The sequence below is a fragment of the Argentina anserina genome, chromosome 4, assembly GCF_933775445.1.
Source record: "Argentina anserina chromosome 4, drPotAnse1.1, whole genome shotgun sequence".
In the NCBI taxonomy this organism is placed as follows: Eukaryota; Viridiplantae; Streptophyta; class Magnoliopsida; order Rosales; family Rosaceae; genus Argentina; species Argentina anserina.
In genome coordinates this window covers 24,486,889-24,610,816 of record NC_065875.1, presented here as the reverse complement: position 1 = coordinate 24,610,816, position 123,928 = coordinate 24,486,889, and the positions used below count along the sequence as shown (strand labels likewise).

Sequence of the window (123,928 nt, the reverse complement as noted above, 5' to 3'; positions counted from 1 at the left end):
GCCGTCCTTGAATACTTAAATCTTATGCAATCTGTGCATTAGGCTTCTACGATTGAGAATCACCCTTAAGCGCGAGAGACCGACACCGTCCCTAGCATCTTCCTCATTTGTTTGGTTACTAGCTACACCTTGTGTGAGCCTCACAAGTCACGCATAACGTACTGATATACTTAAGGGGAAACCCACAATAAGGGAGTGGAAGAAGTACAAGCAAAGGCTCATGTGTTGTCTTTGCAAAATCTGGTAAAAAATACCACTGTTGATAGATGAGACAGTTGAGGTTATTTAACAAGGGTTACCTACTTTTCAAGATACGTGCCCTATTGTCTGCTGAAAGTGACTTATGGAGTTCTCCACGGCGGTCCTTTGCAGCCTGCACATGCATTTCTTTGGCTCCATCTTCCCTCTTCAAACCCTACTTGGCTTCTCTCTCTCTCGGAGATTTCCTTTTTGTTTTTCTGATAATTTTTTCCAGACCATGAAATATTGAAAACCCCAGATGAAAGAAACCACTGTAACTAGATGACAATGCCTTCCAAATCGAATCTGATTATCCCAAATCCATCACATTCCTTTCCTTCATGATAAATCAAAGAGATAGGGTATACTTTATTTGAAAGATGAAGATTTAACGGCCAATAACCAACTTGCAGTTAGGATATATTGGTCCAAACTCCACCTACCACTCCATTCCCCTCAAGGCCTCAACTTGCTTTTCAACTATCCATTATATAATCCCAAGCTTTTTCCCGGGAATATATTTGAGTATTTGACCGTAATCGTTAACCGACGCCGTCCGAGATTCGTCTACGTTTTGTGTTCTAACACAACTTTCGTTGTTTTGAAGAGATTTGATGTAATTTTCTTAAGTATTCACCGGTATATGATACTCACATTTACAAACATGTCTATAAATTTATTGTCATTGTGGTAAAATGAATAATTATTTAAGTAATTATAGTTCTACTATAGTTAATTATTTCACTTATAACATTTTACAAATTTTTAAATAAATTATTGTAATGATGGTAATTTAATTTAATTATATATAAATGTGTAAAAAATATGATAATTTTATTATTAATGTCGTGATTTAATTTAATAAATTTTGTGATAATGTGATAATTTTTTGTAAACGAAGGTAACTTGCTGGCCAACATCTATTCTTATGCAGCCATGTGAACTCTGTCCATTTTCAGGATTTGATACTCTGCAAAAGCTTGCAGCCACAACTCAAATACTTGCAAAATATCGCATTCGATTGTTGACCAGCCACCATATTTACCCATCAGTCCATCACACTAGCAAATTTAACTAAGTTTTAAAATCTCAAATTTACTTGATTAAACGTAACTAGTGATCATAGGACAATCAGAATCCCCATGAGGCATGAGTGTTTCACAACTCATCATCACCATCATAATAATCTTGCTCAGTTGCTCGTGTGTGTGGAATCACTGGTGTGTTTTTAGGTCATCATATGCTTCATCATCATATCTTGCAATGACTACAAGCAAAGTATCAAATTTTAACCCAACATGTGGACCACCGATTAATCAAAATACCTAGCTCGAAGCCTGAAGAAAGAAGGAAAGAAAGAACAGAAAGATATTGCTCCAGTGGAGTAGTGCTAGCTCACAGTTGACCTATTAGTACAAGTGTTCTAAATATCGGATCTATCGGATAATATATCGGTGATATTTAGAAAACGATACGATATCGCTATATCGGTTGAAAATATCGGTTAACAGTGAAATATCGGTCAAACCCTGATATATCGGTCAAATATCTGTCAAATTTTGATTTTTTTTTCGATTTTTTTATTTTAAATATTTATTTTCTCTCTTAAAAAAACATTTTTTTTCATTTTTTCATATATATATTTTAAATATATATAATGAATTTCAAGCCTAAATAATCATTCTTCAATATCTATTTTTATTATTAAGTGTCGTTCGTGTACTTTAATTGTCACAAAATCAAGTATTTATTTTTTATAGTTTACTTAGTACCGTTTTTTAGTTTATTTAGTACATATTGAAGTATAATTTTATAAATTTGATTGAAAAAAGCAAATCCGATAAAACCGATATATATCGATATATCCCCGATATATCGTTTTACCTATCGACCGATACAATACCGATAAACGATATTTAGACTATTGATTGGGACCGAAGCATAGAGAATTCAAAACAAAGAACGGTAAAAAAAAGTAAGAAGATTCAAATCACATGTGGTGTGATTGTGAATGCTGTCCTGTCCAATATTATTACATAATTCAAATTTGAAATTAAATTTTCAACTGATGAGGAGAGAGGAATAAAGAACACACAGACGAAGCAAAGTGAGGGAGGCAGTGCATGCAGGCCCGTGATCGAAGGAGTTGCTTAATAAAGGAAGTGAAGCTGTATCTTTGTGCTAGATTTGCCTTTCTTTTCAGCTCTGCTTTTGTTTTGTTGCTTCTGCCGGTTAGTCTCTTTAAGTTTCAAACTGTTTTGGCTTATTTTCAAGCTGGTGCTCTAAAAGCGCTTCCAACTGCCCTCTGGATTTTAATTTTTTGTTACAAAAATGGTGGCCGAGTAAGTTACCACAGCAGCAGAGCTCTTAAGCAATATAGGTATGGCCCCTCCCTAAGAAGAGTTTTTCACAAATTAAGGTTTGATGAAGTGCTTTGACAAGTTCAGGGTTTGATTTCGTAGTTAATTTGGTTAAGAAGCATTCATCATGATTCTCACAATTACATGGTTCATTCATCATTAAAAGAGGAAGAATAGAACGTTCCTTGGAGCAAAATGAGTAAGATCGAAAAGTGTAAATTATAGTTGGAAAACGGATTGTATGCACCGTGCAGACACCATTCAATATTTTACGAATATCGAGATAATCTTAACTTTTTTACTCATTAACACAAATTTTATGAATTTGCAGTCATCAGATTTCTTTATCGTTTTTAGAAAGTCATAAGTTTCTCTAACGGTCAACGTTTGTTAACTCGAATTGAAAATGTCGAGATCGGGGGTTCTGGGTTTTTTTTTATCTTTGGCTTTGCGAGCTGCATCCAGAAAAATTAGGGTTTTAAAATATTGGGGGAAATCGGTAGAGTTCTAGTTTTTTTTTTTTTTTTTACAATAAACAATAAACTGAAGTTGAACGTAGTTGTTCTTTGAATTCAAATATTCATCAGAAGCTAAGAAAGAATGGTTCTTAATGCATTCATTCATTTCGTTTGTGAGAAGCACGTCAAACCTAAAGAAATTAATCTACATTGTAGCCCTAAACACAAAGCAACAAACCCAACTCTCAAATATGGGTTCTAATCTCTGAGAGAAAGGAGAGGTAAGGGGGAAGTCTTTTTGGGTTTAATGAGGAAGAGGGCGATGTCGCGGACAACATTTGAGAGATGTCGCGGACGGTGGTCGGCGCTAGTGGGTGGTGGCTCTCAAACTAATATGTTACGAGAGAGAGAGAGAGAGAGAGTGGAGTGCCACCAATTCGAAATCCCATATCATCTCTTCCTATAAACTTGACTACCTTGCGAGTACCAAATCCCCAAATTTCACTGCACATTCCGGTCACCGGCCTCGTCAGCTTTCCGGTACAGCTCAAACGCCTTGTCCCAATCGCCCTTCTCCCAAAAATCGGCCCAGCGTCGACCATCCCCTTCGTCGAGCCAAGCTCCGCAACCTTCAAGAACATCTTGAGAGCATTGCCGGCATCCGCCGTAAAACTGCCGCGGTCGTGCTTGAACTGCTTTCCCCAATTCAAGTACTTCATGGTCTCCCCCGCCGGCCGGAGCGCCTTACAAAACCAACGACATAGTTTTGAGGCTCTGGTAGCTGAGCAAGCACCCGATTTCGTGGACCGGCGCTGACGGGAGGTCGGAGAAGTTTTTGGACCGAAAAAATGGTGCAGACGGAGACTAAACGGATGGTTTTCTGAACAGACACGTGCTCAGCACGTGCTGCTGGAGTCTGCACTCTGCTGGAGCACATAATACACTTTGTTATGGTTGAACGTTAACAAGGATAGTAGAATATTCATAATAGTGCAGAGGGATCGGAAGATAGAAGCATATCAGAAAGATCAATTTATATAAAACTTCTAAATGTACTTAGTGCAATTGAACATCATTTTCTTAATTTCCAATTACTTTGTTCATAGAAGCAGATTAAAACAATTGGAGTGTACTGAGTGAAGTGAGCCTATTTCAAATCTTAGTGCTAGCATGTACTGATCTATGATGCTAATATTATTGGAAGAAGAAGAAGAAAAAGTTGCCGACACAGCTTATGATCTTCACGGATTTCATTGCTGCTAATTCCTTGATTTAATCTGCTTCATTCTTCTACTTCCTTTAATGATGGATCACTTTGATTTTTTCACATCTGAATAAACACTAATAAAAGATACGCAAAAGTTCGCATTGGATCTTTTGAATTTTATAATTAGATTTACTCCACCAACAAGTTTGAATATTTGGATAATTAATCTTTAATTTGCTATCACTATGGTCACTTCAGGCATTGGATAATCGATTATTTGTTGAAAAGATTGGGTTCGAAGAATTTTGGGTAATGGCATGGCGTATTTAAAACTCTCATTTTCACGCCACTTTGTTTTTCTACAAAATCTGATTGTGTTGCATAAGCAGGACCAAAATTGATGTGATCTTTAACTACATTCACTATTCCTCGATTTTTATTGTTGGAATCTCTTCAGCAGTTCAGCCTCATTTGCAACACAAGTTTTGGTACACAAAGTGAAAATGCTTCCTACGTAATGAGTTAATCGCTAAGGATATGTATGGTAGTCTTGGTAGACCGCGCGCCTCATATATATAGGGTATTATATATACTTTGAACAAACCCGCAAGTTCGACAAGAGTACGTTTTATATTAATCATCTGAATTGCAAGTGTTTGTGTCCCGCAATTTGACCATGCATGCGGGTAATAACATCGAATTGCCTAATTGACAAACGTTCACATATAACATATTGATCGATTAGTACATTTCGTTTCAAGTTTCATAAAATAATTAACTATCATCCATTAAAACTTACAAGCAACATTTGAGGATCCAGGCCATTACGTATTCATTTAAATCATAACCATGTGCTTCAAACTGGTTCCAGGTGATTTTCATGTGCAACAAACGTACATTGCATGTGTTTCAGATCGTACGTACGTACATAGTCCTTAATTTGCTGCACATTAATTAATTAAGGTCCTTTTGTACACTCATTTCTTCTTCCACATATAGGATAATTAAGGCAAATGATATATGAATTGATACACTTCGATCACCACTAATAAAACAGAAGTACTGGCATCATAGTCTGGTTAATTAATATAAGTTCGATCCAGTTGATATATATATATATATATATATATATATATATATATATATATATATATATATATATAGTCCCTATCCAGAGTGAAGGTTCACTCTGAAATTTTAGAGTGAAGTTCCAATTTTAACACACTTTTCGGTCAATTTTTTTCACTATAATTGATTCAATATTTAGGTATGCTATTCAAGATCATCTCTACAAAATTTCACCTAATTCGGCATCGTTAAAGTATTGAAATTAGATTAAATCAATGAATGAATTAAAACTGTTCAACGTGAACCGTTCGTGTAAATCTCAATTTTGAAAACTCAAACCATTGTCAAATTAGATGAAACTTTGTATAGATGATCTTGAATAACATACCTAAATATTGAATCACTTATGGTGAAAAAATTTGACCGAAAAGTGTGCCAAAATTGGAACTTCACTCTAAAATTTTAGAGTGAAGCTTCACTCTGGATAGGGACTATATATATATATATATATATATATATATATTCAATTTCGAGTGTCAACCATGCATGTTATAAGTCATTTATTTATAATTAATTACATATTGGCAGTGTCAACTGGTTCGATCGAGTTGGTATATATAACTATATATATGTACATCCCCAGTCCACTGATTCCAGAGACTACGTAGAACAAAAATGAAAGAAAACAGAACAAGTTGGTAGATGTCGACAAGTTGTTCAACCATCCTCTATTTGATAATGTATGAATTGGGATAGAAAGCTTTTCAAAATGTGAATGATTAGTTTCGGAGACGTTTGGAGCAAGGTATCTATGATTTATCTATCCGCTAGGTAGGCAGGCTCGGTGATTAGGCAACATATATTTCCACGTACATGTACGTATATTTAGAAGTTGGACATGCATTTCTGCACGTAAATCAATTAAGGAAAAGAAAGACTAGCTAGAGCGATAAGGACTCTGGTTTAGGAGCAATACTAATAGTGGGGCAGCAAAATTAGCAATGGCTTGCTATATATGGTGCTTATTTAGCAGGGACGACTCGATCATATATATGCAAAGCGAGCCGTAGTGGTAGCACAATGGTCCTACGTACTCACTTTTTCAGAGGGTGACTTTGCTAAATGGGAGGCACATGGAGGAAAATAAAGGGCTTTGCAAGGATATGAACATCGGAGGCGTCATTTGGAACTTGAAGAATCAAAGGGTATGTAAATGCTTGAACCAATTAGAAGCTAGCTATTTGCGACTACTCCATCCAATATGCACTTCATATGCGTATTAGTCAGAAAAAAAAAGTAGCTAGATGAAGAGTTTAGGATAAGAATACTCAGAAAACAACAATATTACAATACATAAATAAACGATGAAAGATGAGAATATCTATTAGATCATTAAAATTGAGAAAGCTAAGTTTTTTTAATACGATGTGTACGTTAATGTGTTACATTAGGTTATGTCAGTCTAATTTTCTAGTTTCAAAATTACATGAGATGGGATAAAATAAATAAAATATGCTTTTGGAGCAATCAAAACTAATTAATGTTATTATATGAGTTGTAGTTTGAGTTGGTTGTATAAGTATATACATACCCATGTATTCTAACATTATAGAAGTTGTGCTCTCTTAGCTTGTTTCTTAATTTGATGACAAGAGTAAACTACCTAAACGAGCAAATACTTTGTCAAGCAACTCAGAGTTCAACTACTCTAACATAGTTCACTCTGTGATGCATGTAGATATAACTAGGGTTGAGTTAGGTACATTACCAATTCGTTTTTGTCATTACCATCTCCCAACCAATTGTAATTAGTAATGAGAAAATTTGTATAATTATCGACTACTTAAGCCTATGTACCAAGTTTTCGGTATACCGATATTTTCAGTTAGTTCAGTTGGTAATGGGCATTTACCAAGATATAATATCGGCTCAATTAAGTCTAAGGCCCAACCTAATTTCGTTGATGACAAAAGAAATTTAAACAAACATCATAATTCATACAATAATACGATTACAGATCCAACAAAAGGAAATCGAATTTTTCTAAGAAATTCAAGGATTGATGCGGAATAGCAACATCGATCACTTCACTCTTCTCTTGTGCTAGACATTGGTTTGGACTGAGCTGGAGCTTGTGGCATTCCTTCCTGCCTCATAACCTTGATTGAAAGCATTTTCTGACATGAACCAAAATTATTAGAACCAACTTGTGAAAATATTCAACCAATAGGTAAAGACACCAGAACTCCAGAAGAATGCCTCATAACCTTATATAATGCTAGATATACAATGTATTTAGTTCAACAAATCATGTACATAATGCTAGATATGCAAATCTAAATATCACAATATAGAAGTAAGCAAGTCCCAGTAATATAAATTTTAAAAAGCTTACCCTTCTCAATTGCCTCCAACTCCAAGTAGACTTTTAAGTTATCTTATGTAGGAGTATCGTACAAGTTAAAGTTTGGGGGTCCAGCCCTTAACCAATCAGTAGAGCAAATAAGAGCCTCGACCGTTCTAGGTGTCAATGAAGCTCTAAAAGGATCTACAACTCTTGACCCTAAACTGAAGCCATTTTCAGAAGCTACTGTTGAGCAAGGAACAACAAGGACATCCTTTACTAACTTTGATAAAATTGGATGTGCAGATTCATTACCCTTCAACCACTTAGCAATGTCAAAAGTTTTAGCAGTAAGGCTCACATACCTATCCGAAAAAGTACTGATCAACCTTATTCCGAATGCATTGTGATTGTGCAGACATCCTCTCCCTTGCTATCTCCCTACTGATTTCATCAAGCCTTTCTAATTCATCCCCTTCCAATCCTACATCTTCATTAGCAGACTGCTCAGCTTGATCGGCGCCCACATCTCTTTTATATTCTTCATACATCCTCATCAATATTCTTTTCAAGTTCTCTTCTATTGTTTGAATTGTCGCATAACTTGCATTAACCTTTTTCAAACCTACATGTGCCCACTGTAACTTGTATCTAGGGTCCACATTCGATATCATGATGATCTTGTTAATTGACTCGAAACTTCCCCAATACTCGTTGAACTTGGTCTTCATTGAAGCTGCAACCCTCCTCAAAACATCATCCTCTGAAAGCACATCCATGTCAATCTCAGTTTGTAATGTGATCATTTCAATAAACAATAGGTTTGCAGTAATCTCTGTGATGATTGTGTATCCATATCCTTGTACCTGAAACATTTGGATATATCATTCAAAACCTCGTAACAATAATCAATTCATCAATTCACCACAATGGGTTGTGTGGTATTAAGATAGGGTGGGTGAGTGTGACTGTGTCTATGTGAGAGAGATTTGTGAATGTGTGAAATCACTGAAATGGGAGAGAAGAGAGGTGAAGTTGCAAAATGGGGATAGAATGATAGATGCGGCAAACAAGAATACGAGTTTGGACTTAGGACTTAGGAGTATGGCTGAAATGTTCGAGGGTTGAGATTGTGTTTGAATATATTAATGGTTAAGATCAATATATGTAATAATAAATTAAAAATAAATAATTAAATATAAAAAACTCGGTTGGTACGGTATTATTAACTTTCGCCAAAATCATTACCGTTACAGTGTCAACTTATGAAAGTTAGTTCGGTACTATCGTACCGAAGTGTCGATTACCGACATACTTGGTAACCAACTTAATTAGTTCGGCTGATAATGGTTGGTTCGGTTTTGTTTGGCTCATTTTTGCCAGCCCTAGATATAACAGAAGCTATTACTTCGCTCTTGAATTTAACTTGGAATAATTCATGACGAATTGGAAATCAGCCTCGTGAAAATGCTTTAGTCATAAGATGCTAGGAGCGTGACATGGGTGTGATCTGTTGTTGAGGAACCTTTTGACAAGACAGAGAAAGGAGAAGCACATATATCTGTAGGCGGATTAGATTATGATCGTATAGGAGATGATCGAAAAACCCTACTCGTTTACTGCTACGTACTTAATTGAATCCAGCTTTGCAAGATGGTCTCCCACTACTCTTCTCCGAGTCTGAGATACATATAACAGACCTGTCATTCCCATATAGTTATACTTCTATATATAAAGTGATCCTAACTACAGAGCATGCTTCAACGACAAGGTGAAGAGCCTACGAAGCACTAAGCAAAAGCATGCAGTCCACTTCTGTTTATATCATCGAACCTAGCTATAACCATATATGCACATCACTTTTCATCAGGTTCAAGGCTTTTGATCGTCCCAAGTGCAAGACTGACTGGGAATCTGGGACACTTGAGAAAGTTAGGTTGATTACCAGAAGTAGAGCACGCAGGCGTGCACTACTGTTTGTTCAGAAACAAAGCCAATAAGAGTATGATGCCGCCAGCAGTCTGGAAGCACTAAGCTTTTGATTAGGACTTCCTCAACTCATAAAGCTCATCCATGGACCCTCATCATCACATGGAGCTCATGTTCATCGATCGTCACTTTAGGATAACGAAATCACACTTTTAATAAAAGTTTTGATCGCATGGTTTCATTTAGTTCGATTCAACAATAACGGATTCATGAATTCTTCATTCGAACAGTTTCACAAAAAGCAGTTTGATCATGTCTCAGATCGTTCGTCTTTACGTCTTGGAGCTAGCTAGGTAATTTGGCTACGTTACAGCATGCTGCAAAGAAATTCTTTACTTATGTGGAAAAAATATTGAAGATTATGAGCGCCGCGAGATTAATATGAGTATTTGACCCATCATTCGGTGTCATGCATAAACGAAAAACACTAACAAAAGTCACATATAAGAAAATGAAAAGAGACAGGTCGTGGGTTGGAATGTATCATGCATGCATGAAGAAGCTTTGTCAATAACATTCTATCAGTCTCAGACACCATGAAATGTGAAAAATTGTGAATGTGATGTCTTCTTTTGGTAAGGTTGTCAGCCATGGCTTCAGCTCAAAGAGTCGAACCGGGACATTCACATTTACTAGTAGTGTTGGTTACAAATCGATAAGATTATGGATAAGCACCGTCACACCCTTGCTAATTGATGTAACATGATCGATCAATATCGATCAATGCTACTGCGAAGAAAGATCTTATGTGGAAAATCAATGTGACATCAAAATATTTTTTTCCCTAACGTTGCGTTTGGATGAGACATCTATGGATTCTTGAGGAATTCAATCAAACGCATCTTCTTTGCTCTAATATAAACTGACATTCAATGGTATTATCGAAAACGATCACTTCTCTACATTAAGTTTTGTTCACTCATTCTGTTGCTCAACAACTTTATATCTTAAGACTTCAAAGTATACCAGTTTAGATGAGAAAATGATCTTACCCGAGCTATGCCAGTAGTACTTGTGATAGTGTGATTGCACCATAAAGGGAAGGGGTGTCACAATCGCAATACCATTCAAAAATTCAAACCATGTACGAGTACGTAACTCGGGTTACATCAATGGTTTGATCACTTTGATGTGCTTGTTACAAAGTGGTGCACAATTGAGGAGAAAAAGACTACGAACATGGCTAGTGGTTTCACTGGTTTGGTTGCTATGATTCAGCAGGACCCATTTAGCCCAATTGTAGAAAACAGTATGTCACAGTGATATAGTAGTTGATAGTTGAAAAATAGAAACTAGAGAAAGACAGCAACAGAGTGAGAGGGAGAGATTGAGAGAGAGGAGGAAGAAGTGAAGAAACAAGTAGGCAATGGTATTCTCTATGTTGGTATGTCACAATGTGCAATTGTCTGGGCTATACCCGACGGAGCACATGATAGTGGGGACTGAGGACCAGTAATGGAGCCCTTTCTCTTTCTGCAACCCTAGCCAAGATAGACACGGCAAATATTCCACTACCCCATCGATGTAAAATTTCAATGGTTAGGAATTTTGTAACAGTATCAGCCTGTGGCGGAGGTGAGGCTGAGAAGCTGAAGGTGATGCCATCGATCGTAGTACTGAAAACAATAGCTTTTCTGGTCCAGGAATTGGTTGAGATTGGAAGTTACTTGAGGGTGAAGTTTAACTGTATTATCCAATATGTGCAGGTTGATATGATATTAAGAGGAGAAAAGAAAGAGGTGTGAGACAGAAAAAGAAGAAGTTAAATTGCAGAGAGAATCCACGGAGGTAGAGAGGGAGCTGGGGACCAATATGGATGAGACCAGCTAAAATGTCGATTTCATGTCATCAATGGCTTCGTGAAGACGTGAACATGGAGCTTTCAGCTTTCTGTTCTGTGTGAAGACTTTGCTATAGTTACTGTACGGCTTGAGATGACCCCAGTGCTTCATCAGAGGTAAAAAGGAGGAAGATGATGTGTAGTAATTTCAACCGGTTCATGATGAAATTTCATAGATATTTTCTTAGTGTTTGTCTTTTCTTTCCCCAGCTTGAGCTTGTGTTTTGCAGGCTATAGTACAGCCCATTCATCATTGAAGGAATCAAGGGAACGGGCCAATTGTGAAATTGATTATTTTGAATCATTTTGATAGACATGTCAAGGCAGTCAAGCTGCTTTGGACTTTGAAAGGAAACTTTGAATTCTATATCCCCTGAAGTAAGCTCATCCAAGAAGTTTGATCAGGTTGAAGGGCAGTTCTGTTAAGCTGTTTTTAGACTCTTCTCACTTCTCAATTCATGTCTAAGAAGTAAGAACATTAGATTTTAAAACATATCTCTACTACAATTCATTCACAAACAAATTGCAGTGGCAGACATGCATTGGTCTATTCTCAAGTTCCAACCAGGATTTCAAAGTTTTAACAACTTGCACAAGATCAAATCTATACAAGGCGACTAGGTTATCCAATCAACCATAAAATAATTTCACTGGAACTAAACTGAGACTTGCAACCAATTAGTCGAGACTTCAAGGTAACAGAAAATCAGAAATAGCATCAGCAGAAAAGTTGCTTCAGCTCTTAATAATCAGCCCTGCTGTCATCTTTGACTTGGAGCACCCAACTACTCCCTGATCAACTGATTTTCCCCTCAAATGTTGTGTAGAGTAACTGATGCTTTTTCTCAATTTACCAGGAAATTCTTTACTCGAATTGCCTTTCAAAGAAAGATTTTTCTTTATGCGACTCCTATTGAGCAACAGCATACTATTGCGTGGGGGAGCATGCAAAGCCCCTTCGACACAATCTCCCACCTGAGTGCAACCCCAAGGCCTGGATGGTCCATCATCACTAATTGGTCTAAGTCTTGAAAAACTAGCTCGCAATCTAGAAAAGCTTTGCTGTTCAGAGAGATTTTCCTCCTCAAGTCGAGCACATAAGGGGCAGGGAGGGTCACTTTTGCACGTTTTGGGTGTTGTTTGGTCCAAGCACTCTGCATGGAAAACATGATAACAAGAAAGAACCCCGGTAATTGGCATATCTCCACTTCTGACTATGCGACGAGAACTCCAAGGTGATCTCTGTGAAAGAAACCTATCACACAAGCCACATCTAAACCCTTCAGACATATTGCTAAAGTGTCGACCAGAAATTTCTGCCTCAAATGACCCAGAAACATCTGTAAAATCAACGCTGCTGCTGGCACTGCTCCAGCGGTGGTCATCTATCTGGGGAGTGGCTGCATCAAATGAGGGAGACTCGGCAATAGTGAAGTCGGAAGCCTCTCTGGGAAGAGTCTGTGAAGGAACTGACAAGGGATATATAGGTTTGGACATGAAGGAACGTCGACTTGCAAAAGTATGATGAGAAGATAGGGATGCCTTGACCGTGGGTTCGGATTCACTACTGTCTGAATGAGATGAGGTGGACCCCCTAAGATCTTGAATTTCAGAGGTTCCCTGCAAAGATACATCAATGGAAATGCTTCAATACTAGTCTTTGATTCCATAACCTATGTAAACTGAACTGCAAATCAGTACCTCCATGGTAGGTCTAAAAGATGACTTCCCAAAAGCTGGACCTAGCAAGCAAGAGGCATTGAAGTTGAGTTAATGGAAACATGAATATAGGCAACAGCAATGATAATCTCGAGATCATCCAACTTCCTTAGTACGGAATTCTGAATGTCAATTACGGTTAATGTATAAGTCGGACCACATGAAACAACAAGAAGAAATGCCAAAAACCAGATGATAATACGACCAAACCCTATGCAAACTTTGACCATCCATCAGGAATTGAGGATATTGTACTGAGAATCACAAAGTATAAATGTTAATAATACTCATGATCAGCTAGGGAATCTAATGGGCATAACAAAGGTTTACATCCAAGATTCCTAACTCACCACATTATCCCTAAACCAATGGATTTGCAGATCAGGTTAAATAAGTTCTTAAACATCTCTTAAGTATGAATCCACAGTACCAAACATCAAAGAAGGACAGGAAAGAAAAGAAATGTAGTTGTTAAGTATAAGAGTAAACACTATATAGTATCTGTGTGATAAGGTTTGAGAAGAGTAATCACTCAGATCCAAAAGGCTACTGTAAGTGTGTTTATCCTTTTACGGGTGCAGGGTTACCAGTATAGATTATATAGTATATAAGAAACACACACAACAGGTGCACATAAGTGCACGTATTAACAATGCAAGGCCACCTGCAGATAAAACTGAAAAAGAGATGCTTTATCTATTGTATTACCTCTCCTTTTTGTAGTTTCATAATCATCAATACTGATTTCCTGTATTGCTGGAGGTGTCCACTGAGGACCTTGAGAATGGTCAGATGGACTACTTAAAAACAGCCCAGCACCATCAGATGCAGAGTGGTGATGATTATAAAGATGATTGCCTCTCACCCTGCCCCTGCTTCCTCTACTGTTTGATGAAGTAGAAGACCCATACAGTTGAACACCATCATGCAAACCATACTGAAGTTCTTCAGTTTGGAATTGAAAATCCCATCTCGAAGGAGGTGGTGAGAAGCTCGTATTAGTTCGCCAACAAGGCTCGTCTGGTCCAACGGACCAGTCCCTACTGGCCGTATGTGACTCATGTGGCCTTGCAGCCACACAACAGAGAGACCCCGTTTTAGCTATTTTTTATAGAACACAAGAAGATGGTGTCCGTTTGCTATCCAGCTTTCCGTACTTGTCTACACTAACACAAAATCAACATTTCTGATACAGGTAGGACACTTATGTCAAGTTCCACTCCTCAAAACCTAATGGTTCACACACTCTAATAGCTCCACTAGGGATTCAAACCACCAAACATAAAATTTGGACCTTTCAGTACAACTCCACTCCCAAAATTCTCAATCTTGCAGTACCAACAGGATCAAAATGTTCTTCATCAACATTAACATAAGTAAAACTACTCTGCTTACGCCTCCAAATTGTTCAGCAAGTCTGCATTTTTCTAGTTATGATAAGTCTCAACACTGACAACAAAATAAAACTAAATCAAAATGATGGCTATGTTAAGTTTCTACACTCATCAGAACCAACAACAATCTCAAAACTTCGAAACCTCACAAAACCCCCACAAAGAAAAATGATTTTTATATCCACAACCAACTGGGTTTTCAAAATTACACTAAAATTTTAAAACTTGCATAAAGTGCATTTTCCCATGTTGTTCTGAATAAGCACAACATTCAACAGAAACTGATAGCAAACAACCAAAAGATCAAACGATTAGTTACAGCAAAGCAAACACTTAAACAAGGAACTCAGTATGCTCTTGGAAAGACCAATTAGACAGTAAGGCCAAGCAAAATTTGTGAGCTGAAAAAGCAAAGAAACCCTAGAAATAATTAGAAACAAAAACCCAGAAGACAGAGAAGAGAGAGAGAGAGCTTACAATTAGAGACAGTGAGGAAACACGAGAACAAACGCGAGCTGGTCTGGTCCGGTCGACTGTGGAGACCCTAAATATATTGGGGAGAGAAAGCAGGAGCAAATTTAGGAGGGGGACTTTTTTTGCATCAAGATCCTCCTTATTTCTACAATTTCTATTAATTCCACTATTCCAGTCCCTCTTTTAATTATCTCCCTCTTAAGTCTTAATAATGGTAATTTTTTATTTTTTCAATTTCTTTTGATTTCATCCTACTTGGCTTTTCTCTCAACTTTTGATGCACGACTTTTTCTTTCTTGCTTTTCTATTTTAACATGTGGGCTGTGAAATTTGAGTACATTTCACGCATTAAGTTGTTAATATCAGTACTTACTACTTGAGTAGAGTCTCATTCACCTACTTATTACTTACTATGCTGTAACCGTGTAAATTTCCACGAACACAATCACTTAAAAAACTAGTTAGTTTTGGTTTATCTAATTTTCACTACACACAATCTTCACATGATATTAGTTATTTATGTAGTAGAAGAATCATCTCTTATTCATATTTAGTATATTTTGTCATAATTAATATAAACTATTTAGATAAGGAATAATATTTTTTCCATGATTCATCAGGATCTTTAATGTCATGCATATATATAAGATTCTATGCTATTAATAAAATCACAGTTAATTCTCTCAAATTCACTCTACTATTTTACGTTATCAAGCACGTAGCTCTAGTCCTGAAAACCCTAGGCCGAACCCGAAAAAAAAAAACCTAAACCCTAGTTTTTTTTTGACCGGCTGCACCTTCTTCTAGCGTCGTCGGCCTCCTCCCCCCCCTCCGACCACTGCATCTCGGTGGCCCAACCCCTTTGCCACCGCACCAAGTTGAAGACCAAGCTTCAAGATTGTTGTCGAACTAAGGAAATGAAAAGAATAGAAGAAGAAGAAGAATAATAAAATTCAAGATTTTTGCAATTCAAAGTAAATTTATAAATTAAAGTTCCTACTTTCAATGAAATTTACTTTGATGAGATTTTTATATTGCATCGGGGACTTTCAAACTCCATTTTCATGTCAACCCGATTCTTCTGCTTCTCGGGTGATACACATGGATATGACTCTACTGGTATCAAGTTTTAGGAGCGGCTGAGAGTGCCGTTGTTACCATTCGTAGCCGTTGGTGTAGCTACATATGAAAAACAAAAAGGGAAGAACAATAAAAATTTCGATCGTGGCAGTCATAGTCGCAAATTCACATCGATTTGACCCGTACAATTGTTCTGAAATAGTTTCACAAAATCAAACTTGTTTTGTTAATTCGAAACTAACATATTCAATGATTTTCTTATAGATGCCTGAAAATACACGAACAGAGTTTGACATCCTACATTCTCATGGAACTGAGTATTCGATGGGTGTCCGACGTGCAAATCACGTTCTTCGGAAAGAAGTTTACTGCTGCCATCAACCCTCTAAAAGAAAAAAACGGACCAAGCGTCCGATGAGGTGAAAGCCCATGCCCTGATGTTTCTCAGGTGTCATATGGATAAGGTGCTCAACAAACAGTGCCTAAAGTATACAAATAAAAGTGTTCTTTGGGAAGCTCTCAAGAAACGGTTTGATAATGTGCTTGATGCATGGTTGCCAACTCTTTTAGCAGAATGGAATTTGTTGGTCTACTAGATTTTTCCAAGGTACATGATTACCATCAGGCGATGTTAAATGTGTGTGGCAAGGAGAAAAATGACGATGATATGATCGAGAAGACCTTAGAGACTTTCCCATAATCTGTGTGTGAAATAGCTCACCAATATCGCCTTGATTATGAGGCCAAAAGAATCAAGAGTTTTGCAGATTTGATGAACCTTCTCAAGAAGAAGGAACGTCATCATGAGATCATTCTCAACAACAACAACAACACCAACAACAACATAAGACATGTAGGGACGAAAAGAGTTCTGGAATCTCATCAGGCAAGTAAGGGAAAAAGTCGTAAAGAAAAATCAAGGGATCGATCTGCACCATATCAAACTAGAGGAAACAGAGGGCCTCGTCGCAATATGACTTGGACTAGGGATGGCGCCGCCACAGCCCCCTAACCCTCGAGGCCGTGGTGCCTCCTATCCCCCCAAATCCGATAACTCAGCTAAGGTTTCAAATATGAACCTTCCATGCTACAAGTGCGGTTCAACTAAACACTTTCACAAGCAATGTCGTGCTCCTAAGACAATTGTTTGAGCTCACAAGCAGTGCAAGCAATACTTGTCCAATGAAAGCAACTATGTTGAAGATGTGGAGATGTATGATGCTAATGCTATCATCAAACTCAAAGTTGAGGACTTTTAGACAAATGAGAAAGGGAAAGCCGGTCCTGAGGCTCATTCCACTCCTGATTTTGAATAAGATCTATGTCGATTGATTGTCATTATATCGCTTATTTTATTTAAGCCTTTATGTTTGATTTGTAATGGCAGTATCGCCTTAATAAGACTTTTTTAAGTCAAGTGTTTATTTTTCAAGAACAATGTTGATGTACGATTATTTTGGCAATTAATTTTTGGTTATTTGTTATAAGAATGTATACAAGCGTTACTTTGTCTTCCTTAAAGCATGAACGGTTTGGAATCTATAAACGGAAGGATTCATAGAACTAAATTCCACCAGTTTTTGGTGATGATTAAGAATTAATGGTTGGACAATTGAACTAACACATGAGACTTAGGGGGACTGACAAAGAATAACAGGTTCGCGAGTTACTGCCTTGTAAATTCACCAAGATGTTCAATCCGCTGCCCGGTTTACCCCCGCAAGACGTTTAAAAATTTCTGGACTGAAAAGTCACTGGAAATTGGCAGGAAAAGTCTCTAGAGATGTTATCGGAAAGTCACCGGACCACCGCAGCTTTGTTACCGGCCCTGCAGCCCCTCCGAACGACCCTTACATGGCACCCTGCATGGCACCTTGCACACCCCCGCGCGACCTCCCTGCAGTCCCCCCGCAACCCTGCACAGCCCTTGCAGCTTCCTTGCACGGCAACACTGTAGCCCCGCCTAGGTCATGCAGCCCCGCCATGGCCATGCAACCCTACAGTACTATTTTTTGTCTTTTGCCGATCATAGTTACTTGATCCAATGGCAACGTGCTTACTTTTTGGCACACATAAGTTTCTCATGTAATTTCTCTAAGTATCTATGATACCGTTATGCACATTTAAGGGATCACAACTTGTTTTGACCCTTCATATTATCGTTTTCTCTTCTCTTAGAGAACATTCTCCTTGTCTTTTCGAAGACTACTTATGTTTTACAATTTATTTGTAGATGTCAAACGACAAGATATAATACTTAGCAGATTGTGAAACGACTCACACATTTTTGTACCTTACAAATTCTTTGTGACATGTCTCATTGGAACTGATCAATTGATCCAAGGGCGTGGTATAGCGCAATTCTTGCTACCTAATGGTACTCTTATCACAGTCGAAGATGCATTTTATGCACCAAATGGGAACCAAACCTTGCTTAGTTTTAAGGATATTCGTGCTAACGATTATCACTTGAACACCAAAGTTGTTAATGGAAATGAATATTTTTGTGTTACCTCTTGTTATGAACGTCATCGTCGCACCCGAGAGATGTTTGAGCGTGTTAGTAGTGGGTTGTACTTTACCACACTTCGTGCAATTTAATCCAATGGAGTTAGCAAGTCCTTCTGTGATTCTGACGCTTACAAGGTATGTCATAATCGTCTAGGTTATCCTGGACGTGATATGATGATTCGTATATTAAAAACTTCACACGATCATCCATTTTTCAAAGCCAATAGACATGTGGGAACCCCATAAGCCGTGAATGATGCTAGCACGGCCGTGGCACCTGTGTCCGGCCATGGCTCGGCCTCTTGGCCTGCCAAGGCTTTCTCACGGTCCTCTAAGGCCGTGATGGATCCCACGGAGTTATGCGATGCATTTTCCGCGATCTCTAATGCCCATAAATAATTTTGTAAAGCTTGTGTATTCGCAAAGATGAAGGCAAAGCTTTCCTTTGTAGTTGATAATACACATAACATTCCATTCTTACAAAGGATCCAAGGTGATATATGTGGACCAATACATCCAGAATGCGGACCATTTTGATACTTTATGGTTCTGGTAGATGCATCGACACGCTGGTCACATGTTGATTTATTGTCCACGCGCAATGCTGCATTTCCGAAGCTCCTTGCTTAGATAATTAAACTGAGGGCTCACCACCTTGACCATCTAATTAAGTCTATTAGTCTGGATAATGCATGAGAATTCACTTCGAAGACATTTGATGATTATTGCATGTCAATCGGGATTGATGTCGAACATCATATACCCCACGTTCATTCTCAGAATGGATTGACAGAAGCGACAATTAAACGGTTACAGCTTATAGCTCGGGCTTTAGTTATGCATTGTAACTTGCCCATAATTGCTTAGGGATATGCAATCTTGCATGCAGCTGTACTTATTCGTTTCAGACCCACCGTCAAACAACATGTTAGTGCGTACCAGACTACCAGTTGGTAACTGGATATGAGCTTGACATTTCACATTTACACACGTTTGGTTATGCATTTTATGTGCCTATTAAGCCTCCAATGCGTAAGAAAATGGGTCTACTGAGACGAATGACAATTTATGTTGGATATAACTCTCCAACGATTATCCGCTATATTGACCCTCAGACAGGAGATCTCTTTACTACTAGATTTGCATATTGTCACTTCGATAAAACACACTTTCCGCATTTAAGGGGAGATAAGAACATATATGTTCAAGATAAACGTCGAGAATTGATGTGGAATACCCCCACTATGTCTCATTAGAATCCCCGCTCATCTCATCCTGAGATTGAAGTGCAACGTATTTTGCAGTTATATAAGGTGGCAGATTCGATATTTGACGCCTTTACGGATATTGCAAAAGTGACGAAATCAAGTATACATGCTGTAAACTGTCTTGCGAGGTTAGAAGTCCCGAACTTCGGGCAAGATGTCGTCGTACCAGGGCAAGGCTCGGCCGAGCCTACCCTAGGTGAAGTCCTGGCGATGGTGACAGCTCCTCCCAAGAAGAGAGGGAGGCCGAAAGGTTCCACTGACTCACAGCCAAGAAAGCGAGCTAAAGTCAAGGCACAAACTGATCCACTCATCATAGACTCGGATAACCCGAGCTTCGAGATTATCTCTGATTATAGCTATGTCCATGAATCAACACTTGATGATCTGAGGGACGCTTTGGACTCATTGTTGATATCAGAGAATAAAGAAATCTCATTGAGCAAGTTAAATGCTCTAGAAGTCATGGATATGAATTCCATGCAGATAGATGATGTGTTTGCTTATTCCGTCGCTCGGGAAATCATCGACGACGACATGGAACCGCACTCTGTTGCAGAATGTCAACGAAGAGCAGATTGGCCGAAATGGAAGGAAGCAATCCAGACATAACTAGACTCTCTGAATAAAAGGCAAGTTTTCGGTTCGGTCGTTGAAGTACCGCCGAATGTTAAACTTGTTGGACATAAATGGGTCTTTGTTCGCAAGCTGAATGAGAAAGACAAAGTCCTGCGGTATAAAGTGCGACTCGTTGCTCACGGATTCTCTCAGCATCCTGGTGTTGACTATGAGGAGACGTATTCTTTGGTTATGGATATCATTACCTTTCGATATCTGATAAGTCTACTGGTATCAGAAAAGCTAGACATGCAGCTGTTAGATGTGGTGACCGCGTATCTTTATGGGGATCTAGATACAGAGATATACATGAAGGTTCCTGATGGACTTCAAGTACCCAAGTCAAGTAAGCCACACAATGCCTATTCCATTAGGTTACAACGCTCACTTTATGGACTTAAACAGTCCGGAAGAACGTGGTATACACGTTTGAGTGAATACTTGATTGGGAAGGGATACAAGAACGATCAACTGTGTCCTTGCGTGTTTATCAAACGCAATAATTCTGGTTTTGCTATAGTAGTTGTCTATGTTGATGACATGAACATAACTGGATCTCTTAACAAGATTGGTGAGACAATAAGGTACTTGAAAGCAGAATTTGAGATGAAAGACATGGGAAAGACTCAGTTTTGCTTAGGTTTGGAAATTGAGCATAGAGTTGGTGGAATCCTTGTACACCAGTCTGCATACGTCCAAAAGATGCTCATGTGGTTATATATGGACAAAGTTATGCACCCTTCTAGTACTCACATGGTCGTAAGAAGTTTGGATACCAAGAAAAATCAATTTCATCCGAAAGATGACAATGAAGAGATACTTGGTCCTAAATATCCATATTTGAGTGCTATATGAGCTTTGCTTTACCTAGCTCAATGTACTTGTCCAGACATTGCATTCTTAGTGAACTTGTTGGCAAGGTTTAGTTTTGCACCAACTATGTGTCATTGGACCGGTATCAATAACATATTTAGGTACTTGAAAGGTTCCATTGATATGTGGTTGTATTATCAGTATTCTGACAAGAAAAGTGTTAGTCGGGCAAGAATTGATGGTGATGATCGACATAACGTCGCCGCCATGCTCTCCTGGAAAGCTGGACACGGCCATGTCGCCGCAGTAGCCATAGAAGCCGTAGTAGCCGATACTGCCAGTGTTGCTGCTGGTGCTGCTTCTCAGCATTGAATGGCAATTTCTCCTTTCCTACAACTTCTAGTGATGAATTGGTAGGATTTGCTGATGCTATATACCTTTTTGAATCCACACAAAGGACGTTCTCAAACTGGTTATGTTTTTACCATGGGGAATACGACAATTTTTTGGAGATCAACCAAGGAAACCCTTGTTGCTACTTTCTCGAATCATCTGAGATTATAGCATTGCATGAAGTAGTCAAATAGTGTATTTGACTTCGAGCAATCATTACTCATATTCGAAAGTCTAGTGGATTAAGTTCTACTACAGTTGAACCTACATGTTTTTACGAAGATAATGCTGCTTGCATTGAGCAGATGAAGTTAGGTTACATTAAGGGTGATAACACAAAACATATTTCACCAAAGTTCTTTTATAATCAGCAACAACAAGAAATGTTGAATATCCCAATTAATCAGATTCGTTATGAGGATAATGTTGCAGATTTGTTCACTAAATCTCTTCCAAAATCTACATTTGTGAAGCATGTGAAACGCATTGGCTTGCGTCATCTATTACAGCTCCAAGATCGAGTTAAAGGTCAGGGGGAGTGGTTTTGTAGACATTAGTGGGAGTCTATATCACATGCATTTGATCATTTGTAGTTAGTGCGTTGTGCTCTTTTTCTTCTTCGACCAAAGCTTTTAATTTTACCCAAGAGGTTTTTGTTTTGCTTGGTAAGGTTTTTACCGAGGCAACAATATTGCACTATGTCACATTAAGATTGCGATATAAGGGGGAGTGTTGTAAAAAAATCATCTCTTATTCATACTTGGTGTATCTTATCCTAATTAATATAGCCTAGTTAGATAAGGAATAATATATTTTCCCTTATTCATCAGGATCTTTGATGTAATGCATATAAGGCTATATGCTATCAATAAAATCACAATTTATTATCTCAAATTCATTATATTGTTTCAATCTCCTACTTCTCCTACATTTTCATATTTTTTAATTTTTTGTAGTTTACCATATTATTGCTCCCACATAGTATTTTCTCTCTTTATTTTTTTTATCTCTAACATGGTCATTTTGAAGACTTTGAAACTTTGATGAAATTGTTGACACTAAAACTATGCTTCCAATTATAGTAATAGAGATGTACCCGCGCACATATATATATATATATAAACTTATTTTTATTAATGTTTCATGAATTTACTATTGTCATTAGCTTCTTGAAAATACAATTCCATGTGTATTGTCACTGTTTGCCACACACAAGTAGACCCCTTTGATATTGGATTTATTAAACTCATAATCACAGATTAGAATAATGTAGGTGCAACAAACAACACTACTCGATTAGGCATTGAAAATTATGAGCTCAAACTTGTCTTGAAGCCAAAATGATTAGCACCACAAGCCAAATGATAGTGCATGCCTGCAAACTGAAATCATTATCTTCCAATAATAACAATCCAATACAATATTGTCGATTATGAACGATGATTATTCCTTCTGAGGAAGAAATGAAAAAACCTTGTAGAAAATGAACTATCCCAAAGCCAAGAAACCACATGGTCTATTACTGTTTGTTCTTAACATCAGCTATATTGGAAATGAGAACAAAACAAGGAACAATACTATTCAGGATGTTAGGACATCAAACCAACCAGAGTATGTTACTACTTGCAAGCTATTCCATAGATTTGAGGGTTTATAATTGAGGTACTGGACAAGGAGGTCATGCTAAGCTCGATGCCAGAGAAGCCAGATCTGGATATATTGATTCCTGTTTCCCGGGTGAGATGACACCCGTCGGCAAGGGCTTGTTGCAAAGGATCAAGAACACTTTGTATAAATCTGAGGGCTGTCCCATCTGCAGCACCATAACAAAAGCAAAGAGTAATTAGCAACGACATTACTTGTCCACGAAGCCATGACAACGTTGTGATTATGAGTTAAGAATTTCAACTAAGACCACCTTTCGCAGCCACATGCTCCACAAACAAATAGAGTCCACCTGGTCTCAAAACTCTCTTAATCTCTGAATACAGATCAGGAGTTTGTTAAAAACTTAAAACAACAGAATTTGATGTATAGATATATACAATTAGACATTAACAAGGTATGTTGTATGACTTGTATACAAAAATACAAATGAATTGAAATGAAACATTTTCCATAATGGCTGCTGTTTTAGAGGTTCCTAGAAGAGAAGATAAATTCACAAGAAGGAAAATCAGGTTCAGAACTTTCATTACCTCTTAGGGTCTTATCGACATCTTTTACAGAACACAATACAAGGGTTCCAACAACTGCATCAACTGAAGCATCATCTAACGGTATGGCTTCGCCAACCTGGTTATGATGTAAAAACATTTGATTCTAGTACTACAAACAAAGGGGGATAGTAACTAGAAACTCAAATTCAATCACAAGAAGAAAAAATGCATTAAGATAACAAGTTAAAAGTAAAATTTTCACTTTCCCAATTGAAGATCATGACACTATTGAGATATAATAATAACCATCTCAGCATAAAGATTATATACCACTCAGTTTAAGCATAAAACAATGATAAAGAAGCTCCTCCCAAGAACTCCAATTTTCTAAAAACACATAATGCAGTTCAAGTTTTGAATCATCCGCAACTTCGACCACAGGCATTGCAAAAGCAAAACTGACATATATTAGCTAAATCGATCAACACCTATATCTCCCTATACATCATTAGATAATCGAAAAGATTTATTTACCGCAAACAGAACCTATTAAGAAGATAATTAGCTTCAGTGAATGGTGAACATTTTAAGCAATCATGCATGCTTTGGAAAATCTAAATTTTTCAAGCAGAGAACCGTAATGCTAACACTCACAAGTCACAACCAGTTGTAACATTCCAATAGCGCCACAAGGGAAGTATCACATACTGCATGGATGAAGTCAAAGTTCGAAAGGGGCAAACCAGCAGCCACTGCCGCAGCCTGAGCGTATCTTTCCATCTTCTTATTAGGATCCACACCAAAAACTCGGACACCATCATCAGCGCCATAGTATCTTAGATTAGGACCAGTCCCTATACCAATTTCCAACACTCTCTCAGCTTTTCCCTTCAACTTAGCAAACAGGTCCGACTTGTAACCAGCAATCTTTACCCCATGAAAAATGAAAAATGCATTCACATTCAAGAATGTAGCACAGTAACACTTGGACTTTAGAGTGCAGACTTCAAGTCAAAATGACCAAACTAACCTCGTCTTCATAAGACTGCATGCCCGAGTTCAACACTGACGCATACAGCTCTTCGTACCAGTCTGGTCTAGGAGGGTGTACTTTCCTCAACGTGGCCTGTGTCAAGTGAAATTACCAGTCACACCCCCATTTCTCAGGTGAAGAATGGACCAGAAGACGTTATTTACGTACCGCGTAATCATCAGACTGCAAATTGGAAGCGATGGAGGTGGAAGGGCAAACTGGGAATAAAGATGTGGCCACTGCTGCTTCAATGAGGCGTCTTCTTCCGCAAAAACATAGGCCGCTCGGACAGAACGAGTCTGAAGCGCCCGAGTTGACTCGGATCGGAGGAGAAGACGAAGCATTCTTCGAAGTGATTTTGCCACGTGGCGTAATGCCGGCGGATGAGAAGATAGGACTGTAAAGGATCATTGTTTTCTCCTCGGTTTGGGCATGATTGATTGTTCGGGTGCTTAATAGTCATTATGGCCAACGACATTACACCTCTGTCGTTTAAATATTGATATTATCCCCTTCTTGGTTTACGGACTAGTTTAGCAATTAGAGAAACCGTGAATGCCATAATATAGTGCAGAGTAATACTGTTACATGATTCATGATACACCAAGTAAAAAGAATGCTACATGATTCAAATTGCTTATTTGCTCTGGCACTTTGGTAAAAGATTTGGGACTTGCTTTTCTAATTTGGGAAGCAGGAGGTAGCTAATCATGGTGCCTTTGATCCTCAGTAGCGGTGTTTGTGCTGGTGTTGTCACTGCTGCTAACATTGGTTACGCTGGGTTGGACTTCCTCCTCTGAACTGCTGTTATTAACACCATCTACAGTAAGGGGGAAAAAAAAGGAGTTCAGCAGCCGGACATAGATATGGGTGGTGGTTCGGGATATTAGTTATGTCTAGCACATACCTTCGACATCATCTGCCCTCGCATAGGAGGCACGCCTGGAACGCACTTGCTGATGCGGTGTGGGCTGAGACAAAGAGAAGAGATCAAAACCACTGCATTGTACCGTTATAGAGCACGAAGAACACACATATCTAGCCTTACACCCAAGAATACTACTAACTGAGTAGGAGTTATAACTCATAATGGCAGCAAAAAAGTCAGTGCTGGGATCAACACTGCTTGCCTTGCTGTCACTCAAAATGACACGCTCCTTAGCTTCACAACTTCTAGGAGAACATCAATGCAAGCATACTAACTTGATCCATAAAGACTTGATGATAGATACAAGGTAGACAAGACATGTAATACAAATTCTATTCCAATCAGTAATGAACAAACTTTATACCCCTACCAAGCGCTAGCATATTGAGCCTTGAGGTAAGGAAATCGAGTTGGTAATGGCAAACATACCTGTAGCTTTGGGCGGAGTGCTTCAAGTGGTCCTTTCGGCTTATGTGCTCCCTGCTATTTAGGAAAAAGAACAAAAGGGAAAGCAAAGATATCAGGCTTTTAAAGTTTCAAGGATATAGCAACTACAATGTAAGTGAATCAATTACAGTACCTTTCCCAATGCCCAATCGGCTGAATCAAAATAAGCCCGCTCATGGTCCTGACAAAAAATCTAACTTAGTATGGGATGACTTCATCTCGATATAAAGGAACCTGGCTACAACAGCAGCTTCCAATTTATGAGAATGGAAATGAGTAAGGCTGACCAGTCACCTTGGATATTAGTGGAGGCTTCTTAGGAATAATGCCTCCATACTTTTTCTTAATTGTTTCCTCCTGCAAAAATAAAAATAAAAATAAACATGATTCCTTCTGCATAAGTAATAGATAAAGAGGCCTAAAGAAACATGTTGATGATACTAAACCTATGGAACGATTCCAAGGCATAAGACAATTAGCAGTATGCATTAAGCAACCAACAAATCTTTCAAAAATTTGGTTGAACCACTTTACTAGCATCTTTCTAAATACTTTCAGGAGACAGGATAATTCAAAGGTATGAAACTAGAACGTAGAGCAATCTTTAACCTCTTTCTGAACTGATGGCATGGGATGTTCGTTGTGACTTTCTTCTGAAGCTTTCACGTCCTGCTCAGCACTGTCACCATGACCTTCATTTGTAGGACTCCTATCAGCAAGCTCTTGGTCCTTCACATCCTCCATGTTCGCGGTCGACATAATTTGCTCCCAGGCACAAACGACAGCTGCCAAATCTAACAATCACTAAATCAAAAACAGTGGAAAGAACCAAACCAATGAAACCCCTTCCATTCATTGGCAAAATTAGTTGGACAGCTCCTTCAAATTTGATAATGAACCTAATCTCAAAAGTACGGAAATCGGTCCAGAACATAACCTTAATCACAGTACAGCGAAAACATTGTAAATTATGAGTTTCATATGCAACAAAACAGCATTGAAGTTTTCACCCAACCTCTATAAGTTAATCATCTGATTAGAAATATTTTCACCGTTTTCGACAAGATTTAACCATCGTCCAACCAATCAGATCAGCATAGAAAGAAAGTAAGCAAAACCTAAATCACTGCTATACTTTTGGGAACGAGTTCAAGTCGGTAAAAGAACTTAATCCACAGTAAAAACGCACAAGCTCCAATCAATAATCACAGTGAAAATTACCTAGCGATTGGGATCATGAGGTTCAAGAACCGATAGCAAGCAAAAAAAATCAGATTAGGGTTGAACAGTGTGGAGTGAGTTGTAAATGATGACGGTGATCGGTGATTATGAATAGAATTGAAGTAGGAAAGAGAGATAGAATTGAAGTGAAGGTTGAAGGTTAATACCTGACGGGAGATCGGCCTGAGAAAACCGGAGCCGGAAATTGGGTGATCCAATCCAATTGCAGAGCAGGGATGTTGAGAAGGAAGGTGCAGCCTAGATCTAATAGATACCTACGCTAAATATTATAATACAGATTCTCTTCAAAAGGGCGGAGGTTTGGGCTTTTGATGGATTGGGCTTAGGGGTCTTGTCTGAAGACTACCCGCTTATTTGGGTTTGGGCCTTTTATTCATGAGGAGGGTCTTGTTTAATATTCTAACTAACACAAGAAGATGATGATTTTTAGCACCACTTTGATTGTGTGAATTAAACACTTAAGTATCCACACTTGGCCGGTGGGTGTGATAAGCAATACCCTCACCATATTTACAAATGCATGAAAAGTTTTGATAATATCAAAAGAGTAGAGACATTGGAGAATTCAGTTATGGTTTTCAAATTTTAAAGATGACGTTGCAATGAATTTTACTCTGCGGTCTAAAAATTTAGTTCAATAGAAAATATTAGTTTAATTGTTCTCTGCAATTTTATGTCAGACTATATAGGTGTTGGACCTGCTCCAAATTTCCAATAAACTCTTTTTTTTTTAGTAAACAAATTTCCAATAAACTTGTTCCATTTTACTGTTGTATTCTTCAATTGATATTTAACCGATATTGACATTATCATACATTAAGAATAAATTTACTAAACTCTCAAATTATTTGTATAATTTTGTATGTCCAATTACTAGACTTAGAGATTAAAACATCCAACTAGATGTAATTAGTAATAAGCGACTACAGCTGAGTTCATCAATATTTTGCACCTTGATCAATCATGAAATTTGCTTGTATTCCTTCTTAAGCATATAAGCTACATTTTCCCTTTCATAGAAAATTTATTGAACTCCAACCCCACCGCTAAGAAGCCCACCAAACCCACTGAAACAGTGATCGCAAATGACTTCATTTTGCAGTTCATACTTCCCGGTTTCAATTAGCCAATTTACCATGCCGTCATCTGAAATTAGAAGCAAAACCGAATTATCCGAATTCATGTCATTCCGTTCATTGTTGGAGTTGGCAGAAGGCTAGCTCATGATGCAACCTTAAATATGGAACCAGTTGGAGCAGGTAGGATTGGCATTTGTGAAAAGAATAATACAAAGTTTAACTAAAGCTTTACTAATGAGATAAGCCACTAACTGAAGTATGACGCTATGACATGCTTTGGTGCTCTGATACTTGGTATAAATTGCTGCGCAGTATCACTGAATCAGACACAACCAAGCTTCAAACTGCAAGTAGATCATCATAACTAAGAGAAAATGAAGACAGCAGCAGTAGCGGCAGCACCAGTAGTACTACTCGAGGGCAGTGAAGCCCACAAACCACTCCCCAAAGTGAGAGTGAGTAGAGTGCTCTCTGTTCTCGATTTCATTCTGCGGGTAGCTGCAGCCCTCGGAACACTAGCAAGTGCCATAGCCATGGGAACCAGCAGGCAAACACTTCCATTTGTCGCACGGTTTGTCCGATTCAAGGCTAATTACAAGGATCTTCCTATGTTTACGTGAGTAATACTAAAACAGAAGTATGTAACTTCCATTCTGATTTGAATATATAAATAGCCTAGTGTCAAATTTTTCATGCCCATGCAGGTTCTTTGTCATTGTTAATTCAATTGTATGTGTCTACCTTGTGCTTTCACTTCTGGTGTCTATTGTCCACATTATCTGGACAGGAGCAGTGAAAAGTCGGATCACCTTGATCATCTTGGACACGGTAATTGTTAATAACACTGATGCAAAAGTTAAATGAGAATAATTATCTGTGAGTTTCTAATGAGTCATCTGATTAAACCAATGTGTTTTGCAGGCAATGATGGGTCTTCTTACTGCTGGAGCATCTTCAGCAACAGCAATAGTGTTTCTGGCACACTATGGCAGTTCAAGCGTCAATTGGTTTCCATTTTGCCGCCAATTTAACAACTTCTGTGAGCGCATATCGGGCTCTCTCATCGGCTCTTTCGTTGCCGTTGTTGTCATGGTTCTGCTAATCATCATGTCCTCTGTCGCAATCTCTCGCCACTAGCTGATCATGTGCTGCAAGAAACTAATGTTATAGTGATGGACCAATGTCATCTCTTTCATGTGAATAATATTGGATTGTGATAAAGTGGAGTGTGCAAACAATTTGCTAAAGTAATCCTATATATACAGAACAGTCTTCCATTGACATAGGCCTTCCTGTATCTTCAATCTGCACTATCTTACATTTTCTTGTGTTCTGCTGATGCAACGTTATTGAAACTAAAACCAACACCTCTTGCGATGAATCTAGGATAATTCTCCTAAATTCTAAGAGTTCTTCTACATAATAGAATCAAAATGTCGACTACATTGTACTAGGCCAGCAGCAACACCAGATCATCTATTGATTTCAACGTCTTCTCGTAATAAAGGTATGATTCATACACCTTTGGCGTCCGTATATAATAATCCAACTGCAGCATAAACATAAGTACATTGCCATCAGATAATCAATTTTATGCACACTTGCACAGTAAACAAAATTCAGACTGATCCTACTTAAAGACTAGATTATCTTGTTAAAAAAAATTATAATCTGAATGTGCAAGCCGAATTGTGATTTTCTTCTCAAATTATAAGCTGTAAAAGAAGATCTAACAGTAAGTAGCATACCTCTGCCATGTTATCCACCAACTCATTGGCCGTCTTGGCGTATTCTTTACGGTTAACTTCCGGCACCAAAGTCATTGCATTCTTCACATCTTGAGAAAGATAGTTCGACTTTAGGCGAACATAAAAGAGGAGGTACCTCCAAGCCATGGCCTCCAACATGTCCCTAATGCTATGTAACCCTTCCGCAGTTTGCCTAATCCTAAGCACTGCATCTTCAGGCGACAAGCCAGGCTCAAAGAATCGTTCCCTAATAAATGAACGAGTGCCCCAATTCTGAGCTAGCCCCAATGGAGTGGCAATGCCATGTTGTACCACCCCCACCCCCAGTGTAGTAGCCAAAAACGTTGTCACAACTTTTCTACGACTCGTCGCATCTTCCTCTCCTGCGAACGATGCTCGGATTACCGAGCTCCCGCTATGAGAGTTTCGGGGCTTGGTAATGCGGGCGTGGAGGAGGGTCGCGGTGGCGCCAGTATTAGCGAAGCTGCTCATGGTTCCAATCCAAAAATATGAACACACATTTAGAAACTATATGATTGATGAAGAATGCTCCAACTGTGGATACTACTCCCAGCTTCAGGACCTTAGCTTTCTGCCACGTGGCGTTCATTATCTTGTTTAATTTTCTTGACCTTTGACTTAGTTTAAATCATCACCGTTCGATTTTCAACCAAAACGTTAACCGCTGAGATTTCAATTCGGTCAAAATCCCTAGAATATAAGTGTAGGGATTTTGAAATTTTCTGGGTGGATTGTCAAATGGGGAAGACTGGATTGTTCGACCTGGAGAAGCACTTCGCTTTCTATGGAGCCTATCACAGCAATTCGATCAACATAGCGATACATATGATCTTCGTCTGGCCCATCTTCTTCACAGCTCTGTTGATCCTTTATTTCACTCCATCGATTTTCAACGTGGGGTTTTCACTGTTTGGGAGTCAAGTAATTCTGGCTTTCAACGTGGGTTTCTTGTTGACTTTGATCTATTCTCTGTTCTACTTCTTTCTGGATGCTAAAGCTGGTTCCTTGGCTGCTCTGCTCTGTTTCATTTGCTGGGTTGGGAGTAGTTTCCTCGCGAGTCGACTCGGGTTTTCGCTATCTTGGAAGGTGAGTTCCGAGTTGTTATTGGTTTTTGGATGAGAATCTGATCTGGGTTTTGTTTATTTTTGCGAAAGTTTGAAGCTTTATTGGAGTTGTGGTGTTATAAAGGTTGAAGGTTCATTCTTTTGGTTGTTGAGTTTAGTTGTGAATGAAGTCGAGGCATATGATGTTGGGTTATTTAAGCGTGGTGAAGTTGATTTTCAGGTTGTTTTGGTGGCTCAGATAGTGTGTTGGACTGGACAGTTTATTGGGCATGGGTGCTTTGAGGTATTGGAAAGTGTTGGTTTTGAACTCTAGTTTTGTGAGACTTTGTGTTGTTCTTGTGGATTGTGGTTAATGTAGTTCAAATTTGATTGATTATGTAGAAAAGGGCACCGGCTTTGTTGGACAACCTTGCACAAGCGTTTATAATGGCTCCTTTTTTTGTTTTGTTGGAGGTAATATAGATGAATTTTAACTTGTTGAGCTTGTGGTTAGATGACTTTACTAGCTTGACAACAATGATGTATGTGTTTTCTGCTTTTTTATTGGTTCAGGCTTTGCAAAGCTTCTTTGGTTATGAACCTTACCCAGGGTTTCATGCAATAGTTCAGGCGAAAGTTGATGCTGAAATTACCGAATGGAAAGATAGGAAGCAGAGATTGGTCTCGTAGTCTGCATTTGGCCTTTGTTTCGTTGATGATAATTTACTGTTGTTTCAGTGAAGTGAAATTTACTGTTATGTGTGAGAATAGGAATAACTATAGTAAAGCTCTTATACAGTACAGTATATACTGTATACCTGTTGTGGTTTGAAACTTTGTGAAATTGAAATAGAAGGATCATGTTTTGTGATCATTTTTCTTCTACTCTTTAAAGCTTTAAACGTAGGCAAGAAGTTTTGGGAAACACATTTATTTGCTTTCATATATCTTTGCATCACTGAACTTATGGCTCTACAAACATCATTCATCTGATGAACGTCTGGCTACAGTAAGCTTCAAGCCATGCTTCATTGATAAAATCGTCATCATCCTATACTCAACTGAGTGACCGGGGATCAGAGTGAATGTGAAAAATCTGCACAGAATGGCCGTTACCATCTTCATTTGGAGGTACGCAGAGTCCTTCCCTAGGCATATTCTTGGTCCTGCCTGTTAATCAAAAGGCCAAGAATATATTTTTCAGTTTGTGTATATTAGTTTTGACATTTTGCTTTCATGAATATACCGTTAAAGTTGGCTGGTTGACTAACCTGAAATGCGGTGAATTTAAATGGCGATGCATTTTGAAAGTAACCATCTTTGAGCCATCTCTCTGGCTTAAATGAAGCAGCATCAGCACCCCAATTGTACTCCATTCTACCCATCGAATAGGGAACATAGGTCACCATTCCTCCTGCTCTGACTTTTGTTCCATCTGGTAGAACATCATCTTCCAATATGCCTTTAGGGTCCTGAAGTTGTACACATTTTTGCATAACTAAATTTTTTTTTTGTGGAAAGAACTTGTAGATCGATGAGGAATATGCATACCTGAGGGACTGCAGGGTATAGACGGAGTGTCTCTGTGATGACCGCATGCAAATAGTATAGTCTCCCCAATGAATCATAATTCAGGAGTCCTGCAAATTGGTTTACTCTTTGATTGAATGATACAATGTCCTCTTTATCATATTGGTGCAGTGAAACTTTCTCTTCTTGTGCCAGACCTTCTTCAAGAGTCTTCAGCTCCTTATGTAGCTTCTCAGCTACCTCGGGATGGGTCATTATCATGTAAATCGCCCATGAGAGAGTTGTTGCTGTTGTGTCCCGACCAGCTATTACAAAGTTTAGCACAATATCCCTGAGGCTTTTGTCAGTTAATTTGCTTTCTGGATCTTCACCTAACTCGATGAATCTTGACAGTATATCATGCTTCATCTGTATAAGATTTGGGTTATTTAGAAGATGCATTTGCTTTAATTCATAAGTAGTAAAGGAGTATTTGTTACCAATTTACCAGGTTTTTATCAGAACTCTGTTGAGCTTCTCTTATCTCTGATTTCCTTTTCCGAATTACAGAATATGTAAAATCATCAATGATTTTCATGCTCTTGTCTAGTAAAGCTTCTGTTCCTAAATTTAAGAATTTCTTTATTTTCCATACTGGATCAATGAATCGATATGTGACAATAATGTTTGCAGTGTCGAAGGCCTGGGCAAATTGATTATCTGGAAGATTTGGAGCCAGGGTTCCAATCTCTACACCAAATCCCACCTTACATATGGAGTCCAGCGTCATCCTCATCAGCAATTCCTGCAACAAGAAAACATGTTCAAGCTCTCTACTTGTATAAAACCAAAAATGGGCAAAACTTACTGGAAATCACCTGCATGTCTACTTGTAGGCCTTGAAAAGATGCTCGAGTCAGAATGCTATGGAGTTTCAAGCTGTAATCCCTGAAGACGACAGTACTGAAGTCCCTCAAATTCTTGGATGCAAATTCGAAGCTTGCTGTCTTTCTCTGTTTCCTCCAAAGCTCTCCATCTGAGTTGAAGATTCCATCTCCGAGCAGGACTTGCATGTATGATTGGTACACTTCACCCTTCATTTAATCAAATTCTATCAACAAAGTTTTGAAGAAAAACAACCAAATGCCACCAATACTAGACGGAGGAGGAAGTATTTACCTTTGGGTAATTAGCAAAGTTGGTCTTCAAGACATGTTCTACATTAGCTGGATCGGCAATGTAAGTGTAAGTTGTGAACGGCATTGGGACGACGACAGAGTTCGATTCGGACAGATACTTGGCAATCCAATCATGCATTCTGTTATAGTTCACGAGTTGCTCAATTGCTGCTCCTACCAAAGGCCATGTTTTGGGGCCTTTCCTGTTCCTATGGCTCCATCTATGAATAATGATCCATGACAGAACCACGCAAGCCAGCACCAACCATCCCTTACCGCATGCATCTTCTGAAGAACACCATAAAAGATCAATCTCTTGATTTCCCATTTTTTGAGAAATACACAGTGAAGGGATAAGAGTAAATTTATGAACTGCTGCAACAGAGAATGCAATTCAGGGATTGATTTATAATATTGTAGTTAATTTTCAGCTTAGCTTTCTGGTTAAGTACCGGTGAGAGTTAAATTGATGTGTTAGCTACTGTCCTTGTTAACAATCTTGGTGTGCTCCAAGCCTCCAAGGTTATTAAGGACTAAAATAGAGCTCCACCTCCTTGGTGCCCTTTACCTAATTCTTGAATACAGGTGCTTAAAATATAATATATATATATAAACCAAACTAATCTTCAACTTTTATCGGATGATCCGAGATATATAATATTTGCTGAATTTGCATATCTCCACCTCACAATGAGTGGGACAGCTTTGAGTTATCGTAATCTCTGATAAAACAATTCAACTAATCGAGGGTGCTCGAAGTTTCGAACTGGATTACAGGATTAGTTAAACTAAGCAAACTATGTCAATGGACTTATTAAACATCCATTAGGGTCGATCTTAAATGTCATCCTCAGCCGTCAGGGCCTTCCAAGCAAGCAGGCATGGCAAACGGCACATAGTTACGTCATCCCCTGATTGGTTTCCACCCTGTGTATTTGACCAATGCCATACCAATCTGAGGGGGTCATCTTTTGGATAAGACCGTAGATAACAAGCAACGATTTGGAAGGAATCTTATTGTTCGAAGAAGGATGCCAATTATGCCATAGGAATCACACTCCGCCAAAAGAAATCGGGTCTGATTCACTGAACGGACCCAAATAATACAAATAATTACGAAATTGTATAAACACGTGGCAACGTCTTCTGAGATGATAACCTCTTTTTTATTTTCTTTCGGAGTTTTTCATTTCTTAAGTTGTGAAGTTCTGATCAGCATGATAGAAGAACTTGACATATGAAGTGGAACATTATTAAGATTGAAGCTATCTAAGGATTCATTTTCACAATTTGTTCAAGATTAAAATAATGCTCTTTGCCAAACCTATCTTACAATGTTTTATCACAGATTCCCAATTTCCCATCACGTACAGTTCCTAACCGAATCGAACCCTGAATTCCAATTCGTTAGTGGTTCAAACCATTCATGTTGGTGTACGCCTGATTCACAAATAATGGTTGGTTAAAGGTGCTACTACTACTCTGATTCATCACTTGAAATTTTGCCGAGTCTGCACTTTGGTATGGGATTTGATCACCAAACTGAAACATCTGGCCATTTAGTCCTGCATTAGTGGCCAGCATGTTCTGGAAATCATAGGTCGGATTTTCATTCAAAATCTGGGAAATTGGTCCCAAGTAATCCATGTCCAAGAAGCTACTAACGGAAAATGTCCTCGGGAAAATCACTGCTTGTTCCTCTTTGACATCATTAGCAGCTGCAAAATGATCCGTTTGGGGACTTGAATCTTCAAGTTTTGGATCCATGTAAGCCTTGTTGACATGCTTCTTCTTGTAGATCCTACACAGGACCCAGTCATCCAACTACAAATGCAACAAGCAATGGTCAGCTTAGCAAGCAGTCCAAATATGTGTTGGATAAAATGTCTCGATTGAGAAATCGAAATGTCAAAACGCTTACTCTCATGGATCCAAGTTGCTTGCTAGTCTGTTTTTTCGAGTCACTTAACCGATACTCGTGCATAATCCAATCCGTCTTGACCCCCTTTGGTGGTCTACCCTTGTAAAATACAAGAGCCTTCTTCACCCCCACATACTTAGACGCACTGTGAATCGCCTTGTCTGTGCCGGTGGCCTTCCAATAACCCGACACGGTGGCTCGATTAGGCCGGACTCCGTTCGGGTACTTCCGGTCCCGGGGGGTGAAGAAGTACCATTCGTTTTCTCCAAACTCTGCTTTCTCTGCACAACATTAACAACAATTAGTACTTCTACTCATGTGCGTCAAGCTAGTGCTAGCTAGTAATGAAAATTTCGAAACCCCGATTCGGGTACTTAATAATTAATCATACTAACCAGGCAACTGCCAGGGATCAAACTTGTAGATATCGACTTCAGGGATAATGGAAACAGGGCACGGCTTTGAAATGGCTTGGTTTTTGAGGTAGTACACAATGAGCTCCTCATCAGTTGGGTGGAACCTAAAACCAGGAGGAAGTGCGGAGCTACTATTGCCCTCCATTGTTAAGATTAGATTAACAAAGCTAGCTGCTGGATTATCAAATGTTCTACACTGCTAGAGGCAAAAGGGATATAGGACCAAAGGGATATTAGGGTTTTGGAGAAATAAGTGTTTGAAATGTTGGAACGGAGATCGCTCCTCCTTTTATGGATGGGGGGATTTGTCGTATTGAGGCGTCAGAGAGGCTGTGATTGGTCATTCGTTTGACTTTGCGTACCTCGTATGTGATACTCGCACAAGAAAACAAAGACGCTTACAATAATTTGGGGTTCCTTGCACTTGATCTATCTGCTTTCGCCAACTTTATCCAGGATGGCGATTATTCATATCAGTGGGAATATCCCAAATTATCTCCAATCTTTCACACTATGTTCCAAATTGAAAAAATATAAAATAGAAAAGAAGAACGACGAGAACCTCACACTAATAAGGTGAAGTCCTTCTGAAAGAAAACTATGTCTTGGACCATAGCTTATACCTATATTCAATCCAATATAATGCAGCCATTTTTTTACTATAATTATAGTAGACGAGTTTTATGTCTTTTCTTTTTCTCATCTGACCTCAGGAGATGGATGAGGACAACGTGCTGCTACTACAAATATATATAGTTTAGTTCACCTAGCTATATAACTGTTTTTGTTCATTTTCTTTGTTGTTTAAATTTTCTGTAATGCATCATTTCCAACTTGTTACAGTATTTGATGTATGTTATAAATGGATAATAAATTTACGTTGCACGTATACACAAATAGTATATACTAAATTTGGTGAGAATACGAATCAATCTTATTAATTCTGTCAAAAACACGATATCGATTCATATTATATATGTATTTTAAAAAACTAAGAGAGATTTCACATACGTACAAACATATTATCAAGGCGTCGAACAATGACTAATAATTTTATGTACCTGAAAAATCTTGAGGTTGTTTTAATCAAATTATTAGAAAAAAATAATACGATTTATTTGTCCACACGTGTCGAAATAAATAAAACAATACGTGATTGACTGCACCACTACGGTTGAAGCACCAATTCAAAAGAAACAAAACCCTCAACTAAATATCTTCATAAGCATTTAGCATATACGATATTACGGTATATATATATATATATATCCCAGTGACGTGGAAAATTAGTTAAACCTGAGGCGTAAGGAGAGGGCGAGTAGGAACTCCTTCCTTAGTCGCGGGCGTGGCGGAGCAGGTTGAGAATTTGGGGATTGGGTCTACTAGGTAGGCTAGGCTGCTATCCTTTCTATTTATAAATAGGACGCGTGTCCTTTCCCAAAATGGTAGGATAAGCATTGGATTAATTCTACTTGTGGCGCTTATCTAGCCACCTCATTGTGGGCTCCACGATCTTTTTGAAGCCCATCGCTTGCATTATTCTAATTTGATTGTTTTTACTTTTTAGGCGCCACTTGAAAGCGAACCTATTTATGGATTAGCTTCAATCCATTAATGGGTCTCTAATGGTAATCGGATCATTAGATTTGTCTTATTAGATTTGTCTGTCTGTGTTACCGACTTCGAAATAAACATAAGCACTTTTCTAGTTAGTCACAGCTCGTTCGAAATGTGATCAAGCGTATCAATTCAAATTTTATAAAAGTAAGGCGACACATCATGTAAATATATAACATATATTTGAATCTATGATCTCAACGATGTTAGTAAACTACTTAATCAACCAGACCGATATTGCCTACAGTGGTACAATTCTTGAGCAGCCAGCAAGGTGAAAGTGGAGGTAGAAAGCTAGTTTCTTTCCACCCCTTAAATGAAGCCTTTTGAGGTTTGATTAATATAGTTTTTTTTTATCAAAGATTAATGTAGTTTTACGACTAAAATGAGTTTTGGTTTTGTCTTTCATGTTTTGAAAACCGTTTGATTGATGATAAAATGGTATCACTAATAGCGGAATTTGCCATGATGAAGACAAAGAAGCGCCGGTCATTGTGTGCGTATATGTTGCATGGCCTTCGTTGTTGGAATGTTGGAATGGTCTAGCTACTTTGATTGTATCTTAGACTTTTTCGTTTGGTTTTAGACCTGAGACTATTTCGTTTTGTAGTAGTGACGACTTTTCTAAAGTAGTTATTCTTGGTTTGATCGATCGAGCAGGGTAAACGCACATTCTCAAAATCCCAAATGGAATTAAGGAACAATAACATAGTTTAATTGATGACTAGGTTACGATACCCGCGTACTGCCGTGAGTTGCACTATTTATTGACAATAATCTATTAGTTTATGGCCTAATTGTTAACGAATTAGAGTTTTTAAAACTGGTTTAAGCGGAGATAATAGCAAAAAAAACGAGATATAAAGATATAGCAACCGAAGGAGAAGAAGATGAGAGAATGAGGTAAAAAAAGTATATCAAGTGGCAATTGAGTAAATAAGTGAAAAAAAACATGGCATAAGCCGAGCCGAGCAGCTGGAGCCGGCACTGTTCATAAGCCGATGAACAATGCATCACCAAATAATAAGTACCGGTGCGTTGCTGCGGGTTACACTCTTTCTTAATAATAGTCTATTAGTTTAGGGTCTGATTGTAAGCGAATTAGAATTTTTAAAACTGGTTTAAATAGAAATAATAGTGAAGAAAATGAGATACAAAAAAAAAAGAAAGCAATCGAATGAGAAAAGGAGGGGGGAATGAGGTAAAAAAATTTATACTTAGTGACAGATGAGTAAATAAACAAAAAAAATATGACATAAGCCGAGTCGAGTCGATTAAGCCGTTGGAGCCGACATTGTTGATAAGCCGATGAACATCACACAAAAAAGTAGTAAATATCAAGTGATTAAGTACACTTACGTACACAATATAAACAGATAACTAAGAGACATAAGTGGAATATATAGAAGAGATAGTCATTTCATTCAAACGTGTGACCTTTCTTAAAGTGAATCTTTAGTGGAAGTCCACTGAAATCATTCAATAATGCCTTAACTAGGGTATGATGTAAGGTTTGGATAGGTCATGTCCTACGCAATTATATAATCTTTAGTACTTTGTCTTAGGATGGTAAGTTCATTACATCAATTCACTATTAGTGGCTGATGTCAAGGGGTATAAGCTTGATTTTAGGCTCAAATAGTGCTATTTGAAAATGGTAATACGACAAATGTAACTTGAATAACATATCACCTATGCATTCCTATTTGCGGCGTAGTTTTTATCGTTGGGCAGTGCCCAGTGGTTGTTGGAGAAGCATGCCATCTCCATTTCGCCCTCTATCCGTTTCACATTATAGCTTAGCTTTGCAATTAAGTTACCGCAAATGTCATAAACAATGTTTCAATAGTCTATTCAAGTAATTTTATATTTGTTCGTTTGTAATTTGTATATGATATAAATAAGAAAATAATAATAAAATACAAAATAATTATTGAAAGATAAAAAAAGTCGAACTAAAGATGTCGCGTAGCACTCGTACCATACACGTGGAAGGCCACAACGTGTTGTTTGCCACTTTGCCTTATGGTCACCCATGCTAGGAAAATCTCTTGGAAATGTTTGGTTACAATATTCACTACCAAAGCAGTGATCAATCAATTTAGAAGAAGTCTTGAATAAGCAGAAGAAGAAAAAATTCAGTTCATCATGGGCTTAAGTATTTAATGATTTAATCAGGTCATTCGTTCATCAATACAGCCCGGCCCAATAAAGGCCCAAATTTTGTCCGACCGTGGCACCAAAAACTCGTACATAACCAGAAGCTTTAGAGGCTTTGCATGTCTTGTTCCAGTTTCAGGAGTTTAGGGTTTTCGTATGGTCAAACTGCTTGTAAGCAATTCATCTCTATTTGAATTAGGGTTTCTGTTTCCATCATTCAATTCGTCATTGTTTTCATTAAAGATCAAAACTTTGGTATCAAAATCTCGCCTTTAGCTCGGATTAGAAAACCAGGCACACTTTCTGAGCTGATTTTATTTTTTTGGTTTTGTTAATTTTCATCCAATCTGATTCTGAGATTGGATTTCAAATTGAATTGGTTTCTGCTTTTTTTGTTATCAGGTTTTTGGGTGAAATAATATGTATACGTCCAGAGGGAACAATGCCTATGGACAACAGTCCTATGCTGGGCAATCTGCATATGGCCAGAATGTAAGTATTCATCATACTAATTTGCATTGTAATTTGATATTCGTTGTAGGGTTCAGTTTGGAATTTTAATGTGTTATGCTTTTGTGGTGGTTTGGAGTTTCGTTTGGCATGTGTTTGTGTGAAAAAAGCAGAGATTTTTCTGATTGTTTTGGTGTTGTTTGTTGGAATGTGTATAGTTGGGGCCTGGTTATCCTGCAAATTCAGTAGGAGTTGGAGGGGCTGATGGGAATGTGCCGCTTCCCATGGTTTCGCGGCATTCAGCAATGTTAGGGGCTGCAGAGGAAGTGGATCCCAATGCGTATAGACCACTTCCTGCAGCTGCTGCTCATTATGGGGGACAGTATAGCTCCCTCTATGGTTCGGCTGCTTTAAGCACTGCACCTCAGGTCAGTGGATTTCTCATGTAGCCGTAATCGGTTTATTGACCAACTAGTTTGTAAAGAATCATATTGTATTGGCTTGCATTATACCCTTTTGTGCTTCACGTTAATAGATCCATGAAATCTCTCTCTCTCTCTCTCTCTCTCTCCCCCCCCCCTTTTCTAATCTGATTTTTCTTAAAAACTTCCAGTTTGTGGTTACCTCACTTGATACGTGTTTTCAGTCTTCATATTCATATGCACTTTGGTGGTTTTCACACTGTCAGTCAGAGAAAGTACTGTTTTTGAGCTATGCAGCAATTTACCCATGTGGTGCTCAATGTGTGTAATTTATGTGTGCAGGCTCCATCTATCAGTGCCAAAGGTTCAGGACCATCAGTTTTGGAAAGTCGTGGCGGCTATGCTTCAGCTAAGCAGGATTCTCCAAAATTTTCATCTGGGGACTATATCCCATCTTCAAGTCATGCACAATTGTATGGGGAAAATCCAACAATTGACAGAAGGCCATATGGTCGGCAGAGTGCTTATATTGGAAGGGACTTGCAAAGTGAACCAACTGGTCGATTTGCTGATTCTGTTGGTTTTGGTCCCCAGCATCAGGTTTATACTTTCATCTTCTACATTCTTATTTATTCTTCTTTTACATTTGGTTTATTATTTACTTACATCATCTCCTGTTGCAGGCTGAGATTTATGATCGCATTGATAAGGCGGTGCTGCTTCGGCAAGAACAGTTGCTGAAAGCTCATTCTCTGCAATCTGCCTCTCTTGAAGGGAGTGCAAGGTACTTATCTCTGCTAATTTCATGTTACAAATTTAGCTGAAACTTGGTCAGCTGTTATAACTTGTAGTCGTCTCCCTTTCCCACAAATGGCCAAGGTCATTCCTCCCTTTGTCAATAGCTACATAGATACTAAGTCTGTGTGCAGCTATTGGCCAGTAGTTATAAGTTATAAGTTATAACTTACAGTTCATCTCCCATTCCCATTAATGAATGGCCAAGGCTTTTCTTACCTTTATCCCAATGTAATGTTGAATCTGTGTTCAGCTGTGTTAGATGGTGATATATTTCTTATTACACTGAGTAGCAACACTTTGTGGCAGACAAACTGATTATCTTGCAGCAAGGGGTGCCTCTAGTCGTCATCCCACTCAAGAAATTGCTTCGTTTGGAGGAAGAATGGAGGGGGATCCTCGCAGCTTATCGATGCTTAGTGGTTCTTCTTATGGCGAACAACCAGCTCCATCAATATTAGGGGCAGCTCCACGGAGAAATGCAGATGACCTCTTATATTCACAAAATACTTCAAATCCTGGTTATGGGGTCAGCCTTCCTCCTGGGAGGGATTATGGCAGTGGTAAAGGTCTCCATGTCCCATCACTCGAGCCTGATTATCCAATTGGTTTGTCTCATGGCGGTCATTCAAGGATCGATGAACGCAAGGACGACAGAGCTAGCTATCTCCAAGAATTTGAACTAAGGGAGGAGGCACGGCGTCGAGATCGTCTACGCGAGAGAGAGAGGGATAGAGAAAGGGAGAAGGAATGGGACCGCGAACGTGAACGTGAACGTGAACGCGAACGCGAGCGAGAACGAGAAAGAGAGCGTGAAAGAGACATTTTGGAGCGGCGGTTGAAGGAAAGGGAGCGGGAGCGGGAGCGCAAGCGTGCACTTGACACCAGGCGGGAACGAACTCCACAAAGAGTCTCCAGGGATCGTCGCGGTGCGTCTTTGGTAAAGGAGGGGAGATCTTTACGACGGGATTCTCCACATCATGAAACGCCACATAGGTGGATCTTGTTTTCTTTTGCGTCCTAGTTGTTAAATAGCTGCTTGTCTTGCAGCCCTTCTAACTTGGGTTCTGTTCTGCTGAAGGCGTCATTCACCTGTTAAAGATAAAAGGAGAGATTATGTCTGCAAGGTAAAGGGACCAAGACTTTACCGTTCAATGATTTTTCCAATCTGCCTTTAGTTTTGATGGGATTTGGAATTAGTGTGGTTTTGATTTTAGTTTGGGTAGCCTCATTCTTTCTTACTCCAGTTTCTCGATTGCTTCACCCTTACTTCCACTTTATCTCTTAATTCTGCATTCCTTGCCTTCATGCCATCATTGGTTCTGCCACGTTTCTTTGCTCCTGTCAGTTTATCTTCTTTTCCCTGCCTCTTGCTCTTTTCCTTTTGTATCTTGGAGTTAATTGTACATCCCTGCATATCGAGAGCAACCTTTGCTAACTGGTCAGTGTGGGGTTATATAAACCCTTAACTTCTATCCGACCTGTTATATGGTATTCTGGTTCTTAGTTGAAGGTGAATGGTTCTAGTTGTGCTTGTCGTAGCTGTTGCAGCTGAAGAATAGTACCTCCTGAAACAGGGAAATGATTGAACTCTAGAAACCCAAAACCCAGTCTTTCAAATCTTTATCTGTGTGCTAAAATTGTATATGCAATGTAAATTGCTGAGATTCCCTAAAATTAACAAGATCATTTGTTTGCAGGTTTACTCTAACAGTCTGATAGATGTAGAAAGGGATTATCTTTCCATGGATAAACGATATCCCAGGCTCTTTGTACCCTCAGAATTCTGCAAGGTTTGTCTCTACTTTTCTCTTTCGCACTTTTTAAAAGAGTAAGTATGTAACGTTTAAGTGTAAGAATTTGGTGTCTTAGGCTGTGGTAAACTGGCCGAGAGAGAACCTTCAACTTTCTATTCGGACTCCTGTCAGGTACCTTGATTAAGTTATTTTCAATAGATCTTATTTTGCTTCATGATATAAAATCCCTTAATTTCTTCGAAAAGGACATGATTAAGACATCTCACATTATTGTCAAATGTACATAATGTGACAGTTTTGAGCATGATTTTGTGGAAGAAGATGGTGCAGCTGTAATGAAAGAGCCAACAACTATAGTTGCTGAAGAACCTGCAAAATCAGGATGTGGGGATATTGTGTGGAATGTGAAGGTAATTTACTTCTCTGGACATGCTAGGTTGCATTTCTTATTCATTAAATTGTCCAAAAGTTAGGTGCAGTAAATCATCAGTATCTGGTGTCAATTGCTGGAATATATATATATTTGGAACCTTCTACATAATAGAATGTCCATGACATAATTGAAGATTCTAAGCTTGATCATTACTGGTTTTGTTTTTGTTAGTATATAAGATCCTGATATTGGCTTTTTTTCCCTGTTGCATGGAATCATGAATACCCTACTTTTCTTTCCCTTTTCAGATTATCTTGATGAGTGGGATAAGCAAGAATGCTCTGGAGGAGCTTTCATCTGAAAGAAGTTCTGATGATCGCATACCCCATATCTGCAATATCCTTAGGTTTGCCATTCTTAAAAAGGATCGCGCATTCATGACAATTGGTGGTCCATGGAATCCCACTGATGGTGGTAATCCATCAGTTGATGATAGCTCTTTAATTCATACTGCGATAAGGTTTGTGTTGCTTGCTTTCTATTATTCGGTTGCAAAGACAATACCCCATTTGATAATATATTGGATGATGTTTTCGTTATAGATATGGAAAGGATGTTGCAAAACTTGATCTGCAGAACTGCAAGAACTGGAATCGTTTTCTTGAGGTATAACTTTTCCCATATAATTGTTGTGAGGGTTAAGTAGCTTCAAGTCAGTTTATTATTCAAGGTTAAATATAACTGGGTTTTCATTATATTTTGCATGTGCAGATACACTATGATAGAAATGGGAAAGATGGATTCTTTAGTCATAAAGAGATCACTGTTATATTTGTCCCAGATTTATCTGAGTGTCTCCCTTCACTGGATGCATGGCGAGACCAATGGCTTGCTCACAAAAAAGCTGTTGCAGAAAGAGAGCGGCAGCTTTCTTTGAAAAAAGAGGTTGGATGTTTTTTCTGTTTTATACCATTAGTTAGAAAGTATAATTTATGTTCTCTTCCTTTCATTTTTTGGTTCAACCTTGGCTCGGTTGCTTTTTTTGTTGAATGCTCTAATAGTGATATTTTTTTTCCCAGAGATTGAGGGACGAGGAAGTGCTTAAAGGTAATGGAGTCATTAAACTAATTGCACATACTGCAGCATTGAAGTAATTGCACATGCTGCAGCATTGAACTAATTGTCTATGCCGCAGCGTTGAACTTGTTCATGCTGCAACATTCTTGCTATTTATTAACGGCATTCTTATATCATTCATTTGTGTTTTTTCTAATATAGATAAGGAAAGTGAATCCTCAAAACAAAAAAGAACAGAAAAAGAAGAAATAAAGAAAGAGTCTTCATCCACTGGAGAAGCAAAAGAAGTTAAGAACAAGGAACAAGATGGGAATAATACGAATGGGAATGTATCTGAAGGAAAGAATGATATGAATGATAAGAAGCTTAAGAAAATAGATGAGAGTGGAGGCAGCGAGACAGGCAATAATGAAGAGAAAAAGGAACAGGTGGTAGCTGCTGAACTTCAGACACCTGGAAGTGTGAAGTCTGGGAAGAAAAAGATTGTAAGAAGGGTTGTTAAACAGAAGGCCGTTGGTAAGTTGGCCAGGGATAGTACAACCAAGCAACCTGACAATATGGGTGAGAAGGATAACAATGAAGGTGAAAAAGAAAATCCAGAGATACCAGGTGAAGAGGAGTCTTCACCTGATCTTGCTGGGGTCAAAACTTTTAAGAGAAAAAGGGTTGTTAAGAAGGTTTTAGTAGCAAAGGCTGCTCAGAAGGAAAATAACACAGACACAAAGGTGAAAGTTGGACAGGAAATTGGCTGCTCTGAGGAGAAAGCTGAACCAAGCAGCGGTACAGTTGTGCAAGATACTAATGTAAAGACAGTAGTAAAGAAGAAAATAATTAAGAAGGTTGCTAAAAAAAAGGTCTCTGATGTGGAATTGAGCGAAGGGGTTGATGTCGATGAGAAAAATTATGTTCGAAATGAAACAGATAGTACACAGACAAAAACAGCAGTTATAGATACGCCAGCAACAAAGGGGACAATAAAAGAAGTAGCTGACAAGCAAAATGATGTGGTGAGCTCAACTAAAGCAGATTCAAAAGACATTAAGGAGGATAAGAAAGATGAGAAACGAAGTGGTGACAAAAGTGGTTGTGTCGCTACAGCAGAGAGGAGTAAATCAAAGGATGCTGAAAAATTGAAAGAGAAAGACAAAAAGGAGAGAGATGGAAAAGATGAGTCTAGGGCCAAATCAAAAAATAAAGAAGTGAAAGAAACGAGAAAGACTGAAGAACCACCTCGACACCCTGGATTAATTCTACAAACAAAGTTCAGCAAGGATTCCAAGGTAGGCTGATCAAAAACTCAACTTGCACAGTACTGTATATCCCATGCAGTCCATATAGTTTGCATGTTCCTATACTCAATACTCCTTTCCTTTTTGCCTAACTATTGGAATTTACTGCAGCTGCGTTCATCATCATTGTCACTTGAGTTACTATTGGACTATACTGACAAAGATATTGAAGAATCAACATTTGAGGTTTGTCTTTTTCTTCATGTCTGCAGTAATAATAATAATAATAATAATAATAATATTAATAATCCATGTCTGGAGTAATATTATTAATACTGGTTTTTACCATCTGGTTCACCTGAATAATCTTTTAGACTTATCTTTTGTTTAAATAACAACAGAGCTAATTGTTCCATGCAATTTCTTTTTCCTTCTTATCTCTTTTTCTCTCAGCTTTCAGTGTTTGCTGAAACATTCTATGAGATGCTCCAGCATCAGATGGGATGTCGTCTTTTAACATTTCTCCAGGTTGGTCTAATATCATTGATCTGAATATGCATCTGATTAACTTTTATTTTTCTTTGGTAGCTGATGCATCTTCTTGGAATGCTTTGTTTGTACAGAAACTGCGAATAAAGTTTGTGACAAAAAGAAACCAACGTAAGAGGCAACGAGAAGAAGAAAGTGTTAAGAAAGCAAATGATGAAAAGTCACCAGCAAAGCGCCCAAAGACAGATGAGCTCCCTGTGAAAGATCAGGTTGCTAAATCACCTGAAACTTTGAGTTCAACTCAGCCTGATGCCGTGAAACAAGAGGAAGAAAAAGCTATAACTATCTCCAAGGAGAGTAGTCCTGTTGAACCTGTTGATGAGGTGAAAATGGAGCATGCAACAGAGGATGATAAAGATCCAGAAGAGGATCCAGAAGAAGATCCTGAAGAGTATGATCCCATGGAGGATGGAAGTCCTCCGCCTGACACCAATGAAAATATTGAGGAAGGGAACAGCAATGTGAATCCTGTGCCTGGAAATGAGAAAGATGAAGTCAGTGTTAATGAAGAAAAAGACATGAAGGTTGATCAAACAGAGGCCAAACAAGAAGAAGGGAAGAAAGAGGAGAAACTTGATTCAGGGAAGAAAGAAGCACCCCGCGTAAAGGAGGTTGTTGACAAGGAGCTACTGCAGGTATATTCTTGGAGACGTTCTTTGAACTTTGGTTTATTTCAATTGTGGAACACTTGTGTTCTGTGTTTATCTGTAACTAATAACAACCTTGGCTTTTGTTGTTTTCTTACCTAAAACAGGCTTTTAGGTTCTTCGATAGGAATCAAGTCGGCCACATTAGGGTAAGAAGCAATCCCTTAAGTGTATTTATTTTGTGTTATCAAAATAGAAATCTAAGTAGAATTTCCTTTATTTATAGGTTGAAGATATGCGGTTGATAATCCATAACTTGGGAAAGTTCCTCTCGCACAGGGATGTCAAGGTGAGAATTTGTAAATTTGATGTTTCTTTTATCCATTCTATTCTTGGAATCTTGGTTCATACTTTGGTTTTCTCCAACAGGAACTTGTGCAGAGCGCATTAATAGAGAGCAACACAGCTAGGGATGACCGCATTCTTTACAAAAAGCTGGTGCGGTTGACTGACATTTGATGTTTTGAAGCCGGTTTTGTTGAGCATCTTATTTCCCTTGAAAGCTTTAGAAAGAGGGCGAGGATTTAAATTGCAGACTATCTGTTTACTTAAAATGACCTGCCAGCCGTAGTTCGGTGTGTTATAGGAGATGACTGTTTTAATTTTGATTTGAATAAAACAAATTAGTTTCTGTCATATTCTATAAAAAAGTTGCCTGTTGCCTATCACTGTTTTTCTCATCTGATAAAAGGTTTGATGGAAACATTGAAAGTACTGGGGGATGAGACCTGCACAGAAAATGAACCGACTGGGATTACTGAATCAGTGAATCTCAAAAGATCTCCTCAAGCCACAAATTTCTTCATCCAAGTATACAAACTATACTTCAATACTTGCCTATAACTATTGATTTGCTCTTATCTGAAATTTCTGCAAGTGAAACACCAACTATATACTTTGTATAATGTGAACAAGAAAGATGATCAAACAAGATATTGGAAACAATGGGAAATTAGCTATCAATCAATAGATGGGTTCAAGAATTCCAAGTCCAAGGAGACTCTTCATTGCTTGCTTTTTCATTACTTTCCCATACACCCCTCTTCCCAACTTCAAAGCTCTTTCTACTTCCACCACCGAACTGCCACCATTTCCTTTCTTTAGCTTCTCCACCACCATCTTCAACACCCTCTCATCACTTCCCACAGCTTCCACAATGCTATCAACCACAGACTCCATCGTCGGAATCCGTCTTCCCCAACTTCTCATCAACTTCTCTGAGCCATATGCAGTCCAAAATGAAGCTCTCAAGTATCCTTTTTCCTTCTCCTTAACCTTCCATTTTCTCATGCCTTCCTCCAGCTTAAAAACCACAGCACCAGAATCCAACCCTCTGTCGAGACCCATCTCAATCTCTCCAACGCCTTCTTGCCTAGAACATAGTTCAGCTTCAAACTTACACCTCCTGCAGTTGCACCTAAACCCCCAAGTCTTCGACATCTCATTGCGCTTTTCCAACGGATTCAGCACATCGAAATATGCAAAAGTTAGCTCCTCACCAGCTTTGACATCTCTTGAAGCATGAACTATCACATAGTCCCCAACATGCACACGCCTCGCATTGGGAATGCATGAATGGTTGATAAATGAAGCAAGTATCCAAATCCCCACACCGTAGTAATCACTGTTCTTTCCCAATACCTTCGACGAAATCGAATCTTCAACAATGGAATTGACATCCAAGATACTCAATATCCTACTTGCATCAACCTTTTTCTCTTCTGAGTTCCCAATCTGCTCAAACTCAGGCTTAAACACATCGATCGCAGGCACCTCAAGCTCATCCTCATCTTCACCACTCGACAGTGTACTAATCAAACTACATATTCTCGAACATTTGGTCACAGAATCCAACACGTTCTCAGTAAAATTCTTCCACATAACCAACTGAGCATTCTCATCCAAATCATGACCCGGCAAAATACCTCTCTCAGTTGCAACAGCTTTACTAATCAGCACCAAACTCCCAGCTTCCATATTCTTCGTCGCAAACAATCCCCTTCCTCTAATCCCTGATCTCCTCATCTCCACTGCTCCAATGTACTCAGCAGCCTCCGGAGGCTTGGCTCGGAACCCATTAGCCACCCACTCAGAGAGATCAAAAGCTCCAGTTTTCGACATCAACTCGAGCTTCTTGCATTTCTGCAAGTACCCATTAAGCCCAACAGAGCTCCCATTAGCCTGAGGATCAAGCTGAGCAGTTTTGAAACAACCCAATGCCATGGAGTACCTGTTCAAATTCAGCAAAATCTTACCCTTGCAGACTAGAGTCTTGAAATGGGTGCTCTCAATCTTCAGTGCCTCATCACAATCCTTCAGGGCTTGTGTGTAATCTCGGAGTCTGGACCGCGCTGAAGCGCGGTTGGATAGAGCCAGGCAGAGAGACTTGTGGAGCTTTGGGAGGTTATCTGGGGTCTGGTTGATCTGGTTTTGGCAGAGATTGATGAACTGAGAATATACCTCTACTGATTCGCTCCATTCTTCTCTGAGCAAGAGCTCTGTGGCTTTGGATCTCAGTTGCTGCATTTGCTCTTCTGCCATTTATAGCTGTTGTTGTTGAGTTGCTCTGATTTCTCAACTGGGATTGTTTTGGGTTTAGAACTAGTGAGGTTTCTTCTTCACTGTAAATTTTGAATACAAGAATATGTAACGGTCACAAAGGCTTTGGTTTATTTGGATCATTCCGTAATGCCTAACGGCTATATAAGTTTTAACAGTTCAGAGCATCTTATCTACTGTAACAAACCTACCTCGGTTTTAACTTCTTTTCATTTTTTTAAACCAATAACATCAAAGATGAGACAATTGTGCTGGAAATGCTTTGGATTATACAATGAATTCTTATGGTAAAATGGTTAGCAAGTACCACTATTTCCGGCATTCCAGAGTTTCAGGCATGCCTACCAACGTGCAAATCATCATTTTACAGAGTATAAAAGTACACTGAAAAATGAACCGTCTTCAGAAGTCAGAATAGCTCACCAAATCTTCCATAGACATATCTCGCTACTCCAGAATATGACTTGTCAAATAGCACCTCAATCATACGAGTACTTGCATATGTGACCAGTGATATCTGGCAATCTCTCCTACAGATTAGCAATCTCGCCTTGACATTGCAACCATACAATGAGTGAATGAATACATTCCAAACTTGAAAGTAAATCTCATTTGGTGTATCCAACTTCAGTTTTTACTGGGGAGTGTCAGGTTTATTACTTCTTCAAAAAGTACATGCCATCTCTTAGTTCTAATTTTTCTTCAGAAACTAGACCTGATAAGAAACCTTGAAGCTGCTGGAGGGTTTTGTCATACGTGGGATCAGCTATGCAGAACATCTGCAGAAATTTGGCAAACTCTATTCAGAAGAGTAACATTATATACAATTATCTAATCATGTCATTTTGTGCAAGCCGATCATTACAAGGAATGTTCAAGTCAGGCATACCTTGAGAGTATTATGAATTCGATCCAAAGCCATGCTTCCAAAGTTTGTGAGCATCCCTAAAATAAATTTCTGCAATAAACCAAAGATCCTTTAGAAGATTGAGGTAAATAGAGCCATGCATTTATCTAATTACAGATTGATACTGGACACATCAATACATTCCACATCTCTAGAGGCACAATGCATGCTTTTAGTGTTTGCATCCAGCATAACAACAATGCCATGAGGCAACATCAGAACATTTTCAATAGACGCCCTTTGGAGTTAATTGAGCAAATATTGCCCCTATCTGCTCTTTATTCCCAAAAAGGAATGAGTAAGGTAAAAGTAAAAGATTGGGAGATCCTCCCAGATCACAGTGTAGAAAGATTGGTAATTTCAATCCATATGCATTACATACCTCATATACAGTCATTTCCTTGCGGAGTTGATCCTCTACAGAGGTGACAGAACTCTCTCCTTCCTCATCACCAACTATAAGATCCTCGCAGTTCCCATCAGTTGCAGTGTTTCTGCAACTGTCAATCATCCCTTCCATTAGGGTAAACTCATGGTCATCAGTGTCTTTCCCAACTGATTCTGCAAGAATTCCCTATATAGGATAACAGAGGAAACAGTAAGAGCTTTAATCTTGATAATCAATGCTTAAGACTTCAAATTATAAGAAATATGAACCCTACTTTGACAGAAGGGGAAAAGTTCGGAAGTGGGATATTGCCCAATTTAACTTTCAAACAGGCAACTAGAAATGAATGTTGATACTTTGATGTCCATCATGTCCAGAATGAAGGTTTAAAAAGTACATCTGTAACCAATAAAATTAACAATTCGCTTCCAAATTTATTCAACAGCTTATGATTCTGTGCTTAGTCAATAGTAGAGATGACTTGAGTTTGGTGCTCAATCTCTATCAACTATTCTCTCATTCAATAAAAGAGGTAACTTGAATTTATAGGTTTTGCCACAACTAAGCAACAGTGTATAACGAGAAAGTAGATTATAGAAACATGAGAACTTGGGTCCATGAGCGTACCTTGCTTATCCAAAAACTGATCCTCCGATTAAGTATATCTACTGGAACCCCAACTGCAGCTGCAAGATCTTTGGAGGTCCAGCTGAAAGTAAGCAGTATCAATAAAGCTTGAAATTACTGAACCAAATGATGTACTAAGAAATTCCTCCTGTTACCTTTTCTGATCTTGAAATTGCATTATAATTGCTGCATGAAGAGGAGCAACCATGAACTGTATTTCTCTATCTTCAAATTGCAATTCCAACTGAGACAGCACCATCACTAGCATCAATGTCATATTGCCAGTAGTGATTCATGAATAATATGGGTGGTGAAATGACAACATTACCTTGACAGTACCCAGATTCTTCTTCCACAATAGCTTACGAGGGGTCTTGATTTCATTGAATCTTTTTGCATAATCAGTGAGTAGTTGATCAACAGGCCCAGGTATGTTTAAGGATTCATCCTGAAATTTGTTTTAGAGGTTAATTAAAGAACTATGAGAATTTGTTAAAGAAAATAGGAAGAGATTGTGGGAAAGGAAGCATTGCTATTAAAGATCTGATAGAAAATAGATAAAACTTGAGAACATCATGTACAAACGTCGGGATTTAGGAATCCTAGAAGATATTTCAATCTACAAGAATGTGAACACACATCCTTTACCTTCACAATATATTTTACAATAAATGACATACACCACAGGTAGTGATAGCCAACCTGGATTGGAGGCCAGAAATTTGAAGAGATTATAGTAGCATCAAGTATATCCATGGATACCCTGGTATTCCCCAGCTCACCCCCTGCATCTACATCTACCCAAAGTTATGGGAATTAAAATACAACTATTCTGGAGAGCAAATAGTCCAAAAAGAAATACCCTTGAAAGGAAATAAAAATATAATTTCAAAGATACCTGTATGAGATGGCTGAGCTATGGTTGCTTTAATATTGGTGTTGATCCTCTTAGAACCAATCAGATCATTGAGCATAATTTCACATTTCTGCATGCTGTTCTCCCCAAAATGTATCTGAAGAATGATTTCACCAAAACAAACATTAAGGTAACCAGTTTCAAGACTACAAAAACAAGTCTCAGCTGCACTCAATAGTCAATAGACCCAATTCAACAATTAATTCACTTGCCTTGAGGAGTTCAAGAGTACGTATTTCTGAATCAATGTCATAATCAGATTTGTTAAGAAGCTTTTCAGCCAGCATAACACGATATTCATTAACAAGTTGGTCTTGTGAACCAATTATGCCAACAATCATTCCAAGTATGTCAACCTTCCTTCGATTCCTGCTACCTTTCAAGGGGTCAGCTTCTACCGGGTCGGGCTCCCAGCTGAAAAGCAGAAATCATTCAGATGCATACTTTGGCTGAGTATTAGGGTAAGCAAAAATCATAGCATGGAATTGGCCTAACATGTACTGAGTTGTTCCTATAACTTGCAAACAACTGAATTGAAATTCACCCGTGACTATGCTTGTGTGCATACCGTGAAGCATTGATCCAAGCTTGCTTGTCATCAGTATGAAAATCATCCTCAGGAGCAATGTTCTCTTGGCTTTCTTCATCTCTATTTAACTCTTCAAGAAGGCTATCCCCAGTGTTTCCAGATACATTAGGATTTGCACCAGTACCATCAGTAAGCATGGTCACAATGCACTTTATGGTGTCTTTCCTCCCTCTTAAATAGTCCCTTATTGGCTCACTGACTGCTTCAAGGAAAACACCTGCTGGATCTATCGTCCTGAGTGCTTTAATTGTTGAAACATATTGATGCAAAATGTCATTTGTCGAGGCACCTGCCGTGAGCAAGCGATATTGTAGTGCGGAAATAAATGACTCCACAAGCTTGGAATGTTGCCCAGTGTATTCAAGACACTGTTTCAAATCTTCAATCGCAGGAGAGCTGAAAACCACAAGAGGAAAATATCGTTTAAGGACAACCACAAACAAAATTGAGATTGTTTAAGTGACATGATTATTAGAATAACTCAGATATCAGTAAGTATCATGTTCTTCTAAAAGGGCCCTCTTCATTCAAGCAATCATATGGAATCACAAATTTGACTACTCAATCAAATGTTATATGGAACTTATAATTAAACACCAACTGAAGGACCAGATCAATGTACCTGTCAGGATAATCCACAATAATCTCAAATAATTTTGCTATTCTCAAATCTTGCAATGTTTCATAAGCGAAATACTCTAGTCGTAACTGCCATCTAACGAGACCTTCAGATGGAGTATCAATTCCAGGATAGAATGAAGCAGGGCATTTGGTCAAAGGTGACTTGAGACCGGATGATGCACTTTCGTAACTGACAGAATCACCAAGAAAAGCAAGTAGAGCATGCAAGAACTGAAGAGGCACAGCCTGCACAATACACCTTCATGAATCAATAAGGAACCATCAGTCATAAGAGAAACTGAGGAACACCAATGTTAAGTACTATAAATGCAATAGATGGCCTTAGTACACATAGAGAGACAGTACAGAAAGACAATAGGGTAAACACCCATAAATGGAAAAACTGAGCAGAAGATAAGATATACTTTCAGATCCAAATATCCAGTTTTGACATATAAAATAAAGTGCAAAGCTTTTGTAGTGTCCCAGGCAATCATCCATTTCCTTTACTAACACACAAAATCTATGCATTAGAGAGAAATGGACTAGGAACACAAGCACAAATGGCAAATAGATGAAAAGGAAACACAAGCACAAAATTGCAAATACCTGTATCCACCCCTTAATAGACTCCAAAACAGAAACCCGGTAATCATCACCAGCAAGGTCATGAACTTTGTCCTGCATTCAACCATGAACTTTACAAGTCACCGAGACATATAATACAAAACACTACAAGCATCAAAAACATAACAGAACCAACAATGATCACCTTCAGAAACAAAAATATAGCAGACGCATACGCATCCTCGGTCATAGAAGTGAATCCAAGACTCCTCAAATCATGTACAACCCGGCCAATGTTGTTCACCAATTTATTATCATTACCAAACAACCTCCCTTGGGGATAGCATTCATCCAACTCCATATCATCCCTATCATCTCCATCCTCGTCGTCCCGAGGCTCGTCTCCGGCCATTACACTACTCAGTTCCTCCAATCTCCCCTTGAAATACCACTTGAGTATCTCTAAAAACAATCAACAAAATCTAAACTTGGTCACACACAGAAATACGAAACCAAAACCAATCGAAAAGCTAAGCTCACATAATGTACCTGGAAACTTCCGGGGTAGAGTCGCCATCAGAACCGAGGACACTGACAATTGGTACCTAGCAAACAGCTCCTTGCTGACGTCATCGGAATCAAGGTTTCTTCTTGTTCTTCCTCCTTTATAAGTCTGTAGAGCGTGAACCAGAATGAGCAAGCACTTCTCCTGGTACTGCTTTTCCAGCGAGATCTCCTCCAGGGCTTCGCCGATGGAAACGGCGTGGCGCGGCGGCGCGTCGAAATGGCGCCAGAATTTGGAGGCGCCGTTGTTCTGGAAGGTCCTCTCGAGCGCGGCGAGGAAGTGGTCGCGGACGAGGGACTCGAGGCCGTGGTCGCAGAGGCGGTGGACGTGGGATGCGAGCTCCGGGCCGACAGAGAGGTCGCCGGCGCCGCCGAGGAGGGTTTCGGTGGCGGCGCAGAAGGCGGAGTAGCATTCGGCGATTTCGTGGGCGGAGGTTTCGGTGAGTGAGTCGAGAAATATTGGATTTGTGATTGATGAAATGGAATTCGCCATTTTGATAAAACCTCCCGGGAAAACCCTTGGGACTGAACACTCGGACTGTTCAAACTTCAGACCTTTTATGCGACACAGCAATGGATGCCGTTCGATGTAGTGAATTTTTAGTGTATTCAATTGAGATTGTTTTGTATTTTAAAAAGTCTTTAGTATTCAATTAAGATTTTTTTAAATCCTTAAAAATCGAGTGATATTCAACGAGGGATTTAAATCCTTAAATATTGTTTTGTATTTTAAAAAGTCTTTAGTATTCAATTGGTTCTTTTTATTATTGTTATTCATTTCAACATATAGGACTGCTGATATCATCAGCTATCAATTAAAGCTAATTGATGACAATGATTTTGATAACTGATCCAGTGCTCCTCAAGAATTTCTCTTGAAAGGTAACATACATTGCTCTCTTTCTGTAGAACTTGGTTTATGTTAATCTGATGCTATAAACAATGAATGCCTTTGTCTATTTTGTTTGTTTATTCTCTAGTGATACTTTATGAGAAGCTATAATGCTCTTGATGATTTCTATGCCATTTGGCTTTTCTGTTTTGATGATGTGTGTAATGCAATGGTGAATACCGAGTGTGGTCTTTAAAAATCAATGAGCTACAGCCTACAGGAGACAGAAAGGCCAAAAGCTAGCAAACTCCGAACAATTACCTCTAGCAAGTTTTGGTAGTCTCTCTCGTTACTAATGTATTATATAGTTGGGTACATTAGGCGAGCGAGTTAGCAAGCAGTTTCACAAAAGCAACTGATGCCTAAACTGCTCGGTTTTTTTTATATTAATGGCTGATTTAAATTATCTTAACTACCTTGAAGACTAGGTGTTATACTGTTATAGTTTCTTAAAATACAGTCTCTCGGGATGAATTTATATGGGGCAATCTATTCTGGTGACTTATAGTACCTTGCTTTACTTGCAGATCACGAATATTTGTTCATTGGATTACTAGTGCATTCTCTAATGTATATGAGTGTGTCTTGGATTATGAAGTTTCTTTTGGGAATACACTTATGTGCATGTATCTGTGCGTGGTATAGCCATTTGATAGAACTACAAATGTGTTTGTTAGTTACCTAGACTGAAAGGCTCTTTTATAGTTAGGCTTGCATGCTAACCAAATTATTACTTTAATTGTTTCAGAGAACAGTCAGCAGATTCACTAATGCAACATTGTTTACCATTGTAGGTGTTTACAAATGATAAGACGCAAGAAGAGTAAATTGGAAGATATGGCACTTTAAGGCTGCAATATCGCAGGAATTGGCAACTCAATTTCAGACGACTACCTTTGTGATGAAACTATCTAGAGGCATCCTTTTTATGATATTAACCTATAGTTTTGCTTGTTCAGAAAATTTAGGTGATTAGCTTGTTAGCTGCTATCATCTCATTATTCATAATACTAGTATAATTCACTATATAATGATGTAATCTTGATGTAGTTTGAGGGAGATGCGATGATCGAATGTATTGGCTCAGTAGTTGCCATCGGTCCCATCACCATCTCCCTCAACCTCAAATGTTTGTCAGCATCTGTATCAACAGTTTCTTTCCCACCAAAATCAAGGATAATCATCTATTATTTGTGTTTCGGTTAATAACTTCTTTTATTTATGACTATTATAACAGTCTAGACTTATAATTTATAATTAAATGCTAATAAATCAATCCATTAAAATCTGATTAACTTCACACATAATTAAAACAATTCATCGAATTAGTAGAATCAAGCTAATTCTATAGATTATTAAGAGTCTGTTAAAATCTTTTAAAATCCAAATTAAATACACTTCCGTAGTTACAGTCAGTTGAGTTTTTTTTTACACCTACTCTTAATTTATTAAGAGATTCATACTCAACTACCTTTATATTCATATTCACAAATTAAGAATATTTTATGGTAGTTAGTGACTGTTTAAACATCTCTAATAATCACATATAATATATTATTATCTAAATTGTAATCATGCTCTTCTTATATGAAAACTAGTTTTAACTAGACCCTAAGTAATATCAAGCCTAAAATGTTGGGAATCTTTGAATCTTCGTGTTGTTGTACATTTTTTCTCAATGCTAGTGAAAACACGAAGAAACCTAAAGCTCCAAAGCCTCTAGGAGCTCTAGGTATACCCTCGCCCAACCGACCCAAATAGAATACCAGAGACAAAAGAAGGGGGCGACAGTGAAACTAGATTGCTAGGAGCGAATGGTCACAACTGTAATCAGCTAATTGATTTGCATCGAAATTTACTTCCCGATATACATAGCGAATTAGGATAGAATCAAACTAAGAACATCTCCAATGGAGTAGTCAAATCTTCAAGTCAAATTCAAATTTTGGTATATGATATGACAATGTTATTTTTGACCAACTTCTTCTCCAATCGATCTGTCAAATAGTTATAATATTGAATGGTTCTTATGGGTGAGGAAGAGAGAGACACGAGAGGGGGAGGAAGAGATAATAAGAGAGAAAAACAATAAACAAATAAAATGCATGAATGGTTCAGTGTGTCAAATTTGACATAGAAGCCTTTGATGTCAAATACACGTGTTGCCATGTGCGTTTAACACTTTGGTTGGAGACGCGGTCTCATTGTCAAATAAAGACCGTTGGGCCTACGTGTCAAATATAACAAATGGACTGGAGGTGCTTGAGTTGCTAGATGAAATCATGAAATCTTCATTTGTTCAATTTGTAGAATATATGCAATGTAAAAAATTCATCCGAAAATCCGTTAAATATTTCAAAGCTAAATGCAAATATTGAGCTAAATGAGCTTGACTATTGATTCACAAATGAAGATTAAACTAATTTGTAGAAGTCCTCTGATTTGAAAATGGGCGAAATGAACCTCAACCAATAAACGGTATGTCATTCTCTTCACCACTTACACTGCCCTCTCAGAAAAACCAAGCTCAGTCTCGGCAACGATGAAACCAAGCGAAGAACACGGGCGTCAAAACGCGCCAACAAATATCCTACTAACCTCGATCTCAGCACTAGTGGCTGAAACGACGACGTTCCCTATCGAGATAACAAAGACGAGGCTCTATCTCCACGGAGAGTCATGGTCTCTGGGCTCGACCCGGCCCACCAACGCGTTCCGGGTGGCCTCAGAGATCGTCCGCTGGGAAGGCCCTTTTAGACTGTATAAGGGTCTGTCTCCGGCGATTCTCAGGCACCTGTTTTACATGCCCATACGCATTGTCGGCTATGAGCGGCTCATAAACTCTCTGAAAACCAATGGTGGGTCCCTCTGTAATAACCCGAAAAATTTATATCTAATTTCCAATGAGTTCACGGATATTATTAAGTTGGTCATTGTCCAATTTTATTAGCCGAGAATGAAAACGAAAGGGTTCGAAATATTAATTGTTCGGATACGTTCAATTTGACGAGTCTAAGAGTTGACTTTTGACTCATTGGGATTCTTAGGAAACTTCTTACATGAAAGTCGTAGAGCTCGTCGATACGAATTAGTGGACACGTGGCACGCCTAAATCGGAGTTCGTATGAAGAAGTTACGAATCAAAAGATATTTGGACAATTTTGGAAAATAGTATAAATAGGGGAATTAAAGAGAAAAAGGGGAGAAAAATCAGAAATTCGGATCGGTACTGTTCACGGGTAATGTTCACCCCGAAAAAAAATCCAGAAATTTCTCTCCCGAGCAGCCGACTTTGGGCCGCCAGATCTTCGCCGTCCGGCCACCATAGATCGGCGCACCGGTCACGTTTGATAGGTTGTTGCATCCACTGTCGATTGGTGGTAGCGTCACCCGCCATCTCGCCGCTGTTTAGGAGCGGTGAAGCTCGGAAGTTCTTCCGAAAAAGCATATTTCGCCGAATTTCAACTCGTCGGATCTCCCTCCTCCGGCAACCAATCAGTACGATTATTATTTCATTTTGAAGGTCTCCTTCCATACTACAAACCCTCCAAAAGATTTAACCCCAATCGTTGTGTGCTAGGAGAATCGAAAAAAAGAAATTCTAGGTTTTTAAATTGGAGATTTTCGGTTCTTGTTAAATTGAAGTGTTTAGGCTCAGAATTAGACTTTGTGGTGAACTAGGAATTTGTTAGGAATGTCATTTAGATTGTGGTGGTGAAATTTGGTGATCATTGGTGGCGGTCGGTGAACAGTGACGCCGCATGAATAGTGCTATGAATAGTGTTATGTAACAGTTAAATGTGAACATTTTTTAGTGAACAGTGTTTCGTTAAAACAGTACATTTGAACAGTGCATGCTAAACATCAACTGTGAACAGTGTTTTGGTAACAAAACGTATATGTGAATAGTGATAAGTAAAACATGAACAGTGTTCTGTGAACAATGTTTTATGAACAACATTTAGCTAACTGAAATCGTCACATGATATTTTAAGTATCATTTTCTAAGCATTTATCATGCTATTAGGTGACTGACGAAACGAGTGAGGAAATTACTTTCAGTGTAGTGGAAGTTGCACACAGGAAAGAAGGTGGGTAAAATCTCACATATTTATGAATCTACCATTGCGGAGATTCAAGATTTTGCAGAAATTTTAAGAATGAAATGTGACATGTATATGTTATAGTGGATTATATATATATTGTATAAATGGTAAATAGATACATATATATAGTTTGCTATATAATATACTGTTATGATTTTATAGTGATTATGTCATTTTGATGACGAGATTTATATATTGAGAATGTTATTTGATTTGTACAATAAGAGGTGATGATTATTGTACGTGATTTTAACATGGAGATTGTTAAAATATTGATTTGTCTTCGGACTTGATTTTTTGTACAATATGAGGTGATGATTATTGTACGTGATTTTAACATGGAGATTGTTAAAATGTTGATTTGTCTTCGGACTTGATTTTTTGTACAATATGAGGTGATGATTATTGTATGCGATTTTAACATAGAGATTGTTAAAATGTTGATTTGTCTTCGGACTTGATTTTTTGTACAATATGAGGTGATGATTATTGTACGTGATTTTAACATGGAGATTATTAAAATGTTGATTTGTCTTCGGACTTGATTTTTTGTACAATATGAGGTGATGATTATTGTACGTGATTTTAACATGGAGATTGTTAAAATGTTGATTTTTCTTCGGACGTGTTTATGTCTTCGAACGTGTTTGGCATGTCGGAACCTAGCCTTTGGCCGGGCGAAAGTTACGATACAATTAGAGCTCTAGTCTGTCTGTCGGAGTACTGCACGAGAGGTATTAGATGGGTTATCGACCCATGAGTACTCATGTTTTTGGATGTTGGGTAGCATAAGGTTGCCCAATATCGGCGGTGTACTACGTGAGGGGTAACAGATGTGTACCAGCATTCATTAGTACCCATATTATAAATGTATTTGGGTAACCAGAAGGGTTGCCCAATTTCTCATGAGCACTTTCATTTTCATATTTTGGACAACCAGACGGGCCGTCTATTGACTCATGAGTGCATTTATATTTGATGTTTTTGTGGATTTTCCGTATATATTGATATGCGAGTTTTATTGTTGTTTTTACTCATACGAGCTGTAAAGCTTACCGGGTTTGTGTTTACAATCCCGGTGCACCAATTCGATGGTGTAGTGGATAACTCCGCATGTGTGGATTAGCGGGAATTGACAGACCGCTCTGAGGACTTGAAGATATTTAGTTCCAGCTTGTGTGAAGATTTTGTGTGACTTTCTTGTGAGGTTTTTGTGAGGATTATTCATTCAATTTGTTATAATGTCGAATTATAATTTTGTTTGTAATAATCGGTTTGACTGAGTTGTATTTTAAACTCAGAGACGATCCGCTATGGCATTTAAAATGATTTCGGTTCATTAAGATTGTTTTGTTGTTTCACGACTTTGAAATTTTGAGTTTTTATGCTCGAAATTTTGGAGTCGTTACACCCTCTCTCTCCCCGCTAAAGCCGTGTTCGGTGGACTCTCCGGCGTTGTTGCTCGGGTAACTTTGTTTTCTTTCCTTAAATGTTTTGTGTTTGGATTTTGGGATCCAAAAAACGAAGCATTGTTGTGATTAGTAGGAACTTTAGGATTAAAGATGTAATTTTTTTTATTCCATTGAAAAAATGCAGGCTTTTACAAATTGAGAATTAAAAAGATGAATGCTTGAGCTATGTCTTGTCAAGGCCACTGCTGGAAATAGAGAGTTTTCTATTCAAGAAGGTAATTATGAAAAGGGTGAAGAGAGCAATGTGGCACGTGATGATCAAGACCCCTCAAGGGTGACTGAATTAGCAAGGACTATGTCCCCAGTAGAAGAAGATACAAAAGGCAGAGGTCCTAGTAGAGGGTACTAAAGAAAAACGTCACTGTGTTACGTATAGTGGTCTGTCCTATAACGTTCATCTACTCGGCCTAATACCCTCAATCCTATAGCCTTCTACAGTTCTACATCTTCATACGTGTCTTTATCTCGTTTAGTGATCTAGACTTTTTTTTAAATTCTCTACCAGCTTTCTTTTTTTAGCTCTGTTGGTATAAATACTATCTAGTCCTATGCTCTGACAATCTTCTGAAAAATTATCAATACAAAGGTGTCTTATTCAGTCTCTTTTTCTTCTCTTGATCTTATTATTCAATACAAGTAGCAATTGCTCTGGGGCGATGATACTTAACATGTCTGTGGTTCATTGTGCTAAAGTGATATACCATCTTGTTGATATTATGAGCCTTTTATGGTGCAAGAAACTATATGATGGTTCAGTACTGTTGTGAACTTGTGCATGTTTAATAATGTCAGAAATCAATTTGTTGTTATTGGCTTGCTTGCCTTGATGGGATTTTGCTCTCAATTGTTTTACTTAATTTGTGCCTTACTCAGAATTATAAACAAACAGAAATCACTTAACTTTCATGAAGATTATCCTTGTTTAACTATATGAGGCAACAATGTGCTCTGATTAATAATTTGTTTATATTTCTCCTAACAGTTTGTTGCTATGTTTTGGAGTGGAATTCGTAAGTAATGTGGTATTGTCATTTATAATGCACATTGAATATGTCCGAGTGTCTTGCTGGCGAATTTACCACATGATTATATTGATGCGTTGTGATTGCCGGTCTCAATGATTGATAGTTTGATACGGCCAAGTGCTTGAGGTTTCTTTAAACTAAGTATTTGCTTTGAGAGTAATATTATCCTGTCTGTTTACTGCTAGTAGTACAGTTGGTGGCAAGCCCTGCAGATCTTGTAAAGGTGAGAATGCAAGCAGATGGTCGTTTTGTCAGCCAAGGCTTCCAACCTAGGTACTCGGGGAAATTCTATGGTGCAGCGCTGCATGCGTACAACGCTTTTAATCCACAATTCATACATTTTACGGACCCCACGTGCATTTTAAGACACCCTCTATCCACCGTTGGATTCAGTATGGTATACAGCGCTGCACCATAGACGAATCTTAGGTACTCGGGGTGTTTTGATGCTTTATGCAAGATCACCCAGGCAGAAGGTGTTGGAGGACTATGGAAAGGGGTTTTCCCTTATGTTCAAAGAGCTTTCTTAGTGAACATGGGGAATTATCTTGCTATGATTATGCAAAACGTTTTGTTATCAGTAATCAGTATTTTGAGGATAATATATAGAGTTAATTTCGTCATCGGTACTCAAACTATTGTGATAAGGTCAATGTAGTACTCAAATTTGTAATTTGCTATCAACGAAGGGTTTTAGCCCAATTTTCGTTACGGCTTCGTTATCTCGGTCACGTGTCCCGCACGTGCCACAAAAAAAATGTTAACATCGGTACCCAAACTCTTGTGGCAAGATCAATGTAGTACCAAAACTTTGAGTTGTACCAATGTAATACCCAAACTCATTTTTCTCTATCAACGAGGAGTCTGAAGCCAATTTCAATCTCAACTTCATCTTCTGGGTCACGTGTCATACCTTCTTGTATTTTCTCTTTTTCTTCTCATTCTCCTTCACTCTCACTCATTCCACACTGTATTTCTGAGCTCAGATTTCGAGGTAAAGCAACACTACGGGTTATGTTTCTTCCAAACTCTTCAATCACGATGACGACTTCTCCCAACTCGGCAGCTCCGCCTTGAGCCACAACATCGTCTCCCTCACATCCACCACCTATGACATTCTCTCCCTCCACCTACGACATTCGAGGCATGTAAAGCGGTGCAGTCGGCAGTCGGGAATCTCAGAGTGAAGGTATACGATCGTGACGTGTCGATGGATCAGGGGTTCCAAGGAGAGGAGGATGAGCTCGAAGATAGTGTTGGTGGTGAAGGATGGGCGGTGGAGATGAGAGGAGGTGGAGCTCCTCGATGCCACATTGTGGTGATGAGGTGTCTGGAGCATAATGAGCATGAGTTGGTGTTTTGCCCAATTTGTAAGTTGTTTCTTAATTCTAAATATTTACCGTAAAAGTTTCTTATTTAGGGCCTTAGAACCCACATAAATTTATTTAGGTAAATACTATTTTTATTTTGATCCATAAGACAAAATCGTAACGTAAATTGACCTCAGACCCCTCATTGATAGCGAAAAACGAGTTTGGGTACTACATTGGTACAACTCAGAGTTTGGGTACTACATTGACCTTGTCACAAGAGTTTGGGTACCGCTGTTGAATTTTTTTGTGATCACGTGCAGGACACGTGACCGAGATAACGGACCCGTAATGGAAATTGGGCTCAGACCCTTCGTTGATAGCGAATTACAAGTTTGGGTACTACATTGGTACAATTCATAGTTGTGGTACTACATTGACCTCGCCACAATAGTTTGGGTACCGATGGTGAACTTTTTTCTAATATATATGCCCACACATTATCATCAATCATGTCAGGGCTTTTCAGCTACTGCTTTGAGCTGCCCTGCAGACGTGGTAAAGACAAGGATGATGAATCAGTCGGAAATCAAGGAAGGGAAGGTTCTATACAATAGTTCTTATGATTGTCTTGTGAAGACTGTCAAAGGTGAAGGTCTAAGAGTACTATGGAAAGGGTTCTTATTCGGGGCAATTTAATTTAGACCTAATTTCAAGAAAAAATTTTCGATTAAACTCATTATTTTTTCATTTTAATTTACATCTAAAAGTTGACATGTAAGATTAACAATAAAATATTTATTTTGTCAATATTACAAAAGTTGCCACTGAAATCAAATTTGTAACCTACTTAATTTACTATTAATTAACTTAATCTATTCCATAAACTAAGCTTATAACATTAATATTTATTTTAATCTCAAATTTGTAATTCGTAGCCTTAATGTCATTATTAATTGTGTAAAAGTCATGCAATCTAGATTTGGAAACCAAAGTTAAATGAGATGTTTCTTTTATACATTTATTTTGTGTTTAAAAATCATTCTATCATAGAAATATATTATTTAATTACTCTTACTATATAGATAAGTTATTTAATTCTACCATATATGTATATTATTTAATTAGTCATACTATATATGTAAGTTATTTAATTCTACCATATAAGTATATTATATATTTTTTGAAATGAGGTATATTATTTAATTAGTCTTACTAGGTAAGTTATTTAATTAGTCATATTATATATATAATTTATTTTTGAAAATAAGTTGTTCAAATTTGTAAAAGACTTTTGTCATCTATATATGTATGTTATGTTTTAGTATATTAATTTGGTAAGTTATCTATTTTTATTATATAGGTAAGTTACATATTTATACTATATAGGTAAGTTATCTATTCAAAATGTAACTCTATTCCTTTGAGTTTTTCTCAATACTTTGTCAAATTGATTTAGATACCTAGCATAGTTATGTGATTTATAAGTGTTTTATACTAGATATTTGTTTAAATTATGACAATATATATGCTTAAATATTAGACAAAATAATCTAAAAACAAGATATGTACATTATGATAAAAAACACAAAGTGTAAACATGTTTGTGGAATCCAGGACATGTCTTGTATCATTCAAAACTTTTCCTCAACTATCACTTGGAGAAATGACGAGAAGTACCGTATGCATAGTTGCCATCATCATTTCTTCAAAACATATCTCTCCATCGAATTCTCTCAATTTTTTCTTGTGCGACAATATTAGAAATAATATACCTACTAAAGAGATCAAGAACTACAAACTTTTGTTACAAATGAAATAGTTTTGTAATGAGTTATATATATACGCTCAAGTCACCAAATGAAGATAAATTAATATATGAAGTTGATTGAAATAGAGTCAATAAGATTTAAGTTTAGTTAAAAATTTCAATTTCAAATGAATGGATACTAAGTTTTAGCTTTTTATGACCCAGTTTGGTTAACAGGAAACCATGCTATGGAAAATGAATTCATTTCAGTTTCTACTTCTAGGTGTTATTTGGTTGTCATTTGATATTATAATGGAAATAAAAAAAAAGTGATTTTGACTGGAAATTGACTCCCTCTTAAAGCCTAAAATGAATTACCTACCTAAAGGTGGTATTATATTTTCATTCACATTGATAAAGACTAATTTCCTTTTAAATTGTATTTTATTTCCTTATAAATGAGTTTTAATGAAATCTAAATATTCTATTCTAATGACTTACCAAAATAATTCTAAATTTTAGATTCTGTTATCTATCAAACACCCATATGGAATTAACAAAATCTTTTCAATTTCCATATTAGCCTGAAAAAGAAATATTTTTTTTTCTTTTTCTCACATTCTATTTAAACAAACGGGGTTTATGTGTCTAAAAGACAAATTTAAACTTGGTAAAAATATTAATTACAAATATATAATTTATATAGAAGTTTTAAAATATGAATTTGGTGTAAATTCAATGTGTGGGTTTATCTTAAAAGGAGTCTCATATTTTGTAGTTTTCTCTAATTTTCTCTTCTTTTTCCTACATGGGCACGGCTTGGGCCTTTGAAATTTGTGTTCTGGGTCTCGTATGAGAAGTTTCGACAAATTGCAGGATTTTCTTCCTTCTGCTGATGAACCTTTGATCGGTCGCTGGTTATGGTTTCTAATTGATTGTTTGCCGTGCACATGATTCGATGCCAAGGTCAGTACATGATTTGATTAGAAATGTCGTAGGTTATGGCGTTTATCTGGCATTATGTGAAAATTTGAGGCCTTGTCCTGCTCCTCATATCAGTACACTATCCCGTTTACACCCCACTCGCAGAATAGGAAACATCTGCTCGTTTGTAATAAACTGTCGAAGTTGATTAGATCAATTTGTAATACTCTGATGGTATTGAAGCCGACTAGCCGTAGCTATTATATTTTCGATCAAATTAATATGATGGATCTCAACTGTTTGATTTTGAGAAGAGAAAAGTGAAACATGAATTGTAAATAGTAACCTTCACAACGTTAAACTGTTTTGTTTGAAATGTACATGACATGCACGGTGATTATTTTGTCCTGATCAATTTTCAGGGGAACCCTTCTTCCTTTAAGCACAAAAACTCAACCTCTCATTGTGCCAAAATGGCAGTACTGAAATAAACATAACTTGTCAACTCCCCCAACCAAGCACCGTCATGATAATGATATAAACAGACGTGGAGGAGACAGAACATTAAACAGAGTAAGACATCAGTAATGACAAAATTTACCTTAACATTTTCCCGAGCCATTTCCAAACAACAAAAAAACATTTTCCCGAGCAAGCAAAGGTTCTGCAGGTTTTGCCAGAGGATTCTTTCTCATCATTAGTCTGTGTTCAATCAAGCAAATCAGTCTCATCATTTAAAGGCTTCACACCAACTTCGCGCTGGCCCTCCTGCTTCCTTCATCATTATCCATGAGAACGATATCATTTGCTTCAATGACGACAATTTCATCAATAGTACTCATCAACTAGAATTTGCCTCTAAAGTATCCAAGGGATCAAAACTTTCTCGCAAATCCATGGAAGTTTTTTTTTTGGGTGATAAAATCTATTGAAGTTACCAACAATGGAATTGAATGAAATGAACCTGCTCTTTTCATTCCCTTGTCTTATGGTGTTGCTGCTGTTGCTTATGAGATATAGTAGTCATAAACCAATCAAGGAAATCATCGGTTTTTTTAAGGTGGTGGAGGAGAGCTAAAATTAAGCTGGATTTAAATGGTTTGAGAATGCTTTTATTAATTCATCTGCCGTAAAATTGCTTCCGAACTAACATAGTATATTGGATGGTTAGATTAGATAGATCATAGATGAAGCAACAACATTTTTAATATCCATTATGGCGTATTTATTTAGCTCATTTCATCCACTACATTTCAGTACTGAAAACCTTCCTGTAAGTCTGTAAACTTAACCAAACTCCTTGATCAACATATTTCTAAATGTAATTATCCGAATAAATTAAACCTGTTTCTTATATGAAACTAAGATTGATAGAAACATCAGAAAGAAAATATACAGTATTTGATTCTCAAAATACTTGCATGAAAATACAAATTCAAAATTTTCTGAATTACCCGACTGACACAGTTGGGTTAGATACAAATTCAATACTCATAGTGTGCTATATAATATCCATTGAAAACCCCACCCACTTAAAACGTTATAAATTAAATAATGAGTACAGTAGTACTATACAATCTCATATTGTAAGCTTTCCCGGCCCTTCAAAGGTTTATTATACGAAGAGAGGAAACAAAACACTCCCTCTATAGGCGGCTCATATATACAAGTTTTTGGATAGAATACACAGGCCGTCCCATGACCAAATGAGACTTAAAGACAAACACTAAAATAGGCTATTAAAAAAATAAAAAAATGACTTCTTTTTATTTTACATTTCTTTCAAAGCAATATGTATTTCATGTTACATAGAGAATGAATAAACTACACTACGTAATAGCATTAATAACATATAAGAAGCTTGATATAAAAGATATAGTCACAAAATTTAAAACTCGAAGCCTCAATAGCTTGTATGAATATGAATTTGGAACCGAAAATTGCCGTTTGGATTGAGAGCTTAAAACAATATTCAATTCCCAAATTGGTGAAAGATTGAGGAAATTATTGGGGTTTTTTTCCTTTCTAATCATATATTGAGAAACTAAAAGATTCTAGATAAAAGATAATTTCTTATTTTCGTATATTTATGATTTTTTTCTTTTGTGTTCTAATTTTTTTAAATATATATATATATATATATAATCCATATCCAGAGTGGAGGTTCACTATGAAATTACAAAATAAAGTTCCAATTTTGGCACACTTTTTCGGTCAAATGTTTTCACCATAAGCGATTCAATATTTAGGTATGCTATTCAAGATAATCTCTACAAAATTTCATATAATTTGGACATCGTTAATGTATTGAAATTAGATTAAATCAATGAATAAATTAAAACTATTCAACGTGAACCGTTCGTGTAAATCTCAATTTTGAAAACTTAAACCATTGTCAAATTGGATGAAACTTTGTAGAGATGATCTTGAATAACATACTTAAATATTGAATTGCTTATGGTGAAAAAAATTTGACCGAAAAGTGTGCTAAAATTGAGTCATATATATGTGAGATGTATAGAGAAGAGGACTTCCAATTAATTATGTGGCCTAAGTCTTATTTGCTTGCTCTTAGGCCGGCTCTGAGAATACATGCAATATAACCTACATAACATGTACATGTAAGGGAACCTAGTTTGTTATGATGCAAATGTGTTCGTCTATATATGTGTATGCATGGTTTATTTTTCTTATATGATATGCGCAAGATCAGGATCTTGGATCCTCTAGTATTATATCTTGGATCAGAGAGCCAGGGACCCATATACCTATTGATAATTTGATACGTTGGGCAAGAAATCTGTACCAGTACGGGTACTGTGCCCTAGTTATGGTTGAGCTTTCTCTAGCTCTTTGCACGTACTTAATTTTAGTTGCAGGGTACACACAGTAACCCAGAACTCCAATTGGTCCCTCTAAAATTCCAGTACCACCCAAGTAATATCTCAATCTGTGAATTTTGAACTCATAATTTCATAAAACACGCATTATGCTAAAAATCTCTACAGTTTTTGGTAGACGGAACTACAAAAAAATTATGAACATAGACACATTAATATGTGTGTGTATATATATATCAATATATGTATAACACATATACACATTTATAATGGGATGATTATTCTTCTACCTACCACCTTCCTCACCAAGTCCTGTATATTATATAGTTGGCTTATACAAGTCTTTTAACTGCTCTACGTGTGGTAATTATTATTTATCTATGAATAAACTACACCTATATATGAAACAATTATCTACTTTGCATGTTAGATTAGTCTGAAGCACTATACCTACAGGCCGCCACAATATCCCAGTTTCGTGCTAGGAAGTTGATTTGATAAGAGTTCACCTGGCTTCTCTGTGTACGTCTTCCCCGTCCGCACTGTGCGGGTTTGGCAATTCCGGCGACGCGCAACGACGACGTGGATGGTGTCGGTCGTGCTCGTCCCCTCCAAACGCTCGTGTCTGTGCCGATCGGAGCTGCAGCGCTGGCTCACGACGGTCGTAATTTCAAATTTTCAAGTTTCTGAGTATCGTGCAGAGATTTCGAGATTCCGGTCGCCGTGAACCGGCGCTGCAGCTCCGGCCGGTACAAATATGAGCGCTAGGAGGGGCAGCATGGTCGTCACCATCGGCGCCGTCGTTGCATGTCGTCAAATCACCGAAATTACCGAATCTGCACCGTACAAACGATGCGAATATCTGCAGCTGAGAATTTCTATATATATAAGCTAAGTCAGATAACCTTTGAATACAATTAACACGGGTAGTTCGTACAGGCATGGTAATATATATTGGATAATTTGGGAAGAGTAATATTTTTCTCAACTGCCAAAAAAGGTGAGAAATAAATTTACGTTTAAGAGTTGCTGCTAGTTGGCCGGAGGTATTGAAGTTTCTCTGTTGAAATAGAAAGGAAAGATAGTCATGCATACGCGTGAAATTTATTTCACCACCAGGCACCAGCCCAGAATGTACTCGATCGAGGAGTTACGTCTCATCATCATCGATCATCATCATCATCTAACAATCACTTCATCATAAAAACCATCGTGAATGAACATTTCCGCACTCACCTTCGTTACTCATCGATTGCTTCATGAGTGACGAGATTAATTAGAGTGTATACTTTCTTGAACATTTTATGGGAAAGGTTTCAGAAAATTCTAGTATATATTGATGTATGTTATACATTACATATCTAACGGTTGATATTATTTTGTGAGTATGGTCAGAAAATAATATCTGTTGTTAACCGTCAAATGTAAGATGTATAACATGCATCAGATGTATAGTAGATTAACAAAAAAATTTCACTATGTAGATTAATGCTTTCATGCAAGTGGTGCAATGTACAGTACGTTGTTCAGTTGTGGCACCATGAAAATGGCCACACAACATCGAGTACATGCTGCTTGCGAAGTTGCGAGCATATATATAATCTGGAAAACAGATGCGTGCATGCATGAAGTTGATAACAGCTACTAGGCTACTATTATAATATCTCTAATAGCTCCTCTAAAATCTAAACAATCTCTATTATAGAGGAAAAATATCGATTTTTAGGTCTAATAACTCCTCTAACCATCATCTATAATAGAGAAAGTAAGAAAAGAGAAATAAAATCTCTTAATTTATAGAATTTTCAAAATATGTATAATTTAAAAAATAATTTCTAAACTTTAATTCTTACTAAAAACATTCACTCTCATCCTAAAAAATAACTAAAAAAGAATAATTTATCACTTATTTTTTTCTCTAATTTTAGTATAAATTATGGCTTTATAAGATTTAATTTGATTTTTATTTAATTATATACATTCATATTTAATTTTACACAATAAAATATAGGAGCTATTAGAAATGAGGCCTTTTTTTATAGATATTTAGTGTTTTCATCTTTTAATAAAGAATTTTAAGAAAAAAGGCCAGAGACGCTGGGATATCACATATTCACATAAAGAATATCAATTCTGACAATTACTTCGACTTACTGTAAATAAAATTACAGCAAACGATTGACCTAAATGGTAAACAGCGCCAGCTGCGCCACCAATGATTACTCTACTTACTCTGTTGCTGTAGCAGTGCTTCATAAATTCCGACTGTATTTTGGAAGATTGGTGGTAGATCCTATTCACTACCTTTTATGACACAGTTAATTGAGCTAGTTATAATCCTGACTGACATTGAACATTCTGGAAATTAATGGTGACTCTTGTAGTCCTGTTCACCTAATATTTTTCACGTGTCATCATCGGTAGTATTAGCAGAAAAAATAGTCGACAGAGCACCACAAATGACGATGAGAATGTATATGTGTAATTGTGTATATATCTATCAACACAAAAGTCCAGAAATTAGCTAGATCAGCCATAAATAAATCTAGAGAGAATGGTTTGAGAACCGTAAAAATGGGACCGTATATATTAATTGCATGGGGTGGTAAATTTAAGGCATTCCCAGAGAAATTTTTAAATCATTCACCCCTCCATTTCAACACCATTTATTAACTAATTCAGAAATCGGGAGACACATATAAATTTCATTACCTTATGACTACCTAATGCATATCTTTTCTAATCTTCACAGAAAGTTACAGTGTGATGATCAATATCCGTAGGCACGTAACATATACGTCCATATCTCAAAGCTTTATTCGTTATCGGCCTTCCAAGGCGGGTTTTTATCAAAACCTATAGATCGTTTTGGAAGCCAGAAAAAGAAATGAAAAATAAAAACAATAAACATCCACAATTATCTCCATGGCTATAATATATATACGTACTGAAGGGAAGCTGGTAGCTAGTACACAGTTCACAGAATTAATGTGAGCGTTTTGAGTTTACAAAAGCATTTGGAACAAAGTACGCAACATTTATAATAACCAGGCGAGTTACGACTCAAAACTTATATAGTATAAAACTTTAATCGGACAACAACTCCATTAAAACAGCAGATATATAGATATCTAATGATTCTAATCAGCCAAGCTCCCAAAAATGTTCATTCATGCATGACCAGCTCGCTTATCTGGGAATTTTATTACGTTTCGTGGGAGGTTTTAGTCTCTGCAATAACAAACAAGAAAAACAAACAAAAGAGAGCGAGATATACATATACGTAATTAAACTAAATTGCATTGTTAGCTGGTGTATATCAGTATATGATCGAGATCCTAGATCCGTATATCAGCACGTACAGTTCGCACCTTTAATAATCATTCATCATGTAAATTTTATATCCTTACAGTTATATATACAGACTCATAGTAACAATGCATGTACGATTTTAGTTGGATTCCACAGGCTAAGACTTTAATTGGCAGCTGCTCATTTTATACGTTCATACTCTCATGTACATGTCATTTCATGATAAAATTATGACAGGTTGTTGCCTATCAATCCATTCATCAACTCATCATCTTTTACAGTACCACTGTAAAAAGAATAAAATGGCACTCCAAAATAGTTTTCTTGTTTTTTTCTTGGATCGATTAATCTTATTTATATCTATCTTTCTTTTTGGTCGAAACTTATTTACATCAATCTAATATATACTGGTCCATGTGAAATATTTCATAAAAACTCAATATTATTGTGCTTATGGATCTCATAAATATCGTTAAAACATATAGGAAATCAATTTGGTTGCAACTGAACCTAATGATCTCACAAATGAATGCCAACACTAATCATGATTACTACAAAGCTACCATCAGAATGAAGCAACCCCAAAATATATTTGCAAAGCATTTAGAGCAGTTCAGCCACATTGAACAATGAAGTCCCACGGCCCCAACCTAAATCAACCAGTAGATGGCGACATGGATAGACCTGTCACCAAGGAACTAGGGAAGACACAGTTTTTCCATCCATCCTGATTGAGTAAGTTGGCTCGATTGGAAGTAAATGATGATGTTTGACAGGGTGCGCATTTGGAGAAAGCCAAAGGGCATATCGGTCATCTTGTTGGCATGGCTACGTACTTGTACAAGACTTGGCTTCTATATATATGTTGGCCTCACCATCTCTGGTTTCCCCACCCAACGAAATCCACCTTAGCATCTATAGCTGAGTATATATAACTTGTGCCTGAGTAGTTGTGACTTGTGAGAGTCTGTGAGCCCCAATATATACCAGTACTCAATTTGGGCAAAATATATACCTGGTTAGGTGGGATATATAATCTGAAACCGAAATGGGGAGGTCTCCGTGTTGCGAGAAAGTGGGTTTGAAGAAGGGTCCATGGACACCGGAGGAAGATCAAAAGCTCTTGTCTTACATCCAGGAATATGGCCATGGAAGCTGGCGTGCTTTGCCGGCTAAAGCAGGTAAATAAACTAACTCATGCATCCATCGACTGGTTTACTAGCTATGTAACTAATTAGTAAACTAACTAACTGTATTTACCTTTATAGGGCTCCAAAGATGTGGGAAGAGCTGTCGACTAAGGTGGACTAACTACCTGAGGCCTGATATCAAAAGAGGAAAGTTTAGTTTGCAGGAAGAGCAGACCATCATTCAACTCCATGCTCTTCTCGGAAATAGGTAATTTAAACCCTAATATTATTTCTTAAGAGTATTTTTTTTATGATATTTCTTAATAGTATTAGCTTAGGGTTTTATGCTACTGTTTCTCTTTGAGTTTTGAAGCCTTTTCACTATATGATTATCAGCAATATTAATATTATCCATTAACTAATTCGCAATCTAACAAGTTAGTTGCATCACTAACCGATCATCAGGTGGTCAGCTATAGCAAATCATTTACCTAAAAGGACAGATAACGAGATCAAGAACTACTGGAATACACACCTCAAGAAAAGACTGACCAAGTTGGGAATCGACCCGGTGACCCACAAGCCCAAGCACCATGAAGCCTACGGGTCTGGCAGCGGCCACGCCAAGGACGCTGCCAACCTGAGTCACATGGCTCAGTGGGAGAGCGCACGGCTTGAGGCCGAGGCCAGGCTGGTCAGAGAATCCAAGCAGCTCCTCATGGCCAATCACCCTCTCCAGCTCCAGCACCACCAGCTCCTCAACATCAGCCCCTCCAACCAACCTCACGGACTTCACATGAGCAAAGCTGCCGCCGCCACTTCAGCACTACCGTGCCTGGATGTGCTCAAAGCTTGGCAAGGGGGGTGGTCGACAAAGCCGATAATCCTAGACAACAACAGTAGTAATAACACGATTGTTTCGGGTATGAGTTTGATGATGGCCATGGACGACCTCGAGTCTCCGACGTCCACGTTGAACTTCCCTGTAGCGTACAACAACGCAGCGTATCCAATGCAATCTCTTAACGCCAATAAGCAACTGCCTGAGTTCAAGCAACAACTGGAGAACACGATGGTGCTGCAAGACAATCATGAATACAATGGATGTATGGATGCAAGTACGACTACTACCAACGCGTGGTTCGCGGCTGAGGACGGTATGTTTAGGTCAAGTGGCGAAAACGCTGACGACATGAACAACGTCATGCTGCCAGCTGCTGCTGCTGCGCTGTCGAATATCATGGAGGGTTTCTGTGGCGGCACCACAGCGGGCATGTTGGTTTACAACTCAGATGACCAAAATATGGCCGCCGGGGATATATCTGATACTGGCGGAGATGGAAGTTGTGGGCACAGTGGCAACGTTATTGAGGAGAACAAGAGCTACTGGGACAGTATACTTAACTTGGTGAATGCTTCACCATCAGGGTCGCCTGTGTTTTAATTAACCGAGTTGAAGATAGAGCTAGCTAGCTTAATCAGTCTAGTGTACGTTAGCTAGGGAGGTGGTGTCGTTTTGACTCTTAAAAATGAAGGGTTATCATTAGCTAGATCAAGTAGTAACTGAAGTCGAATAAGGATCTTTAGCTAGCTAATTCTAAATGTTAAGTTGTTTCATTTGATGTTATTTTCTAATTAAAAAAATTAGTTTTATGATCACAGTCATCAGAGCCAAAGTATACAATGAAGTCCTATATATCATACGTACTTTTACTCTTGTACATGAGATTACATGCATGCTTTACATTATGTTTGTAAGCAATATCCAATGCTATCTAATAACTAGCTATCTAGCTATACAAATACACTATCTAGCTACTCATCGATCTTTCATTCAAATTCGTCAAGTTCAGCATGAACATGAATTTTTTTTCATCCAACAGAAGGGGTCTTTGCCTCTCAATATGTGGGGTATGGATTAAAGGACATTGAAATTTTTTTATCTTTGGGCTGCTTACGGGGACATTCATTAATGGGACATAAATATATATATTGAATCTCTTCACTAATCACTAGCTATATGTATGGGACATTCATCCATATGTAAAGTAAAGTTTGAGTCTGTACGTATGTACTGGGCTCTATATATAAAACAATTGCTGTCCTATTCCTCTTTCAATCAATTAATGCGATGCAAACCAGTCGACTACAATTGTCGGATCCATGCTGCTAATTGCTCAGTTTCTGGCTTTTTTAGCAAGTCTCAGTTTCCAGCTTTCCCCTTTCGAATAGAGAGAAATAAACTTGCAAGGTTGAACTTCTGGTAGAAAAATTAATAGAGGTCATGCACTCATGCTTATAGATAGCTGCTCCGCTGCTGGATCATGCTATGAAGGACTCATACAGAGTATATACCTGCAAAAGTTTAGAAATCTATGCTAGGGTTGCACCACTTTGCCACTTGAACTGGTGCTGAAGGGGATTTTATGAGCAATCGATCTCATTCATGTTGTGAGGTGTAGTTCTGTAGTTATACAGTGACTGAGGGTCATTTTGAGATTTCATAAAATGAGAGATTTTGGAGGTTCTCCACTTCTCCTTGTTCTTGTGGAGAGACTTTTTAGGCGCCACATACCCTGTTGGTATAACAGAATACCTAGTTTCGTTGCCCATAGTGTCTTTGGATTGGACTTGTAATAGTATGTGTGGTGCTATATCTTGGTTCATAGCCCATAGTGCATTGGGATTACTAGAAGTTCAGTATGGGCCACCATTGAGCTAGAATTATGAGCCCTTGCCGGAAGTCACAAAATTACTGGTATATATAGTACGACTGCCTTTATATCTGAATTTGCTCACATACTCGATCTGCATGTTGGTCACGTTTTGGTACATATTCATCAGTTAGATTTTATTTCGTATCTTTACGGTGGTGCTAGCCAAAACTCCCTGCTGACTACAGTGACTAGAAAGAAATATATCAAATTGCATGCAAGTATCCATATCCAGACAAAATCGTCTGAGGTAATCAACCTTCAAAATGCGCTCAAACCTAACCCTTTACCAGAAAGTGCTTTGCAAATGGTAATTTTACATGAAATCATATGAATTTTCAAGTGCGGATTTGTGGTCAAATCTACACGCAACCAGCGATATCTATCTATTGCCGCAAGTTAACAAAGTTAACTAGCCATGTTGGACAAAGCTATATTTGTTTCATGGAATCATTGTCTTGGAAAAGAAGTGATTCGTTTCATATGTTTGGGAAGCAAATTAAAGAAGAGGGAAAGGAAAATGCTTCCCAATCATTGGAAAATTGGTGGGAAAGTGGTTCCTTCTACACAACTCATGGAATCACTTTTTCATCTATACTTCTACAATTATTTGACCAAACTAACCATATTTTTTGTCATTAATATGTGGGTATTATGGGAAAATTTCCATTTACATTCCTTAGTTTTTCCAAACACTGAGAAAAGAAAATATTCTTCCAATGTTTGAGGAAATATATACTGACAATACGTACTTGGCCTAGTAGAGGCAATTACGTACATCGAAGAGGCAGGAAGTGAGATAAAGTACTTGGTTGTCCACACTTCATACGTCTTCTCATCAGTTCCAGCATTTGGTGGCCCGGAATTTATTTACTCGATCTTAAATCTCAACCTCCAATCGGAAGATTGCCGGAACTCTAGAGAAATGGAATGCTTTGAAGCATGCATGATGAATGTAAGACGATTAAGATTGTCGTCAAGATTGGAAAATAGTATAATCCAATGCAATGGCTCCGGATTGATTAATACTTTAAATTATTGAATACATGCCATAATACACCAATAATTCTATACATTGTTATGTAGCTACTAGTTACAACTGTTACATGAGAGTTTAGGATTGAAACCCTGCCCACCTTCTGAAGGTTCTCACGTCACTACCTTCTGAAATCGCCATCCCAATCCCGGTCCTTCGCTCTTGTCCCCCAATACCCACATAATACAACCTCCACAAGTCTACGTTCCCTTCCATCTGTACCAGGCTCGGTGAGCCGACTCCTTCGTTGTCCCATGCGTCATCTTCCGATGGACTGAGAACCGGTCCATCTTGGACCCTCGTCCACTCATTCAGCCCATCGGGAGATACAGCGAGACCAATGCTTATCTTCCCATCTGCCCTCAGACCCTCGTACGCCATCAAGTAGTTCCCTTCCTTCCTGTTCCTAACCACACAAGCATTTTTCACCCCAAGCTCGTCAAATGACCCTTTCGCTCCTCCCCCAATAATTTTCCCCAGCTTCACCCATCTTATTCCGTCCCTGGATCTCGCCATCCCAATTGCAAAGTGACCATTTTCTGCATCAAACGAATGATAATACATTCTCATGTCATCGTTGCCATGCACAACTACTTGAGGTTTTGCAATGAACAGAGAATCCCACTCATTTTTGGACCCTACGTCAAGCAGGGCACCACTATGACAATCCCCTTCGATTCTTGCCCAGTTTCGGCCGTCCTGGCTACAAGCCAGTCCTGGCAGAGACTTAAATGAGTCCACTGGATACTGACCAACCGGATAGTTAGCACAGTCCACCTTTTCCGAACTATACCCAGTGTAGTAAAGCCAGTACACTGCGCTATACATTGGACTCGACATGATGACCATCTCCGAAGGCTTCATGCTCTTCGTGTCGAATGCCCACCAACTTTTCGAGCAGCTCATGACCAAACCCTCGTCCTCACCACACGACATGACGTGTTCAGCTCCTCTCGTCCAATGTATCCCATTACTAGAAACCGCGAGGCCGATGGAGTTGGAACTGTTGTTCTGATCGGACGACCTACCGTGGTACCACATGTACCAACGCTCTTCATTGTCGCCGATGAACCTTTTCACCACGGGAGATCCGATCTCGGAACTGTCCCATGATTTTTTTTGACACAGATCAAAGACTAGACCAGTTGACCATGTCGATGTTGGGGTTTGGTTTGGCGGAGAAGTCGTCAGTTGCTGTGCTGGGGATCTCGACTCGAGCCCGAGGGATTTGTTTGTGTTGGTCGCGTTGTTGCTGTCGATTCCTGGCTTTGTAGAACATCTTGTAAATGAACGACTTTTCAATTGTTGGCTGGGGAAAGATCTGTTGGCGGTGTAAAAGGAACGTGTTTGGTTTCGGATAGTAGGCAATGCCAGAATTTTACGGGTTGTAGAAGAAGGCGAAAATGTGTGTATTGTTCTGATCGTTGAGGTTGCTGTTGTTGCTGTTGCGGCGTCCATTGCTGGACTACAACAGTGTCCAGAGAAAGAGAGATGAGAAGAGGAGGGAAATGTAGTTGGTATTTGCCCTGGTAGAGAAAGATTGGAATAATTAGAACGATGACATTGGCGTGGGGTTTTATAGGAGCCTATGAGTTTTACTTGTGGAGGCTGCTTGATTTCGACGACCCATTCTCTGTTTAATTTATTTTCCTGAATAACTTTGTATATTTCTGAAATGAAGCTTTAGGAATCTGCGAACCACATACATGCATGAAACCTACTTATTCTATATTACTTGCATATATATAATTTAAAATGACGATCAAGATTTATTAAATACATTTTGTTACCCTTTTTTGACCTAGAAATTCTAGTGTGCCACGAATTACAGAGACTTGAAGATCAGTTATTAGAAACAATGCAATTCCAAAATGCTAGAGGGTATAGTACTGCATGCACTTTTTTAATGGAGCTTGTCTATTGCTCCCTAACTACTTTTCTTCTCCATTAGGGATTGATGGTGATGTACGTATATGAGAGCTTCTTCTACCTGTCAATGGCGAAGGAAAGACATAAAGTTCCGGTTGACTAGCTCCTTCGCTCAGATCGATCCCTTTCTAATTTCTTAACATGCAGTTGGCAGGCCACTTGATCGATCAGAGTACGTTATTGATTCATTAGTCTGTGCATGTTACTTCACATACATATAAAACTTGTTCTTGGTTGGAATGGCGGAACATGCATGTTTCACATGTTATATATATATATATGCCTGTTGATTCTGTAAGATTTGTTGAAGTACTAATCTTCTAAATTTGCAGCAATTGCGGTTACCAATACAACAAAGTTAATCTGGCACTAATCTCAACCTGGATCATTGTTCGTTTTAATTTGTTTTCTGTTTTGTGCTTGTGATAAAGTAGCTGAGGACACTGACTGTGCGCGTACTTATAAAGTTAGCAGAGGAAAGGGAAAGATTATGAGCTATAAGGTACGCAATCAACAAACTGGAAGACTGGAACATCTGGTTAATTATTTAATTAACTACATTATCAATTCTGGTTCTGAAATCATCCATCCAATGATAATCACATGCTACATTTTCTCCGTACAATATATATTACATATTTGGTTGGACACTGTAAATACGAACTTATGGCTAAGCTAGCTAATATCATATCCTTACGTCAATTTAATATGTTTCATATATGAACCATTTCTCTATCGACAATATGACCGATAAAAGACAGGACCATTTCATCTCTATATAGCAGCATCTTGTCATCCCTCCTTTGTTAGTTTTATTTCAATAAATTAAGGATAGTTTGGCATTAAAAAAAAAGCAACAGCCTGTCATATATATTAAGGGTCTCAGAGTGTACATGTACATGAATTGTATATATGATGAATAATACAAACTACTGATCACTACTGGGAAAAGAACTTGATTTTCAACAAGATTAATTTTCTCCGAGTTAAATACAAAATTTGCATGCACTCTTTTAGTCATCAAATGGATCAGTGCATGGAGTGAACTAGTGTTACAGCTAGTACAATAAGGTATATCTAGTGGTTTTGTTAATCCCCTAAGAATCCTGGAATGAGAAAAATAGGGAAAATAGTACCACATTCCGAATAAAAACGTATACTCAATACTTTCAGCCTCAGCTTGCAGATGAATGCAATTATGCTTAACTAAGCTATCTAATATATATATATATATATATATATATATATATATATTGACGTGCGCAGAGGGTCGACCAACTTGTTGGGGGTGATAATATTAAGGATCTATAATATTCTGGTTGTCCAGTGGAGGCTTTGACTTAGGGTTGAGACATATAGAGGTACTATGTGCGTTCAACGTCTAACGTTCACGTCATGGAAATTTGGTTAGAACGACATAGAGAGAGAGAAGGAGATCGCAGCACCTTCCATCAATTATTGGAACTTCAATTCAAACGGCGTAATTGCGCCTAACTCACTGAATATAGAATCGATGGATTTAATGATTTGTGAAATTTATATAAACCAATAATTGGCACTCGACTACTACTAGATATTAATTAATCATTTGCTTACGTACGTGAAATATTTTCTCTATGACCTATTGACCTTCGTGTGTGTGTGTATGTATATTTCATCCTTCTTCTCAGCTATCTGTATATATAGTCTTTACTTGTATCTGAAATCTTCCATGAGTACAAATTACTCTGCCTATATATCCTGATTAAATAAAGTTTTAGGGTTTGTCATCATCATCAATTAGTCATGTAAGAGTAGTGCATGCAATAATGAATAGACCACATATTATAAGTCGTGTATGATATTGAGAGTGAGCTAATCAGGTCGAGTTTCTGTTTTAGCTGCTGGTGTTTATATGAGATGAAGTCAAATCTCTGTCTACCTGAAAGTCAGGCCATTGCAAATTGCCTGTCTGGAAGCTCTCTGCATAAATTTTATAGACTTTTTTCTTTCAACAAACAGATCGATAATTCAGCAGCAGTACCTTAATGCGATTTAGGGAAAAGTACTATTCGCAAGTCGTAAGCGAGACTAAAGGCATAACCACCTAGCTCGTTGTGCTGTAGTTTCATATTAATGTACGTATGTGGTCGAACTAATTATGCAAAGCGATCGGATTAATAACTCATACAGCTGGTTACGAACTAATTTTCTTGTCTTTTGTCTCGTAATTAGGGTTAATTAATTCGTATGCGGAATGGTTGTTCCTAATTAGTCACCTTAAAACTAGTTCTTTCTCTTAACTACTATCATTTCTTTTCTTTAGGTTAATACGTTATTTTGAAGGCAATGGTGAGTCCTTAAACATTTATAAAATATATATATGTGTGTGTATGCATCTTTTTTTTTCTCTCTCTTTTTTTTTGGGTCCATGAAGGTGAACTTCAGAACTCCAAGATCTCTAGCTATTTGATCACATGTCTATATACATGATTATATATATTCTTGATCACCTCATATCCTCATATATCCTTCTTTCAACATCTGCCTTTCTCTCTTATATTTACCAACTGTCTTTCTCGACCAAGAGATGACTATATAACTTCATTTTTTTTCGAAATTAAAAATTATATTGCATATACATATAAAGCATGATCAAACCAGCTCACCCAAATTAGATTCAATAATATTGACTGGAATACTTACGCATGCATTTGATTGAACTTTTTTAAACATATAGCCAAGTTGCTAGATCATGTTATAATTTTTGAAAGTAAAAAATGATTCCATTATAACGACGAGCAAAAAATCGGTACAACTAGAAAATTCGCAAAATGCGAAAGCCTAATATAACCCAACCAACTTCATTAATAATTGTATGTGAATATTATTAAATGTATGTATGTGCTTACTTTCGATAATAAATTTATGGTTTAGGAGATTGCTATCTTCCATCTACAAATCAAATGAATTTAATTTCCCTTATATGCATATATATAGCTTTTGAATCTTGCTTCGACTTCCAGCACGTCAACAATTACTTTGATTTATGACTTCCATCATATATATGTGTCCCACGTATTATTCCACACTTTCCTCATGGCTCTGAACAATGATATAAATATCTCAATATATTATCGATATATTCCCAATATTAAAAAAATAATACGATAAGTTGTTTATTGGTTTATTATATCTATTAACCCGAAAAATCAAATTAAACCGAATTTGACCCGATATATGAGTGTTTTTTTAAATTTTTTTTAAAACCACATTGTTTTGAAAAAACAATTTAAAAAAAAATGAAAGATTCGTCGATAGCTTTCGATGACGAGAGAGTTTATGATGAATGATCACATCTATTTTTATTAATTAATACTATTAATGTATTTTAATTATCAAAAGAAACAATTTTTTTATATTTGGTACATTTTGAAGTATAAGTTTTAATTTCTCAAGTTTATTTGGTATATTTTGAAGTATATGTTTATAAATATATTAAATTTAATTAAAAATTAACAAAAACGATAAATCTGATATAATCCAATATATCTTGATATATCCCCGTTATATTTTTATTTTACAAAACCGATACGATGCCGATAACCGCTATTTAGACTATTGGCTCTGAATCGTCTGATACTACATCAACACAAATTGTAAATCATGTATACCAAATCCGTCTGACGGGGTTAATCCCGCTTATAATTCGAATCATGGAGCGAGCTTCCTCCCCATAATGGAGTGTTTCATGTGGATATCACTGGGCTCATTTGCAATGGGTTTCTGCTTTTCAAGCCCACATAGGAAAATGACGGACCAATCCAAAATTTGTCTCAACTTCTAAGTTCTAACTCGTTATAATGTTTAATACAGAAAATCAAATTTGAGTGGTATGATTGGATGTCTGTGATGATGACATGAAGAGGGTACATTTTGCCGGTGCATAAGTATAATCAACTCATCTAAAAAAGCATTGAAACATTTAATTTTTCTTTGAGGAAATCACTTTTTATCATGTTATGCGTGAAGCAAATTTCATAACAGTGTTGATCTTGATCGTGTTAAGAATAATGAATCAATTGTAGTTTCATTCTTACTCACCTTTCATTCTGGACTAATGAATGTTAGATTGTTCTTGAGGCTTTTGGTTTGTAGTTTAAAAATGAGAAGAAGTACGCTACACGGAACTTCGGTTTTACATTCCCATCTCTTGTTCATTTTCGTCAGTACCAGGTCTCTAATTGTTTGAACTAAGTTCCCAACCATGACCAGAGTATGGTATTAGAGATGTAAGGCAATCCAAGAAGAGCACTCATTATTCGAATTCAAGCATAGCAAGGCTTGGGAATGAGCATAATTGAATGATACATTCTGAGTATCTGAGTCTACATTCATGGCAACACGTCAATCAATCTTAGTATATTACAAATGAAATCCTGCCCATCGAGTAAACCTTCTATAATCACTCCCTTCTGAAACTGCCATTCCAATCCCTGTACGTCCCCCAATCCCAACACCTCTATAATACAACCTCCATACATCTTCTTCCCCATCCATTTGAACCAAGCATGGTGACACAACGCCATTGCCATCCCACCCTGATTCTTCAGATGACTTCAGCACCGCCTCATCTCCACACCTTGTCCAATCCTTCAACCCATCTCTTGATGTTGCCAACCCAATACTTCTCCCTCCATTTCCATCAACACCTTCGTATGCCATCAAATACTCTCCACTTCCCCTTTTCCTAACCACACAAGGATTCATTGCCCCCAACTCATCAAAGCCACCATTTCTCCCTCCCTCAATTATCTTCCCCAATTTGAGCCACTTCATCCCATCCCTAGACCTTGCAATCCCAATGCCATAGTGCCCACTCTCCGAATCAAACGAATGGTAATACATTCTAAGATCCCCTCTCTCATGAAACACAACATGAGACCCAGCAATGAACGAAGAATCCCACTCCTTCTCCAACCCCACATCAAACAAAGCTCCAGTGTGATGTTGCCCTTCAATTCTAGCCCAATGCCTCCCGTCTTGGCTTATTGCCAAGCCGGGCAAAGACTTAAACACCTCCCCCGATCCTTCCGGATTCTCCAAACCAAAAGGAACACCTGAAATCTCCGCCTTCTCGGAACTATAACCAGTGTAATAAAGCCAATAAACAGCACTAGAAGCTCTAACCTTTGAGCTCGACATGACCACAACCTCAGAAGGCCTAATGCTCAAAGTATCAAACGCCCACCAATCTTTGCCGCTACTCATCACCGAACCAACATCCTGGTTCGACTGAACGGCTCCTCCGCCGCGGTTCCAGTGAACCCCATTACTCGAAACCGCTAATCCGATCGAATCCGCACCCGGACTCTTATCGGACTGCCCGTGATACCACATGTACCACCTCTCTTCCTCGTCGCCGAGGAATCTCTTCACAACTGGGGACCCAACTCCCGCTCCGTCCCATGAACTCTTTGCGCCCAAATCGAACACCAACCCTTTAGTGGAAGAAGAGGGAAATGATGATATGGGAGTACTAGAGAGTGGATCAACTGAAGTGGGCGGAGAAGGGTTTAGGGGTTTGGAATATAAATTGGGCTCAACGGTTTGGTCTCCCTGGTTGTCGGTGTCTGTATCTGGCTTTGTGGAGCAGCGACTGAGAGAGATAGCTCTGCTTCTGGGGTTTAAGCATTGGAGATGAAGAGAGAGTGAGCTTGGTTTTGTGGGTGGGGTTTGAGAGATGGAGTTACATGCTCTATGGGTTGTTGAGGTTGCGAGGAAGTTGAGAGCTTTCATTGTAGTAGCAGAAGCTGCATCCATGGCTGCGGCGGAGGATTGGAGCTCCGTGAGAGTGGATAAGGTGATGTGTGAAGTCTGCAACCAGTTTAAATTGTGACGCGTTTAGATACTGAAAGGCTGTGAATTTGTGACAAAGATAGGTTCTATGATTGTTTTGCAAATAAAGAACAAATCTTTCATTGGTTTTTATATATTGTCTGGTTTGGGTTCTTTTGATCTTTCTCTCTTTGTTTGTCCCCGTCTTTACAAAGAAGGACGGTGAAATTGTGCCGTGAGGAATCATCTTTAGGTTTTAAAGTTGCAGATTTGAACTTTGAAAGAATGATCACAGTAGCATCTACTATCCAAGGAAGGTATATAATTTTTTTGACTAATTTTCCTGGAAGCATTTTACTTGTTTTGGAAACCCATGTCAAGAAACAATTCAAACAAGCTACACTCGTGTACTAGCATGTTATATTTCTAGTTTGTGACTTGAAGTTATAGACTTATAGTACAGTGTACACAAGTACACATACCATTTATGGATCATCATTGTTGTTAATATCCGGATACAGTATTGCATAATTTTAGAATCATATGTTCATCTTATCCCGTTACATGACAATTTCAAATTTTTCTTTTTAGTATTAAGATGGTTATAGTCACTACAAAATGACGGCACATGAATTTACATAATATGCTTACCACACATTTGGCATGATAGTTAGAACATGAACTCTTTTCCAACTAGCTCACTACGAGCACGAATATAAGACCTGCATAGCTTATAAGTTTAAGTATATGAAATCATAAAATTGTCTCAGCTTAATAACCTTAATTTGAACTCATAAAAAATCATGTAGTAGAAACTAACCATAATTGATCTATTTTTGTGCTACTCAAACTGTACTCATATGCGGCATAGTGCATTTGTTCTCCAACATCATGTTAGCAAATCTGGCCACAGATAGTCATCGGAACAAAATCTAACTAGAGATCTTTTCATTCACAAAATAATTTATCAAAACTAGGGAGATATAATTTACAATCCAAAAAGTTATATATATTCCATCCATTATATGGTAATCTGAACACATTTACGAAAATGATAAAGAGATCAACCTCCTTTGTTTCTCATACAGTATATATTTTAGTGCGTTAAATTTACATTTTTGTTGTTTTTATTGGATCATAGTCCAAATGAAATAAAAAAGCAAAATTGTGAATTTTAGTATAAATTCGGAGGTCCATAAATCGTATTAGATTCGGTCACTTCTATCTAGTCCAGGTCAAGCAGCTCCGCAGTTCAATCCGTAAGCTTTCACTTCGATTTTGGGGGAGAGGTCGAGTTAATTTTGTGTAATTCGTGAATCAATTAGGGTTTTAGAGATGGGTAAGGACGCCAAAGCCGGAGGAAAAGGAAAGGGGAAAGCCGCAGCCGGCGGCGGCGACGAGGGCGGCGCCTCAAAGGGGAAAGGAAAGTCCGGCAAGGGCGGAGCTTCCGACGGACTCGGCACCTGCACGTACGTCAAGGCTAGGCACATACTCTGTGAGAAGCAGGGCAAGATCAACGAAGCCTACAAGAAGCTGCAGGACGGCTGGCTCGGCAACGGCGATAAGGTCCCTCCGGCGGAGTTCGCTAAGCTGGCGGCTGAGTACTCCGAGTGTCCCTCCGGGAAGAAAGGCGGGGATCTCGGGTGGTTCCCTAGGGGGAAGATGGCCGGACCTTTTCAAGAGGTGGCCTTCAGCACCCCCATTGGGGCTACCAGTGCTGCTTTCAAGTCCACGTATGTGTTCATGTTTTTCCGCAATTTTCGATCTTTATGTTTGTAACATTTGACAGTTTTCGATCTTGTTAGTGTCTGATGTGCATTTGGTACTATAATTTGTTAGCCTCTAATATGCATACTATATTGTCTGCTATACAGATTGGAGTAGAGTGGAGTATGTGTTTGTTAATTTGGAAAACTAATGTGATTCTGAGATCACGTAGAAATTTGTTGTTGGTTACGGTGGATGTGGTTAGGTCCTCTTGGGGTGAGTGAGTCTTGATTGTGTAGGTTATTTAGCAAGACGTGTGGAATGGGATTGAGTTTTATAGTAAGTCAAACAAGCACAGTCTAGGATCTCATGCTTAACGCTTGTGAGTTAGTTTCAGGATTCACTTGCCATTGGTTTTGGGGTTGGATTCCAAATTGGCAATGGCAAAACCAAATGAGCTTCTGGTTCTATTACGTGATTTCTGGATGTTTTAGGTTTATGAGTTTGGTAGAAATATTGTAATTTCTATTAGCATTATAAAGACCAAACCTCAGTGGAATTTGGAAGTCATAAAATGCTAAACGGCTTTCTTAATCTAACATCCCATCTTAAGTGGGATTGTTTTGATTATGTGCATTGCTTCTTTGTTTTAATTTACTGGGGTATCTTCTCTAACACTTGTAGGAATCAGTCATGTCGATTGTGAATTTTTATGTAATTCCATGAATTATGTATAATTATTATTGTTCCCCACTTGCTGAGCTTGTTCTGTTGTTATGGCGCAGGCATGGTTACCACATTATCTTGTGTGAAGGCAGAAAGAATTAGCAACACCGTGATTTCTGATGGAGCAAGGCTGAAACTTTGGCTATAAAAATGATATATGTACTAGTTAGATATTTCCTAATGGCGAATATCCTATGGTGCTACCTTTTTTTTTTCTTATTTGGGAGACAAATGCAACAGATCTGAATAATAACATTATATATTTATGTCATCAGAAATGATCAGTTCGCAAGTACTCCATTTTGCGGTTGAAGTTAGTAAAACTACTCTAATGAGTTAAAAATCGTGCAAGATACTAGAAGCCTCTCTATGCCATATCCCGCCAGTTCCGCTGGGATTTTAACCACCTGATTAGCATATGTGCAAAGACCACGAAAATTTGATGCCATATGGCAAATGTGGTATGCTAGATTGCTAAAGCAGTTCTGCGAACTGAATTTGCAAAATTGAATCGTAATTCTAACTTGTCTGGTCCATTCACTCAAACTAAGAAACTTTTGGAAATGAAGCTAAGACGAGGATAAAATGAAAAATTATTGGTCTGTTCAGGTAGGAAAAGAGAGATAAACTGGGTTACCGCACGGTTGGTTTATATCAAGGGATCAGCCTGCGTAGATCTTAGTAACGAATAATATACAAAAGGGTGGCATGCGTGATATATACATATATATCTACATACATATGTATTCCTGTGATTGCAGACGTGTATGGAAGGAATGCTGCTGTATTTAAACTAATGCAAACTCATGTATACAGAGAGATAGGAATACGAACACACGAAGAAGAACGCAATAACATAGCAGACGTGAAACAGAAAGTGCTACATGGTGTCCCCTTCATATGCATTGTTCTCATGTCTTCTTTTCAACTTCTACAGCACTCAATTGACTCAAATCAATACATTCTCGAAAAAAAAAAAGGATGATTGAGTCTAATACTTGGGCCTTTCTTGCATAAACTTAGTTAGGAACTTCAACAATCAAGTTGCATAAGCTTAGGCACTTCAACAACAATCAAGAGTACTACATTGCATGAAAAAATAAAAAACAATCAAGACTCCACTTCTAGCTGGCTTGCTCTGTTCATATAGCATGATGATAAGCTTTCAGTAACTGGTTGCTTCCGAACTGCAGATCCTTCTTACCTCCTACATAACATACATAAATACAATTCATGATAGAGTACTCACGTTTTCATCAGGCTTCTTCGATTAGATGCTCAGAGGCCTCCTCTATCCATATGAAATAAAATACGCCAACATATATGAACCACGCATCACTACTTGAAGAAACTGCAGAAATATAAAAGAGAAGATTTAGCATATAATCAAGAAACGAACCAATCTGCTCCGAAAACACAAAATAATGCAAGATCCACCAAAATAAAGTCAAGCAGAGACAGATCCTCCCCAAACTAATGAAACATCAGAAAGTTATGCAGGATGGCCATATATGCATGCACATTTCTGTCATCTTTTAATGAGATTACATTTATATGATGGAAGCTATACTGATATACCTGAAAACAGCAGGTAAGGAGACGTACATATAAGTACTGCAAGGCTATCGTATACATGAAATCAAAGAGTAGAGCAAGTGTGGATTTCATTCTATAGCGCACTCATTATATATATACTTTTCCAGCTAAATTGATGACTTCAAATGAACTATCACCTCAGTCCTTACTAAATGAAATAATCAACAAAATTTATCAATAATTGTAACATGTAATATATCGACATATAGCTTCATAGAAAGAGATCCATAGTGAGATATTCATCATCCTTCATGTACAAGAGCTCACAAAGACCGTGGAGGAGAAATGACAGTGGTAAAATGCGAGAGTTTACGAAGCTCCTGATGGATTTTTTTAAGTACTTGTAAATTGTTGATATTCGCTATGCGCGGAGTAGAAACACCACAAATACTCACCTTTACACTAGGCGAGTTTCACATGACCAACTTTGGTTGCCTACATGAAAAAGGAATCAATGTAGTCCAAACTAGAACTATATATGCATCAGCTCTCATTAAGGCCCCGTTTGTTTCATGGAAAGTAACCACCAGGAAAATAACTGTTCCTTTTATGCCTTTGGGATGCAACTGGAAAGAAATTACCTTAAGAAAGGACTTAAAGAAAATGATTCCAACCAAAATCCAATGTAATCATTGTCCAACCTTTTTTCCTTGCATTTATTACTCATAATACATTTTTTAATTACATTATTCAACAATTTTTATGATGGTTTCCTATGTTACCAAAAACCACAATGAAATTTCCCTTCCCGTAGGAAAGACCAATGAATTATTTCATTTCCGCGAACCAGACAATGCCTTAAAGGTAAGACCCTATCTCTATATTCTCTTGACCTAAGTCAACATTCTGAAACAGACAATGCATTAGAAGATCTGGTCTTCTCTACTTTAATTGTTCATGGTTGATAGGTAACGAAGTTTGCATATGATGCACCCTCACCCTGTGATTCTTAATACCTCGCTACTATGTAAACCTAGACATTTATCAACAGAAGGAGGACAGATCTCCGAACTTTTGGATACATGTACTATACACATAGACATCCACATACCTATACATGTGATGATCATAAACAACTAAGGCATCACACAAAAGGTCAGTAAGCTAAAACATATGACTAAGAACAGTCAAAGGCTATATATGCTCACCGGCTTCTAGCTCCATTGTGACTTTGAAAATGTTACCTCATAGGAGTAACACTCACTAGGTCCAGGCATGACAAAGGGACTTCCCTCACCTGTTAGCTCTAAGGCATGACAAAGGGGTCTCTCTCTCTCTCTCTCTCTCTCTCTATACGTCGCCCAAAAAATTATTATGTGTATGATTTGAAAATTTCGTCACCTAAGTTCATATTAAAAATATGAAATCTTGCTAATGAATCACTTTATCTATTATCAACTTGGTTTGGTCGTGATCCTAGACTAACTACTCACTCATTAATTGTCATTTTTACACATCGATAGTCAGTGACAGTGACAGAGGGAGAAAAAAATGTGTCTGGACTCTGGAGTCACAAGAACTCAGAAGATCTGGATTTCTTTGCTGAAGGAGGAGGTGTGAAATACTCTTAGATGAATGAGCTTTTATCTGAATAACGGGTAGAGTACACAAGAATTTGAGTATTATAACTATTTACAAGTAGCTAATACAATTAATGGGTAAAATTCTTAATCTTCTGGGGGGACAATTGTGTTAAAAGAGACCAAACTCGTTAACTCAGTGGGGCACAGGCCCTCACTCGTCCTATCAAGCCAGACGAACATGTCACCGAGCTAAATCATGGCTAGGTTTTTTATTTTTATAGAGAAAGTCACTGGCTTCAGTGTCCCATCTCATTTTGACATCATCACAGCATCATTCGTTAAGTTCTCATAATCTAGCTAGGAATCTTCTTTTATTGTGGTTATTCTTATTCTAGAAAGACACCAACTATGGATAATAGTGATAAAACAATTAAAATTTAAACATAGCTCTTAGGGTTTAACGGCAACAATGTTTCGTAGCCTGGCAAGGAAAACTTCGTGACTCAGATATTACCGAGTGGGGCGTGGGCGTGGAAGGGGAGTTCATAGCCTCAATTGGCGGGGATTAGGTTTCTTATTTAATATCTCTGATGATGACACGAGGCATAAGTTTTTAAGTAGGTCATGGAGAAGACAAATTTCGATTTTATTTTTCATCTTTATAAAGCCAATACATCTTAGATATAGGTTTGTGATCTTAGTATATGACTCAAAACTCGGTCTTTATGTATAAAAAAAATTAACAAAAAAATTCTATATATAGTTCAAATGTGAGATTCAAGGCACAAGATGAACAATGAAATTAGGTTGCATCCATATCATAGTGAAAACAATGAAAACGTACAAGTAATGGAAACAATATATTATAAAACATATATACTTTACTCAAAGGAAACATATTTTCTCGAAAGAACAAGATAGTACGAGATTTTAAGACTGAAAATAGACAATGAAACAAGCTTGCATACGTACATGTCATATATATCAAAACACATAAAACAAAATTTGTAATAGATACAATCTGACTTGTTGTTGAAAAGATCAAGTCAAGTCCCTATGATTAATTTAATGTATGAAATAAGAAATATTCTTTTACTAAATTTTTTCATACATATCGGAAATTCAAAAATATGAGGCCAGGAGTTGGAGGCAACAGCCGTGAGGCCAGTGGAAATGATCTACACCGGGGATGAATTCGTCATACCATAAATTCATAACCTAGAAACTCTTGCATTGTTTTTGACTTTTCGTAGACGAACTATTCTACCACGAAAACACCCTCAGTCCCCACGCATCTTCCTAATTGCTAGTAAACATCATAATCTTAATTAATATAGGCACTCTTCACCTCAACTCCAACAGATGTATGCCACCTTCTGCAGTAGCATATATAGGCACCAAATTATAGTTCATATTCTCCACGAATTAACTTATATACAGTTAGAAAGGTTTCATCTAACTGTCACATTTTTTTACTTTTTACTATTTACTGCCGCGGTTTGATGCCACCTAGAGAACCACCCAAGCTGGGTTTTTGTCTCTCCGATATTTTTCATTTTGGTCAAAACGACGTGCCAGATGGTTAGCTGATCATGCAGTAAACAACAATAATGGGGTCGCATATATACGGACAGAGGGAGACTCAAACATTAGACCAGTCGAGAATTTCCTCTTTTATCATGGATTTTTATTACCTGGCAACAACAACAACAACAACAAAAATAGAAAGACATCAGTGGTTAACAGATAAATATCTAACTTATTAATTGGTTGTTGGAAAGCAAGGCAAAGTATATGTGTGCTTAATAGTCCTCATTGTCTAAAAGAAATATGTATGAAGCAGATTACTTTGATTCAATTCGTGGATGGCAACATCCCATATATGGAAGCATATAATACCTGATCGGGATATGACGGAGTTAGTTGCTTTCAGACGCCGAGAGTGAGGGCAGCTTTAACGTCGAGCCGCCATGCAAATCCACCGGCATCCATCCTCCACAAATCACATGGCACCAACTGCGAGTAGTAGTTCTTGTCCTTCTTCTGACTCTCCACCACCGTGTATTTCAGTTTCACTTGGCAAGTGAACGCCGAGTTCGTCGTGAGCGGCAGCTCCTCAGTCATCGACAACCACACTGTTACCTCCGGCAGCGGTTGCTGCTGCCTCGTCATCATCACCATCCTTTTAAAAGCTCCGTTCAGCCACTGTACTCTGTTCCAACCATCCGATATGAACCCCGGACAGACGTCGCTCTCCAATCTCCTCATTCTCTCCTCATCGGCACTAACCCCGGACAAACCGAACTCAAACCCTTGTGACGAAGTCGGAGCGGTCATGCATGATCCTCTCACGCACTCCACCGTCACCCACGACTCCACTCCTCCCATCCGATCCATTACGGTGGACGGATCTGACACGCTCTCAAACTGTTTCCTCCCCATCGCCGCGGTCAGATCTCCGGCTACGCTCAGGCTCAACCAGTGGTTGTTATCTTCAACAACCCTAGCATCAACCTCAAAGCTAGATCCGCCGCCGCGCATGGAGCTTTCGTTACCGCTGCTACCACTCTTCTCCATCAGCTGCAGAGTCTCCACGCACTGTTCACTCGTCATTTCATGTTTCCCGCTATGCTCTTCCTTATTCCTCCTGACGTACTTCCTCTTGGTTCTCTTAGGAAGCTTATTCGTAAGTGAGCCTCCGGTGAAGGGCTTCGGCACGATCGGGCGGTACTTGGACATTATCCGATTCAAAACAGAAGGACCCTCGGCACTACTACTGCCGCCACTGTTGCTCTCTCCGCCTTCCATCTCTCCCTTACTCTGTTTCACTCTTGGAGTCTCACCACACACCTACGAAAAGCTAGAACACAAGAACAACAAGTTGATCTCGGTTTAAAACTCTAAACTCTAATTGGCCTTTTCTCTCTTCCCTTCTTCTTTCTAATTAAGTAGGGCCGAGTGCGATTGTGGCCTCGCCCTTGTTGGCGTTTGTAATTGAGTTCATGGTCCCACCATGCATCCGGTGAGTTTTGGCGAGCTTGGTGTCAGTGGCTCTGTCGAATCAAAAGCTTAACGTGGTGCTGCCTTGGGCCTCGTTGGTCTGATACGACGTCGTTCGGAAATCACTAATGTGATCTTTCCAACGTACACGCTACCGTGATCGCGTGTGGACACTGCCTTCAGGAAGTAATGTCGACAGAGGCGCGTTCGTGAGGTGTGCGAGTGGGATGTGGTGTTGTTGTGGTGCGTCGTTGGTCCAATCAGCGAGCAAAGATATTTTTCGCCATTTGAGGAGATTTTTACTACCATATTAGTATTAATAAATTTCTTGTTTTGGTATACAAATGTTGATAGATCTTTCCCTTATATAGAATGGTAAATTTTCCATTATAGGGGATCTGACTTTATTGGTTTGCCTCGTCTGCCGCCATCTGTTACCTCTTACAGCCACAAGTCACGAATATAATCCCTGGTTTCTCTGTGTCACTTGGCCCATTCGTACAATGATTTATCATTTTAATTGTCACCTAATTGCGCATTATTCTTGTCTAATACATTATTAGTCAACTTACATTAATACCCCGATGTCTATGGTATATTATCGTGTACCTCGTGTGTAGGGTTGGTACTTGCGTTTTCCTTTACTTCCATCCCTCCCCCCTGTTGATGAGACTGATGGGGCTCAAACATGTACCAAAACATTGACGTGTAACAAGGTTTCTTCAACCTAATAACTTTTACGGAGACATGCTTTTAATACTCATCTCTCAATTGATTGATTTGAAAGTAAATGAAAGTAGTAAACTGCAAGGAAAATTCTATGTCATGTAACCCGAAATCATACTAGCGTTATTGTACTTAAATAAGGCTAGAGAATTAAAATAATTACCAACAATAAGATTTCAGGTTACATAACATGCAATGGTGCAATATAAACAACCCGGCAAACTAGATTTCATGAGACTTGAGAGGCATATATGTATGAACAATATTTACAAACAAGTCAATTAAGGTGGTATATGTGTCACACTGACACTTCTTTTGCTCATCATCAGTCTAAATTTTAAACTACTTTGACACGAGTGGAGTAAGATAAGAGTTTTGTTTATCTCGATGGGGGAGTAGATAGAGTTAAGCTATATACTTATAATGGAACATTTTCATTTCCTTTTCAGGAAGATATAGAATACCGGATAACTTGTTGATCGGTTTTTCTCTCGAATGTAGATTTGTATGTTTTGGATGAGGTAAGGCGTCGACAAATATCTTGCAGCACAGATCGCCATTGGACCTGAGAAGTAGATTCAAAGCATGAAAGGAACAAAGAGAGAATAATGTGGCTAGAATTTTTTAGTTTCATTTTCTTTTCTGAAGAAAAGGTGGAAAAAAAGCCTGACAGTTCTGTTTTGTTTTGTATTCCTTTCCTTTCTTCTATCAGTTTGGTTTCGGTTCGATTAGGGTTTGGGACGTTTGGTTAAGATTGAGTCTTTGAGAGGACCAGACACTCAGACACTGTATATTCATAATGTCCGACCGTTTCATCTGCCCAAAGCGCGAAGAGACAAGATCCACCGTTAACTTTATGCTAGTATTATCGGATCGATCAGAATTAATGAAAGTTTGGCAAAATTAACCAGAGATATAATGCATGAAAATGATTATGCTTGACCTAGCTTAGAGTTGAAGCAAAATGATTCTAGCACTCATATAAACCATATAAACAATCATGAGCAGCAAAAATTGATCGATTATGGTCGCGTTACATTCAATAAATTAAAGAGAAATGGAAGCTCTGTAAGTGATAATGAATTCATGACTATTAGGTGATTGAGATCCATAGCTATAAGTGATCATCATGACTATCAATTAGCTGAAGGCCCCAGCTGATATCCTCACAATGCCTCACATGAGGTACTATTGCACCTGTATCAGTTCCTCTGTTCTCCTTGCAGTCCCACAATGGCGGCGCGTGAAAACAAGGCTCCATCGATCGGAGCCGGCGACAAGGTGGATTCGGGACTGTTTGGTTTTCCGGCTTGATGAGAATCCATGGTTTAAGACCTCCAAGACCTTGAGCCACATAGCCAAATGTAGACCATGCACTTGTGACCAACACATCAGAGAAACTAAGTAGGAACATTTCTGCTAGGGCTTTTCTGTCATGCAGTTTGTTATCAGTCCTCTGTTCTCCTTCATGGCTAGGTTGGAAAACCCCGATCAGATCCCCAGTCACAGTTGGATGCTCCCAGTACATACTCCTCAAATTCTCTGAGTAATCTGGTTTCAAAGAAGTCATCAATACTGATTTCAATTTCGGGGTCCCTGACGATGAACTGATGTCGAAACTGGGCTTATTCTCGTCTACTCGAGGCAGCAATTTCTCACTGAAAACACAATCCAAAATTTGATCCATAACATGCTTAAACGGACCAGGCCCCGCTGGTTCGAAAGTTCTGACTTGAATCCCAACCCTCTCGTCGGCCTCTGCTAAATAAGCTTGGTAGTACCTTGTGATCAGCCCCCATACATGATTTGAGGGATGAAAGAGGTACCTACCCAAGTGGTGGAAAACAGTTTCTCTCTCAGGGAACAACTTGTTAAGTTCTTGCTCGAAAGATGGCATTAAGAAAAGTGAAGGAACAAAGTAGTTATCCGTTTTCATAACCAACCAGTTCACTTCACCGAGATGACTCTGCTCTTCATCACAGAAAAACAACTTGTCTTGATCATCATAATCATGGCCAAGATGGAGATATACATACGAAGACGGTAGTGTCAACTCGGATGAATTACTAGTCTTTTTCAACATGTTCCCGTAACAACGAGGAGACTTCTGATCGAACTTGTCAAATTGGCTTTTAATGGGGAAGTGACCGGAGAGTAGCCATGATGTTTCTGGAAATGGCTCACAGAAGAGGTCAGGCAAGTCCTTTCCAGGGTCGAGAAGAAGGACTCTGTTTGTGAGCAAAGCATAGACGAAAGCTGCGGTTATACTGAGAATTCTGTTTCCCAAGCCACTATTGGCTATCCATACGACATACTTGCACTCATCTGTTGCACTAGTACTCTTACCATTCGACTTCTTCTTGAGTTGTTTCAGTGATGCGTTGTAGGGTTTGGTATTCGGCCCACACCGGTTATGAAGTTCTTCATAACTTCTGAGTCTAGAGAGAAGATAAGAAGATGGTCTATGAAATGAGATTTTGCGGTAGAAACCTGATTGGTACCTGCTTAAACAAGACCCTTCATCAAAACCCCGAGCAAGGAGTCCACCGTAAAATTTGTCTCCTTTGGGAATTTGAGTAGGTAATTCAATCTCAGGTAAAACTTTTTCTGCATTGGAGAATTGAAATGATCAAAATATCCAAATTGTGTTCCCAGCCGCAGAGGATTTTAAATTTTGCCATTTACATATCAACGTTTATGCGTTTTAGTTTCGTCATTAACATTAAATCATTAGTCATCTATCAGCACAACCGCACGTTTTTCTTTTCAAACAACTTGAGCCCCCTTATTTGAAACTTTCATATAATATTAGCCTATTAGGTAGGTACTTCCGTTCAAAAGAAAAAAACAATATTAGGTACCTTTTGTCACATTATGAGCATTTTATGGTGAACAAATATTAGGGTTGAAATTAGATACCAAGCCACCTTATGACGTTCATGACAATGATATGAAATTATCAAACACAGATTCAAAACGGAAACGATGTATTTCAAGGAATAAAACTCCCATCAGAGGAATAAATAAAGATTTGAGCTGTTATAACGGAATATGTTACCTGCTGAAATTGACGAGGTGATATTTGAGACAGCAGCTGGTTTTGGTAAAACCTCAATACTCGACGAGGTGGTAACCGGAGACGACTGCTTTTCCAAAACCCTTGCGTCTGCAAAACCCTTGATCCGATCGGGAGCCGGGTCACGAAGAACAAGAGAGAGAGTGATGAGAACTGGGAGAGACACCAAAAGATAAGCGAAGATCTTCATCAGTTTCATTACAATGAAACCCTGAGCTTAACAGACGCCAAAAACCATATAATATTTCTGGCTGTTTGATTTGGAAAGAACACATAGAAGGAAAGGAACTAGGGAAGTTGGACTGGGAGGACTCTGTTTCGGAGTTTTTGGTTATAGAAGAGGCTCTGTTTCGGAGATGGTGGTTATACCAAGTCTTGGTCTTAGAAATGAGCGGGTTTTGTTTCGTCTTCAACGGTCCAAACGTGGCGCTGATCTATAATTCTTTATCATAAGGTATTTTCCGTTCTAATATATGACTTTTATACGCCAAAATTCAGTAATCTGTAATTATTAGTCAAATATTTGATCAGTATTTAGTCTACGAAATTAAAGAAATGTCCATCTACAGTAATCAAAAGGTAAATGATCGGTGAGGAAAGGAGATTGACAAAATCAGGAGAATCCGACACTGATGTAGATATTTTTTGTTGGAGATTATGATTTTAGAAAAATAACAAATAAAATAAAACTTATAAATTAGTGAATAATAAAAAATTGTATCTTTTAGCTTTTAATAATTATGATTTCTTTTCTAGTTAGAAAAAAAAAAGTCTAATTAGGATAAAAAGTAGTCTTCTAGTTAGATTAGGATTTGTAGAGTTTTAGACTCTATAAATAGGGTTTAGGTCTAGCACCAAAACCAGAGCGAAACCGTTAGTGTTATTATAGCAAAGACGTAAACAATAAATGATACGACCCGCCCTAATATCTAGGATAAGTCGTGCGAGTACTACTATCAAATGAGGCATACAAAACATTTCGGCACAGTTTCTTTTGAAAGTAGCCAACCATTCCTACACAAAAACAACACTTCTATTTTCACACATCAAACCTCAATCACTTGGAGCCTCCGTGCTCCCAACACACAAGCCAAACTTCACCACTAATTCAAATTTAATCAAAGTGAAACTAATACCTTACAACTAAACTGATAGAAGCTGCAAAGATGACTATGCCTCACTCCAGGCACCCTTGTCCTCCTCAAGCTTTTCCTGCAAACTCGGAGGTTGAAAACAAATGGGCCAGGAAAAAGTAATTTAAAAACAAAAACTTTGTTAGAGTGAATGGACGAAAAATCAATACTATAATAAAGTAATTGATTATAATTACTTATCCAATTTTCCATACTACAAAATACTTATACATGCATTTTTAGGTTGTAAATAGCATAATATCAAGTGTAAGTTCTGACGAGAACTATCTATTTCCACTTTCAATCTTAGAAAAATGAGCAATCAACACAATAATATAACAACACTAAAAGTCATGCGCAGACCCGCCATATCTTTCACAAATACAAGTGTCACGTATATCCCCTAAACCTTATATATATATATAAGGTCCATTAGTACATCCCTCTCTTCTAACGACCAAGTAGCATCTGCAACACTACCGGTTCATCCCCTCTATTATGGTATCATATAAAGAACTAGCCTCACTAGTCATAATAATATCATCATATCATAAGTATGCCCCATGGACAACAATAATACTCTTAGGCTCCCAATACCGTTACGTCTCGTTAATGGAGAGGGTATTGGGTTGTCATGGTATCATCGAGTATACCACATCCCCTCCTAGGTGGAAAAAGGATATCACAAGATATGGTTCTCAACCGTATGAAAATAAATCAATAAATTTGCTAGTTTATCCACTCTCTTATAGCTTCACATGCTTATGAGACTACTAGTTCATCTCCTATTTTCTAGTGTCTTAATATGTCTCATAATAACTCCATCAACCACTTCGTAACCTCACCCCAAGTCTCACTCGTAATCATATATCTAATACCATTTCCAGACCCATACTCAATGCTCAAGCCAATCAATCCAACTAACTGTAACAACATAATCCACACCCAAACGATCACACGGTACCTAACTTTTCTCCACATAAACCCATTATCTTTTCTTGACAAATAATATCACAACCTCACCACAAGTACACAACACTTATATAAATTTAAAGGCGACGTATCATAGCACATATTCTTTTCTGACAACTAAACCCACAACCAACACATCAAAACAGACACACACAATCAACATCATATCAATCATCCATCAAGCCAATCACACAACAACCATCATTATCAAGACAAGAAAATTAATCGATCATTTTGAAAATAAAACCGCATGCATATATATTAAAAAAAAAGGTCCACTCACCGTAGCTAGAAACACCTAATGTACGGATCCTCGTCAACGCAATGTATCCGTACGTCATCCTGAATCACAGAGCAACACATAAACAATCATTCATATTCATAAAAGATCACAAATGTGTAAACCTCAACCTAGAATTATCCCCACACGCTCATACTATAACCAAATTCGACAATTTATATATTGTTGGGTTCGTATCGATGAATGCAACTCAGTGGAGCAACCCACTAATCCAAAAACTATTGCATGTGCCACCACATATGTCGCCATAACGGCTGAGTGTGGGCCCCACGTGCCACCACCTCCAACTACTCCAAAACCACTCGACTCAAACATCCAAGTTGTAGATCAAGAGAAAATAAACACTTTTCATACCTGCAGCTCAACCCCATTCAGCCGAGAAGTGGCCGGAAAACGCGTTTCAATCTCAGATTAGTGCAACGATTTTGAATTTGTGATATATCACGATTCGTCGCCCAACTCTGATCGAATCGAGCCCATAAGGAAGGGATAGGACGAACTGCAGCATCCCCGAGCTTCGAAGTCGCCGGGAGAGGCCGCACAACGGCGTTGACTTCCATCCGAATCTTGCAATCATTGTTGCGACTTGCACTGCGGTCGGCGCAGCGTGGAACTAGTACCAATCAATGGGAAATGGCGAGTCCGAGTGAATTTGACTGGTGGTGTCCCGATCGATGACCAGACTGCGGAGATCGGCGCCAGAGACGATAACATAGTCATGTGAATAGTGGCGTGAACCGATTTTGAATTTTCAGAATTTCCGATTTTTCTCCTTTAAACCACATATTTATACTATTTTCTAAAAATGCCCCAATACCTTTTTTGGTTCGTATCTTTTTCATACGAACTCTGATTTTGGCGTACCATGTGTCTACGAACTCGTATCGACGAGTTCTACAACTTCCATAAAGGAAGTTTCTCAAAAAAGTTACGCATCGTAAAGTCAACTTTAGAGTAACTACACTTAAAAGTTAAAACGACCCTCGATTAGAGTAAAAGGTAAAAGTAAATTTGTAAGGGAGGGTAAAAAGTTTGGGACGCATCAATAAAGATTGTAACATTTAAGCATAATAATAAGAGAAGAATAATTCTTCGACATAAATACATGTGTTGTGTGTGTTTTGATTGTTTTTAATTCCGCAGTTTACAATCTTGAAGAGTTTCATATCACCAGTCGCGTCTCCAATTTGATGTGGGCCCGAGTTTGGGTGCCACTTTGTCATAGACCCAAGCTAGGTTCCATTCAGTTATCATCGGAAAGTTTTCGATTTTACTATCACCAAGTGTTTGTTGAAGGCCCGGTTTATTTTGTCCCACAATGTGGGTTAATCTATTTTACGTGCAGACTTAAAAATTAGGTTGCACGTGGGAGGACGTGTTGGAAAGGAGAGATCTCACATCTAAAAATAACCAAAAAATAAAGTTTATAAGTAAGTGAATAATATCTAATTATACAGAGATCTTTTGTGAGGTGGCCAAATTGAGATAATATCAGTATACTTGGTTTACGAGACATGTTTGTCGCTGTTTAATATTTCTCAAATTAAATTATGCAAATATTTGAAAAAAGAAATTCACGATAGTAGATTTTGAAAAAAAAAAAGTAGAGGTGACTAACTAAATTAAATAACAAGCTGATAGTACTAAAAGGTTTTACCAAAAAAAAAAAAGAGGCCACATGTCAGCATCTTGTCACGGACCTAGCCATTCGGTTGCCACACTTGGTCCATGCGGCGCTCCATCCCTATGGAGCCAGCCTTATCAAACGGGGCAATGCACTGGTTTCGCCCTATCTTGGGCTCATGAGGGGATTGGCTCCAGACCCCGACCAGTGTGTAGGGCGGCCTATTCCTTTTTTTGACGTTAAGTCCCCGACTAGCGACAAGCTTCTCAAACTTGACCGAATCGGCCTGTCTGAACCCCTAGGAAGGGGAATGCATATATCTCTCACACTTCTGATCTTGGAGCAATCCCACATATGCATGAAGCTCATATAACCAGTGATGTCCACGATAGACACTCCCGAAAATGGGACGTGACAATATGTACTCTTTTCGATTTCATTTTATAATATGTTTTCTTCGAGTTAATCTGCAAGTGCTATGTTCAAAATGTGAGACGATTGTATGACTATGAATCTTAAAGCGCCTAGTTTCTAATTTCATAACTCGATGTTTTATTGATACTTGCTGCTAATGAGCACTTCCATTCATTAGTGGTGTCACCACCTTTATAAATAGTAATGTTTAAGATTTGGACTCGAAGATTAGTTTGATCTTGATTGTAACAGTACGAAAGTATCGCAATTCAACTATTTGAGTGGATTTGTTATGTGGTGTTTTAAATCATCGTAATTTTTTTAGATAATGGTATTTGGATGTGTGGGAGCCAACCCTCCGTCTCATAAACAGTATGAACCGCATGTGGCCCGTAAGTATTCAATTAACATTTGGGTCCGGTGCGATTATCATGTGAGTAGTCAAGATCCCCGCTCGACCTGAAAATTCGCTGGCATTCAACAGTCAGACCTCATGTTAGCCCAGAGTCTATGGTAGCTAACACTTTTACGTCCATCTACCGAGACTTTACTTCTTTCATCTTCTTCAGCCTCTTGGGCCTAACCTCAAGTATATATGGGCAAGTTAGAATTTAAGTTAGAATCCGCACTGTGGTGATTCCTAGGGCACCGCATTGGGCATCATTCATCACCATCATCCCTCCCAACAAAACGTTTCATCGCCAATGGTGGACGCGTGTAGAACTGACTTCTAACACTGCCTTGCAGTCGAACCTAGCCAATAAATACCCGATGCTGAATTCTATGGTTGCTTTGCGAATTTAGTGTCACACGGAGCTGCATGTAATGGGCTACGTGTTACTCGACTTCTATGAGTTCTATCCATATATGCCATGACAGGATTGACAGCATAGCTCATACTTCACACACTGCCCTGCTCTTTCTTTTTCTCCAGTTCACACTAAGGAACTGTAACAATGGCGGTTTCCGGGATTGGTCTCTGAAAAAACTTCAATTCTGCTAAATTGATTCTGCTCTTCAGGAATCATACTTAGTTAACTTCACTGAATCCAGGTATTATCGACTTACTCTCACTGTCTGATCAACTTGCTCAATGTGATTCTGTGTGCAAATGCATGTACTACTCTAGTGAACCTTTATCTTTTGTTTTGTCTCCCTGGTTAGTTTCTTCTTCTGAGCTATGCTAGTTGTATCAGAATGACTGATTTTAGGAGTGGGACATCTGTTTTTGTTATTCCTCATTGGGTTATTGCTAAATTATTCGTTTAATTGTTTAAATCCATTTCATTTTCTACACACACACACACATACGGATTGTTCTGTTTCATAAAGTTTTGAGCTGTGACTATGATCTTGGTTGTTTGAACTGGTAAAATGTCTTCTTGGGTAGATTGTGATATGATCAAGCAACTATAAACTTGCAAGAAAAGTAAAAAGATGAAATTCGGCAAGGACTTCAAGAAACAAATGGTGCCCGAGTGGGCAGAAGCCTATATGGACTATAATGGCCTCAAGAGGATACTGGGGGAGCTGAGAGAGTACAAGCAAAGTAAGCAGCACCCTAGTGTGACATCCCCTAGAGATTTTGAGCAGAAATCGTCTCTTAGCGGAACATTGGGTGGAGGAAGAGATGTCGAGGATCAAGTAATAGATGTGAACACATTACGCCGGGATGGTTCCAAGCAGTTTTACATGACCAAATTCCTGAGGCAGTCAGAGGAAGGAGGAGAACTTGAGGTGACATTCTTCACAAAACTTGACGAAGAGCTCAACAAGGTGAATACATTTTACAAGGGCAAATTTGAGGAGGTGAAGCAGGAAGCAAGTCTGTTAAATAAACAAATGGATGCTTTGGTTGCACTGAGGATTAAGGTGAAGAATCGACATCAAGATAGCTCAAGTTCAGGGAGGCGTGACTGTGTTGATATTACAATGCCTCTTACAAGGAATACAAGCGCAGCTGATACTTCAGGTACATGTGAACTACCCTTAATTCAACAACAATGCCAAATTGGAGAAGTTGAGCATATGAGACAGTTAATCGAGTTCAAACATGAGTTACGGTTTAGTTCAAGAATTGACTAAACTATTAAGAATGTTATGTGTTATCTTCTAATTCCCAAAGTGTATTATTTTCTGGAAAATTTACAGAAGTTGAGCTTGGAGTATTAGGATCTGGAGTAAAAGCAAATGATAAGGACCAGCAAGAACCACGCCCGGGTGCCTCAGATTCTAAACCAAACCATGCTACAATTACTAGAAGTAATAGCAGAGAGGTGTTCCATACCTATGACTATAACCGAGATCCCCTGGAAGTTCTTGAGGGTGTGAGAATTATTCATACACTTGAATCTCCAATATCAACCATAAAAGGTGTTTTTAAGGACTCGAAAGAAGAACATTTGAGCTTTGACAAAGATGAGCTAAGGGGAGTGGAAGAACGACTGAGGGTGGCATTTATTGAATTTTACCATAAGCTTCGGCTTCTAAAGCACTATAGGTAACAGACTTTGTCAGCATGCATTACCATTCTGCATATTGGTCTTCCTCTTTGGTTTGCCTAAATTGTTTTGTGCTTATACTCGTGCGAATTGATAGCAGTTTTATGAACCTCTCTGCATTTTCCAAGATTATGAAGAAGTATGAAAAGGTCAGATTGTTTTGTTGCATATACTCATTTCATTTACAATTGAAGTAATGGAACTTCTATGCTTATTTACTGATATGTTTTGAATCCACAGTTCTCATCAAGAAGAGCTTCCAGGTCATACATGCAGATAGTAGATAACTCTGATCTTGGCAACTCTGATGAGGTCAGTCAGAAATCAGAAGTCCTCATTGAGCATTGTGTTTATATAATCTGTTGCCTTCTCTAATCCTGCTCATAGGATATGAAAATATTTACCAAGAAAAAAAACACTCTAATTATAATGTCCTGTAAGGTAGCTAGTTGGAGTGGGATCTTTGACAGTTTTGTGGGTCTTCTACATTTTCTTATAGGTTACTAACCTCATGGGGAGGGTGGAGGCTACCTTCATCAAGATTTTTTCCCACTCAAATCGTAGAAAAGGTATGAAGTTACTGAGGCCAAAAGCAAAGACAGAGAAGCACAAAGTATCGTTTTTATCGGGTAAGTATCAAATAGGTGTAAACCGTGTAATGCCGGTTAAAAGTTCTGCTCCACCATTGTACAAGATGAATGTCAGAACATGCATTGCTACACCTGTTAACAGTTTTTGTGGGGGTATCCATTGATTAATTCGTAGTTTTGATCCTTAGGTTTCTTTTCCGGTTGCTCAATTGCTCTACTGGTTGCTATTGTATTAAGAATACAAGCTCAAAAGCTAATGGATAAAAAGGATGGGACACAGTATATGGAAAATATTTTCCCTCTTTACAGGTCAGTACTCTTAGTACTTCTAAATTTCATTTGACTTATTTTTTTCTCTGAGATGTAAGTGCATTTCCTTGCAGTTTATTTGGATACATTGTCCTACATTTGCTTATGTTTTCTGCTGATATATACTTCTGGAGGCGTTATCGGATAAACTATCCATTTATATTTGGTTTGAAGAGAGGAACTGAGTTGAGTTACCGAGAAGTTTTCCTTCTTAGCACTGGTCTTGCCTTACTTGCATTGGGTGGTTTCCTAGCAAACATATACTTGGCAATGGACTTGTCTGGTAGACATTACAAGACACTCAATCAGATGATTCCTCTCGGCTTACTTATTGTGAGATTTTCCAAACTTATAAACTGTAGTCTTTGTTGAATCTCTTGGATACAATTATTGATCTCACAAAAATTCTGTTACATGACCTTCTGCTCATAGAACTTATTTCTTTATCTTTGCAGTTAATCCTTGTCATCACTTTCTGCCCTTTCAACATTATATACCGTTCAAGTCGTTTCTTCTTTACTTGGACCTTATTCCGCTGCATATGTGCCCCTCTTTACCCGGTAATTCATAGTTGAATATAAGTAACTAGACAGCTAGCTGATATATGAAAGTATCTTGCTCATCGATTTTCTTTACAGGAAACATTCCCAGACTTTTTCTTGGCAGATCAGCTTACTAGCCAGGTATAGTATCTCCTTCTACCTTATTAGCTACCATTAGAAACAATTGATGACTGGTTTTTACTGGTTTATTTGCTTTTGCTTGATATCAGATGCAAGCCTTAAGAAGTTTTGTCTTATATATCTGCTACTATGGTTTGGGAGAATCTTCAAGGCGGCAAAGAAAGTGCCATAAGCATGGCGTCTACAATTCTTTGTATTTTGTTATTGCTGTCATACCATATTGGATGCGCTTCCTACAGGTTCCCTCATGTCTAATTTCTTATGATATTTTGGGAATATGCTAGCTTTATTCTTGATGGAAATGTATTCGAGTTGGATTATATCAATTAAAATTTTAACAATGTTTTTTTTTTTAATCTCAAAAAGAGAAAACTTGGAGAATCATGTATTTTTCAAGGAAAGGGTGCCCTAATAGATTATCTTCTCTTGTAGTGCATTCGTCGACTGTGTGAAGAAAAGGATTTGAAACACTTGTGCAATGGTTTAAAGTACCTTTCGACGATTGTTGCAGTTATCATAAGAACTATATATGAGCTACATAAAGGAAAGACCTCATGGATGGTGTTAGCTTTGTTAAGCTCTGCTGTTGCAACAATGATGAATACATATTGGGACATTGTAGTAGACTGGGGACTACTACAAAAGCAATCAAAGAACAGATTTTTGAGAGATAGACTTCAAGTTCCACACAAAAGCATATACTTTGCAGCAATGGTAATGTTTAAATGCATGAATTTTGTGCGTAATTTGGTTTCATGTAACAGGTTGTGCTGTTAATTGATGTTGTTTTGGGGAACTCATAACAGATCTTGGATGTAATATTACGACTAGCTTGGATACAGTTGGTGTTGGAATTTAGATTGCCATCCCTTCATAAAATGACAGTAACAACCATCTATGCCTGCCTAGAGATCATCCGTCGTGGCATGTGGAGCTTTTTCAGGTATAATTATCATATCATCAACATATCTAATGTGGTAAGGGTACTGAGGCTTGTTATAAACTTATAATATTGTCTCCAGTCGTATATTGTAAAACAGACAGAAATAACTGATCATCTATCTGAGTTCTCGTCTATGCCACAGGACTGTTTAGGCTGCTGTTTAGTTTGTTCTTAAGAACCTAATAATGAATGTTTATATTGTTCCAGGTTAGAGAATGAGCACCTAAACAACGTAGGTCAGTACCGCGCCTTCAAGTCAGTCCCTCTTCCTTTCAGTTACAATGATGAGGATGACGACAAGGAGGACTGAAGATGAACCAGCATAGTTACTTCCAACCATAAATGTTGAGCATCCAAAATTTTGTACTGCAAGCCTTTGGGAGGGCGTGTGGTAAATTCTTTTCCATGATAGATAGGCGCAAATGAAACTGCATATTTTGTCCTTTATTGATCATGAACCACTGTCAGTGTTATTTTTCACAGAAACTCATCTGGTTCTAGTTTTTATAGAATTTGAGTGAGAAACTTCAAATTCACAAGTGTGTAGTTCTTGATCAGCCATGTGATTTTGCTCTATTGTTGTTTAGTCAAGGCTTGAGGAAGGCCTCTGCTAAACTTGATTTTGCTAGAGTAAATTTTCAGCTAAATTTGATTCCAGTATGCCAAGTTATGTGAATTTCATTTACACATTTCCTCAAATAATTGGAGGAATACAGTGCAGCTAGATTTACATAATAAATTAATCAAAAAATAGAAGGGGCAAAAATATTGCAGCTTGACATTTTCCTACTGGAGTTTACTGGTGAACTCCCTACACATCTTTGTGGTCTTCATCATAGTTGAAGGGCAGTGGCACTGATTTGAACGCCCTGTACTTGCCAACATTGTTCAAATGTTCATTCTCCAATCTGAAAAAACTCCATATCCCACGGCGAATGATCTCCAAGCTGGCCACAACAGCTAACATTGTTTGTCTATGCATGAAAGAAACATTAAAATCTAAAACAGTCTGCAACCAAGCAAATCTCAGCAACACATTCAACACCTGCAATTTCCATTACAGAAGAAACCAGTTAGAAAATGTGAAGGTTACTTGACAATAGAAGTTCTGAAAATCCTTAATGCTACTCACCATAGCTCCAAAGTATACACTTGTGTGAGGGACTACGAGTTTGTCTCTCAACCAGCGATTCTTAGAATTTCGGTTGAGAAGCCCCCAGTCTACAACAAGATCCCAATATGTTCCATACAGCGCTGCAATGATCGAAAAAATTCCGGCAAGAATTTTCCAGTTCACATCCTTATTGAGACTGTAAGCTGTCCTCATGGTAACTGCTACTATTGTGAAGAAGTACTTGAGCGCATTGTAACCTTGGTGTGCATCCTTCTCTTCAAACAGGCGTCGGAGGCACTGAAAAATTAATGAAATGGTAAACATTACTAACTGAAGGCTGAGAATGAGGCTTTGAACGCTTTGTGTGAATCCAAAAACTTAAACTGCTACGGAATGAGCCAATGTAGTAAAGTACAAGGTATGAATGGGATGTACCTGAAGAAGGCGGGACCAATATGGAATACAAGCAACGATGAAAGTGAAAGTTTTGAAAACATCGCTTGATCTGCAACTAGTTTCTCTGAATTTATAGTCTCCTGAAGCATAGTAGCACATGTAGAACTGTAGGCTTCTAATGGCTTGCACCTATATACAGTGAAACAAATTTCAGAATCAGTTTCTAATTCAAAGAGCAGGAGAAAAATGAAAGAGGAAGAATGATATCACGCAATGTCTGACTAGGGGGAAATAGGTGCATTTCACTAACCTGGCTAGTTAACTGATCAGCCAAGAAGAAATCTGGCAGAGTGACCTGTACAACAAGCACATCATTGAGTTAGTGACTAATTAGTTATGTTAAGTACTTTGATATAATTAGGTGTCTGAAGTTGAGTTTTACCTTATATAGAGGAGCAGCGATACAATGAAATACACACACAAGGAAGAAATAGCGACTTGAGCGGTAGATGATGTTGAGTGGGCAAAGTAATATCACAATTACAAACTGCACATATTAGGAATATAATTTAGTTTAGATTTCTAGCTAGAAGTATGATGACAGCTAAAACTACAAGTTGAATGATCTTACCAAAACCAAGAATAGAGGGAGAAGTTCGGTAAATTTTTTGTAGTCCTTGGTTTGGGGGTCCATTTCCATATCAAGATTTGAGAGAACAGCAGCTAGAGCTAGAACTGCGAGACCAAAACTAAGAAGAGAAACCTCCCTGTAGCCCAACTCAGTTCCTTGCTTGAAACCAAATATGAAAGAGTAATTGACTCGGTAGCGCCTCCAGTAGTATATGTTTCCAGCATACATTAGCATGTGTAGACAGATAAATCCGAACAAGCTGCAATTGGAACTTTAACTTGTCAAGCAGGTGAAGGACAATAATCAATTCAATAAGTTGGACAGATGAATATGAAGCAAAACAAAACCTTAGTTCCATTACCTGTATAGGGGAAATATGTTCTCCATGTACTGTGTCCTCCCTTTTTTATGCATAATATCGCGTGCGCGTACAATCAGAATCAGAGCTAAAGTGAGAGCAATTGTGCAGCCAGCAAAGCAACCTAACAGTTTTTCCATAAACATATTCAGAGGATAGAAAAAGCTATAGAAATTTGCTCAGTCTAAGAAACTTCAACTCTGTAAGTACTGATTTGATTAGTTAGAGGTCTTACCCAAGAAAAATGTTATCCTATGTCTTTCTATCTTTGGCTTTGGTCTTAAGACTGCCATCCCTTTTCGGCGATTTGAGTTTGAGAAATGCTTGATGAATGCACTTTCAACCCTCTCTATAAGCTTGGTTACCTGTAGTTTTACAAATTTCATATGAGACTAGACAGCAGACAACACACTATGCTAAAAAGAAGAAACCAAGGCATTTGGAGTTTTGGACAAACACAACAAAGTTTATTCAGCCTATATAGATATATCTACACAGATTTTAACAAAATTATTCTCACCTCATCAGAGCTGCCAAGGTAGGAGTTATCTACCATCTTCATGTAAGGCTTTAACGTATTTCTTGAAGCAACCTGAAAAATTGATGAGCTATGAGTCCATTGTATTACAAGCCAAATCACTCACCACAACAAAGTGAACAGAGATCCAACTTTTTTCTTTTTTCCATTTCTTGTATTCTATGACTAACAACAATCATCTATATATTGGCAGGGAACTACCTTATCATACTTCTTCATGATCTTTGAAAATGCCAATGTATTCAAGAACCTGTTCCATTCATCAAAAATCATAGTTAACCACCAGTTCCCTTAAGGTAAGAAAAACTAAATAACCAACAAGCCAAACATCTTTAATTTTCTTACCCAAAGCTCTTTAGAAGCCTAAGTTTCTGGTAAAATACGACGAAAGCCCTCCTAAGCTGCTCTTCAACTTTATTGAGGTTTTGCCTGCTGAATTTGAGTTCGGTCTGCTGAGACACATTGAGGACGCCTTTAATGGTCGAACGTGGAGTCTCAACTGTTTGATTCATTGTCACACGACTTAGCACATCCAGTGGTGCAGGTCTAGACCCTCTAGCTTTCTGTGCAGGCTTCTCTACCTTAACCTTTCTATCAAAAGAATTTAGCCTCTCTATCTCGTCTCTATCATCTTCACCGGAATGGCCGGATGATCCACCCTCTTCGATCACTTCCATAAAAGATGCACGTTCTGAAATGAGATGAAACACATTATATGCATCAGACATGTAATCTTTTTTTCTTATTAGCTCAATCATCTCTCAAGCGACATATATAATCATGTGATCGATGATTTACTTAATTAGTACTTACTGCTTGCCCTTGCGCCTCTAGGAGTTGAAGCAGCCAACTGAGCTGTGGAGACTGCAACATCTGAAGCAAGACGAGTCATCTCGCCGGACCAGTCAAACAGTCTCTGAGGATTCTCCACCTTAATCCGGAAAGCGATCAAAGCGTCCATTTGCTTATTAAGCACAGAAGCTTCCTTCAAGACTTCTTCAACCTTCCCCCTATAGAACTTCTCAACTTTGTTGAACTCATCATCAACCTTTTTAAAATACTCCAACTCCAGAACGCCATCCTCCTCGTCCACGGCAGCCATTAAGAAAGTGGTCTCATAACTCTCGTGATTAGACCCTTCTGGTATCACAGGGTTTACAAGGATGGATTGGTTTTCGATGTCCAGACTTGGGCTGATGGGTTCTTGGTGGTGTCGACTTCTGGTGAGACCACTGAAGGCTCTGTACAATGTGAGCCCCCGCTTTATGTGGTGGGGCGCGGTGGTGGACGCCGGAGTAGGAGGCTTGTCTCTTTGCTTGGAGTGTTGAATATCTTTTATGAGTGTTTTAAGGTGGCTGTAGTTCATGTATGCTTCTTGCCATTCCGGCACCATTTGCATCGCAAATTCCTTTCCGAACTTCATTCTGGGGTGTACGGAGCTAGGAGACCGATTGAAGAAATAAACAGTGGCTTATAACTTTATAAGTTTGAAATGAAGCGGAAACCCGGATGAGAAATGTCAATGAGGTTGGAAGTGAAGCCTCACGTATATATAATGCATAGGCTTCTCCTATTTGGTTGGACAATCATGCACAAAAATTCAAACTTGGCTACACATAGAACACCAAACGACTACTAAGTCCGCAAGAATATCTGTGTTGAAAGAAGTTTAATATTAGGAAGCAGAGACGACCAGAAAGATTTGGGCAGTGAGCTAGCTACGACTGAATCTATAAAGTATAAACTAAGAGAGATAATGGTGTGCCACAGACTCCACAGTGTCTCATGCCACGCGTAGAAGCAGTCACAGTTGGCGACATCTATCCATGAGACTTTAGGGTTGCGGTACGTAGAGAGACATCAACAAAGAACGGGCTTCTTAGAACTTTCTACTTAGGATGTCAAGTGTATGACACCTAAAGAGTACCAAAAAAGTTTATGAGAATTTCGAAAATTAAAATGGCTAGATTATTGGTTAAGTTTCTGGGAACTAGTTTGGTGTAACTTTGTTTTTTTTTTTGTTTAAAACAGCTCTTATTGTATTTGGTAGACTTTAAGCAGTTTGTTTTCAAGATCATGTCATTGGTAGCAAATTTTGGAAGCAGGTTTATGGTTAGAAGCTATTGGTATAAGAAAATCACTCGAAAAATGATATTTGTATAACATGACAACAGTTTATAAAAATAAATATTTATTAAATACGAAGACACGAAATTGTTTTAATTCACATTAATTCAATTCACAACACAACAACAATGGTAATTTTAAAAACCCATAGTTATATCAAACTAGCCAGTGTAGTGCATTAACATATCTCGTGTCGAAACAAAGATCTACCCGTGTATTGTCTAAAGACATCTCAAAATATGAGAGCTTATAAATTAACTAATGTTCCAGGAGAATTATTATTCTACTCTTGTGTGTGTCTTAACCTAATAAGTTTTCTGTTAGGAGATAGATTAACATCTCTGTAATAGATTAGGACTCTGAATCTTACGGGATTGTGGTTTTGTAATGCTTATATAGGTCCCCATATCATTTCATAATACATAATTATTTTCATCATGCATCAATTAATTATTATTATTATTATTATTGCAACATATAATATACCAAATGAATTTCTCCCGTAATTAATTAAGCCAATTCATTGCCTCGTGTTGTCACCTTCACTTTCATTACCTAATCTCATAGGCTTAATGTTACCTTCACTTTCATCATTGAGTACGTATTACCTAACCTGGACCTTAATCATAGGCTTATTTTTACGCTGAATATATATGGTACGGTAATGTCATGTTCAACCCATCTGACTTGTTTAAAGTACGGTGAGAACCACTATAATTATTAGCAAGAAAGTTCTTCAACCATCTACGTACACACTACAAAATATGCCCCGGGTAATTGACTATAAATATTCAATTGACAAGAAAATAAATCCGAATTATTCCAGATTGTCATGACAAGGTCGTATTTTTTTTTTCTGGTTGAACAATCTAACTAAGTAATTCCTTCGGGGGCATTGCCAGAAAGAAACATGCTTAAATAGTTAAATACATGAAGAAAATATGCACGTTGTGTCGGAATTTCTAACCCCTCTAGAAGAAAAAAAGAACAAAAGAGTACTCGGGATTAGATATAGTAATAATAGTAATAATGAACCAAATTTACCGATTATTATTTATTTATCTACCTTGTGTTTATTTTTTTAAACTCATGATATGAGTCTTTTTTTCAATTCAAAGTTAAACAATAATTAAACAATTCGACACACGACATGAATTTTAAAAAATAAACAAATGAAAAATAATTGGTAAATTTATATCCATAATAATAATAATATTAGTCGGCTGGTGCTGCATGCCTCGTGATCTTCAAGTCATGTTACATTGCCTTTGGACAAAGAGTCGGGATGGGAGCCATCGTTGAAGATTCTCTTCTTATGGTGTTCCATAGCGTGTCCTGCAGCTTCCTACCTAATCACATGCTCACATTGTTAGAGTCCTCCAAGAATAACGTACCACGTCTCTACTTTTTCTTGATTTCTATCGAGCAAACAATTTAAATACTAGCTATAGGGCTCGTTCGAACTCACAACTTTTGAATTACGCATAGTATATACTATCTTTTTAGAAGATCAGAGCAGTTAGTTACACAAAAAAATCAAAGATTATGTAAAAGTTACCAAAAGCTTGATGGCCAAGAAGTCTTTAAAACAAGGTAGAACTAGAATATGTCAGCATTGGAGGCCGACGGACTACTGATGAAATTCATAAAGAACAACTTAGAGCTTTTGGGGAAATTTTCTCCTTTATTGAAAGATTGTAAAATCAACAGATTACAACTTGTACATATACAAGTATAAAGAGAAAGAGACTAAGAAACTATTTTACCTATAATCACTATTTATGTAAAAATGCCGATTTATACCAAAAATTTGGTCGTAATTGTCAATTTACACCATGAACTTACATTTGAGTCAATTTACTTTCTAAATTTGGTAAAAATTGCCGATTTGCACCATATCCATTAAATTTAATGTTTTCCATCTAATTTTAAGTCACATGTCATGCATTTGAGGGCCAATATTGTTATTATATTTCTTTATATTTAATAATGAAATAAATTAATAAAATTACTTAAGGTGAACACTTGTTACAATTTTTTTTTCGAAACATATTATTGATTTATATATTTATTATTGGCATAAATGCCGATTTGCACTTTAAATTTGGCTGAAATTGTCAATTTGCACCCTGAACTTGCATTTGAGTCAATTTACCTCTTAAACTTTGTAAAATTACCGATTTGCACCACATCCGTTAAATTTAACTGTTTTTATCCAATTTTGCGTCACATGTCATGCACATGAGGGGTAATGTTGTCATTTTCTATTTATATTTTTTCTTTAAAAAAAATAAAAATATTCTTTAAAATGAGAATTATTTTGTTAATCAAATTATTTATTTACATCTTTTTTTCTACCTACTTAACCCTACTTTGAATTATATATTCAATATACCCACCCATTCAAATATAGTGTGTTGTGTATAAATATATTTTTATATGTACACATTGTTGGAGGATGAACAAAACGAGAATAATAACGACGTAATAGAACAGAACGTAACCGTTTATTGATTGATAATGAGGCCAATATATAGGCATTACTGTTGGTTGAATCACTTAAGTATGATTATGTGTATTTATGTGTGAAACTACCTACTCCCAAGTATAGGAGGTCAAGTTTTAGTAAGGGAAAGTGTAGAGTATCGTACCCAAGGGATTGGGGGAAACTCAACTCTAACTAGATTTTCGCAAGAAAACTAGAGAAACATGCATTCTAACTTTTTACAAGTTCACAACCTTAGCCCTTTGGAAGCTAAGAATCATGGAGATGATATTAACAAGTGGTAGTGAATCGACTTGGTTGATTTTAGAATTAAGCTAAGCAAACTAATTCTTGCACTAAAACAACAAAGAAAGGTAAATGTAGAGATATAATCAAAAGAGGAGTAGAGACTTAGGCATTGCACCTAGCCTTACTCATGCACAAATGTAACTCAAGATTAATGCATAACATGTTTGACAAACTTCCCCCTAGTGCTTTGGTGAAGCTACCAAGAAACCAACTAATCATGCAATTTAACAAAGTCTTTTGGAGCCAAATTAAATCACAAAACCTTAGTCCCAATTATATTACCTTATAATACAAGTGGGCTATGTACCACAAGCATAACACCCCCTTAGAGTAATTACACTCATGGCACAAGCATTAAGTTCATGGTAAGAAATTCAAGCAACTTAATATTTCCCATAAGAAACACTAAGCCACCACCTAAAGGCTACCCATGCTCACGGATTCAAGAAGTTGTCAAGTTCAAGTTCCGATTCATTAATTACCTAAACATGTTTCTAGGTGACAAAATTAGTAACACATTTAGTAAACATTTTAAGTATAGAAGCCCATAGATTCAACATGCATCAACATCAATTAAAAGTAAAATGAAATTCATTAGCACATGAGTTTGGCTAGGGCTAGCCTAGCCTCAAATCCAACTACTCACAACCCATTAAATACAACAACCCTTGAAAATGAAATACATCAAAAGAGAAGTAGAGTAAAGAGAGAAGAGATTACCAAGGGTTTGATATAAATGATACCAAACCGTACCTCTAAAGGTTTACTACCCACAAAGATGTAATAAGAAAGAAAATGCTTCTAAGTATGGTATTAATGGGTTCTAACAAAAGAAGAACTCCATGAACACCATACTTTATCCACACAATCTAGAAACAAAGAACAAGGGTTGAGAAAGAGTATGAGTAGAGGATAAGAGAGTGAAGTGACCCAAATCTATGAAACAAGTTTGTGATTGATCAAGAGTGTAAATGATCTTTAGTTTTTGGTGAAAACTCAAGACACTTTACACTTTTCTTTGCACAACTTGATATCTATGACTTAGGCCTAAGAAAACTATGTTAAAAATATGGAAAATATGAAGTTTTGATGGAGTTTTAGTGTGGTGAAGGAGAATGCACGAATTTGTGAAGAATAAGGGTATTTAAAGGCCTTAAGGTCACAAATGAATGGTGGAGATGTAAGGGGATGAATGGTTAGATATGGTGGATAAATGTAGAAGCACAAATTGTGGATCTTGTTCTTGAAATGGTCCCCTTCATTTGTCTTCTTCTATTTTAAATTTAAATCCCCAATTCATGGAGCACAAATTGAGGATCTTGTTCTTGAAATTGTCTCCTTCATTTGTCTTCTTCTATTTTGAATTTAAATTGTAAATTAAAATTTACAATTCATAATTCACCAATATGCTTCATTGACTTATTGACTTTAACCACCACCATTTCCGGCAACCACCTTCTCATCGCCGGAGTTTAACCGGCATTTTCCGGCGTTGACTTTTCTTTTCTTATGAAATCTCCACATTTGCTCTTTTTGGCTTGAAACTTTCACCCGAATCCATAATGTGCGCTAAATCCACTCTTCTTGACGTGTTTCCGATCATTTGCACATTTTCCTAGCATGAGTAGGAAACGTAAAAAGAAATAAATAAATATACAAAAATATAAAGCAAAAGAATAAGAATAAGGCAAACATTACTAGGTTAATATTAACCTAACAATTACATAACCACAATCCCGTAGGATTCGGAGTCCTAATCTATTACAGAGATGCAAATCTATCTCTAACAGGAAACCTAATAAGGCTAAGACACACACAATGGTAGAATAATAATTCTCTCGGAACACACATTTATTTTTAATTTTCAATGTATTTATTTATTTATATTTTTTCTAATATCTTTTAACATATCATATCACATAAAATAATAAATATATAAATCAATAATATGTTTCGAAAAAACAAACATTGTAGCAAGTGTTCATCTTAAGTAATTTATTAATTTATTTCATTATTTAATATGAATAAATATATAATGACAATATTACCCCTTAAATGTATGACATGTGACGCAAAATTGGATAGAAACAATTAAATTTAACGGATTGGGTGCAAATCGGCAATTTTTACCAAGTTTAGGAGGTAAATTGACTCAAATACAACTTCGGGGTGTAAATCGGCAATTTTTACCAAGTTTAAGAGGTAAATTGACTCAAATGCAAGTTCGGGGTGCAAATTGACAATTTCAGCCAAATTTAGGGTGCAAATCGGCATTTATGTCATTTATTATTTTACGTGATATGATATGTTAAAAGATATTAGAAAAATATAAATAAATACATTGAAAATTAAAAATAAATGTGTGTTTTGGGAGAATTACTATTCTACCATTGTTTGTGCCTTAGCCTTATTAGGTTTCCTGTTAGAGATAAATTCGCATATCTGGTAATAGATTAGAATTCCGAATCCTACAAGACTGTTGTTATGAAATGCCTATATATAGGTCATATTATCGATAATTAAACGGTTACGTTTTGTTCCATTATGTCGTTATTATTCTCGTTTCGTTCCTCCTCTAACAATGTGTACATATAAATATAAATATAAATATATATATATACATATACACAACACACTATATTTGAATGGATGGGTATGTTGAATATATAATTCGAAATAGGGTTAAGTATGTAGAAAAAATATGTAAATAAATAATTTGATTAAAAAAATAATCATACTTTTAAAGAATATTTTTATTTTTTAAAGACAAAAATAAATAGAAAATGACAACATTACCTCTCATGTGCATGACATATGACGTAAAATTGGATAGAAACAATTAAATTTAACGGTTGAGGTACAAATCGGCAATTTTTACCAAATTTAGGAGGTAAATTGACTCAAATACAAGTTCGGGGTGCAAATTGACAATTTTAGCCAAATTTATAGTGTATTTTAGCAATTTTACCAACTATTTATGTCATACTAAGCCATGGATTAAAGCTAGAAAAAAAGGAAAACCCCATGCTGCAGCAGTTGAGCCCCATGCTTCACAAATGGACCAACTGCTACTAGCAACATACTGCTGCAACAATGTAACAAACTTCAAGTCTTCAACAACTACCCTGTTTGGTTGTGGAAGTGTGAGGCATGACGGCATAACTTGTTTTCCAAGAGTTCTTTAATTCATCTTTTAATTTTCTTTATGAGATGATGAAATTTCAAAAGCTTCATTCACTGTAATTGGTCGTAATTAAAGTGATAATTCTTTCCACTACCATGGAGACTACAAATATTTTCCCTGTTTGGTTGTGAAAGTCTGAGGCTTCTTTAATTCATCTTTTGAATTTCTTCATAAGTTGATGAAATTTCATAAACATCATTAACTGTAATTGGTCGTAATTAGTGTGATAATTCTTTCTACTACCATGGGACTATAAATATTTTACTACGTCTGAACGTACATTTCCAATTTTGCTGTCCGGTCTCGTGTTCTTCGTATAGGGAAAAGTCATTAGCATTATATATATTAATGTCAGCATGTTCACCTGGAAATCCCTTAGAAGACGCACAGAAAAAAGGGAGATCGAGAAGTTGACAAATAAGGAAAATATGTAAACGATAAAAATTAAAAATCAATTGGTCAAGTTCAATTATGCCAACTCCAGAGATTCAACATTGAAGTGTGGATTTCTAGTTTAACTTCTAGTTGTGCTAGGAGTTTTTCATTTCGCAAACCCTAATTATCGTTACTTCATAATAAAGAGTGAGAGTTTATTTACGTTGTTTCGTACATTACATTTTCTCTTATATGACAATTGTCATTTAAAAAAAAGTAATTAAGTATTATAGTAGAAATGGAGTATCGTTAAACAAATGTTGTATGCATTTCATTCACATATATATCTAACACACAGTAGATTTTCATTTTAATAATGTCAGCTAGTTAAGATTCGTGATTAATATATCAGCTGCACTGAGTCATACATATTATAATGACCTGATCTAATTGTCCGTCCTAAAGTCCATCATGGTGACTGGTGAGATAATATTGAACTATGTAGACGAATCTAGTAAACAAACCCTAATCTGAGGATGAAGATGGAGAATGAAAAACGCGGAGAAAATTTCATATAATAGTGCGTGAGTTCTGGACTCGGTCTTGAATTGGGCTGACGCTCTGGGCCTTCTGGGCCAGCTCGGATCTATGTTTAACTGTTCAGCAATTCAAGTTCAGTCGACTGCAATTTAATTACTCCATTAAATTGTTTTCGCTATACATGTAGTGTGTACTGTATAATCGAAAGAATTGAAGAATCCAAGGAATATGGATGCAACAAGATTCACAGCAATAGATAAGTGGGGAGAACAAAATTGGATCAAAGCTAAAAGCCTGAGAGCTAATTCTATACAGCTACAATTTCAGTGATTGTGTTGGTGATCTTCTTCATAGTTGAACGGCAGTGGCACAGACTTGAATGCTCTATACTTGCCAACATTATTCAGATGCTCATTCTCCAACCTGAAAAAATTCCACACACCTCGACGGATTATCTCCAAGATCGCCACAACTGCTATCATAGACTGTTCATGCATGAATGAAACATTGAAATTCAGAACAGTCTGCAACCAAGCAAATCTCAGCAACACATTCAAGACCTGCAGAATAAACGTGATCGGTTAGCACATGTTAAGGTACCTTAGTAATGCAATTGGTACATGTTAAATGTTAAATGCTACTCACAATGGCTGCAAAATACACGCTTTTGTAAGGGACTAAGAGTTTGTCTCTCAACCAGCGGTTTCTGGAATTACGTTGCAGAAGCCCCCAGTCTATAACAATGTCCCAATATGTACAAAACCCAGCTGAAACAATTGAGATAATCCCGGCAAGAATTTTCCAGTTCACATCCTTATTGAGACTGTAAGCTGTCCTCATGCCAACGGCTACTACTGTAAGGAAATACTTGAGTCCATTGTAACCTTGCTGTGCATCCTTCTCTTCGAACAGGCGCCGGATGCACTGAAAAATTAGTGTACATGCAGTGGCAAACGTTTGTAAGCGTCTGAAAGCTTAAACTGCTAGGAACCAGCGATCAACAATACGCACTACAAGTAATGAATCGACACATAGATTGTACCTGAAGGAAGCGCAACCAAAATGGAACACAAGCAACGATGAAACTAAAGGTGTTGAAAACAACGTTTGATCCGCAAGTGTTGTTTCTGTGTTTGTAGTCTCCCCAACCATAATAGCAAATGTAGAATTGTAAGCTTCTAATTGCTTCCACCTACATTATTCGTAAAAGCCAATTTAGATAATTCAAACAAAAATAATACAAAGAAGGAAATTACTATCAGTGTCTTATATATTAGACCAAAGTATCAACCTGGCTTGTCAACTGATCGGCCAAGAAGAAATCTGGCAGTGTGACCTGCAAAACAAGCAAGTTCCCGAGATTTTTAGAACCTTATACGAATCAGTTATGCCACCTAGATCATTAACATAAGGTGTCTGAAATTGAACTTTACCTTATATAGAGGAGCACAGATACCATGAAAAAAACATACAAGGAGAAAATAGCGACTTGAGCGATAGACGATGTTTAATGGGCATAGTAGTATCACAACTACAAGCTGCACATAAAGAAGCCAAGTTTAGAGTTCTAGTCTTCTAGATATAATGATATATGATGCATGTAGCATAGGAAAGCACTTATAATAGTGGAATGATCTTACCAAAACCAAGAACAGAGGGAGTAATTCGGTTATTGCTTTGTAGTCTTGTGTTTTGGGGTCCATCTCCATGTCAAGATTTGACAGAGTAGCAGCTAATGCTAGCACTGCCAGACCAAAACCAACAAGGAGAACCTCTTTATATCCCAATTCAGTTCCTTGCTTGAAACCAAATATGAAAGAGTAATTGACTCGGTAGCGTCTCCAGTAGTATATGTTTCCAGCATACAATAGCATGTGTAGGAAAACATATCCGAACAAGCTACAATTGGAACTTTAACTTGTCAAGCAAATGAAGTACAATAATCTTTTCAATAAATTGGACAGATGATTATGAAGCAAAACAAAACCTAGTTTGATTACCTGTATAGGGGAAATAGGTTATCCATGTACTTGGTCGTCCCAGACTGGTCCATAACATGACGAGCTCGTATTGTCAAAATGAGGTTTAAGGTGAGAGCAACAGTGCAACCAACAAGGCAACCTAGAAGTTTTCCAATAAAAAGATTCAGAGGTAAGGACATAGACACAGTTGTAACAAGTTAGATGATTTATTAATAAGAAACTCAAAATTCTGTAATGATAATTTAGTACGTGCTTGAGGTCATACCCATGGCAAATGTTATCCTATGTCTTTCTTTTCTTGGTTTAGGCCTCAAAACCGCCATTCCTTTTCTCCGATTTGAGTTTGAGAAATGCTTGATGAATGTATCTTCAACTCTCTCAATAAGTTTGGTAACCTTTGGTACGTAACAAAATAATTCTTGTCAGACTAGAAAGAAATTAAGGTGCCAAAAACAAAAATATATATGAAATCAAAGCCTTGAGACAAAACCAAAATAAATACATTCACACTCTATCAATATCTTCATCACATAATCCGGAGCTGAATTTGTTTTAATCTTCTTCTATGTGATATAATACATGCATGATGCACGACGGACGAATTCTCACCTCATCAGAGCTGCCAAGATAGGAGTTATCAACCATGTTCATGTATGGTTTCGATGTATGTCTTGAAGTAACCTGCAAAATTAATTAAGATGGTTAATAACATGAAAATGTTACCGGCAAAAAAATTATAAGACTGACAAAGACTTTACCAACGAGAGGTACGTTGGTTAATCATCACAACATCAGCATACCTTGTCATATTTCTTCATGATCTTTGAGAATGCCAATATATTTAAGAACCTGTTTAGTCATTCAAAACTATTAGCTACCTGTAATTAAAAGAGATATAAAATAGTTTTCTTTATTGAATCATATGTCTTGGGTACATACCCATAGCTCTTTAGAAGCCTAAGCTTCTGGTAGAATTCAATGAAAGCCCCTCTAAGCTGTTGTTCAACCTTTTTGAGATTTTCCCTGGTGAATTTGAGCTCCGTCTGCTGTGGCACATTGAGGACGCCTTTAATAGTCGAAAGTGGAGTCTCAGCCATTTGATTCATTGTCACACGATCTAGTACATCTAGTGGCGCGGGCATGTTCCTTCTGTACTTGTTTGGCTTCTCCTCCTTAAGGTTTTGATTGTCGATATTATGATCTTCTCTCCTTTTCTCATCCTTATCATCTTCACTGGATCGTTCACCGTGGCTACTGGACGATCCACACGATCCACCCTCTTCGATCACTTCCATCGCCCGTCCTGAAAATGATATACAATATAAACAAGATCAATGATCATTTCTTCATTAACTAATATTGTCTTGAACGTACAAAATAACAATATGATTAATATTAACTGCTTGCTTTGGCCCCTGTTGGAGCTGAAGTAGCCAACTGAGATGTGGTGGAAACTGCAATATCCGAAGCAAGACGAGTCATCTCCACGTTCCAGTCAAACAGCCTCTGAGGATTCTCCACCTTAATCCGGAAAGCAATCAAAGCGTCCATTTGCTTGTTAAGTAGAGAGGCTTCCTTCATTACCTCTGCAACTTTTCCCCTATAGAACTTCTGAACTTTGTTGAACTCATCATCAGCCCTTCTGAAATACTCCAACTCCATAACTCCGCCTTCATCGGAGGCCATTAAGAAAGTGGTCTCGTAACTCTCATGAGGTTCTCCATCCGAGCTCACAGCGTGGACCAGTATGGCTTGGTTTTCGATATCGGCAGAGGGGCTAGTGGGTTCCTGGTGGTGCCGACTTCTGGTGAGGCCAGCGAAGGCTGAATACAATGTGAGCCGGTGGTGGTGAGGATGAGGCTTGTTTTTGTGCTTGGAATGTTGGATAATTTTTATGAGTGATTTTAGGTAGCTGTAGTTCATGTATGCATCTTGCCATTCTGGCACCTGTTGAGCTAAAAATTCCTTCCCAAACTTCATTTCTCTCTTTCCCAGCTGATGTAGGAACCGAAACAGCGGATGATGCAGTAAGTCAAATCCAATTTGAAATGTTGCTTAGAACGATTGATTATAAGCAGGGTCTTTCTGGGTTGTAGAACGATGCATGCGATCATATATATAGCCAACTGATCACTTAGGGTTGGCTAAGCTCTGAGGAGGTGGTGTCTATATAAATATAGTACTGTATCTGAGTTCCTCCTATTAGGTGAACTTTGAAAATTATCGAATAAGGATACAGTCACACAGGGATATGTACTAGTAGGTAGCCATGTAGAGAAATTAAAGTTGGAATGTTCTGCAGTTCTGCTCTTCTTGAAGAGTCCGACTTTTATACGCCATGCAGTTCGAGAGTCAGGCCAAGTCCTTTCTTCACACCAAAAAAAAGGTCGATCAGGCCAAGTCGTGCGGCATTATTTTATTCTTATGATCAACACACGGTATCCTTAAAATCTTTATCTTACGATATAAGCTGGTCATTTTGATGAAAATATAACAT

At 37.9% G+C, this 123,928-nt stretch overlaps 22 protein-coding genes across 26 annotated transcripts; 7 read left to right on the top strand and 15 right to left on the bottom strand.

Moving 5' to 3' along the window:
* Positions 1-8,042: 8,042 nt before the first annotated feature.
* LOC126792455 (zinc finger BED domain-containing protein RICESLEEPER 1-like) lies at positions 8,043-8,552 on the bottom strand. The gene has a single exon (XM_050518870.1). It carries the CDS (start codon positions 8,550-8,552, stop codon positions 8,043-8,045), a length of 510 nt encoding a protein of 169 aa, XP_050374827.1.
* A 3,477-nt stretch (positions 8,553-12,029) lies between these two features.
* Positions 12,030-14,333, bottom strand: LOC126790254 (uncharacterized; the record flags this gene model as incomplete). Its single annotated transcript, XM_050516424.1, has 3 exons — positions 12,030-13,126; positions 13,208-13,248; positions 13,934-14,333. Coding segments are annotated over 3 exons (1,326 nt in total), but the record flags the coding sequence as incomplete, so codon positions are not given.
* An 8,808-nt stretch (positions 14,334-23,141) lies between these two features.
* On the bottom strand, positions 23,142-25,383 carry LOC126790151 (uncharacterized). Its single transcript, XM_050516297.1, has 6 exons — positions 25,134-25,383; positions 24,963-25,058; positions 24,641-24,859; positions 23,972-24,068; positions 23,692-23,754; positions 23,142-23,586 (listed from the first exon to the last, which is right to left on the bottom strand). The coding sequence occupies exons 1-6, from the start codon at positions 25,374-25,376 to the stop codon at positions 23,393-23,395; spliced, it is 912 nt and encodes a 303-aa protein (XP_050372254.1). The 5' UTR covers positions 25,377-25,383; the 3' UTR covers positions 23,142-23,392.
* A 122-nt stretch (positions 25,384-25,505) lies between these two features.
* On the bottom strand, positions 25,506-27,884 carry LOC126790152 (uncharacterized). Of its 3 annotated transcripts, none has more exons than XM_050516298.1 (7): positions 27,729-27,884; positions 26,950-27,134; positions 26,635-26,697; positions 26,474-26,521; positions 26,323-26,376; positions 25,873-25,936; positions 25,506-25,785 (listed from the first exon to the last, which is right to left on the bottom strand). In XM_050516298.1, the coding sequence occupies exons 2-7, from the start codon at positions 27,097-27,099 to the stop codon at positions 25,670-25,672; spliced, it is 495 nt and encodes a 164-aa protein (XP_050372255.1). In that variant the 5' UTR covers positions 27,100-27,134; positions 27,729-27,884; the 3' UTR covers positions 25,506-25,669. The 3 variants fall into 3 exon arrangements, with proteins under 3 accessions (XP_050372255.1, XP_050372257.1, XP_050372256.1); XM_050516300.1 differs by having other exon boundaries at positions 26,323-26,373; XM_050516299.1 differs by having other exon boundaries at positions 26,950-27,125; positions 27,729-27,865.
* Positions 27,885-29,005: 1,121 nt separating this feature from the next.
* LOC126790650 (casparian strip membrane protein 1) lies at positions 29,006-29,936 on the top strand. Its single transcript, XM_050516974.1, has 3 exons — positions 29,006-29,277; positions 29,366-29,489; positions 29,583-29,936. The coding sequence occupies exons 1-3, from the start codon at positions 29,036-29,038 to the stop codon at positions 29,796-29,798; spliced, it is 582 nt and encodes a 193-aa protein (XP_050372931.1). The 5' UTR covers positions 29,006-29,035; the 3' UTR covers positions 29,799-29,936.
* Positions 29,937-30,076: 140 nt separating this feature from the next.
* LOC126790649 (photosynthetic NDH subunit of lumenal location 2, chloroplastic) lies at positions 30,077-31,127 on the bottom strand. Its single transcript, XM_050516973.1, has 2 exons — positions 30,410-31,127; positions 30,077-30,210 (listed from the first exon to the last, which is right to left on the bottom strand). Exons 1-2 carry the CDS (start codon positions 30,899-30,901, stop codon positions 30,112-30,114), a joined length of 591 nt encoding a protein of 196 aa, XP_050372930.1. The 5' UTR covers positions 30,902-31,127; the 3' UTR covers positions 30,077-30,111.
* Positions 31,128-31,145: 18 nt separating this feature from the next.
* LOC126790648 (2-hydroxy-palmitic acid dioxygenase mpo1-like) lies at positions 31,146-32,317 on the top strand. The gene is made up of 4 exons (XM_050516971.1): positions 31,146-31,516; positions 31,715-31,777; positions 31,876-31,947; positions 32,047-32,317. The coding sequence occupies exons 1-4, from the start codon at positions 31,169-31,171 to the stop codon at positions 32,161-32,163; spliced, it is 600 nt and encodes a 199-aa protein (XP_050372928.1). The 5' UTR covers positions 31,146-31,168; the 3' UTR covers positions 32,164-32,317.
* A 128-nt stretch (positions 32,318-32,445) lies between these two features.
* On the bottom strand, positions 32,446-34,727 carry LOC126790651 (cytochrome P450 704B1). The gene is made up of 6 exons (XM_050516975.1): positions 34,162-34,727; positions 33,861-34,076; positions 33,491-33,787; positions 33,025-33,447; positions 32,745-32,945; positions 32,446-32,643 (listed from the first exon to the last, which is right to left on the bottom strand). Exons 1-6 carry the CDS (start codon positions 34,486-34,488, stop codon positions 32,455-32,457), a joined length of 1,653 nt encoding a protein of 550 aa, XP_050372932.1. The 5' UTR covers positions 34,489-34,727; the 3' UTR covers positions 32,446-32,454.
* A 671-nt stretch (positions 34,728-35,398) lies between these two features.
* On the bottom strand, positions 35,399-36,759 carry LOC126790288 (NAC domain-containing protein 1-like). The gene is made up of 3 exons (XM_050516476.1): positions 36,477-36,759; positions 36,082-36,362; positions 35,399-35,984 (listed from the first exon to the last, which is right to left on the bottom strand). The coding sequence occupies exons 1-3, from the start codon at positions 36,640-36,642 to the stop codon at positions 35,568-35,570; spliced, it is 864 nt and encodes a 287-aa protein (XP_050372433.1). The 5' UTR covers positions 36,643-36,759; the 3' UTR covers positions 35,399-35,567.
* Positions 36,760-40,384: 3,625 nt separating this feature from the next.
* Positions 40,385-48,237, top strand: LOC126790598 (protein SHORT ROOT IN SALT MEDIUM 1). Its single transcript, XM_050516904.1, has 22 exons — positions 40,385-40,445; positions 40,677-40,766; positions 40,943-41,152; positions 41,489-41,746; positions 41,830-41,930; positions 42,251-42,937; positions 43,023-43,068; positions 43,642-43,734; positions 43,814-43,869; positions 43,994-44,108; positions 44,380-44,591; positions 44,674-44,737; positions 44,843-45,016; positions 45,151-45,178; positions 45,350-46,428; positions 46,549-46,623; positions 46,831-46,905; positions 47,001-47,561; positions 47,681-47,722; positions 47,800-47,862; positions 47,943-48,041; positions 48,075-48,237. The coding sequence occupies exons 2-21, from the start codon at positions 40,695-40,697 to the stop codon at positions 48,030-48,032; spliced, it is 4,101 nt and encodes a 1,366-aa protein (XP_050372861.1). The 5' UTR covers positions 40,385-40,445; positions 40,677-40,694; the 3' UTR covers positions 48,033-48,041; positions 48,075-48,237.
* Positions 48,238-48,523: 286 nt separating this feature from the next.
* LOC126791639 (methyltransferase FGSG_00040) lies at positions 48,524-50,134 on the bottom strand. Its single transcript, XM_050518114.1, has one exon. It carries the CDS (start codon positions 50,112-50,114, stop codon positions 48,537-48,539), a length of 1,578 nt encoding a protein of 525 aa, XP_050374071.1. The 5' UTR covers positions 50,115-50,134; the 3' UTR covers positions 48,524-48,536.
* Positions 50,135-50,378: 244 nt separating this feature from the next.
* Positions 50,379-55,902, bottom strand: LOC126790493 (anaphase-promoting complex subunit 2). 2 transcript variants are annotated; one of them, XM_050516743.1, is made up of 14 exons: positions 55,297-55,902; positions 54,953-55,209; positions 54,790-54,861; positions 54,182-54,426; positions 53,539-53,955; positions 53,183-53,384; positions 52,953-53,067; positions 52,757-52,851; positions 52,383-52,502; positions 52,210-52,298; positions 52,055-52,136; positions 51,422-51,613; positions 51,022-51,090; positions 50,379-50,911 (listed from the first exon to the last, which is right to left on the bottom strand). In XM_050516743.1, exons 1-14 carry the CDS (start codon positions 55,802-55,804, stop codon positions 50,789-50,791), a joined length of 2,586 nt encoding a protein of 861 aa, XP_050372700.1. In that variant the 5' UTR covers positions 55,805-55,902; the 3' UTR covers positions 50,379-50,788. The 2 variants fall into 2 exon arrangements, with proteins under 2 accessions (XP_050372700.1, XP_050372701.1); XM_050516744.1 differs by having other exon boundaries at positions 52,757-52,845.
* A 2,843-nt stretch (positions 55,903-58,745) lies between these two features.
* LOC126791796 (mitochondrial uncoupling protein 3) lies at positions 58,746-66,770 on the top strand. The gene is given in 8 exon segments (XM_050518279.1): positions 58,746-59,065; positions 61,712-61,775; positions 63,000-63,079; positions 63,236-63,339; positions 63,342-63,393; positions 64,571-64,640; positions 64,642-64,793; positions 66,645-66,770. Coding segments are annotated over 8 exon segments (960 nt in total). The 3' UTR covers positions 66,763-66,770.
* A 7,220-nt stretch (positions 66,771-73,990) lies between these two features.
* Positions 73,991-75,516, top strand: LOC126790678 (transcription factor MYB16-like). The gene is made up of 3 exons (XM_050517010.1): positions 73,991-74,123; positions 74,211-74,340; positions 74,538-75,516. The coding sequence occupies exons 1-3, from the start codon at positions 73,991-73,993 to the stop codon at positions 75,514-75,516; spliced, it is 1,242 nt and encodes a 413-aa protein (XP_050372967.1).
* A 2,296-nt stretch (positions 75,517-77,812) lies between these two features.
* Positions 77,813-79,325, bottom strand: LOC126791666 (uncharacterized). Its single transcript, XM_050518141.1, has one exon. It carries the CDS (start codon positions 79,278-79,280, stop codon positions 77,901-77,903), a length of 1,380 nt encoding a protein of 459 aa, XP_050374098.1. The 5' UTR covers positions 79,281-79,325; the 3' UTR covers positions 77,813-77,900.
* A 4,734-nt stretch (positions 79,326-84,059) lies between these two features.
* On the bottom strand, positions 84,060-85,726 carry LOC126791610 (uncharacterized). The gene has a single exon (XM_050518087.1). The coding sequence runs from the start codon at positions 85,551-85,553 to the stop codon at positions 84,156-84,158; it is 1,398 nt and encodes a 465-aa protein (XP_050374044.1). The 5' UTR covers positions 85,554-85,726; the 3' UTR covers positions 84,060-84,155.
* Positions 85,727-86,775: 1,049 nt separating this feature from the next.
* LOC126790729 (uncharacterized) lies at positions 86,776-88,190 on the top strand. The gene is made up of 2 exons (XM_050517074.1): positions 86,776-87,301; positions 88,061-88,190. The coding sequence occupies exons 1-2, from the start codon at positions 86,904-86,906 to the stop codon at positions 88,101-88,103; spliced, it is 441 nt and encodes a 146-aa protein (XP_050373031.1). The 5' UTR covers positions 86,776-86,903; the 3' UTR covers positions 88,104-88,190.
* A 579-nt stretch (positions 88,191-88,769) lies between these two features.
* Positions 88,770-94,012, bottom strand: LOC126790722 (uncharacterized). 2 transcript variants are annotated; one of them, XM_050517067.1, is made up of 2 exons: positions 93,020-94,012; positions 88,770-89,352 (listed from the first exon to the last, which is right to left on the bottom strand). In XM_050517067.1, the coding sequence occupies exon 1, from the start codon at positions 93,926-93,928 to the stop codon at positions 93,050-93,052; it is 879 nt and encodes a 292-aa protein (XP_050373024.1). In that variant the 5' UTR covers positions 93,929-94,012; the 3' UTR covers positions 88,770-89,352; positions 93,020-93,049. The 2 variants fall into 2 exon arrangements, with proteins under 2 accessions (XP_050373024.1, XP_050373025.1); XM_050517068.1 differs by lacking the exon at positions 88,770-89,352 and adding an exon at positions 91,643-92,814.
* Positions 94,013-95,853: 1,841 nt separating this feature from the next.
* LOC126790715 (galactoside 2-alpha-L-fucosyltransferase-like) lies at positions 95,854-98,297 on the bottom strand. Its single transcript, XM_050517058.1, has 2 exons — positions 97,905-98,297; positions 95,854-97,453 (listed from the first exon to the last, which is right to left on the bottom strand). The coding sequence occupies exons 1-2, from the start codon at positions 98,119-98,121 to the stop codon at positions 95,961-95,963; spliced, it is 1,710 nt and encodes a 569-aa protein (XP_050373015.1). The 5' UTR covers positions 98,122-98,297; the 3' UTR covers positions 95,854-95,960.
* Positions 98,298-103,803: 5,506 nt separating this feature from the next.
* LOC126790714 (phosphate transporter PHO1 homolog 10) lies at positions 103,804-107,702 on the top strand. The gene is made up of 13 exons (XM_050517056.1): positions 103,804-104,423; positions 104,630-104,866; positions 104,968-105,016; positions 105,108-105,179; positions 105,367-105,496; positions 105,646-105,766; positions 105,841-106,099; positions 106,222-106,326; positions 106,405-106,449; positions 106,539-106,688; positions 106,882-107,163; positions 107,256-107,392; positions 107,600-107,702. The coding sequence occupies exons 1-13, from the start codon at positions 103,804-103,806 to the stop codon at positions 107,700-107,702; spliced, it is 2,310 nt and encodes a 769-aa protein (XP_050373013.1).
* Positions 107,703-108,069: 367 nt separating this feature from the next.
* LOC126790710 (phosphate transporter PHO1 homolog 3-like) lies at positions 108,070-111,912 on the bottom strand. Its single transcript, XM_050517052.1, has 12 exons — positions 111,243-111,912; positions 110,775-111,120; positions 110,631-110,679; positions 110,412-110,483; positions 110,127-110,256; positions 109,895-110,015; positions 109,534-109,792; positions 109,345-109,449; positions 109,213-109,257; positions 108,942-109,091; positions 108,525-108,803; positions 108,070-108,437 (listed from the first exon to the last, which is right to left on the bottom strand). Exons 1-12 carry the CDS (start codon positions 111,850-111,852, stop codon positions 108,204-108,206), a joined length of 2,400 nt encoding a protein of 799 aa, XP_050373009.1. The 5' UTR covers positions 111,853-111,912; the 3' UTR covers positions 108,070-108,203.
* Positions 111,913-119,772: 7,860 nt separating this feature from the next.
* Positions 119,773-123,411, bottom strand: LOC126790712 (phosphate transporter PHO1 homolog 3-like). The gene is made up of 12 exons (XM_050517053.1): positions 122,832-123,411; positions 122,371-122,734; positions 122,232-122,280; positions 122,041-122,112; positions 121,697-121,826; positions 121,450-121,570; positions 121,090-121,348; positions 120,883-120,987; positions 120,741-120,785; positions 120,492-120,641; positions 120,095-120,373; positions 119,773-120,009 (listed from the first exon to the last, which is right to left on the bottom strand). Exons 1-12 carry the CDS (start codon positions 123,409-123,411, stop codon positions 119,773-119,775), a joined length of 2,391 nt encoding a protein of 796 aa, XP_050373010.1.
* Positions 123,412-123,928: the final 517 nt, after the last annotated feature.

Coding starts and splice junctions, on each gene's coding strand:
- LOC126790678 (XM_050517010.1), top strand. CDS start 73,991: ATGGGGAGGTCTCCGTGTTGCGAGAAAGTGGGTTTGAAGAAGGGTCCA. Junction 74,124..74,210: donor TGCTTTGCCGGCTAAAGCAG/GTAAATAAACTA, acceptor TTACCTTTATAG/GGCTCCAAAGATGTGGGAAG. Junction 74,341..74,537: donor CATGCTCTTCTCGGAAATAG/GTAATTTAAACC, acceptor ACCGATCATCAG/GTGGTCAGCTATAGCAAATC.
- LOC126791610 (XM_050518087.1), bottom strand. CDS start 85,553: ATGGATGCAGCTTCTGCTACTACAATGAAAGCTCTCAACTTCCTCGCA.
- LOC126790151 (XM_050516297.1), bottom strand. CDS start 25,376: ATGATCCTTTACAGTCCTATCTTCTCATCCGCCGGCATTACGCCACGT. Junction 25,059..25,133: donor TGCAGTCTGATGATTACGCG/GTACGTAAATAA, acceptor CACTTGACACAG/GCCACGTTGAGGAAAGTACA. Junction 24,860..24,962: donor TGCAGTCTTATGAAGACGAG/GTTAGTTTGGTC, acceptor CATGGGGTAAAG/ATTGCTGGTTACAAGTCGGA.
- LOC126790715 (XM_050517058.1), bottom strand. CDS start 98,121: ATGAAACTGATGAAGATCTTCGCTTATCTTTTGGTGTCTCTCCCAGTT. Junction 97,454..97,904: donor CACCTCGTCAATTTCAGCAG/GTAACATATTCC, acceptor TCTCCAATGCAG/AAAAAGTTTTACCTGAGATT.
- LOC126790598 (XM_050516904.1), top strand. CDS start 40,695: ATGTATACGTCCAGAGGGAACAATGCCTATGGACAACAGTCCTATGCT. Junction 44,592..44,673: donor TTAATTCATACTGCGATAAG/GTTTGTGTTGCT, acceptor TTTTCGTTATAG/ATATGGAAAGGATGTTGCAA. Junction 47,863..47,942: donor TCTCGCACAGGGATGTCAAG/GTGAGAATTTGT, acceptor TTTCTCCAACAG/GAACTTGTGCAGAGCGCATT.
- LOC126791666 (XM_050518141.1), bottom strand. CDS start 79,280: ATGGACGCCGCAACAGCAACAACAGCAACCTCAACGATCAGAACAATA.
- LOC126791639 (XM_050518114.1), bottom strand. CDS start 50,114: ATGGCAGAAGAGCAAATGCAGCAACTGAGATCCAAAGCCACAGAGCTC.
- LOC126790712 (XM_050517053.1), bottom strand. CDS start 123,411: ATGAAGTTTGGGAAGGAATTTTTAGCTCAACAGGTGCCAGAATGGCAA. Junction 121,571..121,696: donor TAGGATAACATTTGCCATGG/GTATGACCTCAA, acceptor GAAAACTTCTAG/GTTGCCTTGTTGGTTGCACT. Junction 121,349..121,449: donor AACCTATTTCCCCTATACAG/GTAATCAAACTA, acceptor TTCCAATTGTAG/CTTGTTCGGATATGTTTTCC.
- LOC126790722 (XM_050517067.1), bottom strand. CDS start 93,928: ATGGAAGGCGGAGAGAGCAACAGTGGCGGCAGTAGTAGTGCCGAGGGT.
- LOC126790649 (XM_050516973.1), bottom strand. CDS start 30,901: ATGAGCAGCTTCGCTAATACTGGCGCCACCGCGACCCTCCTCCACGCC. Junction 30,211..30,409: donor TGGTGGATAACATGGCAGAG/GTATGCTACTTA, acceptor TTTATGCTGCAG/TTGGATTATTATATACGGAC.
- LOC126790729 (XM_050517074.1), top strand. CDS start 86,904: ATGGGTAAGGACGCCAAAGCCGGAGGAAAAGGAAAGGGGAAAGCCGCA. Junction 87,302..88,060: donor AGTGCTGCTTTCAAGTCCAC/GTATGTGTTCAT, acceptor GTTATGGCGCAG/GCATGGTTACCACATTATCT.
- LOC126790648 (XM_050516971.1), top strand. CDS start 31,169: ATGGGGAAGACTGGATTGTTCGACCTGGAGAAGCACTTCGCTTTCTAT. Junction 31,517..31,714: donor GGTTTTCGCTATCTTGGAAG/GTGAGTTCCGAG, acceptor GTTGATTTTCAG/GTTGTTTTGGTGGCTCAGAT. Junction 31,948..32,046: donor CTTTTTTTGTTTTGTTGGAG/GTAATATAGATG, acceptor TTATTGGTTCAG/GCTTTGCAAAGCTTCTTTGG.
- LOC126790650 (XM_050516974.1), top strand. CDS start 29,036: ATGAAGACAGCAGCAGTAGCGGCAGCACCAGTAGTACTACTCGAGGGC. Junction 29,278..29,365: donor AAGGATCTTCCTATGTTTAC/GTGAGTAATACT, acceptor ATGCCCATGCAG/GTTCTTTGTCATTGTTAATT. Junction 29,490..29,582: donor CCTTGATCATCTTGGACACG/GTAATTGTTAAT, acceptor TGTGTTTTGCAG/GCAATGATGGGTCTTCTTAC.
- LOC126792455 (XM_050518870.1), bottom strand. CDS start 8,552: ATGTTTCAGGTACAAGGATATGGATACACAATCATCACAGAGATTACT.
- LOC126790651 (XM_050516975.1), bottom strand. CDS start 34,488: ATGGGAAATCAAGAGATTGATCTTTTATGGTGTTCTTCAGAAGATGCA. Junction 33,788..33,860: donor GCCTACAAGTAGACATGCAG/GTGATTTCCAGT, acceptor TTCTTGTTGCAG/GAATTGCTGATGAGGATGAC. Junction 32,644..32,744: donor TTAAATTCACCGCATTTCAG/GTTAGTCAACCA, acceptor TTTGATTAACAG/GCAGGACCAAGAATATGCCT.
- LOC126790710 (XM_050517052.1), bottom strand. CDS start 111,852: ATGAAGTTCGGAAAGGAATTTGCGATGCAAATGGTGCCGGAATGGCAA. Junction 111,121..111,242: donor TAGAGGCGCAAGGGCAAGCA/GTAAGTACTAAT, acceptor ATCTCATTTCAG/AACGTGCATCTTTTATGGAA. Junction 109,793..109,894: donor AACATATTTCCCCTATACAG/GTAATGGAACTA, acceptor TTCCAATTGCAG/CTTGTTCGGATTTATCTGTC.
- LOC126790152 (XM_050516298.1), bottom strand. CDS start 27,099: ATGTCGACCGCGAACATGGAGGATGTGAAGGACCAAGAGCTTGCTGAT. Junction 26,522..26,634: donor AGCCTCCACTAATATCCAAG/GTGACTGGTCAG, acceptor ATTTTTTGTCAG/GACCATGAGCGGGCTTATTT. Junction 26,377..26,473: donor CCGATTGGGCATTGGGAAAG/GTACTGTAATTG, acceptor TTTCCTAAATAG/CAGGGAGCACATAAGCCGAA.
- LOC126790493 (XM_050516743.1), bottom strand. CDS start 55,804: ATGGCGAATTCCATTTCATCAATCACAAATCCAATATTTCTCGACTCA. Junction 53,068..53,182: donor GTACTCTTGAACTCCTCAAG/GCAAGTGAATTA, acceptor ATCATTCTTCAG/ATACATTTTGGGGAGAACAG. Junction 51,614..52,054: donor TCAGTTTTTGGATAAGCAAG/GTACGCTCATGG, acceptor TATCCTATATAG/GGAATTCTTGCAGAATCAGT.
- LOC126790714 (XM_050517056.1), top strand. CDS start 103,804: ATGAAATTCGGCAAGGACTTCAAGAAACAAATGGTGCCCGAGTGGGCA. Junction 106,100..106,221: donor TTCCTCTCGGCTTACTTATT/GTGAGATTTTCC, acceptor TTATCTTTGCAG/TTAATCCTTGTCATCACTTT. Junction 106,327..106,404: donor TATGTGCCCCTCTTTACCCG/GTAATTCATAGT, acceptor TTTTCTTTACAG/GAAACATTCCCAGACTTTTT.
- LOC126790288 (XM_050516476.1), bottom strand. CDS start 36,642: ATGGAGGGCAATAGTAGCTCCGCACTTCCTCCTGGTTTTAGGTTCCAC. Junction 36,363..36,476: donor TGATCCCTGGCAGTTGCCTG/GTTAGTATGATT, acceptor AATGTTGTGCAG/AGAAAGCAGAGTTTGGAGAA. Junction 35,985..36,081: donor AGCAACTTGGATCCATGAGA/GTAAGCGTTTTG, acceptor TTGCATTTGTAG/TTGGATGACTGGGTCCTGTG.